This window comes from Gasterosteus aculeatus, chromosome 10, assembly GCF_964276395.1.
Source record: "Gasterosteus aculeatus chromosome 10, fGasAcu3.hap1.1, whole genome shotgun sequence".
NCBI lineage: Eukaryota > Metazoa > Chordata > Actinopteri > Perciformes > Gasterosteidae > Gasterosteus > Gasterosteus aculeatus.
Window position 1 is genome coordinate 1,189,923 of NC_135697.1, and position 144,179 is coordinate 1,334,101.

Here is a 144,179-nt window from a genome sequence, read left to right on the forward strand (position 1 = left end):
CGGTCTCTGGTTTGATTGACAGATACAGTTGAGTATCGTGCATAACGATGGAAGTTTATGCAGAGTTTCCTAATAAGATTGCCCAAAGGAAGCATATAGAGGGTAAATAAAATCGGTCCAAGTACAGAACCTTGTGGGACACCGTGACCAACATGGGTGATCTTCGAGGATTCACCGTTTACAAGCACAAACTAGGATCGATCTGATAAAATATATGATAGGATTTAAACCAGCTGAGTGAAGTTCCTCTGATACCAATCAAATGTTCTAGTCCCTGCAACAGGATACAATGGTCCATGGTATCAAATGCGGCACTGAGGTCCAGCAAGACAAGCAAAGAGATGAGTCATTGGTCCGATGCAAGTGGAAGATCATTTGTAATTTTCACCAGTACTGTTTCTGTGCTATGATGCACTTGAAATCCTGACTGTAAATCCTCGAACAAAGTATTGTTTTGTAGAAAGTCACATCATTGATTTGCGACTGATTTCTCAAGGATCTTAGAGAGGAAGGGAAGATTAGAGAAAGGTCTGTAGCTAGCCAACACCTCTGGAGCAAGAGTAGGTTTAATTACAGCTACCTTGGAGGACTGTGGTACATGTCCTGTCAACAAAGACAGATTCATAATATCTAGTAAAGACGTGCTAACTAAAGGAAAAACTTCCTTAAGCAGCTTAGTCTGAATCGGATCCAAGAGACAAGTAGAAGATTTTTTTTAATCTAAAGGACTATGAAAAGGATTCACATTCAATTCGAATGTAATTTTCTTATGCGTGCCTATGTTGCAATTGCTCTATTTATATATTTAAAGAAAAGGAAGTGACGCAAAACATAGTATATTCTGAAATTTTGAGTAAATTCTGACTTGTTGGTAGCCTAAGACACGTTTTTTTTGGAATAAGTGAATGTTTCTCTTACTTGCCACCCCTCACTTCAACTAATTTCCCATGTGACTGACCCACATAGAGATGACCCGTAAAGCACTACATGTTATTTTTAGATTTCAGAGAAAGGCACTCGTTGCTCTTCTGCAGTTTCTGTATTTTGTTTTGCAGCTATTTTGGCAGACTGACGTTGTCTCAAAAGGTTTTACACTGACAAGGTGTCAAAATGAATATCCATGTTTGTGTGTGTGTGTGTGTGTGTAAGTATCTCTATGGGGTTCTGTTTGTGCACTGAGGTGTGGAATGGGGTTGTGTTGAATGTGCTCATGGGATAACACAGTCATAACGATGTTTTGTGTGTAGGATGTGTGGTTTGTAAGATCCTCCTTGTGTGTGGGTCTCTCCTCCTCATCAAATCTCCATTCACTCACACTGAGTGACATCACTGGAGTTTCCCATTAGATAACTAGTTTAAAAAGAGCCACTCGCTGAGCAACAGCAGAATGAAAAAGACAGTTCTCTATATTGCTTCGAAGAGCTCAACTTTACTTGAAGTGATAAAAGCAAGTCATTTAAAACAATGGAAAGTGAATGCAAGGTTTTACTGGACGCAACTGTCCACTCTGTCAGGAGGGAAACCATCCGAGTGAACCCAAGCTCCAAGCAAACCACTAGCCTGCTGGTGTTCATACTCTGCCTCGCGGCTGCTGCTTCTGTTGTCCTTGTTTTCCACAGACATGCCAAGGTGGGAACACAAGTCTTACACTAATATCTGAATTATTGGAGGGGCGGGTGTCTCTTACTGCCGACCCACCTGAACCCAGCCATCCTGTAACAGTCTCTCTATCCTTCCCTTCTTGAAATAGGGCCATGGACAAGATGAAGACAGTTTTGGTGAGAACCTTTACTCTAATTAAGACTTTTGTTGTATTCTAGAAGTGAAAAATTAGAGCGGTTGTGGGTTGTTTTGTAAACCTCTGTCTTCACTTCCTTACAGGTCTTCGCCACACATTAAGGCAGATTGCAAATGTGAGAGCAGCCATTCATTTAGTTGGTAAATATAAGCAATTGATTCAGTATCAAATAATGCCTTGGTCTGTTTGATACTTATCAGAGTGAGTGAGAAAATTGATTGCAGATGTATTTTCAATTATTTTAGTCTTCTCACACCATTAGCTTTTTGAGGGCGTTTGATTTAGTATTTTAAGGCTTCTTGATTTAGCCTCTTCAGGAAGTTCTTTGGAATTAACTTTTTTTTAATTTTCAAGGATAACATTCTTTTGAATCCCCCTATCCATGATGTTTGTCACAATAGTCAGTTATTTTCTCCATCTTTATCTCTCAATCCTCTTCAACAGGACACTACAACTCTGCTGTGAATTCCTCAGCGGAATGGAAGGATAAGGTGGACCAATCCCATTATCAAGGAGGGCTAGAACTCAAGAACAACCAAATTGTGATTCCTCAAAATGGCCTCTACTTTGTTTACAGTCAAGCGTCCTTCCGGGTCAATTGCAGCAGCAGTGATGCTGATGACGCCAGCTTGCAGCCAATTGTCCACGTGAGTCACACTGTGAAGCGCAGGTCCAAGTCGTTAGGGAATAAGGACTTGACCATCCTGCACTCCATCCGCAGTGTATGCCAAATGAAAGCCAGCAGTAATCCAGATGAAGAGGGGAACTGGTTCTCCTCTGTTTACATGGGAGCTGTGTTCAACCTGATGAAAGGGGACAGACTAAGGACCGTGATGGGGGAGAAGATGCTGCAGGGCCTGGAGGACGAAACAGGGAAGACATTCTTTGGTGTGTTTGCTTTGTGAGGATAGCTTATTGAAATGTAGAAGGCTCTACTGTGAAGCGATACTGACTGCACAGACCAGCCAGTGCAACCTACAGACAAAATGTTCAGCCATTTATCAAATCAGCCAATTATTAAATCAGTTTGAAAGTAAACTGAGCTCAGTTACCTGTTTTAATGAACAACGGGCTAACTGTAATGTATTACCACACATTATATATATATATTTATGAGGTCTATTTCATATACTACGTACTCACCCTAGTATTGATACCTTTTGACAGGGCTGCAATACTCAAACTGCTTCGTATATATTGTTTCACTACAGGCTGACAGAAGTGGATTTTTAAAGTATGTGTATATAACTTTTGATAACATTTCGATATTTTTATTTATTTACGTTTGTTATTTATGTTATTATTTGTATTGGAATATAAAATGTTATCCAAGTTATTATTTATTAAACATAATCAGTTTCCTATTCGGTGGGGTGGCACGGGGGTGTGGTGGTTAGCACTGTTGCCTCACAGCAAGAAGGTCCTGGGTTCGATTCCGCCCAGTGGCCTTTCTGTGTGGAGTCTGCATGTTCTCCCCGTGTCTGCGTGGGTTCTTTCCGGGTTCTCCAGCTTCCTCCCACAGTCCAAAGACATGCTCTGGGGATCAGGTTAATTGGGGACTTTAAATTGCCCGTAGATGTGTGAGTGTGAATGGTCTCTGTGTTAGCCCTGCGATTGGCTGGCGACCAATCCAGGATGTACCCTGTCTATCGCCCGAAGTTGGCTTTGATGGACTCCAGCCCCCCCGCGACCCTGTGTGCAGGATAAGCGGTTTCACAATGGATGGATGGATGGATGGAGTTTCCTATTCGTATATTCATACAGTTTTTGTGATATTTTCAAATAACACCACTGTGTCTGCAGTGCTGTGAAAACATTTGAATAAAAAATCATTCTATAAACGAAACTACGCATGAGTCATTTTTTAGAACTAGAATGCGGAACTAAAGAAAGAAACCTACAGTTAGCTGAATGCAGGGTCTGTTGAAGGTAGGAGGAACACATTTCCTTCAATTATGCCGGTGTCGGGGGGGGTTATTTATTATTTGCTCTCGTTAAGGGGAGTTTAGAACATGACGTATAACAAACTGTTAAAAATATTACTAACAGAATAAAATGAAAGATAATATCCGATAAAATAGTCACACACTTGCTGTTGACGACTATGATGCATATTGTCCAGAACGCCTCACAGCAAGAAGGTCCTGGGTTTGAATCCGCCCAGTGGCCTTTCTGTGTGGAGTCTGTATGTTCTCCCCGTGTCTGCGTGGGTTCTCTTCAGGTACTACGGCTTCCTCCCACAGTCCAAAGACATGCTCTGGGGATCAGGTTGATTGGGGACTCTAAATTGCCCATAGGTGTGTGGATGTGAAAGGTTGTTTTTCTCTGTGTTAGCCCTGCGATTGGCTGGCGACCAGACCAGGGTGAACCCTGTCTCTCGCCCGAAGTTGGCTGGGATAGACTCCTGCGACCCTGTGTGCAGGATAAGCGTTTTGACGATGGATGGACCAGATGAGTACAAAAACAATGGAAAATGTCAAGTGATTAATGGCATGAGGTGCGCCTTCAATAGTTTCTTAAATCACAGAACATTGCCTGCATAAGTTAGAGTTGGGAGTAACGTGTTACAAAGTAACGCATTACTGTAATTCCACTACTTTTAGCGGCAACAAGCATGTAACAAAGTATTTTTTTAAATAAATTAACGCAGTTACAATTACTGAAATTTAAATGAGTTCGTTACGCGCGTTACTCTCTTTTGCGAAAAATGAACACTTGCAGACAAGAACACAAGATAGGCCTACTTTAGCTGCTTCTGATCTGACATCGCAGGACCTTGGCGCAATGATACACCAATCGAATCAATCAATGAGCATTAAACCACATCATGGCCGACAGTGCGGACAGAATGAGCTTTCTCTCGTCGTATGGAAATTACTTTTCGCTCGTCGAAAGTAAAGACAAAAATGTAGTGGTGAGTTGTAAATTATGTGCAGGTGCAAAGACCCTATCCACATCTAAGAATAGCAATTCCAATCTTATGAAGCACCTGTTGAAACAACACGCTTCGGCAAAGCTAGTAGCGAAAGACCCCAGCCCTATGGATGCTGAAGGCGCCATTCCATGCAAACAACCATGGCTAGACTTTACACGGACTGCAGTGCAGCCAATAAGCCAGGCAGAGCTGAATAAATTGATTGCTAGGTATGTTGTCGATGACATACATCCTCTGTCAACTGTCAAGTCAGTTGCCTTCAGGCAACTAATAAGCAAAATTCTGGTGATAAATGGAGGCTCGGGGCAAATGTGCAGGAAGACGTTTTCCAGCTATTTAGACAGAGAATATGCGAAAATGCAGGTTCGAGCTAAAAAAAAACATTTGAGGGTTTACAACATGTCTCTACCACAGCAGACATCTGGACTGCTTACAATAAAAGCTTTTTAGGTGTAACTGCACACTGGATTAATCCGAACAACATGCTACGTGGGAAATCAGCCCTGGCATGCCAGAGATTCAAGGGCCGACATTCGTATGACATTATTGCAACCGAAATAGACAACATCCACTCAGCCTATGGCCTATCTTTCAAAGTGACAGCAACTGTTGGCTCTAATTTTGTCAAGGCGTTTCAAATGTACCAGCCACCTGAGCCAGACACTGAAGATCATTTGGAGGAGGATGAGGCGACTTTTACAAACATTGGGGATGTGCTAGATAATGCTGTCGATGTCAATGACGTGGTTTTACCCCCGTATTACAGATACGCATCGCACACATTGAACCTCATCTCATGCACTGATGTTGATAAGTGGCTAATGTCAAAGTCAGAAACGAAATCTATCACAGAAATGCTACCACAAAATGCGCAAGGCTGTGGAACAAGCAAGTCGGTCAACGGTGGCTTCGGAGATTGTCAACGACGTTATTGCTAAGAAGCTGCTTGTACCTTGCACCAGCAGGTGGAATTAGTTCTATGATGCGGTAGCTCGAATTTCTGAGATACCTATGGCCGAATTGAATACAATATCCTCCCAACTTCAGATGAAATGCATCATTGAAAGGGAACATCAGGGCCCGTATCCCTAAAGAATTTTTGTGCAAAAAGTGGCTCCTAGCGGCCAAATTCTAAGAAAATTCATGAGTCATGACGTTTTCTTAGAATTTCCCCTAAAAGTGACACGAAAATCCCAGTTAATATAAAAGCTATTCCTCAAGATTCCTAGTGCTTAAAAGGGCTCCTGAGGCGAGATCTGCTAAGAGCAGGGAAGAGGACTTTTAGTGGCTTAGGAGTTCCCCTAAGCAGCTGCACAAAATGGCCGGAGAGATGTCCTGCAAACACTGGATGACAGGGAATTATTGAGACGCTACAGATTGGATCGTGCAGGAATCATGTTTGTGGTGGATCTCCTTAGAGATGCAATTACTTCACCAACTCGACGCCACAACGCTATTCCACCGTAGAAAGTAATCACAATCCTGAGGTATTTGGCAACAGGGATTTTGCAACAATGCAGCAGTGATGACTTGGGTCTGTCTCAATCCTCCGTCAGCAGAGTCACCCAAACACTGACAGCTTTGTCACAACTTAATATTGTGACACAATTTGTTTCATTCAGCACATAAAAGGGCATTTATGGACATTGCAGGATTCCCTGGCGTTGTGGGTGTAATGGATGTAATGGGTGATGGAACACATGTGAGAATAATTGCGCCATCAGAGGACGAGGTTATCTTTGTTAACAGGAAGAATTTCCACAGCATCAATGTGCAAATAGTGTTCAATGTGGCCTGTAAGATTTTGGACATTGTGGCTAAATGGCCAGGCTCCACACATGATGCGAGAATGCTCTCCGAGAGTGGCATCAGACAGCTTTTTGAGAGACGCTATGTGCCAGCTAATTGCCACTTGTTAGGGGACAGTGGCTACCCATGCAAACCATGGCTCCTTACACCTTACCTCCAGCCACGCCAAGGGCCCCAACTAAACTATAACAGGTAGGCAAACAATACAAAAATCATGGAAATGAAATGCAAGCAATATGTTAGAGCATCCAAGTAGTGCAATATTTCCATCAAATAATTAAAGGTCTGTATTCTATTGTAGGGCCCACAAGACAACAAGAGCGGTGGTGGAGCGTGGCATAGGCCAGCTTAAGAGGCGCTTTCATGTTCTCCACGGAGAGGTGCGGCTGAGGCCTGAAAAAGTCAGCAAAGTCATCATAGCCTGTGCAATATTACACAATATGGTGGTGAAGAAGATATTCACATTCCACAGGGGATCCTAGCCCAGAGTGGACTGCCTTACAGGGCAAACTTCACAAATTTACATTTCAGGCAAGCTGTAGCCCCATGTCATTTGAGAACTTGTGATGGCATTAAGAACTACCACAGTTTTACTGCACATCACCTGCAATTGTTAAATGCAAGACACAGAACACAATCTCTAAATGGTTTCTTTTTTAGGTGTTCAATTTTAAGGCGGTAGTACTCCTCCTGAAGGGAAAGGACTTTTTTTTGTTGTTCAAACACATCAATTGTGAGTTGCAATCTTCCCTCCTGCAGGGATGCTGACGGAGCAGGTGCTGCGGATGGGAATGGTGTTTGATCGAATAGGCTCTCAGATCAAAAGTTTGAGAAGCTTCTCCTCTTGAGGTACAATAACTGGTTTGAGAGCTAGCAATGTTGTGGCTACTGGTCAGAGGTGAGAGAAGAGACTTGTTAGCCCATTTCATCGTTTGTTGAGAATCTCATCTCTTATCTATATTTAGCCTTGCCTTATGAGGCATGTGTGTTCAAAAATGTTGTTAACCTTTTGTTAAATCACATACTCAATTATATACAGCACCTCAAGGCATCTTTTTTTCTCTTTTAATTAGTGTTAATATTGTAGGCCAATAGACTCATCCCCACCAGAGATTAGTACAATGAGGGTGGTGCCATCCGCAAACTTCAGGAGCTTGACGGACTGGTGGCTGGAGATGCAGCTGTTCGTGTTGTGGTGGAAGATTTTGCACAGACAATCGTTAAGTAAGAAACAAAGGCTCTGAGTCAAGTATGTCTTTTCTCCGTTTATTTCCTTGCAAGGGAAAAAGGGTCACAACAGCTACGTGGTCAGTAGACTGTCAAGAACCTCCTTTTTTCCCCAACACATCGAGGCAGTTCTTATACCTAAATTTAGATATCGGTGGCGTCAACAGAAACCGTTAACCATCTTGTTGAGTATCTACAGCCAGGGTACTGGGAACATCTTATCCATGTAAGACACGTCAGTTCTTTGACCGTATCCTTGCTCTCCCAACATGCTTAAACAAAGGTGGTCATAGACATAACAAACACTTTGTTCAATCTCTACAGCTATGACGCTGGAAACATCTAATCCAAGTGGGAGACATCAGTTCTTATGTCAGGGCCTTTGTGACCTAAGCACTTGCAACTAATAAACTGGTTATACAAATGAAGCATTTAAAAGGGTCACATATCATTTTCCCATTACATTCCACTCTTTTGATTACATAATAATCACAAACTATGCAATCAATTTAGAATGAATACTCTAAAAATTTACCATCTGATATCTACCACATCAAATATCACAAAACATTGACATCTGGACATCGCTCACAAAACTTTGCCTGCCACAGAACAAAAACTCCCTAAAAAACCCTTCGAAATGGGAAAATAGGAAGAAATCTGTTAGGAGAAGATAAAGACTGGAAACCTTCTCACAGGATTTGAGCGTTACACCCCAGATGTTATGTGTACAGTATTGAAATAGAAAAGAAATGAAAACATGTTTATATCACAATACCAGAACTTGATCCCCTTTCACACAATATTCTATATCTGACCCCGTTAGAAAAGCTGTTTTTGTGAGAATGTTATTTCTCATTGTTTTAGCAAGCTACTGTGAAACAAAAAACATTTAGAACACCAGGAATGCACACAGACAGTGTGTCACTATGTCACTATGCGTACGTGTCGAGGTCGTAAGTGTTCAGCTCGTCAAGGGAGTCCGAGTCACTGTTGGGGTTATTGTCAGAGTCATTCCATGATAAGAGAGAACCACACTTTAGATAGCTGACTACGGAATCACAAAAAGATGCTGAGATTCAATGAAACTGAAGGAAGCAATAATATGAATAAACTGTCGTGGCACAAACGACTACTGTGTCTATGTGAAGGGGTCCTGGCCGTGTTCTTCTTCTTGTGTTGGTCCGCAGGTACACGTTGGGATGTGGAGTCTGCCAACCTTCTTTCTTGTGAGGCACCCGCGTTGTAGACAGTCAACACAGATCACAATGCACTGTGTGTCTGTCGGTCAACTGCCCGTCCGTGGTCACTGGATCGGTGGTGTCGGTTGATTGACACTTTTTGTGGGGGTAGGGTCGCCTGAGCCCACTGCTGGTACTGGATCTGGAACCTTCTTGCAATGGGATGCGTGGACCCAAGTTGCTCTTTCAGCTACTTTGACCCCTGTTTGGGTGACCAGGAGAATCTGGAATGGACCCTGCCACCGTTTAGCTTTCCAACTTTTCCTCCTGAAGTCCTTTACCACCACGAAGTCACCTGGTTGCAGTCGGTGTAGTGGACCCGTTGCTTCTCTTGGAAGTGCAGCTACAACCTGTTTTCTTACATCAGACAAAGTGGAAGACAGTCGAATGGAATAGGTTAACATGTCATTCTCGCACATTGTGGTGGAAGGGAGTGGTGTTCCTGGAGCTTCCACACCTATATGGGGAGGAACTGCGAAAAGGCTTAGGTTGCTGCGTGTTCGTTTCCTCATCCGCATGTACATCAGAACCAAGGGCAGTGCTTTTGTCCACGGTAGACCTGTGTCTGTGCAACATTTGGCCAGTTTTGTTTTCAATGTTCCATTTTCTCTCTCTACCGCTCCTCCACTAGCTGGATGGTATGCGCAGTGTGTTTTTAAGTCAATACCCAGGTATGCACTTAATTCTGTGATTGCTTGGTTGACAAAATGGGAACCATTGTCGCTAGAAATTTTGCTCGGGATTCCCCAGCGGGGAATGATCTCTGAAATCAAGGCTTTAGCCACTGTGGAGGCTGTCTGCTTACTGGAGGGAAACACCTCAACCCATTTCGACCACATGTCTACCATTACAAGACAGTGTTTCTTACCTTCCGATGGGGAGAGTTCCACAAAATCCATCATTACATGTTCAAATGGTCTTGCAGGCGGTGGATGTGCTGCATGATGTGACACCTGTACTGAACGACCTACATTGTGAGTTGCACATGTTATGCATGCTTGGCAGAACCTTTGTGCGTAAGCTGCAAAACCTTTTGTGAACCATGTTGCATCAATGATACTTAACATTCCCCCTTTTGACACATGGTCTAACCCATGAGTCAATTTCGCATAGTGAGGGAAGAAATGTTTAGGTAAGCATGGATTACCATTCGGACCATACCAGATGCCGTCTATGAATTTGGAGCCTGAGGAGGACCAAAAACGTCTCTCATCTGAAGTAGAGAGGGACTGCACTGCTGCAAGAGAGGAGGGAAGAGAACACATGGCAGGAACTGGGCGTGATGGTTTGGGAAGAGGATGTCCAGCAGCCGCTTTTTGCAGCTAAGTCCGCTCGCTCATTCCCCTTTGCCATGTCGCCTGTGCCGGATGTGTGCGCTGCACATTTACAAACGGCAATAGCTGTGGGCAACAAAATGGCATCCAATAGTTCTGCTATCAGAGTGTGGTGTAACACTGGTTTGCCATCCGATTTGAGAAAATTTCTGTGTCTCCACAGCGCGCCGAAATCATGAACCACGCCAAAAGCGTATCTGGAATCAGTGTGAATGGTTGTCGTTTTATCCTTAGCTAGTTTACAAGCTTCTGTCAGCGCGATTAATTCTGCTGCTTGGGCTGAGAGGTGACATGGAAGAGGGCCGGAACACAGAACAGTTGAGTCTGAAACAACAGAGAAACCCACAAGATTAGAACCAGTCAGGGGATCCCGTGTAGCAGATCCGTCAACATACATTACCATGTCACTGTTGAGCAGAGGTGTATCTGCGAGGTCTGGTCGAGGTGTGCACTGAGCTTCCAGCTCAGCCAAACAATTATGCTCCTCTCCATCCTCCGGAGTGGGGAGAAGAGATGCAGGATTGAGGACATTGCAGCGTTTTACTGTAACATTCGGCATGTCTAGGAGACATGTGTGATATCGAAGGTAACGTGCTGCAGATAAATGAGACGACTTCTTTTCGAGAAGAATCAGTGAAACCGAATGTGGAACCAATAATGTTAGCGTAGCATAGCCTACAATGTCACGAGAGGCTGTAAGAGCCTTTTCAGCAGCTGCCACAGCTCGAAGGCACTGTGGTAAGCCTGCTGCTACCGGATCGAGTTTTGCAGAGAAATAAGCTACTGGTCGTAGTTTATCGCCATGGGATTGTAGGAGCACTGATGTCATACATCCCGAACGTTCGTCAACGGTTTGTATGAACGGTTTGTGAGGATCAGGAAGACCCAAAGTCGGAGGAACTTGTAACGCGCATTTCATGTCCGTGAAAGCTTGAGAGGCTGCAGGGAGCCTCTGAATTTTATCATGCGCGCTGAGATTTTTTCCATGTATCAATGCGGACAGAGGTTGCTCGAGTTGGGAGTAATTTGGAATAAATGACCTACAGTAGGAACACATTCCCAAAAATGACATCTGTTTCTTGGTTTGTGGTTTTGGAAGTGTTACAATTGAGGCGATGCGTTTTGGTTTTCCCTGAGTGCCTCGTTGTAGATCGTAGGTGATTCTGTGTAGCCCTGACACAAACGGGGAGAAGGGCAGAGGGAAAAGAACGCAGCCTTGATGGTCCCAGAGGCTGAGACATGTTTCCCCAGCTTCACATGCTGCTTCCTGTCAGACAGGAAGTTGTTGGGGATACTGTTGGTTGCTCTGTGACCTCTTCCGTTTACGATGCCTCAGTGTTATCATAAGAGGAAACCCAGTTATCCCCATTTATTATAACGTGCATCTTTTGTTTTTAACACTCCTTACCATCATACTGAGATGGGGGAGGAAGGGGTGGCGGAATGAATTCCTTTAACATATGCGGTCTCTCATTTAGCCTTTTACAGTGTTGTCATATATGCTTTCTGGTCCCTATCCTTTAATGGTGTTGTCCTGCGGTACGAGCAGTGTGGGTTTTCCAATGGGTATTTAAGGCTTCTCTTCACACCAAGAAGCAGGTCAGAACTTCTAGTTCCTCTGAGGGAAGAACAATCTGCCCCTTTTCAGCTCAATTGCAGTCATTTGACTTTCCTTTCCTTACGACTTGATGATGATTTCAGTATTTATCATTTTTCTATATTCTAGTTAGTAATGAATACTTAATCACAAAGCAAGTTCAAGATACTTTTGATTTCTCACAAGGGTTTAATCCACAAATTTCCACCACAGAAGTCAGTGATCCACTTGCACGTGGAGTCAGGCGCGTGCAGCAGAGACTGGATGTTGAAAGCAGACTTGAAGTCCACAAAGAGGATCCTGAAGCATCTGGAGAAGGTCTATGGAGGAGTGGGCCAAAATCCCTGCTGTAGTTTGTGCAAAACCTGGTGAACAACTACAGGAAACGTATGTCTGTAATTGCAAACAGGTTTCTGTACCAAATATTAAGTCTGGCTTTTCTGATGTATCAAATACTTATGTCATGCAATAAACTGCAAAATATATATTTTTTAAATCATAGAAGTAGATTTTCTGGATTTTTGTTTTAGATTCCATCACTCACATTTGAAGAGTACCTATGATAAAAATGACCGACTCCTACATGCTTTGTAAGTGGGAAAACCTGCAAAATCAACAAATACTTGTTCTCCCCACTGTAGAGTTCCTTTTCTGAAACTTTTGTGAACATTTATAATGGAATCAAACATTATTCCAGTTCCACAGCGTAGAAGAAGTTATCAGAATTTCCAAATAACCTTCTTAAACCCCCCCTTCATCATAATTGTTGACTCTGCTGCTGTCCACAACAATGATCAGTATGTTCTACACAAATTCATTTGTACATTTTGGATGGTCAAATAGACATAGCCATTGCTCTGGTATTCAATCAAATACCCTGACTTGCCTTGATGGCTCTGTTTTATGACTTTACAATGTAGCAATAGAGTTTCCAGTGGAGTAACACTTCCTCAGCAGCTACTCTAAATTGAAGGGAATCCCCTGGTAATCTCGTAATCCCCCTGCTACTTCCTCCAGCAGCCTCCAGCGCAGTGGCATGTGGTGAGAGGGAGGGTAGTTGCCTTGTTGGTTAATAATTTACCATGGTCAAACAATTTTGAGAGTGTGGGCGAAAGGAGATGGAGCTTGGTGCGGCGGGGGGCTCGAGAGAAGGGGAGTAGGAATTGAGGGAGGGGGGGATTATTATTGCCGCGTCTACGGTGCAGCTGCAATCGTTAACGAGCTGATCAAATGGTAGAGAGAGACAGCAATTTACATCCACACCTCAAACAAGTTGCTGTAACTGCAAAACTATTACTCTAATCCTAAAAATAAGAGATTTTGAGAGACAAAAGACTCTACCGAATGCTTTGATTTGATTAATATGTCTCTGGGGTCATATCGCCAGTTTCCTTGTAGCCACGTAACTACAACCAGCACAAAAATTCCTAGCATTTAATCCAAAAATGAAGAGGGAAAATTGTGGAAATGAGGGTGAAGTAGAAATCATTTTTGAACCAGATTCTGATGCTGCTCTTCCGTCTAACACTCCAATCCTCACTCTAACCTCTCATTAGGATTGGGACAAAGTCATTGGAGCTATTCCAATGGAGCCCGTTGACCAGATTTTCGGGAGATTTTCAGGCAAACGATTAGTCATTTTCCTTAAAAAAGTCATAGCCTTGCAAGATTCCCAAAGAGTACCGACAATTTGATGAATTATGAGGACATCAAAGGTGCGCTCACCTTTCATCACGCGGTGAGATGCCGTAGGAGAGGAAAACGCGCCGGCTTGTTAGTGAGACTCCGCAAGCGTGGTTCTCGCACACCGCTGCCAGGCATCTTTCTCTCCAACGTGCGCTCACTGTGCAACAAACTGGACATTAGCAAGGCGGTGAGAAACACTACAAGCCAAAAACCCCCCACTCCATGAATGACCTCCACCTGGCAGACGAGCTGAATGAGTTGTACTGCAGATTCGACAGACAATGTCCTGATCCCATCCCCCACAGCTCCACCAACCTGCCCCCACAACTCCCTCCCCCAGTCCATCAGGGGCTCACGCGTCTGTATCACCTTCCCCTCCCCCACCAGCAACGACCCTCTCTATTCTGGGGAGAGACGTTAACCGGCTCTTTAAAAGACAAAACCTCCGTAAGGCAGCCGTCCCGGACTCCCCGCACCCTGAAGCATTGTGCTGGCCAGCTGTCTCCGGTGTTCACTGACATCTTCAACACCTCCTTGGAGACATGCCATGTACCAGGCAACGGGCCTGTGGTCATTGAGTCCTGTGATCCTGGGCTTCTTGGGAACAGGGATGATGGTGGAGGCCTTGAAGCACACCATCATTCCTGTTCCCAAGAAGCCCAGGATCACAGGACTCAATGACCACAGGCCCGTTGCCCTGACCTCTGTAGTCATGAAGTCTTTTGAACGGCTAGTCCTGTCCCACCTGAAGACCCTCACTGACCCCCTCCAGTTTGCCTACTGAAGTTTTCGGATGACACCACCCTCGGACTGATCTCTGGTGGGGATGAGTCCGCCTACAGGTGGGAGTCTGACCATCTGGTGTCGTGGTGCAGCCAGAACAACCTGGAGCTCAACGCTCTAAAGGGTGATCGGCTGCAATCTGCCGTCCCTCCAGGACCTGTTCGCTTTTAGGACCCTGAAGCGAGCTAAAAAGTGTCAGAGTTCCCCCCTCCGGACCCGGGCAAAGACTGAGCTAGGTCTCCCTCTGGTGGAGGCTGTCCTTTGCACGCACCTGTCACTGTCCTCGTAATCACACACCTGCACCATATCTACAATCACCAGGGTATAAGAGGGAGAGCCGAACAACCAGCCGACGTCGGATCGTTACCTAAGTCACGTATGTTGACCTCAGTCTTTGTCTAAGCACTCCTCACGGCCGTTCCTGCTGCTCACCTACCCTTGTGTCATCTAATAAATCAGACGTTCACCTGCTATCCGACTGCCGTGTCGTTTCCGTTCTGCGTTTGGGTTCAGCCCCACAACAAACCCTGACAAAAAGATCGTTGCCGACACCTCTCACCCCCGAAAAAAAACTGTATGTGCCCCTTCCATCTGGCAGGAGGATGAGGTCCGTCAGGAGTAAGACCTTCCGCCACACGAACAGTTTCTTCCCGTCGGCAGTCGGGCTCATCAACAGGAGCCCGGTCCCCCACTGACCCACTCTGAGATTGCAACGGTCACTTCCTTTCATACTGCACACGTTACTTTCACTTGTCACTTTTTTCACTTCCTGTTCGCTGGTGCACTTTATTTTTTCATTTTTGACTAACTTTTATTCTTTTATTTTAAACTAACCCATAGCCTTATACTACTAACCCATAGCATTATATTTTATTTTATTCCTCGTGCACTGCTGTCTTGTCGTCCATTGTCGTACTGTCTGCTGTTACACACCAACCGCCAAGTCAAATTCCTTGTATGTGGAAGGAGAATAAGCACACCGGATAATACAGAGTGCTCTGCTTGGCACTTCACAAACCACTCGAGGACTGAGCTGGGCAAGAAGGGGTTGTAGCCCTCCCCTTTCACCCCAGACCAGCACATACTTTTCGCAGCCTCCCTGGCAGGAGGCTGCGGTCCATCGGGACCAAGACGTCCAGCCACAGAGACCGCTTCTTTCTGACAACAGTTGGTCCCATGGACAAAGTCAGAGTCCCCCATGACCCAAATGCTTCTTCCCCAGAACATTTGCACTGTGGTTTCTCACCATGGAAACATGTGCATACGTGTTTCAACTGTCGGGATCCCTTATCCCTCTGAGTTCTTTGAGGAGAAGGCCCACGTTACACTTATAGTAAAGTAAAAAGTGTATTTATTTTTTAAGAAGAGAAAAAGATTACATGACCAATTCTCCGCAGATATATCTGGAGACTCTATGCATACCGCCCTTTAGCTTGTCCAAACAGTCTGACTTTTTGTCCGAAAGTCCGTAGCATATATAGTCATCGCCCCACCCTGGTTCAAACTGGTCTTTTTTTTGCACAAGTAAAAAATCAGTACATTTCACCAGAACATTTGTTCGGACCCACAGGGTGCAGTGCGATGGTCTTATCTCGCCACCTGTTCACCCTTTCCCTTACAGAGAATACTCCGTTCTGCACTTTTCCACTGTTAGCCTTATGGTCTTGTACTTTATGTAAACCCACGTGATATTGGCATAGCATTAAAACACTTTAATAAACCAAGCATAAAACAATAACGCTTCACACAACGTACATCTGTTTATATCGTTTTAATTTTGCTTGTACATTATCTTATTTTACTTAGACTAATTCCTCTATGTGTAGGATACGTGGCAATTAATTAATTCTGATTCTGTTCAATTCAATTCATTTTATTTTGTATAGCCCATGATCGCAAATTACAAATTTGCCTCAGAGGGCTTTACAGTCTGTACACATACAACATCCTCTGCCCCGAAACCCACCATCGGCACAGGAAAAACTCCCCAAAAAATGAAAAAACCCTTCCAAGAGGGAAAAAAGGGAAGAAACCATAGGGAGAACGTCAGAGGAGGGATCCCACTCCCGGGATGGACAGAATACAATGGATGCCATGTGTACAGAATGAACAATGTATAATACATGCAATTCCTATGACAGAAATGATTCAAGTAATTGTGAGTAGTAAGCCAGGCGCACAGCAGGACCACTGCAGGGGCAACCACCATCAGATAGAACCACCATCCACAGAAGTCTGTGGGGAGGGAGAGCACAGAGACTTTAGGAGAGGGTAATGTTGGTTTATGAGTACAGTAATATGATTAATATCTAAAATAATGATAGCAGCAGCAGGCGTCAGCATGGCCACGGTAGGTGTCAGGACCAGGGTCCCGAAGGAACCACGATCTACGGAGACATGATAGTGTCAGGACTCAAACGCAGACTTCTCCGGAAACAAAAGACTTTAAATTGTCAAAAAGGGAAAATCAAAGGGCCAAGGGGCAAAAACACACAGGAACCCCCCCCTTAAGGGCCGAATTCCAGACGGCTCACACTAGCGCGAACAAGGGGTGGGGGGGAGGGAAACCCGAGACGTTGGTCGGACCACCCGGGAAACTCTGGTGGGCGGCCCGGCGGGCGGCCAGGCGACCGGGGAGCCTCTGGTGGGCGGCCCGGCGGACAGGCACACTGCCGGGGAGCCTCCGGTGGTCGGCCCGGCGGACGGTCATTTGGCCGGCTCCGGAGCGGCGACTGCAGGGCACGGAACGACTCAGGAATGGCAGGCTCTGAGACACGGGAAGCGCCTCCGGGGTCGTTGGCGGCAGCTCTGAGACAAGGGAAACCTCCGGGGTCGGCGGCGGCCGCTCGGGGACACGGGAAACCTCCTTGGTAGTCGGCGGCCGCTCGGGGACACGGGAAACCTCCGGGGTAGTCGGCGGCCGCTCGGGGACACGGGAAACCTCCGGGGTAGTCGGCGGCCGCTCTGGGACACGGGAAACCTCCGGGGTAGTCGGCGGCCGCTCTGGGACACGGGAAACCTCCGGGGTAGTCGGCGGCCGCTCGGGGACACGGGAAACCTCCGGGGTAGTCGGCGCCGGCTCGGGGACACGGAACACCTCCACAGTCGGCGCCGGCTCGGGGACACGGAACACCTCTGCAGTCGGCGGCTCAGCCCCCCCCCTCAAGGGCCGGATCCCAGACGGCCCTCAAATCACCAACGGGAGGGTGGGAGAGGACCATGGGATGGGAGGGAGGGAGCCTGAGTCTCAGAGCGGGGACTGGGGGCGTCGGGGCCGGGGCTGAGAGTCTCGGAGCGGGAGATTGCTGCGGCGGCCCAGCGGGAACGGGAGAGCGCTGCGGCGGCCCAGCGGGAACGGGAGAGCGCTGCGGCGGCCCAGCGCAAGCAGAAGATCGCTTCGGCGGCCCAGCGCGAGCGGGAGATCGCTTCGGCGGCCCAGCGCGAGCGGGAGATCGCTTCGGCGGCCCAGCGCGAGCGGGAGATCGCTTCGGCGGCCCAGCGGGAAGTCGGTTATTCCTCTGGCCAGGGCTCCTCTTGGGATTTAGCAGATCCCGGAGCCCGAGGCAGGCGAGCTGATAGCCCCTGGGACCGAAGATGAAATTGGTCTTACGCCGCCAGAAGGGACTTATTACGTCCAAGTACTCAGGTCCGTAATCTGGCAGCGGGTCTGCTGAGCCCTTCTTTGGTCGCGTCATTCTGTCAGGGATGCGTGGGGAAGGCAGGACTCAGGATTCCTGACGGTGCTGCTGGGTACCAGAGCAATTCCATCCATAAAAACTGTATCACGTGACAGCTGGCTTCGAAGGCGCTCTGGGCCTATCAGGATAACTTCCGTTTTTTCTGAGTTTAGCATCAGGAAGTTGCCGGTCATCCAAGTTTTGATGTCTCCAAGACATTCTTGAAGTCTAACTAACTGGTCCGTCTCTTCTGGCTTGATCGACAGATACAGTTGAGTATTTTCTGCATAACAATGGAAGTTTATGCGGTGTTTCCCGATAAGATCGCCCAAAGGAAGCATATAGAGGGTAAATAAAATCGGTCCAAGTACAGAACCTTGTGGGACTCAGTGACCAACATTGGTGGTCTTTGAGGATTCACCGTTTACAAGCACAAACTGGGATCGGTCCGATAGGTAGGATTTAAACCAGCTGAGTGCAGTTCCTTTGATACCAATTAAATGTTCTAGTCTCTGCAACAGGATACAATGGTCTATGGTATCAAATGCGGCACTGAGGTCCAGCAAGACAAGAAAAGAGATGAGTCCTTGGTCCGATGCAAGTAGAAGATCATTCGTAATTTTCACCAGTGCGGTTTCTGTACTGTGATGCACTCGAAATCCTGACTGTAAATCCTCGAACAAAGCATTGTTTTGTAGAAAGTCACATAATTGATTTGCGACGGATTTCTCAAGGATCTTAGAGAGGAAGGGAAGATTAGAGATAGGTCTGTAGTTAGCCAACACCTCTGGAGCAAGAGTAGGTTTCTTAAGAAGAGGTTTAATTACAGCTACCTTGAAGGACTGTGGTACATGTCCTGTCAACAAAGACAGATTCATAATATCTAATAAGGATGTGCTAACTAAAGGAAAAACTTCCTTAAGCGGTTTGGTCGGAATCGGATCCAAGAGACAAGTAGAAGATTTAGACTTTGAAAATAAAGAAGTCAGTTGATCAAGGTTGATGGAAGAGAAGGCATCCAAACAGGCATCAGGGCCCACTGCTGCATCCAAGGTTCCTACATCGGAGGACAGGTGGGCACTGGTTGAAGACAGGAGACCATCAATTTTCTCTTTGATAGTCAGAATCTTATCATTGAAGAAGTTCATGAAGTCGTTACTAGTGAGGTCCAAAGGAATACACGGCTCGACAGAGCTGTGACTCTCTGTCAGTCGGGCTACAGTGCTGAAGAGAAACCTGGAGTTGTTTTTATTTTTCTCTATTAATGATGAGTAATAAGATGCTCTTGCGTTACGGAGAGCCTTCTTATACGTTTTAAGGCTGTCTTGCCAAACTAGCCTAGATCCTTCTGATTTGGTGGAACGGCATAATCGTTCAAGCTTCCGCACAGTTTGCTTTAGGTTCCGTGTTTGAGGGTTATACCACAGAGCAGACTTCCTTCTTGTTGCTATTCTTCTTTCCAGAGGAGCAATAGCATCCAGCGCCACTCTCAAAGAGCCTGTAGCATTATCGACGAAATTATCGATCTGGGACGGACTGAGGTTCTCACAGGAGTCTTCTTGTATCTTGAGGCAGGGCACTGAACTTAGAGCAGAAGGAATGGCTTCTTTAAATAAGGCTACAGCGGTATCCGATAAGCGTCGACTGTAGAAACCCTTTGCAGGAGGAGGTGGTTCTGATAGTAGAAATTCAAAGGTTATCAGACAATGGTCCGACAGGAGAGGGTTCTGTGGAAAAATTGTTAAATGTTCAATCCCAATCCCATACACAAGCACCAAGTCGAGAGTGTGGTTAAAACAGTGAGTTGGTTTATTTACACACTGACAGAAACCAATTGAATCTAACAATGAAAGGAATGCAGTACTAAGGCTGTCGTTGTCGACATCCACATGAATGTTAAAGTCACCCACAATAATTACCTTGTCCGTTTTAAGGACCAAACTCGTTAAGAACTGTGAAAATTCAGAAAGAAATTCTGAATAAGGACCTGGGGCCCTGTACACTATTAGAAAGAGAACCGGCTGGATTATTTTTCAGGTCGGTTGCGAAAGACTGAAAACCAGGCTTTCAAATGAGTTATAATCCACCTTAGGTTTAAAGTTTATTAAAAGGCAGGAGTCATAAATAGCTGCCACTCCCCCCCCTCGGCCTGTGCTTCGGGGAATATGAGTATTAACATGACTCGGAGGAGTCGCTTCATTTAAACAGAAATATTCCCCATTCAACAACCACGTTTCAGTAAGACAAAATACATCAACATGGTGATCTGATATTAGTTCATTTACCAAAACAGCTTTAGATGACAGAGATCTGATATTCAAAAGACCCCCTTTAATTCTCCTATTTTGTTGCACTATTGCATTATTAGTTTTAACTTTAATTAAGTTATTTACTACAACTCCTCGGTTGTTTACCTTTAACTTAGATAACTGTGTCCGTAGGCAGAGAGGGTCTCTATAGGGTTCATTATGCTGAGTGACTGCTCAGATCGAAGCGCAGAGAAGTGTGTAAGACTGCGACTCTGCTCCCTGGTCTGAACTCTGGGTCATGGATTAAGTCCACTAAGAAACTGGGTTAGGTTCTTAGAAAGAAGTTCAGCTCTGTTAGTCTATTGTTTGTTATTTTAAATGTATCAATACTCTGCTGATTTGCTTGTTAGTGTTCTCTCAATCGTTTGTCATGGCTGTGCGACCTGGTTTGTCACCACATTAAATTCAATTTATTTTGTATAGCCCAAATGTCAGGGGATGGGTGGAGGAGGCAGGACTCAAACACAGACTTCTTAGAAAGCAAAAGACTTTAATAGTCAAACGGTAAAAGCAAAAGGCCAAGGGGCAAAAACACACAGGAACCAGGGGAAAAACAGCAGGCAGGAACTACGAACATCAACGATGATAGACAATGACGCAACAAGTGACACAAGAGACACGCGGCTTAAATACACAAAGGAGGTGCAGGTGATTGGACACAGGTGGAAGCTATTAGAGGATCACAGGGGATGACAGGACAAGGCAGGAAGTGAAGTTACCCAGGGACACGAGTGGCAGAAAACTACAAAATAAGACAGGACGTGAACCACACCATGACACCAAATTTGTCGGAGAGGGCTAAGCAGTCTGTACTCTGTCCTGAAATCCTCACATTGGCACAAGAAAAAAATCCAAAACAGATGAACCCTTCAATGGGGATAAAAAAGGAAGAAACCTAAGGGGGAACAGCAGAGGAGGATCCTGGGATGGACAAAATACAAAAGATGTCATGCGTACAAAATGGACAACATAAAATATGTACAGTACGTTCAATTCATATGATAGATTCATTAATTATTGAGAGAAGTAAGCCAGGTGTCAGACAGGACCACTGCAGGGACAACCACCATCAGATATAACCACCATCAGATTAACCACTATCAGACATAACCACCCACAGATATAACCACCATCGGATATGATCACCATTGATTATAACCACCCTCAGACATAACCACCATCAGATATAACCACCCTTACATATATGCCACTTTTGAGCAGGGGCCTAAAAAATGACAAAGACAAATAATGATGTAATGTTGTAGTCTTGTCTTAATTAGTTGGGAAATAAATGCAAAAGTATGGTAAATTGTATTACCCTTTGTAATACTGCTCCATAAATGCTGGGTTACTTAAAACGTAGGATGGGAGCCAGAGCCTTCAGATATCAAGCTCCTCTTTTGTGGAACCATTTAGATTTACATTTAACATTTAGATATAACATTTAGATTTACATTCAACATTTACATTTACATTTAACATTTATATTATTTAACAACTTTGTGTTACTGCCAAACATTATGCTTGGAAATGCATGAATTTACATGAATTTCTCTCTAAATGTTTGAAAAAGTGACATATGAATATTGTCGTGCTTTTTTGTTCATATGATAATGCTAAATGCAGCAAAACTGCGCAGGATTTTAGAACGTGCAACATTTCACATTTGGCGCCCCATAGGACACAGGTGGAAACAATTAGACCCGGCAGACAATCACAGGACAAGGTAGGAATTGAAGTTACCCAGGGACACAAGAGGAAGTGAACTACAAAACAGGAAACAAACCCAAACCGTGACAAGTAGTCTTGTTTGTAATGAGAGATACCATCTTGTCTGCTCTTGCCCATGTCCACTGAGAGTGTTGTAAAATTGCTAGCTTGTTCATTTCAAATGCTATACTATATAATTCCATATTTGGAAGAGCCACTCCTCCATTATTCTCACCTGAAGTTCGCTGGGGTGGACTCCAGCCCCCCCGCGACCCTGTGTGCAGGATAAGCGGTTTGAAGATGGATGGATGGATTCCTCCATTGTTGCTTGAGGCAAAGCGCTTTTTCATACTGATTCTAGGTTTTTTTTTTTCATAAAAAACTTGTTGATTAAGTGATTGTATTCTTTAACGATCCCTTCAGAGATGGTTAGTTGAATCATCATGGAAATGTAGTTAAATTGCAGAGCCACCATCATGTTAATAATATTAATTTTTCCCCATAAGGTAAAATTGATACATTTCTATTTGTCTAACTTAGCTTTGTTTTAAAGTAAAGGGTTCATATTAATAGAGATAATGTTTTCGATATCAGAGTCTAAACTCCCAAATATTTCAGACCCTTTGGGATACATTTAAACTGTAATGTCTCTATTATTGCCCGAGTACATTCTTTTGATACATTCTGATTTATACCAATTTATTTTATACCCTGATATTTTTGAAAAGATGTCAATTGTAGAAAGAACCTTAGGAATTGACTTCTTATTGACTTCTTCTTCAATTGAATTCTTATCATGGAATATGTTGCAGAATGATTTAAAACTGATACCACAATCTAAAATGAAAGAAATAGAGGAATGTTCCCAAATATCTCAAAGTTTTTTAAATGAACCTAGTTACATAACTTGCTCTTACTTTTAACTTGTCTTAATCTGTGTTTATTGTTGAAACTATGTGTGTCTTATGTTGTGATTGGTCTTGGTCTGGTCTCCCTTAAAAAGGGATTTTCAATCTTTCAATTTATTTAACCAAGAGAGCCTGGTTAAATAAATGTTCTTTTATTATTATTATTGAACCATCTTCTTCACATTACACATGGTGTTGGTAAAATTTGTCAATACAGGGTTTAAAACTGCCAGACATTCAACAGTCAAAGTGTGTGTTTATATGATGCTTTGCCAGTCACGTATTGTCTTAATACGTGACACTGAGCTTGACGTTGTTATGACAACTTTAAGCTCAGAGCCATGTATTAAGAAACCAAAAGCCCCATCCTATTGCCTCAGTTATTTATTGTGAAGTTAGTATAATGTATACAAGCAGTATCATACTGCTGTAGTTTAACTTTTTATAAAAAGATATGAAACTTAATCATAGAGTCTTTATTTCTGTTCACAGAAGTTACATTTGGAAGTGAGAGCATAGAAGCAGAAGAGTGAACACAGCAGAAAGAGAAATGCAGCACTGACCTATACAGTGGTAATTTGTATATTTGAAGTGTCTAGAGCAGTGGATGAAGTGTGTGAGCGGTTGTTGAAACTAACTGAATAGCATGTGCAGGCTATGCTATGGCCTCTCTTATTACCTACACCTGAAGAAGATCCACCAATTTTGATTAGAGAGCAAATATATCATGAAACACAATGCACAGTGGGTCACATGCAGTATGAGGAGCCTTGTCTATTAAAGGCTTTTTTGCGAGGCTACTACTGCCATGTATTTACGAGTCACTGGGGGCTGAATGTCTATTCTGTGCTATGTGCTTCTTAGCGTGTTTCTTTCTGGTTACTGAGAGTTTAAAACATGTTTAATTTTGAGTGAGCTTCACTCAAAGACGATGATGGTCCACTTCTACACGGCCATCATCGAGTCCATCCTCTGCTCCTCCATCACCGTCTGGTACGCTGCAGCCACAGCCAAGGACAAGGGCAGGCTGCAGCGTGTCATCCGCTCTGCAGAGAGGGTGATCGGCTGCAATCTGCCGTCCCTGCAGGACTTGTTCGCTTCCAGGTCTCTGAAGCGAGCTAAAAAGATTGCGGCCGACCCCTCCCACCCCGGACAAAAACTGTTTGTGCCCCTTCCATCTGGCAGGAGGCTGAGGTCCATCAGGACTACGACCTCCCGCCACACAAACAGTTTCTTCCCGTCGGCAGTCGGGCTCATCAACAGAGCCCGGTCCCCCACTGCCTGACTATAACACTCCACCGGTCACTCCCCTTCATACTGCACATGCCACTTTAACTGCAATTCATCACTTTGTCACTTGTCACTTTGTCTCTTGTCTGTTACTTGTTTGTTAGTGCACTTTATGCTTAATATTTTTCTTTTTTTCTTTTTAATATTTACATTTTTTTAACTTTATTCTCTTGTTTTATACTAACCCATAGCCTTAGCCTTATTCTACTAACACATTGCATTAGCATTTCATTCCACTTTATTTTATTACTTGTGCACTGTTGTCTTGTCTGTTCACTGTCGCGCACTAATCGCCAAGACAAATTCCTTGTATGTTTGAAATATTTTGGCTAATAAATGTTTCCTGATTCCTGATTCATCAAAGCTGTTTGAGTATGAGCATGTTACGTACTATGCTATTGTTATTACGTGGACTTTGGGTTGTCCTCATATCTTGACTGCACTACACCAAAAGATTTTCCCCAAGTGGGAAAATCTGGATCTGAAAGACCCTGAATATGAACTAAACAATGTTAACTGAGGTTTCCTAGAGCAAGGACTATACCCTGGGCCCACATATGGACTTACATACTTAAAAATATTTTAGAACTGTTTTCAAACAAATTATAATCTTCATTGCTGATTGTCCCACCAATGCACCATGATCTGAATGGAAAACAGCAGGAACCAAATCAGTGAGATATTGGGTTAGTGGTTTTAATTCATTTTCATTGAACTATACTTCGTCGGTTTGACTCCGCCCAGTGGCCTTTCTGTGTGGAGTCTGCATGTTCTCCTCGTGTCTGCCTGGTTTCTCTCCAGGTACTCTGGCTTCCTCCCACAGAGACATGCCCTGGGGATCAGGCTAATTGGTGACTGTGTAGAATTGTCTGTAGGTGTGTGAGTGTGAATGGTTGCTTTTCTCTGTGTTGGCCCTGTGATTGGCTGGGGACCAGTCCAGGGTGTACACCGTCTCTCGCCCGAAGTTGGCTGTGATAGACTCCAGCAACTCTTTGTGCAGGATAAGCATTTCGAAGTGTTTGGATGAATGGACACTTAATTTATCTTAACAGAATTTGGTGTCAGCCAATGTGAGCCTTACCTATTTGCCTAGAAACAACAGTCCACATTGCCCTATCTGTTTTCAATCTCTATTAAAATTAATTTATCAAAAGAATAAACAGGGTAACATGTGGTGTTTGGCCAGATTGACATGTATTTTCCACTGGCTGATTGTGGTCACATTGTAGTCAGTTCAAATTGAATGACCAGACATGCCAGGATTATTTCTTACTAAATAAAGAAAAGACTGAAAGGGTTGTGTTTTTGGCCTGACATAAAAGTCATAGAAGTTTTGATGCTTTGGGGCGAAACAGTGCTGCTTGTTTTCGCCTCAGTCCCTATATGTGATAAGATATAAACCGAAATTCTTCTTTTCAACATTAAACACTTGAAGGTTTTGAATGAATGCTTTTAGCCACAGCCTTGATACAGTAAATACCTGACCGACAAAAGCAGTGTACTTTTTTATTCATACCTAAATCTACAGGACTATGTTTGTCCACAGTGAGGGGTTTAGCATGAACACATCCAACTATGTACAAAGACTCAGTAGTCTCCTTGAAAAGAGCCTGCATTGAAAACAGCATTGAAAAAAACACCATCAAACATTCAACAAGAGGAGCTGAAATTACAAAATATTTTACCTTGTCTCAAAACTGACATCATCATGAAGTCTGTCCTTTCATCCAGCCTCTATTACATTACAGTATTACAGTACAAAGCACTAAACACATTAGGAGGCAATGCGAGGTTAAAGATATGATAAATGTTTTGAAATAGTATTCAGCGTACAGCACCCAATTAGCTGCGTTAGCTTTTATACATTAGCTAACAGTAGGGGTCTTCAGCCTTTTTGTCAGAGACCATCTGTTTTTTTCATCTGAATGGAGTATTGTAAGTATTGATTTTCTCCAGCTGTAGCTAGCTTAACACCACTGTTAGTGATAGTTAATTGGTTAGTTAGTTAATAGCGTTGGTTTGTGAGAATCTGAATTTGATTGGCATATAAATCACACGCAGATTAGATACAAATTGTATGATTAAAAAAAAAAAAGATAACGTGATGATCTGGTCAAGCTGGTTATCCTCCGCCATCAACCGATTTCCGGAAGGGGATTTGGAGCCAGCCATTCCAACAGAAACTGATTAATCTTTCAAAACTATGTTCGTACTTGGTTTTCTCCATGTCCATGTAGCTTTGAACATAATCGCCATCCTTGTTCCCCCATTGTTCACCACAACCTCACTTGTACAGCAGCTGCAGATGGCTGGTGTGGTAGTTATTTCGGCTGATCTGGCTGTCCGGTTGGTAAAGACTAGACGAGTTGCCAAAGGACAGGGGGATGAGAGGGATGTCAGAGATGGAGGTGGGGTACCCCGGAGGCGGGGCCAGGGAGCTTGGGTCCCTATAGGGAATGGCATTGGATGAAGAGCTGTAGTTCTGATTGGTGAGAATGGATGCTCTTCTCCTCGATCTCAGTGCCTGCCGCTCTGACAGCTGGTTTCTTAGCTCAGACACCCGCTCTTCTTTCTGAGGGGACAAATAGTGACAACGACTTATCAATCTTCTCCAGGGAAGTCATCTAAACCTATAGATCGGTTCATGGTATGCTTATGGTGTCAGTTGTTTGATTGTTGACAGGAGTCGGAAAGACATGTTTCAGGCTGATTAACTAAACATGGCTATATGTGTCGCTTTATCCAAATTCACATCCAGCTAGTGGTAAGAATCCCTGATAATAGCTTTGATTTAATTTCTCCGGGTTTTTAATTGTTTTCAAAATGTCTGCCTCCACACAGTGCATCCAAAGTAAACTATAATAACAAGAGAAAAGACCCGACTGACCTCCTCAATGATCTTCTGCAGCTCCCTGTTCTCTCTCTCCAGGTGTCTGGACTTTTCTTCGTCATTGTTATTGGTGGACGAGACGGTCTTTGTGGTCTCCTGGGCATCGGACTGCCACTCACCCCGAGTGATCAGGCGCCGCATCTATAAAAAATCCATATGTTATCCTTTCTATAGATCAGAGATCATAGATCTTTCTATTGTCAGGAATTTACCAGTTGCTGAATTTTACCCCGTATATTCCGATGCAGGTCATTACCTGCATAAGAACTTACATTTTTAGCGGTAATGTAAGTGTAGGATTGGACAACTTTTTTTCAACATGCAATTTCATCGACCCTTCAGTTTTTTTCCCACTTCATGTTCAAGGACAGTTGTACTTGAATGTAATGAACTTTTATATATTGTATTAACTGTTTAATTTAATTAATAATGACAAGCCAATTTCAGCATGTTTTAGACAAGACATAACGCCCTTGGACAGCACGACAGTTTGACTATATTCCCCTGCTTCAATAGATAAAGCAGGGTTTAAACTACGTTTGAGTCATTGAATCTCCTTTTTACAGTGTTTTTTCATTGAAACTTTAGCGACAAGGATACAAAATTATTATTTACAGAGGGAGTTTTCATCCTCCATTGCTGTTCCTACATCCGTTCCTCCATCAGCTGACGCAGAGGAAGCAGTGAAAACCATCCCCTCCACTATGTCTGGACCGCAGATTCAACATTCAGGTCCATTTTTGGCAATTACTGGTGACTTAAATGACACCACGCAAAATAGAGCAATGCCAAATTTAGCCAGTTATCATGTTAACTGCCCACACATGAAACACTACAACGTTGACCTACTGATTTGCTAATGGTAGCATTAGCAAACTAACAGTGCCAGTGCCCTCCTCCCCCACCTAGTATGTCTGATTACAACTTGGTCCGGTTAATACCAAAGCATTTTCCTATTTTGAAGAGGTAGCATGTAACCACCATGACTGTGAAGAGGTGGAGACAGGAGGCTAAATGTCACAACCGGACAATGAACCTGAATCCAAATCCACAACTCCAGTTGCAAAATGGAAGTTTATTACAAAAGGCCAAAAATGAAAATCGCTCTCGGATAGGAAAACCCTATACTAACCCTATACTAAACCTTAGAAAGAAAAATGATCTAGAAAATAAAAGCTAGACTGGAAAAAAAAAGAGAGTAAAACAGAAATCGAGCCTGAACAAAGAACAAAAACCTGTCAATGCCAAAGGGCATGGGTAAACGCGGGTTCTCTATCACACAGGTCAAGACGAACTGGCACAGGGCCAAGGGAGAGCAGACAATATATACACAGAGGGTAAGGGCACAGTTGGAAACAACAATCAGGGGCAGGGCAGACAATAGGACTTGCACACAAGGGGAAGAAGCAAGTTGCCTGAAACAAGAGGAAGGTTAACTTTCAAAATAAAACAGGAAATCATAGACATGAGACAACCTGATTAAATTAACTTAACAGCGTTTCCTGAATATGAATATGTTTCCTGCAGGACTGCTTTGCGTCAACGTACTGGGATGTGCTATGTGGAACACATGGGAAGGACATGAACGGTGTGAGGGACAGGATCACACAATACATTCAGTTGTGCAAACACACCACTATACCAATGTACTCTGTGTGGCATCACAAGGGGCCCAAGTTGTGGGGCTGCTAATCCCTCCACCAGATTGGTGGCCACATCACAAAATGGGCGCTATTTTACATTGTTGATGGTTGTATGATTGAAGGAATTACCTTAGTTGCCTGTTTTTTTGTGGCAGAATATAACGTCACCTTCTTTTAAACCTTCTAATCTCTTACCCCAGGGACGTAGCATGGCAAAAAACACATCAAACAGCATCAGCAGATAGCACTGAATCTAGTGATACTGTTTATATTTCCGATATTTCCGAAACCCACCATCCACCACCATTCTGAATCCCGGTCTGTTTTTGGGTTCCTTCCCAAACTATGACACTGTTTGTGACAATTTTTTCAGGTGAATCTCAAAAATCAAAGTTATTTGATTTGATGTAATATTGATGTATTTCTTCAATTGGCTGTGAAATTAAAAAAAGATGAAAATAATCTCTAAAATCAATCTCCAATGTGGATGTATAACATATGCTTGCCAATCTTTAACCTCCAGCCCCGGTCCTACCCCACCAAATGATCCAGTGTGGTGTTCAAAACAGGACCGTCAACGAATATTCTATATTCAAATAGTTAACTATCTTTCACATTCGAATGTGAAAATAAATATTCGAATGTAAAAAAAAAGAAGCAGCGGCAGCAGTGGCACAACTGTCTGCTTTGCGGGTGGATGCGCGCCTGTACTAACTATATTGCATGAATAAAATAGGCTACTAGGCTACAACAACAGCTTCATGCACTGGTTTGGTTATTTGCCATTTCATGCCAAGGAAAAGTTCTGTGTTTACAACACAGATCGCTCGACGCGTTCAATGTCGGTACTGTAAAACTTTCAGTTTCAATCACTGAATGAAGCTTGCCATATTTGGGACAAGAATCGCGACCTTAAACTGCTTGCACAAAACTCTTGATCAGCACTCAGCATTTGTTTATTGTTGTTGTTCATTTAAACCACTATGCACAGAGAGCGCGACGGTGCGAGAGAGTGAAAGAAAGAGCGCGTGTGTGCGAGTGAGAGGTCTGAAGTCATGGCCATTAGTTCATTTACTTATTTTTGTGTGGGTAATATGTTGTTAAATATGTTTAAACTTAAATAAAAGACCCATACAAGTAGTTATGTCTCGTATTAATTTGTCCTGTTATTGACGTGCCTAATGCGCAACCAGATATTCAACTATATTTGAATATGTTTTTTTTAAAGCGAATATTCGCTTAATATATTCGCGAATAACGCAATCACCAACCTCTCAGAGGATTCGGGAATGGGCTACAGAATGGAATAATCAACAGACCCCATTTCCATCCTGTCTCCTTCCTAATAGCTGGGGCATTCAGAGACTTGTGCCAAGTTTCCAAGTCCTGTAGTGGGGGGCAGTCTTCCCTGGGGCAGTCGACTCTGCTGCGAGGGACCAAGGGGTAGACAAACAGCCGTTCTGATGGCCATCACTGGAGGGGGACACGGGAGAATTGTGGCCAGCTGTCTGGTCTGTGCCCATGTTTTTCACCTTCACTGCCTCCCTCTACTATAGGTCCTTTCAGGTTGTCTACATGTACCTACCACCCTCGTTTTCGGACCTGGAGGGTGAGTTACAGTTCCATCCGCATGAGCACTGGTGTGTAGGTGTCACCTCACCTGGAAGCTTGAGCGGCACTACTTCAGTGAGGACAGTCAACAATCACTGCACGCTAGCTCCTCGCAACTGTGCAGGACAGAAGGTCTGGTTGTCCACCCAGGATCTTCCACTTGTAAGTGGGCGCCGCGGTTCATCAGCCCCTTCCCCATCTCAAAGGTGATTAATCCATCCTATCTTTCATTTGTCAAAGGTAAAGCCAGTAAGGACCAGCCTACTGGCCCCTTTCTCTTTACCATCGGCTCTTTTGATGAAATTGCACTTTCTTGTTTCTTGTTCTGGGTTTGTATCTTCATGGTTGAAATCCACTTATTGAATATCGCTTTAGAAGCGTCAGCTAAATGACGGGTGCAAATCTGTGCAACAAGGGTCAACATTTGGTGGGGTAAAAACAACCAAAAGAATATGAGCTGTGATAAAATTGAATACAACATGAATTAGACTGTCAAAAGATGGGTAAGATGAAATGATTGCACACAACCATGGTGGTGAAAGCAAAGCAGAGTGAAGGGCATTCCATTTAATCTACAGGCAGGATATGATAAGACGAAAGGCTTTGCGTTTACCTTCGGGATGAACAGAACCACCAGCGTGATGTAGACTGAGAAGACGATGGCCAAGGAGGCGAAGGCAAAGGAGGCATCTTGCTGAGAGGACAGGATCATGGTGACAGGAGCTGTTATCATACAGAGCACCTGAGATAAACAGTGGAAAGAAACAACTTTAGTTATTTTATTATAGAAAATGGCATTTGTCAAGTCACTCTGAGCCTGTAAGTCAACAGGCAGAACATTCTGTAACCACTATAACAGGTCATTTAGCAGACGCTTTTATCCAAAGCGACTTACATTACACTTTAAACCCATGGCTTTTTCACACTTTTGCCCGGGGAGCAATTAGGGGTTAGGTGTCTTGCTCAGGGACACTTCGACATGGAACGTGGGGCAGCCTGGTATCGAACCAACAACCTTGTGCTTCCCAGCACACCTTCTCTAACCCCTGCGCCACAACGACCCCATACTATAGACCAAAATAATTTCATTCTAAACCTAAATCAATATTGAAAGGTACCTGAACACTGATCAGCTATGATAACAATAAAAACACATTGTTAATTTGCACTTATTGACTTGCTTGTTATAACTAAACTTAAACTTAATTTTGAACTGCTGGACATTTATGGTTTGATTGGGATATGTGTTCCGTTTGCATACAGCTGTTTTTTCCCCGATTTTGGATGGGCTGCCTTGTTTGTATTTGATTTAGGTTACCTTTTGCAGCGGGGGTACACAGCTGGTCGGGTAAATTATTGCGCCTTGGTCAGAGGATAAACCTCTATAAATACGACCGGGAATAAAGTTTTGTTTTAAGGATTTTTAGGATTCTTTACATGGAATGTGATAAATAAGAAGTAGACACTTGATGCAATGTGATTTATATGACGTCGGTAATGGGTAGATTTAGTGTTAACTTAAAAAGGAATAAATACTGTAGTATACTGCAGTTTAGACTGTAACATGTTGTAAAAAATATTTTCTAAGGCGTCAAATTTGCTGTATTTACAATGAACCGTATACAGTGGGAAGAACAAGTATTTGATACACTTGTTCTCCCCACTGTATTACTGTCTATAATGTCTTGTATTTTTACAGGAATTGGTTACAGTGCACCGTTTTGAGCTTATTCAGCTCCAGGTTGTTTTGATCCAGAGGACTAGCTTGACAACCACCAGTCTGTACGGAGACTCGTCACCGTTCCGGATGACGCTGATGTCTGTTGTTTTTTCAGCGGTGAAGTCTTTGTGTGGAGGGAGCAGAGCGGTGGGAAGAGCACACATCCCTGAGGAGCGCTGGGGCTGATCGACCAGTCCATCGACCTGTCTACCGGTAGGGGATCCTTGTGATGATCTTCAGGTGAGTCAACACCAGCCTCACAAAGGATTTCATGAACACAGACGTCAGGGCCTGTAGGCATTTAATCCTGTGAGGGAGAATTTCTGATTTCTTGATGGTGGCGTATTTGAAGCAGGAGGGGACACACAGCTTCAGTGATTTCCGCTTCAGTGATTGGTTAAATATAAGAGCAAGATGAGGGCCAGCTGGTCAGCACAGACTTTCTGGCAGGAAGTCAACATGTTGTCTTAGTCGAGGGAAAAAGCTGACTCACATTCACTTCGCAGTTTGAGTTCTTGCACGCCCCTCCACACTGATGTGGGAACTTTAAACACTTGTTTTTTTTCAGCATCTCCATGCAGCTCTTCTTAGCTGCCTTTTATTTCCCTCATTAGTGAGTTTATTTTCTGGTTGTACTTCAAAAACACTCCAATCAGTGCAGACAAAGCAGAACTGTATTCTTTCTTTGCCTTGTTTGTAACTTTTTTTTATTTTGAAAGTCTGTTAGTCATTGACTCACATACAGACAAATTATTGGTCACAGGAGGTGGTGTTAACCCGATTGATTGATTGGAGGACACACGGCGGCGGTGACGGTAAGCGTGTTGCGTCACTTCCTGTTGCCAGCGTGTTTGATGTCATCGAACTTTTCACAGCTCTAGCTATACTGAGTTGACTGTAGCGTGATATTTTTCATCACAAACAGTGAATTCTTATCTATGTGAGGCGCTGTTAAACGCCTCACCGCCTAGCAAATTTTCGCTCCATCGAATAGTTGCTTGGACGTTGTTTAGCGTCAACGTTACTTCTATTAGCGTTAGCATTAGCTTAGCAGCTAACCTGGTGATGTCTTCCCTCCCTACCTCTCCTGCTCTTTCTTGCTCGGTGTGTCACATGTTTAGCTATTCCTCTGCCTCCCTTACGGATAATGGTACATGTAAGAAGTGTAGTATATTTGATAAATTGGAGGCGAGGCTTAGTGAGCTAGAATCACGGCTCCGCACCATGGAAGCTCAGTCGTTAGCCGCTGTAGTTACCCAGCCTACCCCCGTAGCCGGTGCGGGCCACATAGACGTAGCGTTCGCTCCTGCTAGCCGTCCCCCGGCAACCCCCGAGCAGCCGGGAGGCTGGGTGACTGTCCGGAGTAAGCATAAGTCTAAATCGAAGCACACGGTTAACCACCAACCACTTCACGTTTCAAACCGCTTCTCCCCACTCGGCGACACACCCGCTGAGAAGCCAACTCTGGTGATAGGTAGCTCCATTCTGAGGAACGTGAAGTTAGCGAAACCAGGGACCATAGTTACATGTATACCGGGGGCCAGAGCGGGCGACATTGAGTCTTATCTTAAACTGCTGGCTAAGGATAAACGTAAATACAGTAAGATTGTAATACACGTCGGCGGTAATGACTCCCGATTACGTTGCTCGGAGGTCACTAAAGTTAATGTGGAATCGGTGTGTACATACGCTAAAACAATGTCGGACACCGTAGTTTTCTCTGGCCCCCTCCCAAACTTGACAAGTGACGACATGTACAGCCGCATGTCGTCATTCCGCCGCTGGTTGTCGAGGTGGTGCCCAGTAAATAATGTGGGCTTCGTTGATCACTGGAAGACGTTTTGGGGAGAGCCTGGTCTGATTAGGAGGGACGGCATCCATCCCACTTTGGACGGAGCTGAACTTCTTTCTAAGAACCTGACCCAGTTTCTTAGTGGACTTAATCCATGACCCAGAGTTCAGACCAGGGAGCAGAGTCGCAGTCTTACACACTTCTCTGCGCTTCAATCTGAGCAGTCACTCAGCATAATGAACCCTATAGAGACCTTGTCTACCTTTAACTTAGATAAGTGTGTCCGTGGGGCAAACAACCGAGGAGTTGTAGTAAATAACTTAATTAAAGTTAAAACTAATAATGCAATAGTGCAACAAAATAGGAGAATTAAAGGGGGTCTTTTGAATATCAGATCTCTGTCATCTAAAGCTGTTTTGGTAAATGAACTAATATCAGATCACCATGTTGATGTATTTTGTCTTACTGAAACGTGGTTGTTGAATGGGGAATATTTGTTTAAATGAAGCGACTCCTCCGAGTCATGTTAATACTCATATTCCCCGAGGCACAGGCCGAGGGGGTGGAGTGGCAGCTATTTATGACTCCTGCCTTTTAATAAACTTTAAACCTAAGGTGGATTATAACTCATTTGAAAGCCTGGTTTTCAGTCTTTCGCAACCGACCTGGAAAATAATCCAGCCGGTTCTCTTTGTAATAGTGTACAGGGCCCCAGGTCCTTATTCAGAATTTCTTTCTGAATTTTCACAGTTCTTAACGAGTTTGGTCCTTAAAACGGACAAGGTAATTATTGTGGGTGACTTTAACATTCATGTGGATGTCGACAACGACAGCCTTAGTACTGCATTCCTTTCATTGTTAGATTCAATTGGTTTCTGTCAGTGTGTAAATAAACCAACTCACTGTTTTAACCACACTCTCGACTTGGTTCTTGTGTATGGGATTGAGATTGAACATTTAACAATTTTTCCACAGAACCCTCTCCTGTCGGACCATTGTCTGATAACCTTTGAATTTCTACTATCAGAACCACCTCCTCCTACCAAAGGTTTCTACAGTCGACGCTTATCGGATACCGCTGTAGCCTTATTTAAAGAAGCCTTATTTAAAGAAGCCATTCCTTCTGCTCCAAGTTCAGTGCCCTGCCTCAAGATACAAGAAGACTCCTGTGAGATCCTCAGTCCGTCCCAGATCGATAATTTTGTCGATACTGCTACAGGCTCTTTGAGAGTGGCGCTGGATGCTATTGCTCCTCTGGAAAGAAGAATAGCAACAAGAAGGAAGTCTGCTCCGTGGTATAACCCTCAAACACGGAACCTAAAGCAAACTGTGCGGAAGCTTGAACGATTATGCCGTTCCACCAAATCAGAAGGATCTAGGCTAGTTTGGCAAGACAGCCTTAAAACGTATAAGAAGGCTCTCCGTAACGCAAGAGCATCTTATTACTCATCATTAATAGAGAAAAATAAAAACAACTCCAGGTTTCTCTTCAGCACTGTAGCCTGACTGACAGAGAGTCACAGCTCTGTCGAGCCGTGTATTCCTTTGGACCTCACTAGTAACGACTTCATGAACTTCTTCAATGATAAGATTCTGACTATCAAAGAGAAAATTGATGGTCTCCTGCCTTCAACCAGTGCCGACCTGTCCTCCGATGTAGGAACCTTGGATGCAGCAGTGGGCCCTGATGCCTGTTTGGATGCCTTCTCTTCCATCAACCTTGATCAACTGACTTCTTTATTTTCAAAGTCTAAATCTTCTACTTGTCTCTTGGATCCGATTCCGACCAAACTGCTTAAGGAAGTTTTTCCTTTAGTTAGCACATCCTTATTAGATATTATGAATCTGTCTTTGTTGACAGGACATGTACCACAGTCCTTCAATTAAACCTCTTCTTAAGAAACCTACTCTTGCTCCAGAGGTGTTGGCTAACTACAGACCTATCTCTAATCTTCCCTTCCTCTCTAAGATCCTTGAGAAATCCGTCGCAAATCAATTATGTGACTTTCTACAAAACAATGCTTTGTTCGAGGATTTACAGTCAGGATTTCGAGTGCATCACAGTACAGAAACCGCACTGGTGAAAATTACGAATGATCTTCTACTTGCATCGGACCAAGGACTCATCTCTTTTCTTGTCTTGCTGGACCTCAGTGCCGCATTTGATACCATAGACCATTGTATCCTGTTGCAGAGACTAGAACATTTAATTGGTATCAAAGGAACTGCACTCAGCTGGTTTAAATCCTACCTATCGGACCGATCCCAGTTTGTGCTTGTAAACGGTGAATCCTCAAAGACCACCAATGTTGGTCACTGAGTCCCACAAGGTTCTGTACTTGGACCGATTTTATTTACCCTCTATATGCTTCCTTTGGGCGATCTTATCGGGAAACACCGCATAAACTTCCATTGTTATGCAGACGATACTCAACTGTATCTGTCGATCAAGCCAGAAGAGACGGACCAGTTAGTTAGACTTCAAGAATGTCTTGGAGACATCAAAACTTGGATGACCGGCAACTTCCTGATGCTAAACTCAGAAAAAACGGAAGTTATCCTGATAGGCCCAGAGCGCCTTCGAAGCCAGCTGTCACGTGATACAGTTTTTATGGATGGAATTGCTCTGGTACCCAGCAGCACAGTCAGGAATCTGGGAGTTCTCTTCGACCAGGATATGACCTTCAACTCGCACATAAAGAAGACTTCAAGGACTGCCTATTTTCATCTACGTAACATATCAAAAATCAGGAACTTCCTGTCTCAAAGTGATGCAGAAAAATTAGTTCATGCCTTTGTCACTTCCAGACTGGACTACTGTAATTCTTTGTTATCAGGCTGCTCTTATAAATCTCTTAAGCCTCTCCAGTTGATTCAGAATGCTGCAGCACGTGTATTAACAAGAACTAAGAAAAGGGATCATATCACTCCTGTATTAACTTCTCTGCACTGGCTCCCTGTTAAATCAAGAATAGATTTTAAGGTACTTCTCCTCACCTACAAGGCACTTGCTGGTGAGGCACCGTTGTATCTTCAAGAGCTTGTAACACCTTATTGCCCTACAAGGCAACTGTGCTCCATAGATGCTGGGTTACTTGTTGTTCCTATGGTTTTAAAAAGTAGGCTGGGGGCCAGAGCCTTCAGTTATCAAGCTCCTCTTTTGTGGAACCAGGTTCCACTTTCAGTCCGGGGGGCAGATTCGGTCAGCTCTTTTAAAGTAAAACTTAAAACGTTCCTCTTTGATTCTGCCTATAGTTAGGGCTGGCTCAGGTTAGTCCGGACCAGCCCTTAGTTAAGCTGCTATAGGCTTAGAATGCCGGGGGAATTCTTAGGACACACCAAGCTCCTCTCTCACGCTCTCGTTCTACCATAATTCAAGTTTTATTAATGCACATGACTAATTCAGCTTCTTTCGGGGAGTTTTTTTTTGTGTGTGCTTTCTCCCCTATCAGGTCTCCGTAGATCGTGGTTCCTTCGGGACCCTGGTCCTGACACCTACCGTGGCCATGCTGACGCCTGCTGCTGCCATCATCATCATTATTTTAGATATTAATCATATTACTTTACTCATAAACCGACATTACCCTCTCCTAAAATCTCTGCTCTCCCTCCCCACAGGATTCTGTGGATGGTGGTTCTATCTGATGGTGGTTGCCCCTGCAGTGGTCCTGCTGTGCGCCTGGCTTACTACTCACAATTACTTGAATCATTTCTGTCATAGGAATTGCATGTATTATACATTGTTCATTCTGTACACATGGCATCCATTGTAGTCTGTCCATCCCGGGAGTGGGATCCCTCCTCTGACGTTCTCCCTAAGGTTTCTTCCCTTTTTTCCCTCTCGTAAGGTTTTTTTTCATTTTTTGGGGAATTTTTCCTGTGGCGATGGAGGGTTTCGGGGCAGAGGATGTTGTATGTGTACAGACTGTAAAGCCCTCTGAGGCAAATTTTGTAATTTGCGATTTTGGGCTATACAAAATAAAATGACTTGACTTGACTATTGACTTGGGGAAGGTGTCATCATGCTTCTCAATCAATGACAGAATTTGTGGGCGGACATAAGACTGCTGACTGTTTATGCCGTCCCTGATAGAAGAAATGTTATCTGGCTTGTTAGAAATGTTATGATTGTGGGAGTTAAAACCTTAATCCCCGGGCAGTGGCAAATAGCTCAGCTTTTATATTTGAATTTACATTTTCTTTTTATTTAAATACGTTGTATCAAATAAGTTGATTTAAAATATTTTACCTGTGTTTTCACAAATATTTTATATATATATAATTTTTTTTTTTACTGCATGACAATGTATACATAATTTTCCTACATGTTGGTTTACTGAAGACTGTAACCTTTTTAAGTGCATCTTTTAGGTCATACTCTTTGGCAAATTAATGCAAACACCTACCCACACACAATTACAAAAACACACTCCAACTAACTGAACTCACAGCAACATTGTAGATGGCCATGCCCACCGCTCGATGGTCATTGATCTTCTCTGTGGAGATGGACTTGGTCTCATAGGCCAGGAAGATGCCAAGCAGCAGCAGTAAACCTTTGTAACCATAGACCACACCTGCAGTAAGGAAACAGAAGGGCAGCTGTGAGAAAAGTTGGAGCTGTTAGTACTAAACTGCTAAACAAAAGTGTATATAAAGAGGGTTCAGAGTTCTCACAGTACGTTTTAAATCTTAAAAAAGCCAAATTCCTGCACACACCTCCAACTTATATAAATTACACAGATTTCTTCTCACCCAGCCATGTGTTCATCTTTTCTGAGCTGCAGTGCTCCAGTAAAGGCTGGATCAAAACATCTAGGTCTCCTTTGGGGGCTTCTTTGGTGAATTTCTGCATACATACACACAGGTGAAGAACAACAATACTTCATTGTTTAACCATAGCCTGTCTTTAGGCCTCTATTCCTTGAATTTGCAAACGCATAGTAAAAAGGCTCTATCTCTACAACCACAAGGTCTATCTGTAAAATGTATGAATGAATTTAGCTTTGCTCCAGGGCAGGCTAAGATTAATCCTGGAGTCTCATGTGTTAAATCAGTTGCTGCTCTGATCCAAAACAAACGTGTTTGTTATTTCGTTGTCTCCTGAATGTGTTCGGATTTATTTCCATTAACATGCATTACTTGTCACTATTGCTGTCACAAGTTTGATTTTAAACCCTACTATTGCAGTTGGTGGTCCCCAACCTTTTTTTTTCTTCTTTTTACCATTTTCGTCTCAATTATTCCGCAGACCGGTCAAGAAGGTCTAACTGATAATAAACACGTCAAAATAGCATGGGGGGGAGGGGGAGTAGTCGCTGCGGGGGGACCGACCGACGGGGAGGGGTAGCGCTCTCTGTCTCTCTCTCTCTCTAAACATGATGAGGGCGATGTATAAAGCCACCTGTGTTTTTTCCTGCACCATGACATGCCCATTTCTGTGTGTACACACACAGAATGTAACTATTTAAGGAGCATTGTTCTGTGATTACATCACATGTCATTTAGCTGAATCTTTTATCCAAAGCGACTTTCATTGCATTTTAACCCATCCCACACAGTGGAAGCAGGCTGCAGTTCCCAGCACACCGTCGCTACTCCATAGCTCCACAGTTCCACTTTGCATGTTTTAATAGTTGGATATTAAGAATTCTATTAGTTTTCATACTTTATCTCCAAATACATCCTGCCAAATCCCAACTGCTTTAATATTACATTGTCACATTGTGGAGTTTTATTTTGTATTTCCCTGGTTCTGAAAAAGGCACAACCATAAGTGTTAACTACTTTGTTTATCTGGACAATATGTTTATATGTGATTATTGAAAAGAGAAATCAATATAACTCAAAAAAAACCTTCAAATTATGTGAAATTTGCCTGAAGTGAAATTAACGCCCTGTAAGGCCAATAAAAATGGAGATACCAGGCTACATCTACATTGAGTCGAAAGTACACATACTCTACTCTGGATTAGTACTCTAGAGGAGTCTTTTGTTAAGCCACACGGCGGGAAGTCTGAAAGTCCATTTTTTTCGTCCTGTGGCCCCAGACTGTACGACACATATTTTATTGTATTTATTGCGATCTGTCCAGGCAAGATCGCGCGTTTTTAACAAACCGCATACAACCATATGTGCCTTTTTACAACATCCCATCACTGTGCTGAATATAGTACAATAAAGTGTAGGGTAATTGTATTGTTAAACGATACACTGGTATAACGTTACTAAATATTAAGTAATATAAAGGACGTTTGCTCAAGGACGATAACGTGTGTGTGTGTGTGTGTGTGTGTGTCTTAAAAGAGCCATGTGGTAGTGCTTGAGCATATGATGTCTCTCCATGGGACAGTTCCCTCTGCATGGAAGTATGATGTGAAGTCCGGTGCCCAATCCGGGCTAACGGCTAGCCCCATTTACTGCTGGAAGTGGCAATCATCCAGACGCAGTCTGTCGGTGAAGTTCGCTGAGCTGTCTGCGCCTACGGATACTATTTAGTACAAAAACATGACTGTTTGATCGGACGTGAGTAAAGCTTCCACAACAAGTAGAGTCGCTATGACAAGTACAGAGTCGCGGTTGATGCAAGGAAAAAGCAATGGCGGAAAGTTGATCTGTTTCAGGGTGATAAACCACCCCCCTGTCGCGTCTGGCTCAAATACGCAATACACGCAAATTGACAAATCTATCCCGAGAGTCCTGCGGCGCTCAAGGTGATGCGACACATTCACAACGCATTTTTTTTTAATCTCACTTTAAACATTTGGTTAAGATGACAGCTGCATTTGAGTCCTCCTGTTTTTGGGACACCCTAAACATTCATGTCAAAACCCATAAACGTTGATAAATTGATGGAAGTCTGTAAGGATTACAGGTACTTAAACCCAAAAGCACAACTCGAAAACAGAAGTGCAAGTAAAGTACTTGTGTTCAGGCAAAGTAAAAACTGGGAGAACAGTTTATATTAATATTTAGTAATGTTATACCAGTGTGTCTAACAGTACAATTACCCTACTATATTCTTTAACTTTTTGCATTTTCTGCATTTGATGTGAAATCGACGGGAGAAACACGCTGCTCAATCGCAGGTTCGCTTCCGTCCAGCGGCATTGCGTCTGTGCATAGTTTGTATGCAATCCTGTGGCGCAAAACACTGGCGACGCGTCCGGTGTGAATGTACGATGACTCGGCACTGAGCTTCCTTGATTAAATAGCAATACACCTGCAGTTATATACTTGAGCTCCAAACTCATGTCACAGCTACTCATGGTCAGAAATAGTTTAGGCCTATATCAGGAAAAAACCCTGGGAGCTGACTTTACCCTGAGATAGATTAGACAACCTGGGTCTCAGGGCCCAACTTTAAGGGCCCACCAATATCCAATTTACCTGTACACCACTGTGTAGTTACTTTTACAATCACATTGTAGTACTACATGAAAGGGGGGGGAGGGTGGGAGTAGGTTGGCTACAAGGATTTAACTATGCATTATTAGCACATACGTTTTCATTATACTATCCAGCATCATTTTAGGATTGACAGTTAAGATAGTGGTTACAAATGTGGCTATAGTCTATGGTGGTTGTTCCTACTGTGGTCCTGCCTTATACGTGGCTTACTACTCTAAATATTCAATATTTGAATAATTTTTGTTGTAGGTATTGAATGTAATATACATATTTTACGTTGTTCGATCTGTACACACGACATCCATTGCATTCTCGCCATTCAAATACTTTAAGCTTGTAGACTTAGTTCTTCTTGCAGGGTCATTGCATTTATGAAGGAACGTTAAATAGTTTTTTTCCCCACTTACAAATAAATAACAATTAATGGATTGGTCATACCTCTACTGTGACATGTAAGGGATCCACAATCTGCCAGATGATAAGAGACAGGATGTCGATTGCGAGCAGAACGCCTAGAGTAGTATAGAGTTTCCATGGTTCCAGGTGCTGGTGGAAGAAACAGATATGGTGTTCACTGCTGGAGCATGACAAGAGATCAGAAATTTGAGCGGTAGGGATTTATTAAGCTATAAGACTAGCATAAGCTGGTTTACAAAACAATGATCCATCACTAACTGAAGACAATTAAGTCAGTCCTCAAAGCACTAGGCCATGGCAGGAAAAAAGACAAAGTGGCTGTATTGGACGAGGAGTAATAACTGCCTGACTCTATATAAATAAAGCTGTTCCTTTCATGTTTTCAGGATTAAAGATTCTGTGAAAACCGCTCCCTGCTCCTCAAAGTGGAACTTTAAAAGCTTAGTATCTCTGAGAAACATGTATTTATTTTGTATTTTGTATTTTGTATTTCACACTTTTTCAATTAACGTTGGATTTGAATGTTAAGTTGCAATGCATTTAGGCATGGAGGAGGGTTGCGTAGTGCATCTGACATTCAGGTAAAGATTCCATTAGTAATTGCTCCTTCTGAATTATTAGCTTAGAAGTAATGTCACGTACGGGTGTGGTGACCATTGTAAATGTAATTGGCGTGTATGCAATGGGTAAATGTAAAAGAACCGGAAGGGACTGGAGATGATTGACCCGGAGTTGGACAGCTGTGATCTGAAAGGATGGGACTGATTGCGGGACTGTGATTGGCCAAGGCAATCGTTAATAGCCGCTGCAGAAGAAGCCAGGAAAGGACAACGACAACAAGGACGCGGCGGGCCGGGAGACCAGAGACCAGGAAGTGCCGGCGATACTACGAGCATGTTTGCATGCCCTTGAAAGGGACGTAGCTATGCGGGACCTGAAGCAGGAGATGGGCGCGGTATGAGACCGGCGCGATTTTAAGAAAATGTCTCTTCCTCGTCAGGGCTGGTAGAACGGAGCTGGCTAGGGGCGTGCGGTATTCCGGACACGGCAACGACGCAGCACAAGACTACCACCGCGCGGGTACAGGGGTATTCCTTGAGTCAAAACTAAACATGTAGATGCAGCGCTCATATTTTCGCAGAAAGCTGCAGGTCTGCTGAGTGCCTCAGCTCCTTTTAAATCTAGATGAAATACTTTTGTTTGCTGCTGCCTTTTAATTATTTCGTAGTAATACTAGTACTATTTTGGATTTTTTGTACTCTAAACTACACTGCAAATTTGAATATTTATTTCAATCAATGTGCTTAACAGTTTCAAATCTCCTATCTTTGTTTGGATGGTTTTAATGGTTTTATGTGAAGCACTTATTTTGCCTTGCTGATAAAATGAATAAAAATAGCCTTGCCTTTCCTTACATTAGATAGCACTGTATAATCAACGCTATGATGGTACCATGTTGTTTTCATTAATCTGGTTGTAGGCTAATACTAATATTAATGCCATTTAAGTGTACAAAAAGCTGGGCAGGAACCAGCTGGTAAAAAAGGACTATACAGATGTTTTATTTATTACAGTACTAGTATATTTATAATATTTCTGGAATTGTATTTCTGGTATAAGGATACTATCAATATTGTATCAAAATCATAATTTTAGTATTGTGACAAACCTATCTAGGCCTGCTCTATATGGAACGTGTCAATATAGATTATATTACATGTGTCATGACAAGTACAGATCACACAGGGCTACATGTACATTTAATACTACGATTGTAAGAACAAAACCATGTTAATGCTCTGGTAAAACGAGAACCTGAAAATGAAGTAAATTGAATAAGATGTGTGAATGAAAAGCAGCAAAATTGCTGAACCTTTATTGAACCTCCTTAAAATTGTCTTCACTTACACTACTCACTTCTGGCCTTCTGAAAATTGAAGGGGAAAACCTAAGTAGCCAAAGGGGCTTTCTTTCCCTCCCCCACACACACTTTTGAGTCTGTCTGTATTGTCTTGTGTCGGGCATTATTCTCCTGGCTTGAAGTTATCTGTAATTATCCACAGCTGCGTTCCATAAAGCTGATAACAATTCTGGTCTTTGGTCTCCCTTCGTCAGATATTTGTTGCAAACAAGATATTTACTCCACACTCGTCACTGTCAACCTTTTTTGTCTATCCATTACTGATTTAGAAAAAACATGTAGTTGTTACAGAAATATAAATTCCCCTTGTGTCAACCACAGCATGGTTTTCACAGCCCTTGATAAAATAATCCTTCATCCAACTAAATCATCAGTTATATCTATTTCTGGTGGGAAAATTGCTGCTCTCACAAGGAGCGTCCGCTCAAAGAGATCATGATTGAGGTATCCTTTAACTCTACAGAGAGGAGACATGAGCGGTAAGATTGGTACAGGATGGAGAACTAGCCTTTTTAACACCGGGACATAATAAATGAGTTCATTGGCTAGGCCACACAACAGATATATGCTTTGAGCTATCCCATTTGGGCTAACTCTAGCAGGTCAGAGTAAATGAAAAAAGATAACATGATTGGCAGTGAAGTTTGCCCTTGAAGGGGCATCATCTCCACTGCCAATAATGTTATCTTTTTAGCAAGCAAAGCAAAGTTCAACCCCCTCGGTTTGGCACAAATGCTGTACTTAATTTTTTTTTAATGCATTGCTTTAAATCTCTACCATGTTTACCTTGCTCTTGTCCTTCTTTTCATCCTTTTTCGTGAAGACTGTGTGGACCCACCAGATCTTGGTGAACATGCTCCCGTAAGCAAGGCTAAAACCAAGACCAAGCAGCCATAGGCGAAACTAACAGAGAAGAAAACCAATTAAATATTTCATAATTAATTTAAACATCAGATTAATCAAATTCATCATCATTAATCCCTGTTTGAGTATTTCAGAAATGACCTTCAAATGAGGATAACCAGCCATAGAGAAGGTTACCTCTTCGCTAGTGCTGCAGCAGTGATGGTGGATGTCTAGATGCAAGATGTCTTGAAACTACAGAATATTTAAGGGAGTTAAGGATGTTTTTCCCTATGGTAGGGATTTGTTTTGGAGCTAATCTCCTTTCTGCGGAATTAACTTTAAATGTAGCAAGCAGTTCACAGTGATGTAATAATGACAAGTTTTAAATGAAATCATATAGCAACAACACAATTCTAACAATAACCAATATATTCTGTTGTACTGGACTGGTTCAGAAAAAGGGTTCACTGGTATTTCTGGTTTAAGTCTGTCAAAATTCTAATTTCTAACTCCTAAACAGATTTCTGACATGCACAATTTTCATTACCATATTAAACTTGATCACCCTCTAGATTTCTCTAGCAATCAGTACCCCAACTCCCCTGTTGAGTGAAACTGACATTAGCAAAATAAATAGTAGCACAGCCAACCATTAAATAGTGATGTATCTAAAATATCCCCCAAAAATTTTCTTATTAGAACAAAATAGTTGTTTCAATGCGCTAAAAATTTGAAATGTCACAAAATATTGTGATTAGGCATGATTGTTAGAGGAGAATAAACCCAGCTATAGCAGATTGGGCAGAATTTGACCTGGAGGCTTGTCATCCAGCTGATGACACGGCATCAGGGGAAGTTACCCGCCTCTCTGGATGGATTATCGAGATTAATCCCAGTATGTATCGGCACATACAGATCAGACGATCGGTCACCTGCGACTCCCGACTCGTTGCAAGGTTTCACAAGCAGCACCCAGGACTACCCAGCAGGTTCCTGGTGTGGACAATGAGGGTCCTTCCTTCAGGACCGAGGAACCCTACCACCGGAACCCTTCTACCCACCCGATGGTAGACTGTCCCTGACCACGTCTTTTCCCAGTGACTCTGTAAACGTTTGGTTGCATTGAGGAAAATAAAACTACAGCTGCTGTCTGTCGTACTGAATCTGGGTCCATACCTCACCCCTTTTCACAGCCTCATGGTGGTGCGCAGTGCTTCGCGCCACAGGATAACAAATAAATTCTATTCACAGAATAGATTGGAGCAACTCAAATCTGTGATTGAGCGACGTGTTTTTTGTTTCGAACTCGATGCAATTTCGGGCGAAGTTGCGAGGTCGAAGTTGTGAGGGCCTATCAGCGTTAGGATACTCCCTGACGTCCTGCAGAGAGCGTTCTCCCGAGCTGTACGATACATCTGCAAACCTCTGCAAACCTGTGCTGAGGAAATTCAAGAACTGGACCAGTGAGGCGCTGGAGGATCTTCGGGCATGCTTTGACTGCACAGACTGTTCACAGCGGAACTCAGAACACTACGCCTGCAGAAGGATCAGGCATTTAGGAGTGGGGACAAAGACTTGTACACAGAGTCAAAATACAAGTTTAGCAAGGCGGTGAGAGATGCTAAACGACTGTACTCTGAGAAACTCCAACAACCGTTCTCAGTGACTCTGCTTCGGTTTGGAGAGGCCTCAAACACCTCACTAACTACAAGCCAAAACCCCCCCACTCCATGAATGACCTCCGTCTGGAAGATGAGGTGAATGAGTTCTACTGCAGAATCGAAAGACAATGTCCTGATCCCATCCCCCACAGCTCCACCAACCTGCCCCAGTCCCTCTCCCCACCCTCCCCCAGCCCATCAGGGCTTCACGCCTCTTCATCTATATCACCTTCCCCTCCCCGACCAGCAACGACCCTCTCTATTCTGGAGAGAGACGTTAACTGGCTAAAAGACAAAATCCCCGTAAGGCAGCCGGCCCGGACTCCGTTTCCCCTCACACCCTGAAGCACTGTGCTGACCAGCTGTCTCACTGTTCATTATTTACTATTTATTTATTGTAAATGACCTCTCGCCGGCCACACTTTGGGAATCGCTGCTCTAGAGTTTTTATTGGCTTTTAGATTTTTTTTTTTCAGATTGAGCTCTCTGAGACTCCCGGCTCCCAAGCAATGTCATGTGTGGCTCATTAATGGGTTTAGTACATGCTGCTCACGTGTGTCTTTAGTCTATTGGCTATTGCATCTTGTGTAGACTGTTTACATATTTGTACCCATATCTACATTTTATGTTCTGTTGTTGATATTGTGTCCAGTGGAATTTTTCTGGTTAATGACACAAACACACTGACTGACACATATTTCATAGTTGTCTTTTGGGGATGGTTGTTCATCTGTCCTAAATACATTTTTTAAAATGGTATGTTGTGTTGAGTTTGTATTACCTATTATAGCTTGTATCTATAATTCATTGTGGTAAAGACTAAAACTAATACTGAAACTAATAAAAACTAAACTAAAAATAAGCATTTTCAAAACATAAAAAGTAAACTAAACTAGCAAACCCGCTTTAAAAACTAATTAAAGCTAAACTGAAATTGAAAACAAGAAGAAAATAAAAACTAGTGAAAAATTCAAAACTATAATAACCTTGGTCCTGACCCACCTGAAGTCCCTCACCGAACCCCTCCTGGACCCCCTGCAGTTCGCCTACAGAGCCAACAGGTCTGTGGACGATGCTGTCAACATGGCCCTCCACTACATCCTCCAGCATCTGGACTCCCCAGGAACCTATGCCAGGATCCTGTTTGTGGACTTCAGCTCTGCCTTCAACACCATCATTCCGTCTCTGCTGCAGGACAAACTCTCCCAGCTGCACGTGCCCGTCTCCACCTGCAAGTGGATCACAGACTTCCTCTCTGACAGGAAGCAGCACGTGAAGCTAGGGAAACATGTCTCAGCCTCTCGGACCATCAGCACCGGTTCCTCCCAAGGCTGCATTCTTTACCTTCTGCTCTTCTCCCTGTACACCAACAGCTGCACCTCCAGCCACCAGTCCGTCAAGCTCCTGAAGTTTGCGGATAACACCACTCTCATTGGACTAATCTCTGGTGGGGATGAGTCCGCCTACAAGTGGGAGTCTGACCATCTGGTGTCCTGGTGCAGTCAGAACAACCTGGAGCTTAACGCTCTAAAGACAGTGGAGATGGTTGTGGATTTCAGGAGGAACAGAGCCCCACACTCCCCCATCACCCTGTGTGACTCCCCCGTCACTATTGTGGATTCCTTCAGTTTCCTGGGCTCCATCATCACCCAGGACCTCAAGTGGGAGCTGAACATCAGCTCCATCACCAAGAAGGCTCAGCAGAGGTTCTTCTTCCTGAGACAGCTAAATAAATTCGATATTTTTAATAAATAAATAAGACGATGATGGTCCACTTTTACACGGCCATCATCGAGTCCATCCTCTGCTCCTCCATCACCGTCTGTAACGCTGCAGCCACAGCCAAGGACAAGGGCAGGCTGCAGCGTGTCATCCGCTCTGCAGAGAGGGTGATCGGCTGCAATCTGCCGTCCCTGCAGGACTTGTTCGCTTCCAGGTCTCTGAAGCGAGCTAAAAAGATCGTAGCCGACCCCTCTCTCCCCGGATAAAAACTGTTGTAAATGCCCCTTCCATCTGGCAGGAGGCTGAGGTCCATCAAGACTAAGACCTCCCGCCACACGAACAGTTTCTTCCCGTCGGCAGTCTGTCTGACTATAACATTCCACCGGTAACTCTGCTTCATACTGCACATGTCACTTTAACTGTCATTTCTCACTTTGTCGTCACTCGTTACTTTGTCGTCATTCGTCACTTAATCAGTTGTTCAATAGTGCACTTTATTTTTAATATTTTTTAACTTTTTAAATATTTTAAATTTTTAACTTTAACTTTATTCTCTTATTTTATACTAACCCATAGCCTTATTCTACTAACCCATTGCATTAGCATTTTATTTTATTTTATTACTTGTGCACTGCTGTCTTGTTGTCTATTGTCTGTTTTGTGTCTACTGTCACGCAGCAACCACCAGGACAAATTCCTTGTATGTTTGACATATTTTGGCAATAAATGTTTCCTGATTCCTGATTCTCGTACCTTTTTATTGAGGTTGGTCTAGGAAACGCCTTGCACTTTTAATAAACCGCATGCAACCATATTTTCCATTTTAAAACATCCCATCACTGCACTGAATATAGTACATTGTAGTGTCAGCTAATTTTAATGTTCAACGACATGCTCCTACAAAATATTAACAAGGTTTACTGAATGATAACGTGTCTGGTTCTTAAAAGAGCCGCTTACTAACAAATTAGTACGTACAGTGTCATAGTTTGCCTTGGCTTTTACCTCTGCTGATTTTGGGATTTGCCTCGAATTAGAATGTGTCATCACTGTCAAGATGGCCACTGTTGGAGCCACCCACTTTGAGCTTCACAACAGGCCTTCACAAAACTTTGGTTGTCGTCAGAGAGAATATGTCCATATTTTAAAGTTCTATAGTTGGACCAACTGTTAGTGTACCTGGCAGATGACTGGGAACTGCCTCCTGTGGACATGAAGGCCATCAATGCCCAGAGGGAAGACAGCAGCCAGAGCCATAATGCAACCCACTGCAGTCATGTTGTTGAGGTAGGGCTGAGAGTTCTGAATGTACCTTGAACAAAAGCAGAAATACATGATCATTAACCGACAAATACACAAATAGACCATACCGTAGTGAAAGAAATAAAAAATAATGGAATAATAAATTCTCTGCAGAAAATGCGTTCTAACCTCCGCAGAAAGCTTTGAAATTGCCTGTGCTGCGCAATGGCCGCAACACGTATCTTGCTAAAAAAGAAATAACAGAAATTATACGCATAGCACTGTCTGGCACTGGCTAGTGATTTGGATGTCTCGTTTGTTAGCCTCTTGCTTCCGCTGAGAAAAATGTACATAAGCACGTATGATTTGTCACTCCACCAGATTTTAATCTATGGAATAAGTATTTGAAGCTATTGTTCTTATAAAATATTGATCTGGATCTATATTGATTTCTGTGTTCGGTCCCTGACCATTGTTGGTGGCCCGTGTATATTTAGTCTTTCTGTGTTTTGCAGACACCCCAGCAGAAGGCTTAATTGATGGTCCATCCTGATTGGGTGCGCGATCAGAGCCGGCCCCATTAAAACGCTTTGGATGACATCACCAAGGGGCTCGTGCATGGGGAGGCATTTGCTGTTTTGGCTGCCACCAGCAGTGACTCATACCACCAGCCTCGAAGTGAGCGTCCAAGAGGGAGGCCGAGGATGCGTTATGGCCTATTGCTGGAGGCCTGTTTGTTTTGTCTTGTTTCTATGCAACTTTGAGCTTTTGGGGGATTTCATTTTAGAATAATAAATTCTTGATTATTATCCAGTTGTCTGATAGTTTCTTTATTTCCCTCGCGTTTGTCTTGTTTACGTTACCTAGCAGGAAACGTAACAGTCTGGTAAAAGTGACCTTTTCGTACCTGACATTGCTGTTGTAGACGTTGAAGGTGAGACAGACAAATCCCAGCAGGATTCCCAACCCAGCAAAGACCGATATAGACACAAATATCTTCTGGGACAGGTAGCGAAACTCCTCGATGACCACGGTCTGGTCTGCAGGGGGTCTTGAGCCTAGAAGACACAGTTGGGCGACACACTTTAGGTCTCTATTCAATTAAATTATTTTATGTCATTCAATTTGTGGCTATTACTCTGATTTGTTAAAAATAAACATTCTTTCATTTTGATTTTTCTTTATAGTCAGACTTATTTTGCTGAAGGAGCTCATTTCTACTTGAGGCCTTCCTTAGAGGAATCCTGCATATAATACTTTGTACAGTCTCCAGCCATGCCTCAGCCTTCTTTGTCCCACTGATGTTTGTAGTGTATCATTTAGTTTGTGGCTCCATTCATACCCCAACTAGCCACAGTACAGGACTAAAAAGAAACCATTTAATTTAATTTGTTGACTATTACATTAAACATGGGTGTAATGAAATGAAAGGCATGTTCACTAATGCACAGTACTACTGTTAAATGAGGCTGTCAAACCTGAGAACATACGTTTGCAGTTATGAGTAGAATAAAATCATGTTGAAATCATCTAAAAGTTGTTCTAATAATCCTCTCAAACATATTATCCAAAATGTGTTGATTTCTACATAACTAATAAAGAAAGGCACAAGAAACAAAGATATTGAGAGGTTGCTTTGGAGTCTAGTGGTCGCTAAGGTAAACAGGGAGTTGACGTTCTCATAATGGGGGAAAAAAAAGTCATAAAAACCCCACATTAAATTATTAGATTGTGATGTGGAAGGAAAATGTTTTTGTGTTCCAACGTATGTTCATTTACAATAATTTCATCACAATGATCAATTTTCACTGTGATCATACACCAACATTACCCTTTCCAAAAGTATTTGTGCTTTCCCTCCCCACAGGCTTCTGTGGATGGTGGTTTTATCTGGTGGTGGTTGCCCCAGGAGTAGTCCGGCATGCGCCTGGCTTGCTACTCACAATTATTGGAATCAAATCTTTTACATTGTTCATTCTGTACACAGCGATATTGGGCTATACAAAAGAAAATGAATTTAATTGAATGTTCAGAAACCCACATTTTTCTAAAATTATGTTGATTTTATATACAAGCCATACAAGGATACAGAACGGTTAATGTGGTAAAAATTGTTACCTTGAAGAAGAAAATCTATTCCATCTGATAACTGTTTTCTATTTAGCAGTTAGTTGGCCACCAAGTGTGTAACCCTGTCAAGCTTATTTATTGAAAGTAGGATGAGCAAGTGAGACAGTTGTGGTGGAACACGTTTGTGGTTGTATGGGGGGAGTTGGTCATCTGGCCAGTGAGACTGGGGACCAAGAAGATGGAGGAGTTAATCAAGGTTTGCTACAGGTCAGCATAGATGTGCCAAACATGAATGGACATTTTCTTACACACTTCATTCATGGCTTGCCAGTGCAACACTAAGGAAAGAAACTCTTCGGGGATTACAGTGCCTTGCCACCCCCCATGAATCCCCCCAACAGTTTTGCACAATTCTCTACATCGCGTTCTAGATTTAGAAGGCACAAGAACAAAATTAATTACATATGTGTGAGATGTGGGACCTTAGGACCTGGGAGCCTCAGTAGAGCAGGAAGCTTAAACTCAAGGAGAGCCTCTCCATATAAAGGAGATCCCGTGAGAGCTGAGCAACTCGCGTTCTCGTTGTCCAGCATGTGCTGAAGTCTGGGTTGCTCTGTTTGTTGCTCGCCAGTACCGTGTGTGTGAGCAAACTAAACTAAGGAGAATGTCAGACCTGACCTAGACCTGGTGAGCCCAGAGTCCTACCTGCTGGTGCACAAGTGCCTTGGGCCTAGGAGGCTGAACTGGTGACACGGAGTAGTCAGCAGGGCAGCCACTGCTCTTTTTCTTCGACTATAGTTTTATTCTAGTAATATGCTCTAGTGCCTCCATCTTGCCCTCTATTTCTAAAAATAACACACTGATATTGTGCCTTTAGATGACCGTTGCTTACCCCTTCCCCCCTTCTAGTGTGTTGTGTGTATATTAACCAGGATCATTAATAGTATTTGTGTGTGCCCAACATAATTCACAGTGCTATTAGTTTGCAGTGGTGGTTATTTTAGCATTTTTTTAACAGTGTGCAGTGTTTTTATTGTTGGAAGTGTCATTGTTGCCCCCGGTCCATCACTATTGGTATAAATTCTTTTGATGTGCTTTTATAAAGGAATTATTTAAATAAAAGTGATATTGCACTGTTCGCGCAGAAGCCCCCAGGGGTGCGCGAGCTGCGACCAGGGGGTGCGCGAGAGGAAAAATATAATGGCGGTCAGTTTTTTTAAGTGGGATTTTTCCATTAACATATATAAAAGGATTTCCCATACAATAAAAACGCTTGAAAGTAAGTAAACATTTCCTTTGTAATCGCTTTTATTTTAAATATAAAAACTATAATATATTATTTTTGGATAGAAACGTAAAAGAAGACAGCAGCTGTCGCAGAAAAGCCAAAAGAAAATGCAGTTTCATTCATGCGTTGGGTCTACGAAAGACGCACTACGGGCTTCATATCTGCTCAGATACAGAGTAGGGAGAAAGGGGCTGCCGCACACAATGGCCGAAGACGTGTGTTTGCCAGCGGCCAAAGAAATGGTGGAGTGTATGATTGGAGAGGAAGAGGCAAAAAAGTTGGACATGATTCCTGTGTCCAATAACACTGTGTCGCGCCGCATTGATACCATGTCTGAAGACATCCTGGCTGTACTACTCAGCCGTGTGAAGAGTGAGTTTTACTCTCTGCAAGTAGACGAGTCTGCAGATGTCGCAAATCTGGCCAATCTTCTTCTCTATGTCCGTAACCTTTTTGAAGGATCGGTACAAGAAGAGTTTTTGTTCTGTCGGCCCCTTGCTACCCGAACAACCGGAAAGAAAATCTTCAATTTAATCGCAGCCAAAAACATGCCAGCTGATCTACTTGCAGCGCTGAACGACGCAGTCAAACTGGTGAACTTCATTAAAGCTTGTCCGCTAAATTCACGAATATTCACACTGTTATGTAACGAGATGGGCAGCGAACACAAATCACTGCTGCTGCACACAGAGGTGCGTTGGCTGTCCCGCGGCAAAGTGCTGACAAGGCTCTTTGAACTCCGGCACGAATTGCAGCAGTTTTTTGAGGAGAATCCGTTTCATTTGGCCTCCAGTATGCAAGATTTTCTGAAAAGGCTTGCCTATCTTCTCAGCTCTGAATGAACTCAATCTAAGTCTGCAGGGAGTCAGTGTAACTGTGTTCAACACACAAGACAGGGTTGACGGCATGATAAAGAATCTACGGTTCTGGGCAAGTTGTGTGAGTGGGAACACACACCTGTGTTTCCCTACGCTTCACGAGTTCTTGGGGGAAAATGACGTGCACCTGGGTGAGCATGTAAAAACTCTCATGATTGAACACCTCAACCACCTTCGTTTCTCCTTTTTGTCTATTAATTATAATTTGTACCTGCCACTTGATGGCCTTCACATATGTGTATAAAAACTCAGCGTTTTTACTGCTCGGAGACGCCATTTACACCGAACGCTAAAATACGTGCTTGTGTATTCGACCTCCTGCTTGCAAGCAATAGTTAGAGACAGATATCCGATCTGCGGAGAATTCCTCATGTAATCTTTTTCTCTTCTAAATAAATGTTAACTTTTTGACGTTAATCAACCAACTCATTTTCCAATGCAGTTCACTTTCAAATCCACTTAAACTTTCACATCCTTCTGTTTTCAGCTACAGGCACCATTTAAACTTCAAAATGCTGACAAAAGTCTAGACTATTTTATGAAAGAAACAGCTTGTTGATAAATATTTTACTTTTTTCATAATCACTGATTATGTTTAATGAGTTTTTCCAGTCAGTTTCTGAGTATTACATTAGTGTGTATTGCATTTCTTAGAGTGAGAGCTGAAGAACGGAGTTTACAGCAGCGTTAGAATCTGGTTCAAAAAATATTTCTCGTGGCCACAATATATACTCTTCAGGCTTCATTGTTGGATCAAAATAATGGTGTGGATGTGCTGTTTCTAGTCCTGTGGCTATGGAATCCCACAGACATTCACTTTTGGCCTGAGAAGCCAAGAGTGAGACAACGTCTGTCTCAAGCTCCATAGGCTCCAATGCAAATCTTTCTCAAAGAACCAGATGCTACACGTTTTGAAAACTTGTGATAGACCTGTATTTATGAGACGCAGAGACATGTAAATAACCTGGACACTTTCATATAATTTCCAGTGGGATTTGAGTTATAGTTTCCTGGCTAAATTAACTTGAGGTGTGGATTCTGTGTAATCCGTAAACAGTAGTTCAAATACTACATAATCAAGTTCTTTTGAAATAAGAGGAATGCAGTCTTTTTCGCTATGTTACTGGAGTATTTATAGCATATGATGGAGATGGCTTTAAACTGGAAGCCCAAGGTTTGCATAAAGACCCTTGGACCTGGAGATAACCACCACCCAAGAAAGCCTCCAACCATCCGGACCAAGTGGCACAGCTTTGTCCTTGGGACTGTACCAGCATGCTCCTGGCTGATGGAGGTCACAGGAAAGTGGAATGGATCAAATAGGACTTTGGCAACAAATGATCTATGACAGGTGATCATGCTAAAACATGATTAAACTGACATTTTTTCCTGATATTAAGTATTTAATGTTAAAATTAGCTGCTGTTTCTCCAAATTCTGATAATGCAGTATAGGAATGTTCTGCTGTTTACGTTTTTCTTTCGTAGCATTGAGGGACATCAACTGCTGAGTTATGTAAAGCTAATAAGTGAACCTTGAATGTACTAAATGAACAAAAAATAAATACTTACAATCATGAATAAATGCAATAAATATGGTAATGAAGAATTAATAGCTGACTGTCGACCATTTACCAGATTGTTCCGTCCCTAACCATTGTCTGTGGCCAGCAGAAACCTTAATTGCTGTTCCATCCTCATTGGGTGCAACCCAAGAGCAGAGCAACCCCTCTTAATAGGTGCTTTGTGACGTCACCCGGAGCTCGTTTTTGGAGAAACGCATTCGTTGTTCGGTGCCCCGCCTTGGCAGAGTTTCAGACATTTCTCTAGTCTTAGAGTGAGAGTCAGAGTGAGGCCCAGCATATGTGAGGCCTTTTTCTTGAGGCCTGCTTTTTTGTGTTTTTTTTAATCTATTTTATCTACCTGTCTTTTCATTTTTTCAATCAATCTTTTTGTAATTTAGTTTGAGGATAAATTCTTTATTATTACTGCCCTATCCAACATCTGGCATGTCTGCCAGTTTTCTTATTCCCTCGAACATGCTCCAAACCACAAAATGAATTACCAGTCTGTCAACCCAACAATCCTATAACGCCGCCTAGTCATCCCACCCACCGCATTTCTGGTTGACAACCCACAGATTATAAAGAAATATCTGCGAGGTAGGAGCCAAATTATTTTATTTATTTATCTATGTCCTAGAATAGTCTGGATAGAGGGCTCGTTATTTGAACATGGGAGGTGTAAAGTTGGAGTTACCAAATTCAACCTTTATAAAAGGGTGATTCGAGTCTCTATTAGCCAAGTGCCAAGGAAAATAGCCAAGTGCCCCTGTATTCAATAAATCCAACTCGAATAAAATCCCTAACAATTTAAGGATTGGCGTCATATCAAAGGATAAAGTTTTACATCGGTGTCACTTTTTTACCTTTATTGAGCTGAAAGTCATGGGGTCACAACAAACCTTTCAAATCATCCACATGTCATGGAAACCTGATAGTTAGTTAAGGTAGGCCTTTTTTGCTAGAAAAAAATGTATGTAGTATGTGGTGGAAATTTGGGGATTCAGCCCTTGTGAGAAATCAAAAGTATCAGAGACTCGCTTATGATTAAGTATTTTACTAACTAGAATATAGGAAAAATCATAAGAATACAGAAATCATCAACACAAGCCGTAAGTACAGACAGAAGTCAAATGACTACAATTCAGCTGAAAAGGGACAGAGGTTCCTTCCCCCAAAAGGAGCTCAACAATTCTCCCCCAACATAGTACTGAATGTATTTTTCTCCCTTCCTGCAAACTTCATCAGACAAGTTTGCTGTGGCTTGTGTAAATTTTCGAAACAATTGATTTGCATTTGATGGTTATGTCGGTATGTCAGTTGGTAGATCACATATCGAGTAGATCCCCTCTTTTCCTCCAAGGAATTTGAGTTATTGACTTTCGATGAATTGTCCCTATAATTATTACACACGTTAATTTCCAGTCGTAGTCTCTCACCCCTGTAACACCGAAGGATACTGTCGTTGCACTTCCAGTATGTCAAAAGTGTATTGTCACTTTTACATCGTCATGTCATTTTTTAAAGAATCTCATGTGTTGGAGCCATATTTTCTGTTTTGCTACAAATAATTTATTTGGTTGTTGGTAGGAATTATGTGTCTTCACTTAATGTATTTGTCACAAACAGACGTTCCCCGTCTCCGGAATACTAAGGTCCGAAGCTCGGGATCTCAGTCACCCCTCTGTGGCACGTGACAATGGTTTGTGCCACTCAGGATCAGCCCACTGAGCGGGCACGGCCACTCCCACCAACGCACCTGTGGCTCGTCTCTCATCAGGAGAGGCTGGGCATTTAAGCTGCCGAAGCCTCAGAGGCCGGTGCGAAGTCTTGTGCATGTTGCCATCACATTCTGAGCGTTCTCTTGATATCCTGTTTCTGCCTACCTGTTATTGACCTCTCCTTTGTCCCAGACCTCGTTCACGCCTGCCTGACCCTCGACGGTACCTCTGCCTACCTCCGCGCTCCCGGCTTTCGACCCCTGCCTGTTCACCGGACCCTACCACGCCTGATCCTTGTCTGTACCCGGCTAATAAAACTGCGCTCTGCGCTTGAGTTCACTCTGGTCTCTTGTGGTGCGTTACAGTATTTTTGGTACATACTTGAAATAACTTATGATTAGATTCACCTGACAAGGATCAGCGGATAAGAGGAGGGTGTGGGACTGAGGTGCGGGGGCTGGCTTTGTATTTGATGGAACATCGGCACAGTCTTTTGACCTCCCGTTGTCCTCCCTGTTAATGTAAAAATTAAATAATACTTGTGTTCTCATTTACGTTGTTTGAGTGTTTTCTATGGGAGTGTGTGAGTCAGAAAGCTGATTCCCGGGCACCGAAATTAGGTGCAAAAGCAGGCTGCCACCACAACATGTCTTGCTTGTGCCCTTGTTTTACAAAGGTTTAAAGGTTTCCTACCCCGTTAACAACAGTAATAATTAATTCAAATAAAGAGTTCTGCAGTAAAAGAAGCTAGGATCCAGAATCATAACTGACATCAGAAATGATGCAACATACTCTTTGTGGATGTGTTTGTTAAAGGCAAATGGCAATTATGTGTTTATGTTTTCCTTTGGAAAAGTGTGTTCTCCAACACTGTCTCTCCTCGCTCTGGATGATGGAATCGGGACAGTATGTTGCCATGGCGACTGGCCACATAATGGTTACCAAGGCAATATGAGAAAGGCAGCAATGCAGCAGTGGTTGTCAAGGAGACCAAAATGATTAGAGGGGTTAGAAAGATACGGTTAGATATATAGAGAAAGGGGGGGTTGTGGGATAATGGACGGTAAAGAAAGTAAAAAGAAAAGGGAGAAGTAACAAACAAGGCAAGAGAGAAGGAGATTGAGAGGCGAGACCTAATATGTGTTGGTGTAGAGTAGACCATAAGCTGTGACACATCAACAAGTAGCAACCAATCTCATCCAGAGCCATGGTAACCTTCACGATGAATAATTATTTCACGTCACTGTCCAGGCTATTTTTAGTGTTTACTGCCAGCAAAGATGCTGCAAACCGGCAGGGAGTTGTCTTGGCGTGAGTGGCTGCAGTGCACACAACACTGGCATCTTGTACCATAGCTTCTCCATTCTCCAACAGCATCTGCTGACGTCCTAACACCGTCCATATGGCCAAGACGGTCTCTCTGGCCAACACCGAAAACGCAGAACTCCACATCCTGCCTGCCCTCAATTCTTATCATATATCATATTCATGTCATATAGCAGCAAGAGGATACTTGGATGAACTACAAAAAGTGCTTTTCAGTAACCGTAGACGGGATTGTGCCCATGTGTGGTAGCGCAATGGTGGGCTTTGGAGTAGGAAGTCGAGGTTATGCCGGATAGGATTATATTTACACAGCACTGGAGTGTAAATAAACATCTTGATGACCGTAATATGGCGGAATGTAGTAGTTGCAGGTCTATCCATGTGGTGTTGTGGTTGGTTAGATGAATCCATTAAGAAAGCTGTTGTATTTGTTTTGGCAGAAGAATAGGAGTTTTGGAATGTATAATCCACGAAAGGATTTACTATGTCCTATGAGTGGGAGAGTTAGATTTATCCAGCAACTGCGGTCATTGGTGTTGTTAAGATGAAATAAATGTGTACATGTCAAGCGTTTATCGAGTAGTGAGTTAGATGTTTATTAAAATAGAGAAACTTTTTTGTCCACTGTTGTTGAGAATACTGCATGGCTAATTCTTATACAATACAAAATATAACAGAATTACGCAAGAAACACAATACAACACATAACTGAATGGAAATAATACAACGGTGAATTGGTGAGGGTACTTGAGGAGAAGAAGTAAGTAAAATTAGAAAAAGCAAAGAGGGAAACAAGTACAGAAGAATCTAAAGGATTAGATGATATATGTAAGAGAGAAAGGAGATCAGACAATTGGAATGACAATATGTAGAATGTGGAGCGACATTTTGAGAGTAAATGATTCTGGGAAAGTACTGTATGTAGTGGAGCAGGTGCACATATCGACAAGAGGAGAAATAAAATAAGGAAGAAACTGTGAAATATATGGCAGAGAAGCATTTAGACCTAATGTTAATTCTAATGATGTCCATGGGTATATCTATATGCGGAGTCTGTCCACCACCAGGTAAATTTAGGATTAGGTACAGTACTTTGGCATTCATTCTTTTTTTCGGATATCAGTTGCTCAGACCAAAAAGTGTTTTAATTTAACTGTAGTAGATTGGAACACAGGGAGATGTGGGAAGCAGAAATCTACTTATAACAGAAAATAAAAACACACTGCCTTCTAATTTACAGTCCATAAACTAGTCCTTTGTAATAAATGGCTGATAAGTTTCAATGGAATATTTTTTTCCCAAATTAAACTTCCAATTAAGCTTCCTAGTTTTAGAATAGTTGTCTCACACCAACCTCCTCTGGAAACAAAATGTAATTCTGCCAGGAAATCCAATCAGTTGCATTTCTAAAGACCCTTTATTACGGCCAGTGGACTAACATGCAAACGGAAGCACTTTTAGATCTGCATCTTGTCATTGTTTCGTGAGGTAAAACAGGCATTTGGCACACAGAACTCCCCTGTCTACTGATCAGCAAACACAATTTCATTCCTCAAAGTCAAGGTCATTGGGACCAATCCCATCCCTCTGCCAACCGGATTTCTTTGTGCTGTTTTGTTTACACTGTCAACTAGCATCTTCTATTCATTTTCATTACAGTCATAGCTTTGAAATGGCTCGCCTGTTTAATTAGTAAATGGATGGGAAATTGTCACTCCATAGTACATTGTCCCAAATGAAGCCCATAACTCTGGCTTAATTTGCTACTGCATCACTTTTGTTTGGTGAGCTTAGCTGTTCTTGCATGCTTCATAAAACATAACTAATTGATTGATGAACATTTGCAGCCTATCTCCTACTCGAAGTGTGGAATGGAGAGAGGGAGGAGAGCACATGTCCATGACAGAAGGAAAGAGGAATTACAAAGGACAAAGCTGCAGGGTGAGAGAAAACAGGAGATGAGAAGGAGTGTAACAGGCAGTGAGAAAGGGGAAAATACATGGTGCTGCAGAAGATTATAACTCACCTATCCACCTGTCATTCCCATACCAGGACAGATTGCCTTTAGTGCTGTCGTAGTATCCAATCTTCTTATAGCTTCCTCCTGTGAGTGAGAGAGAGGGGTTGGGGGGAGGGAGAGAGATTATATTTTTCAAACACCTTTACTTTCTTAATACACCAAGAAAAAAAAGATCAACATTACTGCATCCAAAAAAAAAGAGTTGAGAACACTTAAAATAGTTAAGCAACCAGCTGCAAAGCTTTTTTGAGCTTAACTAATGGATAATGTGTTGCGTCAACTCACAATAAGAAGTTTGCTCTATCCTAAGTTAGTCAAACTTAACAATATTATTCAGACCTACTATTACACTTGAGTTAACCGTACATAAAATATTGCATTTGATAGTCGCATCTACTCAGGTACTTAAGTTCAGAACACTTATAACATTAAATTGGAGGAACTTGAAATGGTGTGGTCTTTTAGATTGAAAACATCCATCAACAGCACTGAACATTTTATGTTGATTATACTCAAAATAGCTTTGCAGCTGGTTGCTTAAATATTTTAAGTTTTCTCAACTTCTGAAATTTCACTGCCAAGTATACTCAAAATCCTTTGCCACACTGCCTCCATTTTTTTTTATTTAAAAGTGGACACCGCTTTGGCTGGAAAACTCAAAGAACAGCATTCAAACATATTTAAACTCAAAGTCTTTAATAGGTAAACATCTGCTTGCACTGCATGAAAAGTGGGATTTTCGGCAGTATGCGGCACTGTAAATTGTCGTGGAATTTCAGGTTTGCGGCAATTTGCGGGCAATGCCGAAAACTGCCGTAAATTATCAGAAATTGATGTGGGCCTCCCTTGGCAGTTGTCCCCCCATGACCCCCCTCCTCCTAATTCTAGGGGATATACAAATGCAAATCAGGGTCGCAGAGGGAGTTTTAGCCCAGGTGACATTTTTTTAAAAGGTAAGAAAATCTCTGGTACAAATAGATCAGGCTCAGTAGCCTAATTATAGACTTACATTTTAGCTTGAATTTATTTATTTAATTCAAATATGCTAGATTACCGTGTACGCCATTAGCAATGGCAAATGTTATGTAAAAAAGATACACAAAATAACTTCTTTAAAAAATTTGTTTTAATCAAGGTAAAATGAGCATTCCATGCAAATAACATTTGAATCAGAATGAGGGGTCTGCAGAGATCACAGTCTCCTAGAGCTCAACTACAGTGCATAGTGGCAGGACTACAGTGACCTTTTCTTTGGTCTTACTTAAATGCACAGAGGATGTATTACCCACACATCTTCTAGCAATGCGCTCAACTGGCAGAAATGATGCTGGGTATGACGTGTCTGTTCCCTGCAAGCCCCAAACTTCTATTGGCTTTCCATAAAAATGTCTGTCTGGGTGGGGATGAAGCCAGGAAACTTGTCCAGGAACATGTTTAAATGCCGTACCCTTTGACACAACATTAACAGCTATAAACTGCTTTATAATGGCTGGTCGTAGTTCTGCTAGAGGGTCAAGGACGGGTTCCTCAAAACCACTTAGCATAAACACATGCTGACCTTTATGCTCTGCATCTATCGATTGAGTAAGTTACATTCATATATGTTACCCGTTTACATGTCATGGCAAAACATTCAACCTCAGTAACACAAGGGTACATCTGATGATACATTGTCAACATTGCATGTATGTCAGACTCATCCAAGATTGTCTGGTGGAATGGAGAAAGAGGCACCACTGAGAGCATTCAGCAGTTTCTTCTCGTCTGTCTGCGGACTGGCCGAAAGTTGGTGACCGCGGAGAGGAGTTGAAGGCGAGTTGAACGCGAGACGTCGTCCAGCCATTATTCACGAAACAGCAAAAACCAAACAAAGGAACTGGAGATACAGTTCTTCTGAATATAGTTTGTTTGTATGCTCGTCTTGCAAGTACTGCTGATCGTCAACTCCAACAACAAACTGCCGATATCAACGAGCGGTTCGCTCCACTGGAGCGTTCGGGACTCTGCGGGTTTCTGTCCATGGAGGAGAGGATGGCGGCTCTGGAGGAACTGACTCAAAGAAGAGGAGACGGGCGCACGATCCCAAGATAGCGGTAAGAATACGTTCGATGACTGCAAGCTAAGCTAAAAGTAGCGTAGCCTCAAACGAAAGCTAAGAGTAGCCTAGTAGCCTTACAAGTGAGCTAAACAGCTTTATTAAAGTGTATTTTCTTTGCCGTGTCGTTTACAGGAAGTGCTGCGCCGTCTTCACAACTCCGAGACGAATTACAGGCGCCACGAACCAGAGCAAGGGTCAGATTTAAAGAAGATGCTTTCATTCTGCGGTATAAGGGAATATATACGTATAATACCGATCATAACTTTGGGTTACTTAACGTAACCTCGGTTCTTTGATAACAGAGTGAGGTGTTTCACTATGGGGAATCGCCTCGGCGTGACCAACTAAGGAAGCTCCAATGACACCACGTCTGTCAGTGACAGACAGGTCGAACTGTGCTGGGGCCCCGCCCCTTCATATTATCACAGTCGACCGCCCCTCGCAAATCATTCCAGACCGATTTCTTTCTGTGTCAATGCAAGGAGGGATGTGTGGTGAAACACCTCACTCTGTTATCAAAGAACCGAGGTTACGTTAAGTAACCCAAAGTTCTTTTTCTAACTTCCTTCGGTGTTTCACTATGGGAGATATAGAGCGCTCCCGTATTGCATGCCGTTCCCGAAGCCACAAACTGTTTAGCCCGGTACTGTAATGGGAAAATGATATGTGACCCTTTTAAATGCTTCATTTGTATAACCAGTTTATTAGTTGCAAATGCTTAGGTCACAAAGGCCCTGACATAAGAACTGATGTCTCCCTCTTGGATTAGATGTTTCCAGCGTCATAGCTGTAGAGATTGAACAAAGTGTTTGTTATGTCTATGACCACCTTTGTTTTAGCATGTTGGGAGAGCAAGGATACGGTCAAAGAGCTGACGTGTCTTACATGGATAAGATGTTCCCAGTACCCTGGCTGTAGATACTCAACAAGATGGTTAACGGTTTCTGTTGACGCCACCGATATCTAAGTTTAGGTATAAGAACTGCCTCGATGTGTTGGGAAGAAAAGGAGGTTCTTGACAGTCTACTGACCACGTAGCTGTTGTGACCCTTTTTCCCTTGCAAGGAAATAAACGGAGAAAAGACATACTTGACTCAGAGCCTTTGTTCCTTACTTAACGATTGTCTGTGCAAAATCTTCCACCACAGTACTGAACCTCACAGGGACTCTGGCGCGTTGGCCTCTAGCACAGCGTGTGCTAAGGAAGGCCCCGAGACATCTAGCCTGTAAAACCTTACAAAAGTGTGAGGTGTAGACCAGCTTGCTGCCGCACAAATATCCTGCACTTGAACCCCCTTGAACAGGGCCCATGAGGTGGCCATACTCCTCGTGGAATGAGCCCTCAAACCCTGGGGGGGGCTGCAAACCCCTACAGCTATAGGCTAGAGTTATGGCCTCCACAATCCAGTGGGACAGCCTCTGGCGTGACAATGGCTTTCCTTTGTGAGAATTGGCCCAGGACACGAACAGCTGATCTGCTTTTCTGAAACTTGCCGATCTACTCACATACAAATGCAGTGCTCGCACTGGACACAACGTGTTAAGCCTTCGGTCCTCTGAGGAGGAAAACGGAGGAGGGTGGAAAGCTGAAAGCTCTACCGTGGGACACTTGTACGCTGTCTCCACCACCTTAGGCACAAAAGCCGGGTTGGGCCGCATACAGACCCTAGTGAGCCCTGGAGCAAACTGTAAGCAGGAAGGGCGAATGGACAAAGCCTGTAAGTCACTTACACGCTTTGCTGTGGTTAAAGCCAAGAGCAAGGCTGTCTTAAGTGAAACAAATTTCATCTCCGCTGCCTCCATCGGCTCAAACGGGTGTTGAGAGAGGGCCTCCAACACCACCAATAGATCCCACAGAGGAACCAGGGGCCTGGAGACGGGGAGCTTACGGCGAGCACCTTTCATGAAACGACATACCAAAAGGTGCTGCCCCACCGTCTTCTCGCCAAAGCCCAAATGACAGGCTGAGATAGCCGCTAAATATACTTTAATAGTAGAAAAAGCTTTGCCCTTGTCTACTAAATCCTGCAGGAAACATAGCAGGTTAACCACTGAACACTGGAAAGGAATGACGTGCCGAAGACGGCACCATTCCTCAAAAACCCGCCATTTACCACTGTAAAGAGAGCGCGTGGAGGCGGCTCTTGCACTCTGAATGGTGTCCATGACCCGTTCAGGCAGGCCTGTTGCGTTCAGGATCCACCTCTCACCGGCCAAGCCCAGAGCGCTATTCGGTCTGGGTGAGGGTGGTAGATCTCTCCGCCAGCCTGGGACAGAAGGTCCCTGCGTATGGGCAGAGGCCACGGCTCGCCCGTCAAGAGCTGTATTATTTCCGCCACCCAATGTTTGGACGGCCACCGCGGCCTATCAGGATTAGCGTCAAGCCCTGTTCTCGTACCCTGTCTAGAGTCGGGGAGATCAGACTGAGCGGGGGGAATGCATAGAGCAGCACGTTTGGCCACGAGTGGGCCAGCGCATCCATCCCCAGTGGTGCGTTTGCGTCTGCCAGGGAGAAAAACTGTGGACATTGAGTGTTTTCCCGCGAGGCGAAGAGATCTACGTCTGCTTGGCCGTATTTCTGCCAGACTTGCTTCACCACTTGAGGGTGAAGAGCCCACTCCCCGTACAGAGGGTTCCCTCGAGACAGAAGATCTGCACCCCTGTTCAGCACCCCTGGAACGTGTGTGGCTCGAAGAGACAGGAGCTTGGTGCTGCTCCACAGGATTAGCTTTCGAGCCAACCTGTGTAACTGCAGTGAGCGAGTGCCGCCTTGGCGGTTGATGTACGCCACTACGGTGGTGTTGTCTGTTTTTACCAGGACGTGGCGTCCTTGGAGAAATGTCAGAAAATGTTTCAGTGCATAAAACACTGCCCAGAGTTCCAAGATGTTTATGTGACTCTGAGCCAGCCTCGGGTCCCAGGTCCCGTTCACCGTCCTGCCCGACATTGTCGCTCCCCACCCTGACAGGGAGGCATCCGTTGTCAAGGTTACCCTGGATGACACCGCCCCCAGCGGGACACCTGACTCGAGAGCTGTCACGTCCTCCCACGGGCGGAGCGCAGCCACGCACGACGGTAACACTTTCACTCTGCGGTTGAGGTGACGGCGCAAGCACAGGCGCAATGCCGCGACCCAGCGCTGAAAATCCCTCATCCGTAGAAGCCCCAAATGAACCACCGATATCACCGACGCCATCAGGCCGAGCAGGCGAAGGCATAGTCTGAACGACACAGCCTTCCCCAGACCGAAGAGGGAGAGACACTGTGTGAGGGACGCTACTCTCGCCTCCGTCAGCGAGACGCGATAGGAGACGGAGTTTATGTTGAGACCCAAGTAATCTGTACACTGCGCCGGTTCGACTCGACTCTTCGTCCAGTTTATATTGAATCCCAGATCCGTGAGATGATTTATCACCGTAGTGGAATCTTTGACCGCTCTGTTCCCGTGACCGGGAGCATATCAGATAATCGTCTATGTACGCGAAAATCCTGATGCCGCTGTTCCGTAACGGAGCTAAAGCGGCTTCCACACACTTGCTGAACACCCGCGGGGCTAACGAGAGCCCGAATGGGATGGCTTGGTACTCGTAGGCTTTGCCCTGATAAGCAAACCTGAGAAACCTCCGGTGCGCTGGATAAATGGCGATATGAAAATAAGCGTCCGAGAGATCAATCGTTACAAACCAATCCCCCGGACGTATTGAACGACAGAGCCCCTTGTGTGTTAACATCCTGAACGTGTACTTGCGTAAGTGCCTGTTTAACACACGGAGATCTAAAATGGGGCGGAGGGAAGTACTCCCCTTCTTTGGAATGACGAAGTAGCGGGAGTAAAAACCCCGCTGAGCTTCCTCGCTCGGGACAGCTCTGATCGCCTGTTTGTTCAACAGCGATGTTATTTCGCCCTCTAGGACTCGAGCTGAATCTCCCTTGGCTACTGAAACTAACACCCCGTTGAATCTGGTTGGCTTCATAGCGAATTGTAGTCTGTACCCTTGAGAAATAGTTGACAAGACCCACGGATGCACTGCGCATGCGCGCCACCGTTCCGCCCGACCAGTGAGTGGGCTGAACGCACCGTACGGTGATGTCACTTCCCTCACCTGGAGGACCCGGCCTCCCCTCGGTGGACCGTGAGCTCCCCCTGTGGGGATTATGGGGCCATAACATGGATTTGTTTTTATAATGTATTTCGCCCTCGGCCCTCGGCCTGGCTGCGAGAATACAAACTTTATAACTTTGTTTGAGGTGGGAAGAAGTGCTTGGTGACACAGTGTTAGCCGCCCCCGATACTCCCTCCCTTGAACTTGAGGGGGGAGAAACATCAAAAGGTCCTCTGGAGAACTGGAAAACACCAGGGAATTTGGAATACAAACTCGGGGGGGTTGTCTCACCTCCACCTCCCTTCTTTTCTTTGAAGGTGGAGGGGAGGGAAAAGCAAGGCCGGTTAGGACGTGCGCTTCTTCTTCCCTTCCCCGGGGTGGGATGGGCGGTTCTTTGCTGCAGCGGCTGCAAAGGAGTGTTTGCCCCATGGATTGGGGTTTTCCACTCGAGGCTGCTGGACAGTCTGCTGACTCGCTGCCTGTCTGTGCGGTCTGGCGCCACCCCGTGCCCCTCTCACAGCTGCAGCTGCAAAACCAGCCCTGGGCACCTGCGGGGTGCGAGGGATGTGTTTTCGGGGCAAACAGAGGTCGAAGGCTTCGCCCTCTTGTTTCCTGAGGGTGCTGGCCTCCCTCATCTTTTCAAGAGCCGGGCCAAACAAACCCTTAGCTGGGTCATAAGCAGCATCCATCACTTCCGCCTTCTGCACATCGGTGAGGCCCGAAAGATTCAGCCATAGGGCCCTCTCGCCTGAGACCGCAAGTCCCATCACACGGCTGCAGCCCTGCACCGCACCGCGTGATGAGCGGAGGATGAGATCATTTACTACGCAAATCTCATCCCACAGGGCCGGGTTCGGCGACCCAGAGTCCAGTTGTCTGCCCATCTCCTCTAAGATTTCTCCCTGGTACGCAGACAGCAAAGTCACCGCGTTTAGCGAACACACTGACTGTGCCGCATAGCGGTACATTCTCTGCAAAACAGAGGCGGTGAGGCGCTCTGTTTTATTAGGCAGGGTGATGTTAGAGGAAGCTGAGAGAGAGCGGCGGTTTGGGTGGAGGTGGTAAGCCACTGAAGGTTCTACCTCTGGTGGGCCTGCTAGGCCCAGCTCTCCCATCCCATCAACTTCCAGTTTAGAGTAGCCCTTGGTGGGGAGCTTACTCTTGAACGGGCTGGACCAGTACCTGCCCATCTCCTTCATGCAGATAGGCACGGCTGGCAGAAGTTGTCTAGACGGCGGTAGGGTTGCCAGCAGCCTTTTACCCTCGTACAGGTCTCTTTCCCCCCTGTAGCATCTTGGGCTGCCGGCCATTGTATGCCCAATTTTGACGCGATCTGGGTGGTTCGACAGGAAAAGTGGAGTCATCTTCCTCCTCTTCCATGTCGTCCACGTCAAGGAGGTCAGAGTTGGCATCGCCCTCTGCGTCCTCACCACCGTACACCACACCACAGTTCGAGCAGGTCCTCGAAAAGTGGAGGCATTTCCGGGGACTCAGCATCCATCATGCTGGTCGTGGCTCTTGCGGCAGTACCAGACAGGCACAGGTCCTGCTTTGAGGATGCCGCCACTCTAAGCCGTCTTTCCCGAATTTTCTCAGGCATTGGCTCACAGTGTAGACAGGACTGTGGGTCCGCCAGAGCCGCCTGGGCGTGTTTAGCGCCCATGCAGGCTATGCACATCGGATGAGGGTCCCTGCCCGAGAAGGACGCCCCGCATGACGCAGGGCACGGGCGGGATGCAGCCTCTTTGGCCTTCAGCTCTGACCCTTTGGCAGGGGTAGCAGCCGACATAGCAACTGAGAAGAGAGGGGAATACACCACACTTAGCCGAGCCTAGCGTTAGCTTGACGGTAAATTGTTTCGGAAAACCGGGGGTTAAACCCGCTAACCGCGCACCGTAACCGTTCGCTCGTCGTGACACGTTAGCAAAACAACGGTTACTCGGCTCGACTAGCACTAATGCTAACCGAGACCCGGCAGGCTCGCCGTAACGCGTTAGCCCGATACAATAGATAATACACAGCCACCGAAGGCACAGGTAACCAAATACCGAGCCGTCGGAAGAACAGTACGCCTTGACGCGGACACTGCCCTAATACTGTGTAGTAACCAGATATACTTCTATGAAGTCACTTACCCAGCAAACCCAGACTACGGCCAGGAGCTGCGTTCGGCGACGCGTCCTAATGGGTCGTCTGCGAACCGTTAAGCAGCAATCCAAGCTAGCCAAGATAAGCTGAGGGAGCTATAGTTCTTCACGGGAAGAAAACGAGAATGATTTGCGAGGGGCGGTCGACTGTGATAATATGAAGGGGCGGGGCCCCAGCACAGTTCGACCTGTCTGTCACTGACAGACGTGGTGTGATTGGAGCTTCCTTAGTTGGTCACGCCGAGGCGATTCCCCATAGTGAAACACCGAAGTTAGAAAAAGAACTGTACATTTTGTTTTCACAGACTAATCTCGCCTCATAATGAGGCGGTGACCTCGTATTTGCTCGCCTCATAATGAGGCGGTGACCTCGTATTTGCTCTGGGAAAAGTCCAGATTTAGACGACGTCATTGTGTGTAAGTGACACTGTTTACTGTTTCTCCTTCCTTGTTAAATGTTACTGTGACTTGCGTTTGATTTTTTTTTGTATTCATACCACACTCATTTAATTGTTTTCCAGCCGCCTGTAAGACGTATTTAGAGACGGGACGCAGGAGCTTCAGGTTCAGCTGGACACTCATTGCGGGCGGAAGCTGCGAAGGATTCAGCGCGGAGTCGAGCGAGAAGAAAGAGGGTCAGAGATTATTTGCTGACTTGTTTCAGGTGCATTGATAGATGTGTTGTGTCCGTACGCATCGCATCGCACAGTACTGATTCATTGTTGTTTTTACAGCTGCTGGAATCGAGACAAAGTGTGCTGGCTGATGACGAGGTGGAACGCTGGAAATCCGCCACCGTAGAGCTCACGTCGGACGGAGGGGACTGCGTTGTTGGCGGGGTCTCGGGGTGGATTGCACGGTCGCCACACACACACGAGGTGCCTGCACAACAGACCTGCCTCGGAAAACACGCCGCCAGCTACAACCCCGAGGAGGCAAACGGACAGTTTACTGAGCTGTAGTTTTTAAACCGGCGTTACCCAAGTGTGGGCAGATCCTCACTTTGTATGTAGTTGTTGTTTGTGTGTTGGTAATAAAGCTCTTTCTTTGCATAAACATGTGGCAAATGTTCATTTTCTCTATGAATTCATTGATGTCCTGGTTGGTATCCTAATAATAGTGTAGTAGCCTACATAGGATAACCATGAAATGACGAGTGATTGAAAGTTGTGGTTTCATCCAATCATGAACAAGGAAACTCAAGCCTGGTCTGCCCAGGTGTGGTTTTGCTGCCAATCACGAGTGACTTTATTTGTTAGTAAGTTGTGGTTTCATCCAATAAGGAGTAAGGATATTCAAGCCCGCTCGACTCGGCCACCCGCGGTTTCGCTGCATTCATATGCTAATTCGGGCCATTCGCACCTCCGCCAGCTCTCCACATACGTCATGGTTCGTTTCCGACAATTTGTGGCACAGACAAACGCGACGTGCGCGGGTTGCAAATTGTCGGAAATTGTCGGAAATTAGGGAGATTTCCGGGCGTTTACGGGGACGAAAATCTCACTTTTCATGCAGCGTTGCAGCAAGTAAACCGCTGCTTGCAGAAAAATAATTGACCAAATTGGCAACAATTCAGAAACAACCTGGTAGTTTAAATATTTCTGTGGTAGTTGATTTTCTCATAAAAAAAATCCTAGATGAACGAACCAAGAAAAAAAAAAAACAGTAACAGTATGTCAGCTAACCAGCAAGCGACTGCAGCAGCCGGGAAGCCAGATCAAACTGACAAGCATGATAAAATCCCAGGCAGCAAGAGGAGTTAGTTGAAAAAGAGACACACCAAGTGATGAATTATGCAGCACTGGGTTCAGCAGATTCAAGCACAAGTGACAAACATGAGAGGTGAACATGACAGCAGAAGGGATAATCGAGACAGCAATGACATAGATGTGGTGGATCCCAGGAGGAGGGCCAGCTTGCAGAACGAGCCACCATAACGGGCCCCACACATTTACAGAGACCCTAAATTCATACCTCTCGCTGCTGCTGATGACATTGAACATTACCGTACAACCCTTTTGAAAGGTTCGCTACTCTCTGTCAGTGGCCAAAAGAAGGATGGGCTGATTTCTTTGCTCACAGGTAAAGCACGTAGTGCCTCTGTGCACATGGAAATATCAGACTTCAAAGACTATGAACGGGTCAAAGAAGCAATTTAGGCTAAAAATGAGATCACAGCGGACACCTATATACAAAGGTTCCGTTCACTGAAAATGAATCAGGATGAAACACGGTGTGAACTGTATGTGCATTTGAAGGATATCTTTACCAAATGGGTGAAACGTGGTAGCTCCACTGTGGAAGATATTATTTAAAGAGCTTTTGATTCTCAAGCAATTTCTGAGGATGGTCGAGCCTGAGCTGGAGGTTTGGATCTGTGAACATAACATGGACGGCAAATGAGGCTCCACACAAAAGTGTTCCTGTCAGCCAGAGCCGGGAACAAAAGAACCACCTTTGGTCGTAATAGCCACTTCACCTGACGTAGTAGGTCCAATTGGGTTGAAAGGGGTGGTCAAGTTCAGAGTATGTTTCCCTAAAGTAGCAGACAATTTTCTAATGGTGAACACAATGCCAATAAGCACCCTTTGTCCCTTTCTAGACCAGACACGCAGTGCTATTATTGTAATGATTTTGATCACACACAGTACTCTGCAACTAAGACAAAGTAAGCCTTCCCTTCTGTGTTCAGTCCCCAAGTCCGCTAACTCCTTTCCTATTCAAAAAGGCGCGCCCACGGCCCCAATGTTGGTTAATGATCAGTGTGAGAAAGCTCTTTTGGAGTTTTCAGTCAGTGGTTCTGTCTAAAAGTTCCCAGAGAGATGTGGAGAGAGAACACTTCCAACATCAGTTGTGTCCACAGTGATGAAAAAAGATACCCCACAGCCAGAGGTGTTTTCTTGGCCAAGGGAAGCCAGGCATCCTCACTTTTTTCAGAATATACCTTATTTAATCATCATCAATGATTAGTAATTTAATAAAATAAACGTTTTAACAGTATACGTAATCCCTCCTTGTCTCTCTTCATTCATTATTGAGCATTTTATGATGTGTAAAACAGCGCCCCTCTAAATGTTACGTGGTGAATGAGCTACTCCGGTACCAGTAACCGTGACAGTACAATCTGGCCAGACATGAACCCAGCCGACCCAGAACATACCGAGCCCGAAACCCCAACCCCAAGCAACATGTTGCAACGCCATGAGCATCAGCTCCACCAGCCGTCCGCGTTTCCAACCGAGAGGTCCCGGGTAGCGTACATTGTTTCCTTGCTCACGGGGAGAGCAAGGGATTGGGGAACGGCCGAATGGGCTAAGCAGTCTTCTATCTGCTCCTCCGTCGCGTCGTTTTCCGCGGCGATGCAGAGGGTTTTTGATCATGCCACTCCCGGATGGGAGGCGGCCCGGGGACTGTTTGGGCTGCAGCAGGGAACACAATCCGTTTCCGACTATTCCATTGACTTTCACACCATGGCAGCGGAGAGTGACTGGAACCAAGCTTCCCTTTGCGATGCCTTCTACCACGGATTATCCAGCCGCGAAAAGGACAAATTGGCAGCTCGGGATCTCCCTGCTGGTTTAGATGAGTTGGTCGCTCTCTCTATTCGGATCGACAGCCATCTGCGGGAGCGGAGAAGAGAGAGGGTCGCTTACGCAGCTTTAGGATCACCACCGCGCCAGTTGCCAGAACCTCGGCGGGCACCAACCGAGGTTGGACCTGATGAGTCTATTGCCGGGTCAGAGGCAATGCAGCTGGGACGGGCTCGACTCGCTCCGGCTGAAAGGCTGCACCGCCTGCAGGGGAACCAATGCATGTACTGCGGTCAAAGCGGTCATTATATGAACGCTTGTCCGGTAAAAGACAGGGCTCACCAATCAACCAGAGGGCGCTGGTGAGCCGGAAGGTGAATTTAAAAATGCCTACTCGCCCCCGAATCCATGCCCAGTTGTTTTTCCAGGATAAGAGCTACACTGTTCCTGTTCAGATTGACTCTGGCGCAGATGCCAATCTCCTTGACCGGGACCTGGCCGTCAAGATGAAGATTGAGCAAGTAGCTTTGGAAAGACCATCCGGGCCACGGCGTTGGACGGTCGGCTACTCTGCAGGGTTACGCATCAAACCACCCCTCTGCGCTTGGAGATGTCAGGTAACCACAGTGAAGCACTCACCTTTCATGTACTTCATGCACCTCAACAACCAGTTATTTTGGGATTCCCATGGCTTAGGACGCATTATCCGCATATTGACAGGGCTACTGGGACAATATTTGGGTGGAGTTCTCACTGTCACGTGGTTTGTTTAAAGCCTGCATCTGCCATTAGCCACTCCGTGTCTCCTGAGTCCCCAGATCTCACTGACGTACCTCGACGGATTACCACGACGTGAGGGAGGTGTTCAACAAGGCTCGGGCCACCTCACTACCACCTCACCGCCTGTACGATTGTGCTATAGACCTCCTTCCGGGCACCTCGCCCCCAAGAGGGCAACTATTCTCTCTGTCGGCCCCTGCGACTAGGACTATGGAGCGACTACTTGGCGACTCCTTGGTTTCCGGCCTCATTAGACTCTTCCCGCCTGGCTTGTCACCCAGGGGTGATGCGCACGATAGCTCTGCTTAAACAATGGTTTTGGTGGCCGACTGTGGAGAAGGAGGCAAGAGAATTCGTCGGTGCCTGCATGATCTGCGCTCAGCATAAGGGCTCTCGCAAGGCTCCATTCGGCCTCCTCCATCCCCTGCCCATCCCTCATCGTCCCTGGTCCCACATTGCTTTGGATTTTGTAACCGGTCTACCCCCATCTGACGGTAACACAGTTATTCTAACGGTAATTGATTGCTTCTCCAAGTCTGCTCAACTCATTCCACTACCTACACTGCCTTCTGCTAAAGAGACAGCAGAATTACTATTACAGAGAGTGTTCCGCCTGCATGGTCTGCCCGTCGATGTGGTCTCCGATGGGGGCCACAATTCACTTCTCATTTTTGGTCTGAGTTTTGCAGGCTACTGGGGGCCACAGTCAGTTTATCGTCTGGATTTCACCCACAGTCCAACGGTCAGGCGGAGCGGATGAACCAGGAGATGGAGACTTCTCTACGCTGCATCTCTTCCTGCAACCCCCGCTCTTGGTCCCAGCAACTCCTACAACTCCTATGGGTCGAGTATGCCCACAACACACTCCCCAGTTCTGCTACCGGGCTCTCACCTTTCCAATGTTCAAGAGGATACCAACCTCCGCTGTTTCCGGAGCAGGAACTGGAGGCAAGCGTTCCTTTTGTCCAGGCATTCAGCGGACACCTGGAGGCAGGCCCGCTCCACGCTCCTGCGTACCTCGGACCGGAAAGCTGAAACCTGTCCTGGAGAGTCCACTTCAACCCTCCCCCAGACCCCCTTCTCCCCCCAGCTCATTGACGGGGGCCCAACTTACACGGTCCGGCGACGGGGCAGGGGGCTGCAGTATCAGGTGGACTGGGAGGGGTACGGCCCAGAGGAGCGCTTGTGGGTCCCGTCGCGCCACATACTAGACCCTTCCCTGATCTGGGACTTTCACAAAGCACACCCGGACCAGCCCAGGGGGACGTCGAGAGCCGTCCCTAGAGGGGGGAGTACTGCATGTTCACTAACTCTCCTGTCATTTCAGATCCTCCCACCTCGTCACCTGATTTCCTGCACCTGGTTCTCCTCACCCTCACCTGTGGTACCTCCCCTCGTCAGTCACTCACTATTTAAGCCTGTCACATTCTGTTGCTCACTGCCAGATTGTCTTGTGTGCTTAACCAAGTTTTCCAGCGTGTCCCTAGTAGTCCTGTCTTCCTCGATCCTGACCGTGTCTGTTCCTTGACCCCGATTTACCTGCCTGCCCCGTTTCGGATTTATCTGCCTGTCTGTTTGCCATCCTGGTCCTGACCCTGCCTGTCCTCGTCTTCGGATTACCTGCCTGCACCTCTGGGATTGTTTGCCTCCCGACGGATCTCCCGGTTTTGGACCCAGCCTGAACTTAAAACCCCTCTGTCTTGTCCATCATGTCCGAGTCGTGCGTTTGGGTTCTCCTGTACTCCGGTACCAGTAACCGTGACACTGGTATGCTGCAGCCACAGCCAAGGACAAGGGCAGGCTGCAGCGTGTCATCCACTCTGCAGGGAGGGTGATCGGCTGCAATCTGCCGTCCCTGCAGGACTTGTTCGCTTCCAGGAGCTAAAAAGATCGTAGCCGACCCCTCTCACCCCGGACAAAACCTGTTTGTTCCCCTTCCATCTGGCAGGAGGCTGAGGTCCATCAAGACTAAGACCTCCCACCACACCAACAGTTTCTTTCCGTCGGCAGTCGGGCTCTGTTCCCCAGTGGTCCCCCACTGACTGACTATGACATTCCACCGGTCACTCTCCTGCATACTGCACATTTCACTTTTCACTCGTCACTTGATAGTGCACTTTATTTTAATATTTTAAATTTTTAACTTTATTCTCTTATTTTAGACTAAACCATAGCCTTATTCTACTTACCCATTGCATTAGCATTTTATTTTATTACTTGCGCACTGCTGTCTTGTTGTCTATTGTCTGTTTTGTGTCTACTGTCACGCACCAACCGCCAAGACAAATTCCTTGTATGTTTGACATATTTTGGCAATAAATGTTTCCTGATTCCTGATCCTGGAGAGATCTGAAAATGGCTGTGCACCGACGCTCCCCATCCAACCTGATGGAACTTGAGAGGTTCTGCAAACAAGAATGGGAGAAACTGCCCAGAAATAGGTGTGCCACGCTTGTGGAATCATACCATGTAATTGCTGCCAAAGGTGCTTCAACAAAGTATTGAGCCAAGGCTGTGAATACTTATGTACATGTTTCGTTTTCGTTCTTTATTTTTAACAGATTTGCAAAAATTTGCAAAAAAACCGTTTGTGTTGAATGTGTAGAATGTTGAGGAAAATGATGAATTTAATCCATTTTGGAACAAGGCTGTAACATAACAATGTGGAAAAAGTGAAGCGCTGTGAATACTTTCCGGATGCACTGTATGTATTATTTAGTAAAAAAAGAATTTCACTAAACTGCCTTTACAGCAGCAACTCAATCAGAATTCAATCAGACTGCACACCAACACCAAAACTAGAGCTCCATACTGAGAGGAAGAAAAGTTATAGGACTTTCAATGAGGAGAATTAATGTTAGGTCCGCAGTGGGTGGCTCGCATAGAGCTTACAAGCTTAATGGCTTCTGATTGAGTGTGTGAATGAATTTGCATCTTTCCAATATCAAATGTGTGCTGTGCTTTAAGTAGCTGGTTGTGCTTTTGGGAGAGTGGTTGGATAAATTAATGGGATGTTTAAGATGACTGTGTGTGTGTGTGTGTGTGTCTGTGAGTGACTGAGAGAGGGAGAGTGTTGGCGCTCAAAGTGTCGGTTAGATAACAAGCGTGTGTAAGTCCTGGTAAAATGATGCTGGGCGCTGTATTAATTCACCCGACGACAGGAAATAGCAACTTATGATTTTCTGCCTCCACCCCGTAAAACATATACAGCTTGGAGGTTGCGTCTCACTTGGCTTCCTCTTAAATTTTCCCCACGCCACTGCCCACAGCTGAGGTTCACCTAACTGTGGGTGGTCAAACTACCCTCATGACTGTAGCATTAGCACCCAAACTACCCTTTGCTGTTATTCTTGGCCACCAGAAGCAACTGTATGCAACATCGTCACAACTAGGCCACAGAAAGGTAGAAATATTATGGAGGAGTTACCTTTTAATGATTCTGAGTTGGAGGTGGAACCAATTAAGTAGCCTAAATCCAGAGCCCAGAGAAAACAGGATTAGGTTTTGGCTACTGCCAGGAAGCAGTCTGAAGAAGTAACAAAGCCAAGCCAGCCTTTAGAGTTTTAAGCACTGAAAGCTTGGTTTGGTAACATCTCAGAGGTTGAGGGTGAGCCAGAGAGCCGGCCAGACTGTTTAGCCGAGGCTGCCTAGGTAATTTAAAAAGCATCCTTTATCAGCCGCAGGGGAAGAAGAAAGCCTGAGTTTTGCCACAGTGGCAGCCATGGAGCTTGATCATTCAATCTCCTGGGCATGCCACCTAGCGTTTCAAAAGTCCCTTAAAAGGATTCCAAGGAGATTTGTTTGACTAGGCTTGTATTTTTCAGATCCAGAATTAGTTTACTTATTGTGTTTACTTCATGTGTTGAATGTCAGTTAACATCACAAAGGGGAGTTTCTAGAGCTAAACTTCAGCCTGTACCTATTATTGCTACCCCATTTGAAATAAAAGGAATGGATATTGTAGGACCCCTGGAGAAAACTCAATCAGGCAAAATGATATGCCTTCTGCAAATGACCAAGCACTCATCTACTACATGCACTACCACATGGTCAGAATATGATCAAATGTCACTATGCATGGTTTCATCAATAGCTTTTTCAGTTAAAGACCGTGCTCTTTAAAAATAATTGTATTGCAGAGGTATGGAAGTGGAGCAAATCCGGGGAGGAGAGCCTACCAGCTTTTTCAAACAATAATGCCCATGGTTGGGAACGGTGAAATTAGCTGGGCCAACGTGGTGAAAGGAGGATGACGTCTACTTCCTACTACTTCACGCAGCTGAAATGGAAATGCCCTCTGTCCGAAAAACTGCTCCAGATCAGAGATTCTGGATATTTCAGATGACTTTTCTCCTCCTGTTTTCACCTCCTGCAATCTCACCCAGCTCCAGCCTCCTTGTTCACGGTGTGACCTTTCCATTTTTGGCAACTTCGCAGATGTTGTTGGTAGGCCCCCCTACTCCTCAACTGCCATTTCAACGTACCCGTCTTTTTCCTGGTCTTTAGTGACTGAATTTGAAATTTTGTTTCCTCAAATCACCCGCAGAAGTGAAATAACTCAAAGTCAACGTCTTTATCGCACTAGTTTTAAAACCAGAGAACAGGTTGTGCATTGTGTGAAAAAGATGTGGGTGAGTGCAGAGGAAACACTCAAGCATTTCTCTAAAATCCACTGAAGAAGAAATTAAAAGGATCCTCACAGCACTTGAAAGCTTCTTCTATACAGTGCCGTTATAGTAGGTTACAAATGATTGGTGTAGATAATTAACAACAGTGTGCATTAAACATTCCTCAAAATGAGATTGAAGGCTTTCTCGAGGACACCTACTTCTTCAGATGGTGTTCTCAACAGCTGCATTCACTGCAGCCACAGTCATGTGCATGTGTTTACACAGAGCCCTCATTGAAAATGTTGGCAACAGGAAAATAATAATACAAAAATATATTTTTTCTATATATGGCAAATATAACATGTCAAATGTATGTATATGTATTACATGCATGTTATATATGTATACAGTATACTATACATATGGATAGTTTGATGGAAAGCACAAGTATACTGTATATAATAAGCTGATTATCAAAATAATTTCCATTTTCAAGCAGGAACATGTCCTTTAACATACCTTGTAGCTGTTCAATAAGAGTCCAGGCCATCCTCGACCCTTGAGCGTCAAAAACAACATGGCCCTGAAAGAAAACAGCAGAATTTAAATGTTTTAACACCGCCCTCCATTAGAGTGCTGGCCCTACCCACAACCTTTCTCTCTCATATTACTATCCAGCACTCTCAACCCTTTCTCACTTTCTGAAACTCCTCCCTCTTTTGTACTTACTGAGATTCCTTCAAAGGAGCTGGTGTTCAGGGCTCGGTAGATCTCCGCTGTGATATCTTTGTTGTTGTAGTTGAAATCTTCTAGTTGGTATCCTTTGGCCTTCAGGGGTCCCACGGTCTTGTTGAGGGCCAGGGCTAGAGCCCACACAGCATCGTAAGCCAGGGGTGCCTCTTGGAAACCACCTGTCTCCTCTGGATTTTTACCCCCGAGTTTAGACATTAGCTGCGCTATAAATTCCTGAGATGTCTGGAGAGAATAGAAGATTCCAAGAAATAGAGCTTGGTTACATGTGAACAATGATCCTGCCATTTATCAGCTGGTCTGATTGTGTTGATTGCAGTGCTGAGTGATTAATAATAGTAATCATTGCAGTGGTCTTGTTTTCCTTTTGGACACTTGCAGTTAACAGGTATGGAAGGTTTGCATGTGATGCTGTTTGAGAATACATTCAGTCCAGTTACCAGCCCCCGCCCCCTTTTCCCATGCACACACACACGCAGTAAGACTCTCAAGTAAAATGGGCAACAAAGAATACTGCAGGTCAGGAGCTTCTGCCAGATACCAACATGTGCTTTTGATTGACAACTGATGTATTGCATCTTCACTTTTTGTGTTTGTATTATTTAGTTATAATTTCATTTCAAGTGTTTTTAAAATGAGAGCCAGTCTCCAGCTGTTGGGTCATCGTGGACTCTTTTTTGGGTTGGTCATTCACAAACTATTGCTACCTCAGAAGAGGCCATCTGTCTGTTTGCACTAGTAAATTAATAATGCAGCAAGAAATTTCTCTTTTGAGTTTTGGGCTGAATACGACAAAGGTTCCTTTTCCTGAGTTCATTAAAACAGACTTTACCTTCCCTTGCATTTGGGTCCTCTCTCCTTCACACCCACAACGGAATGGTCGGGCCAGCATGGACCCAGCAAAGGAAAACCATTTCCAGTCTGCCCTCCAGCTACAGGGAACTATGCTGGGCCGTCATGAGGGTGAGCTTGCCGCCGCTCGTCATGCTGTTGAATCTCTCGCGGCTCAGCTGACCAACTTGTCTCAGCAGTTTCTTCACCTTGGTACTGAACCTCCCTCGGCCCGGAACTTCCACGCTCCAGAACACAGAGTGAAGAGTCCTCCATGCTATGCGGTTGAGCATCATTTTTAACGCAATGCGAGATTTTTTTTTCACTTCAGCCCTCGAGGTACGCTAATGACTTCTAGCCGCATCGCCTTCGTGGGGCTCTCTTCTCACTGGCCAGGTACCGGAGTGGGGAACTGCTGTCTGGAGTTCAGACAGCGACTACCTCAGCCGTTATGTATATAAGAGATGTTGCGAGTCTTCGACTGCTCCGCGCACGGAGCTGGAGCCTCACGACTCCTGTCCACTCTTCGTCAGGGAAGGAGATCTACCGTCGACTTCTCCATTGAATTTCACACTTTAGCGACTTAATGTGACTGGAACGAACCCGCTCTGGTGGCACGATTTCTCAAGGGACTGAATGCGGAGATCAAGGATGAGGTCTTAGCCCGCGAGATTCCTTGTCGCCTTGACCCTCTCATTGACATGGCGAACTGCGTCGAGAAGCGTTTCGAATTACGCCGCTGAGCCCGCAACCTGGAGAGGTCACTTCTCTCTGCGCCTTCCTCTTCGCCACCCTCCGCCTGCTTTGATTTGGAGCCCATCCAGCTAGGAGGGTTACGGATCTCAGCTGCGGAACGCCAACGCCGCATTACTGGACGCCTTTGTATGTACTGTGGGTCAGCTTCCCATTTCTTCTCAGCCTGCCCGGTACGAACCCAGAGCTCACCAGTAGAGAGATGGTTACTGCCTTAGACCCACCGCCACACACCCGCACAATCTTTCCCGTCCATCTACGCTTGCCGGGCTCTGCCATCTCCTGCCTGGCTTTGACTGACTCTGAGGGGCTGAGGGAGGTTTTGTGGATGAGGCCTGGGCTTGTGAACAGGGTATCCCTCTCGTTGATCTTAGATAATCTACCCCTGTCTATGCTCTCGACAGACAGCAGTGTCCTTGCCAGGGTACACGTGCCACGGCCCCGGTGAGTCTCACCGTCTCTGGCAACTATCGAGAGACAATTTCCTTTTTTATTTTTTATTCTCCCTCCACACCCCTGTTGTATTAGGCCATCCCTGTTTAGTTAAACATATCTCCCAGATAGATTGGTCCAGCGGTTCCATCCTTTCTTGGAATTTGTCTTGTCATGTGAAATGTTTAATGTCGGCCATTTCCCCTGTGTCTTCTGTCTCTGTGTTTCATGAGGAGCCGGCGATTTGTCCTGAGTTCAGGAGGAGTACCATGATCTGCGGACGGTTTTCAGTTGTTCCCGGGCCACTTCTCTCCCTCATCGACCATATGACTGTAGTGTTGATCTCCTTCCAGGCACCACTACTCCCTGTCTGCACCTGAACGCGAGACTCTTGACAAGTATCTGGCTCTTTAGACGCTGGTACCATAGTTCCCTCCTCCTCCTCTCTTGCTGGTGCTGGTTTCTTTTTTGTTGAAAAGAAGGATGGTTCCTTACACCCCTGTATCGATTACCGAGGTCTAAATGACGTCAAAGTCAAGAACTGCACGAGTGGAAAACTGCATTCAATACCCCCTTAGGGCACTTTGAATACCACGTCCTTCCGTTCGGTTTGCTCAACGCCCCCGCTGTTTTTCAGGGTTTAATTAACAACGTCTTCAGAGACATGTTAAATATGTTTTTTTCGTTTATCTCGATGACATTTTCTCTCCTTCTCTCGAGGTTCCCGCTGAGCACATTCGTTGGGTCCTCCAGCGCCTTCTCGAGAACAGTCTGTTAAGGCTGAGAAGTGTACTTTTCATGCCCCGTCCGTCACGTTACTTTGCTCTGTAATCTCCGCTGAGGGTATTAGGATGGACCCCACCAAGGTACGTGCCGTCACGGAATGGCCGTTCTCGATTTGTGCGTCGCCCTTCAACGTTTCCTTGGGTTCGGCAATTTTTATCGTCGGTTTATCCGTAATTTTAGTCGCCGCCCCTCTCTCTGCTCTGACGTCGACCAAGGGACATTTCTCGTGGTCTGAGACAGCTCAAGATGCCTTTGATCACCTTAAGGCCTCTGTCACGGTGTGGTTCACTTCATGTTATATTTTGCAGTTTTCTGCCACTCGTGTCCCCGGGTAACTTCACTTCCTGCCTTGTCCCGTCATCCCCTGTGATCGTCTTAATAGTTTCCACCTGTGTCCAATCACCTGCACCTCCCTTGTGTATTTAAGCCGTGTGTCTCTTGTGTCACTTGTCGCGTCATTGTCTCTTGTTGTGGATGTGCTTAGTTTCCTGCCTGCTGTTCTTCCCTTGGTTCCTGTGTTTTTTGGCCTTTTGACTATTAAAGTCCTTTTTGTTTCCCGCAAAGTCTGCGTTTGAGTCCTGCCTCCCACCCGCATCCTTGACAGAATGACGCGACCAAAGAAGGGCTCAGCAGACCCAATGCCAGATTACGGACCAGATTACCTGGACGTAAGAAGTCCCTTCTGGCAGCGGAAAACAAATTTCATCTTCGGTCCCAGGGGCTATCAGCTCGCCTGCCTCGAGCTCCGGGATCTGCTAAATCCTAAGAGGAGCCCTGGCCAGAGGAATAACAGACTTCCCGCAGGGCCGCCGCAGCGATCTCCCGCTCCCGCTGGGCCGCCGCAGCGATCTCCCGCTCCCGCTGGGCCGCCGCAGCGATCTCCCGTTCCCGCTGGGCCGCCGCAGCGATCTCCCGTTCCGAGACTCTCAGTCCCGACCCCGACTCGGCCAGTCCCCGTTCCGAGACTCATGGCCCCGACTCGGCCAGTCCCCGTTCCGAGACTCATGGCCCCGACTCGGCCAGTCCCCGCTCCGAGACTCATGGCCCCGACGCCCCCAGTCCCCGCTCCGAGACTCATGGCCCCGACGCCCCCAGTCCCCGCTCCGAGACTCATGGCCCCGACGCCCCCAGTCCCCGCTCCGAGACTCATGGCCCCGACGCCCCCAGTCCCCGCTCCGAGACTCAGACTCCCTCCCTCCCATCCCATGGTCCTCTCCCACCCTCCCGTTGGTGATTTAAGGGGCCGTCTGGGATCCGGCCCTTGAGGGGGGGGCTATGGGGTGGGTTTTGGGGGGGGCTGAGCCGCCGACTGCGGAGGTGTTCCGTGTCCCCGAGCTGGAGCCGCCGCCGACTGCGGAGGTGTTCAGTGTCCCCGAGCCGACCACTGCGGCGGTGTTCCGTGTCCCCGAGCCGAAGACGACTGCGGAGGTGTTCCGTGTCCCCGAGCCGCCGCCGACAACTGCGGAGGTGTTCCGTGTCCCTGAGCCGCCGACGACGACTGCGGAGGTGTTCCGTGTCCCCGAGCCGACGACTGCGGAGGTGTTCCGTGTCCCCGAGCCGACGACTGCGGAGGTGTTCTGTGTCCCCGAGCCGACGACGACTGCGGAGGTGTTCCGTGTCCCCGAGCCGGAGCCGACTACTGCGGACGCGTTCCGTGTCCCCTTGCTGGAGCCGCCGCCGACTACTACGGAGGTGTTCCGTGTCCCCTTGCTGGAGCCGCCGCCGACTACTACGGAGGTGTTCCGTGTCCCCGAGCTGGAGCCGCCGCCGACTGCGGAGGTGTTCAGTGTCCCCGAGCCGACCACTGCGGCGGTGTTCCGTGTCCCCGAGCCGAAGACGACTGCGGAGGTGTTCAGTGTCCCCGAGCCGACCACTGCGGCGGTGTTCCGTGTCCCCGAGCCGAAGACGACTGCGGAGGTGTTCCGTGTCCCCGAGCCGCCGCCGACAACTGCGGAGGTGTTCCGTGTCCCCGAGCCGAGCATTCACACACTGTAGTCGCAGCTACAGGAGCAATGTTGGGTTAAGTGTCTTGCCCAAGGACACAACGACATGCACGTTAACAGAGCCTGGGATCGAACCGACAACCCTCTGATTGGAGGACGACAGTGCACCCCACTCACCCACTTACCCACAGACGCCTTGAGACTTTTTGTTTGTGAAATCGCCTTGTGGCTACCTGAGTTCCATTTTTGCCTTGGCCATCCATGCCTCATTCATTAAAACAGACTTACCTTCCCTTGCGTTTGGATCCTCTCTCCTTCACACCCACAACAGTAATTTCCATAATTTATTATGGCAAAAAACTTGAAGTTGCAGTGACCTCTACCTTGAGCATCACAACAACGTTTTATTCAGTCTACCCTTGAGTAGTGTTTCCGGTTTGAATAAATTCCTAATTGTCAGGGGTGCGGGGAAGGCAGGACACACACGCAGACTTTGAGCAACTAAAAAAGACTTTTGTAGTCCAAATGGTCCAAAGCAAAAGGCCAAGGGGCAAAAACGCACACAGGAACCAGGGGAAAAAAGGCAGGCAGGAACAAGGAACATCCGGGACAGTAGACAATGACGCGACAAGAGACACACACGGCTTAAATACACTAGGTAGGTGCAGGCGGGCAGCCGGGGAGCTTCCGGGGTCGGCCCGGCGGACGGTCAGCAGCCGACTGCAGGGCACTGAACATGTCCGGAATGGCCGGCTGGGAGACACGGAACACCTCCGGAGTAGCCGGCTCAGCCCCCCCCATAACCACCCCTCAAGGGCCGGATCCCAGACGGCCCTCAAATCACCAACGGGAGGGTGGGAGAGGACCACGGGATGGGAGGGAGGGAGCCTGCGCCTGAGTCGGGGACTGGAGGCGTCGGGGTCATGAGTCTCGGGGGCCGGTACTGGCGGGGTCGGGGCCTGGAGTCTCGGGGCCGGTACTGGCGGGTTCGGGGGAGCGGGGCGGGGAACCGGAACGGGAGGTTACTGCGACCCAGCGGGAATGGGAGAACACTGTTTCCGCCTGCCAGGACTCCTCCTCCTGGGGTTTAAGAGGTCCCGGAGCTCGAGACAAGCCCTCTCATAGCTCCTGGGCCCGAAAATAAAGTTGGTTTTACTTTGCCAGAAGGGACTTCTTACGTCCAGGTAGTCATGTCCATAATCTGGCAGCGGGTCTGCAGAGTCCTTCTTTGGTCGCGTCATTCTATCAGGGGTGCGGGGAAGTCAGGACTCCCACGCAGACGTTGAGCAACAAAAGAAAACTTTAATAGTCCAAATGGTCCAAAGCAAAAGGCCAAGGGGCAAAAACGCACACAGGAACCAGGGGGAAAAAGGCAGGCAGGAACTAGGAACATCCGGGACAGTAGACAATGGGACAAGAGACACACTGCTTAAATACAGTAGGGAGGTGCCGGTGATTGGACACAGGTGGAAACAATTAGACAATCACAGGGGATGACAGGACAAGGCAGGAAGTGAAGTTAGCCAGGGAGACAAGAAGCAGAAACTACAAAATAAGACAGGAAATAAACCACACCGTGACAAGAATAGGATGGAGGGACAACTCAAATGTATTGCCTCCGGCTTAATTGTTGCATTTAGAAACAGAGTTACTGTACCTATTACCAGAAACGTCAAAGGGTTTTACACAAAGTTTTTTTTTTTTTGATGATCTATGACTTACTGATACCTACTGTGATTAAACCACATGCTGATTCACCTACACACAAATTCGCATTCATAACGATCCACAGAATGTTGTAGATATAAGGCCTTCAGGATAGAAGCGACATGGAGTAATGATGATGTTATAGGAATTGAATGTATTACACATTTTTTACATTGTTCATTCTTTACACATGATATCCATTATGGTCTGTCCATCCCAGGAGTGGGATCCCTCCTCTTTAATTTTTTGGGGAGTTTTTCCTGTGCCGAAGAGGCTGTCTAACCTTGCACTGACCAGAGTCAGCCCAGAATTAAAGTTTGAGCGGGGGAACTCGCACGTCACATCAGGGGGACCCCTGTGGTGTCTGTGGCTTGGTCAATCAGATCTCAGGGCTGTTTCACCCACAGAGAGAGATCACGCCTAAGGTGTGAGGGCACATTCCTTTTGGGGGTTTTATGCAGAGCACTGCATTCGAAAGTCAACCTTGGTTTTACGCTATGGTGACTGCCCAACACTACCAAGTGAGCTCCATATTCTGTTATACAGTAGCTACTTCAAATGCATCATTTACCTCAGTGATCAACCAATCAGACCAGAGAGAGTGATTTGCTCTGTTCCGACGCAGAGCTAGAAGATGAAAAGGTAAGGCCGCAACCGTTTTTTTCCTAGGATGCTTTCTGTCCCTCACAAAGCCAGTATCAACTCGCCCATTGTGTATCTTAAGTGCCCTCCTGGTAACTCAAACAGAACCAGGGCCAGCAGATAATGACATCTGGCTCTAAAATCTACCTTTGGTGTTTGAGTGTTTCATATATAGTATTAGAATAACATTTGTAATGGACTCTGGAGAATATTTTACATAGTAAGGGTTGAGAAATCCCAGAAAAACACACATCTAATAGTAGGTCTATCCCTATTGAAGAACTACACTCGACTGAAAATCAACAGAAGTATACACAGATCTGTCTTTTTTTTAAGAAGTACACAGTTCTTTTATTTTTAAAGTGCATGGCGCATCCATCCTAAATTCCCTGTTGAGTCTGCAGCAACACATGATTCTTTTCCGCACCACTTCTACATTATATAATATTGTGTGTCTTACCAGGTTGGAGGCTCCTCGCACAGTCTCTGGGTTGAGCATTACAATCTCAGTGGTTACGTGCCCCTCCACTGCCTCTGTCATCTGCTCAGTAGTACAGTTAATAGAGGGGTCCTTGATCTTGAACCAGTTGTCTGCATACCAGCCAATTAGGAACCATACATACTTCTTTCCATATAACTTCTCCTTGTACACCTGCAGAGGGACAATTCAGCAATGAGATCACGGAGGAGAATGTTACAAATGAACGGCCAGTGAAAGAGCTGTGGAACAAAGTACTACAGAGTGAGTCCTATAATACTAACATAAAGAAACTTAGAAAAATTGTTTTGGTTATGTATTTGCTGCGCAGATAATTCAATCGTCACACGATGTGCAGTGCATTCTGAGGGCCAAGACCAAGAAAGGGTGCAGGATCTCCGCAGGCAAACAAAAAGTTAAATATTTAATCAATTCTGAACATGGGTAGGTAATATTAAATTAATTGTTGCCAACTCTTTTCAAAGGAAATGAGCTACATCACACTGAATCTTATTTAAATTTTTCCCAACACAGCACTACATCTGAAATCTTGCAAGACCAGTCAGAAACATGGTCTAGTCCCTCTTATCATATTATCATGTTTGATTACAGATGAACAGGAGAACACATTACCTCACAGAAGACTTTCCTGGCCTCCGTCTCATAGAACAGACCAACAATTATCCTGGCATCTTGGCGCTTAGAATTGAAAAAGACAGACACACACCGGATGGAGATAGAAACACAAGTTAAAAGCTCTGTAGTGAGGCTAACTAACCCAGGAGGCCCACCTTCTTCACAATATACAAGTAGATTTCCCCTTGACTTAAATTCATTCATGCTCTAACCCTGTTTTCTGGCCAAATAATCTTGCCCACGTGAAATAAGATGGCATGCTGTGGAAGGTCATTGCAAAGTGTATGTGTGCCAGGAAGGATATTAGGGAAGCTGACAGTGGTGAAGGAAGCAGGGTGGAAGAAAGGGCACAAAGCTAAGCTAGAAGTTCAGTAACCCTCTCCCCATTAAAACCATTGTACATACAAAAGCAGCTAAAACAAAAGGCCGATCCCAGATCAGACATATATTTAAAATGAAGATTCAAATCCAAACACTCTCAGGCAACATCTTTATCTAGAGCTGCTCAATCCCTTGCGTTGATGCGTGCAGCTGAAAAATTGTGACAGATTTTTCCCTTTCGTGTGGAATTGCCGGGACGGAGTTAGCCAATCATACTATACTATACTGTACTGAAACAAATTGTAGATGTAACCCTCTAAGAAATGGTAAAATACATTGCCTGCTAGCCATAAATATCCGGCTCAGGGAAAGGTCAATTCCTGTTATTAGTTGCAGCTATTTATGACTCTAGCCTTTTAATAAACCTTAAATCTGAAGTGGATTATAACACATTTTTCAAGCCTGGTTCATACAGCCGGTTATTTTTGTTGTAGTGTACAGGGCCCCAGGTCCTTATTCAGAATTTCGATCTGAAATTTCAGAATTCTTAAAAGGTTTGGTCCTAAAAAAGTAATTATTGTGGGTGATTTCAATATTCACGTGGATGTTGAAAACGACAGACTTGGTACTGCCAAGGGTTTCTACAGTCAAAGCTTCTCTTTGTCTAAAGAGGTGATTTGGTACTAAAATGTCCACCATTGCTCCAGAAATGGATCAAACCCATCCATCCATCGTCAAACCGCTTATCCTGCACACAGGGTTGTGGGGGGGCTAGAGTCTTATCTACACAGAGACATACAACCATTCACACTCACATTCACACACCTATGGAAAATTTAGATTCCCCAATCTGATCCCCAGAGCATGTCTTTGGACTGTGGGAGGAAGTCGGTGTACCCGGAGAGAACCCACGCAGACACAGGGAGAACATCCAGACTCCACACAGAAAGGCCACTGGGCGGAGTCAAACCCAGGACCTTCTTGCTGTGAGGCGACAGTGATAACCACCACACCACCGTGCCGCCCTAGATCAAACCCAATAGTTCTAAATAATATCATCATGAAAAAAAACATAATATAATAATTCTACATATTTCTGGAAACTTAAGAGCCTGGGCTGTCAAACATCAAACAACTCAAGCAATAAATAAATGTATGAAAAAATTCTTACATTTTCCTTGAATAAAAAAAAACTGTTTCATTTTGTAGTTTCCTGCCTCTTGTGTCCCTGGTTTAGCTTCACTTCCGGTCACCATTTGTGATTGTCTGCCGTGTCCCTAATTGTTGTCCACCTGTGTCCAAACACCTGCAACTTCCCAGTGTATTTATGCAATGTGTGTCTCTTGTTTTGTCGTCGAATACCTTTCCAGAAGAGTCTGTCTATATGTATTTTGTTTTGAACCCCGATTTGCCCCTAGGCATAGTTGATTTCTTGTTGAAATAAAGTACTTCGATAGTTACACTCTGCATTTGAGTCCTGCTTCCGCCTACCGGTTGTAACAAAATCACTACAAACTGCACCTTTCATCCACCATCAATATAAGCAACATGCTAGCCAAAAGAGAATGACACACATATGACAGTTCTATTTCATCCTTACTGACCTCCAGAGGCAGTGCTTCACACTCGTGCATGCGCAGGTCAAGTCTTTATACCGACAAAGTCACCTGTGACCTCGGATGACCTCCTGTCGCGTATAAGTACCGCTGTCATTCTGAGATCATTTCTATTTTATCTTCTCGCTGGTAGCTACTCTGGTAGCTACGCTCTAATATTGAGACTTATCGCATTGCCTTGCGACTATCGAAGTTGCGGACCTCCCGCCCTCCAAAGGCTGTGACAAGTTGCCCCTCTATGAGGGAACGGCGTGCTTCGTCGTGGGTCTATCGAGGACCACCTGAAGCGTGAAGACGGTAATCGGTGAGATCGATTCAAATTATTTCTAACGCTGTTTGTTTTACGCAGGTGTTTGTCCGGTGGGACAACATCTCTGCTGTGTTGACGACAAAATATCGGGGGGATTTGCAGAACTGATTACGCTTATTTGGGCAGCCTTCGGGCAATAACCCAGCCAGGAGTGGCTATTGCATCCAGAGGTGATGCCGACCCACTGCCCCCACCGGTTCTCCCTGACAGAGAGGACCACTGCTCTGGGTCAAGATGCTCTGGCTCACACGTGACGCACTAACCGCCAAGACAAATTCCTTGTATGTTTAGCATATTTTGGCAAATAAATGTTTCCTGATTCCTAAGGATCCTCTTGTTGCAACCAAAGGGCTGGGTTTGGCATCCCAACCCCTGACGCCTTGAACTATGGACGTGGCCACAGACCCGACTGGGTGCTAGGTGGTTGCAAAAATCGGTCAAACCGACTTCTGAATCCTATGGCGCGATGTACCCGCCCGAGAGGCAAAAAATCAGATGGAAGCTGTTTTCTGAACGGTGTGCCGTTCTCAACAGGACCCGGTTTGCCTGCGTGCCTGCTGTTCCACAAGTCCTTCCTCTATAAGGGCCAGTCTCCCTCTACCATTGGATTATAGAAGGCTCAATTTTACTGAGGTCGACATCACAGACACAGACTAGTGTCCCTCTGTAAAATCCCGTCCTGCGAGTGGCCAAAAAGCCCCTGCAAGAGGGCCCAAGAAAGGCCTTTCGAACCTCCAACACAGGTGGAGCCGAGATGGCTATTGGCCAAAAGGGTTATTTCTCTCCTTGCCATCACAGCCGCTAAACCTATACGCGAGCTACATGCCCTGCTGGTGAGCAAATCATATCTGAGGGTACCTCAGATGGCTCTGGCATTACTCTGTGGCCTAAGGCAGCGTCTTTTCCGACGGTATGAACACGCTGACGCATCAACCAGCCTATTTAGCCTGCATAGTTGATCCCTCTCCCCCCAGCAGGAGAGCCGAGGTCAGGGCTACCATGCGGGCCCTCAGAGCTTGTGTAGAAGTTCTCGCTTGGATACAGCGGTTTGGAACAGTAGGTTATACTGGAACTGAGGGCTGTGCTGTCTCAAAGCAGCTCCCATCCTACTGGGTTTCAGAGGCCATTGCCTGGACATACAAATTGACCAACCAAGCTCAGCCATTGAGAATGGAGCGACACTCTACCAGGAGTGTCTCCACATCATGGGAAGTCCTGAGAGGTATGCCTATGACGGATATATATGTATGAGCTGCGGCCTTAAAGGCAGCACACTGACAAAACCCTACAGAGTGAACGTTGCCACCCTCTCACCCACTGGGGAGGGTTCTTTGCCTGAGCAATACGAGGTGGTCACTCTGATATAAGTCATCAAGTGTGAAGCACTGCCTCTTGCAGTCAGTAAAGATAAAATAGAACGAAAGTTACGTATGTAACTACGGTTTTATGAATCCTGGATGACCACCAGAGTTCTCAGTTATTCGGAATCTCGTGAACTTTATTTGGATGTATTGAACACCAATAGTAATATACAAGTGAAATACATATATTATAAATAGTACATAATAGTATAAATATATACTAAATAGAAATGTGGTAACATTTTGGCACCATTATTATCAATACGTACATATATAAATGGTGCAAAATGTGCCCAAATTTCTATTCAATACCACACATTGTCGAACATGTTGGTGAAGTTTGTGTTTGTGTCCCGTCTTACGTCTGATTTTGATACATCCTGTTTTATTGTGGCGTCTAAACCCCCTCTCGTTTCAGGTGCCTTGCCCTTCCTCAGGTGTCTCCTGTCGATTGTCTCCCCTGATTCCTAATTGTCTCCACCTGTTCCATCACCTCCCTCATGGATACTTATTGTCTGCGTCTCCCTTTGTCCTGTGCCAGTGTGTCTTGTAGTTGTGCATGTCCACACCCGCGTTAGTGTTGTGTTTGTGAAAGGATCTTTTGTATTTGGTATTATTAGATATAGGAATTATTGGAATAAATCTCCAGCAGTCAAACCTCTCTGCGTCCTTGTCCTCCTCCCCGGCTCCGGCCTGACTGACACACATAGGCAAACCTCTCTCTCATTAGTCCAGTTTTATTGCAGTTATAAATACGCTGTTTCATTTTTCTTTTTTTATTTTTACTTGTTGGGGATTGGGGTTGCATGAACCTAGTCGGGATGTAGAAGGGGGTGCGTGGCCTTAAGTTTGGGACCGCTGGCCTAGCTTTTGGCAGTAACTCAAACGATGAGATTAAGGAAACAAGCATCTGAAATTTGATCCCTTAGAAAAGAGTCTGAACTAAATCTAAGAGATGGGGTGAAGAGGTGAGACATTCAGAAGGGAGCTTGGATTAGAGCCACTGCTCCTTCACATGCTGAGATAGTAAGGGCATCTAGTAAGGGAGTATCCTGTGACCTCCAGATGTTGAGAGAATTTTCCAGGAACATCCAACTTAGGCACCCTGGGGTGGACAAAGAGGCCATCATGGAACACTTCTGGATTGGAAACACCTTGGTAAGAGTCAGAAACATCTGGAATGGCCTCTGAGCCTACTGCCCGCCCAGACCAAGATAAGCGGAATGAAAGGGGTCGATGGATTGATGTTTGAACCTAGTTTTATTCATCCAACACAAGAGGATGGATAAAAAAAAGTATATGTTTTTATCATTATTGAAATTAACTGAAAAAAATAAGCAATAGTATCTTTCCTCTCCTGTGTGGTACTTAAAGATATACAGCACCAGCTACTTTTCAACTTTATTCTGATTATTATTATAATTAATTATTAATAATAAGACGAGTTAAAAAGTGTGCTTAACTGCCAATTGCTAATATTGTTTTTTTAACTCAAACTTTTTATTTCAATAGATAAATTGTAACATCTTTTTGGAGATGGACTTATTTTAGTGATCATAAATGGTGCCATCTCCTTGTGCGACTCATATTAGCTTCAGAATTTGTCATAGTACTTTCACCGCAGTTTTGAGCCACTAATCGTCTCGATACAGAGATGACTCCACACTTTGGGCATCAGACTGCTGCTGCACTTTCTGGGTCTTTCTAGGCCTTCTTGTGAACTGCCCATGAAGGCCTAGCGGATTGCTGTTCAGCTGGCGGTTATGTAAGTATCGGTAAATCTGGTACCTTGAGGTTTTTCACAGCCACAGCAGGATCTGTGAGGAAGCTCTGACGAACACTGATTTCAATCCCTGCCTCCTTCACTCTCACCTCCAGATCATCCACAGTCTGCCAAACACAGAGAGACATACAAACAATCATGATGATGCAGAAGATGGCAGAGAGAGAAACACAGCAACATTGCACTTAAACAAAATAGTTAAAAGTGCAAGAGATAAAGGATTGGTAGGTTGTAGAAAGGAAATGTGAAGAAAAGCAATTGAAGAAGGAGCCGAGTGTTGAGGGGGAGGATGAGTTCTCGCTTAGAAAGACTATGGCGGTTAGGAAATGAGAAGAATGAATGAAGCCCTTTAAAACACATAAAGTTGAAACACATAAAGCCCTTTGAGGGAAATTTTGTGGTATATTGAGCTATACAAAACAAATGCAATTAAATTGAAGACAATTTACTCAAACTTTGCCCTACTATCTCTGGACGCATCTTCCTCTCCAGAAATGAAAGGCTTGTCAGGCCTACTGTGCCTAGTTGATGTTACTAAGCAATGAATGGATTCACTGTTAAGGCGAAATGTTTACAGATTCTGCTGCTCTTCCTGCCCTGGGAAAGAACCTTCAGATTGGTGTGTCTCGCTATTTAAAACTTTTGTATAACTTTGCGGCTCATAACTACTTTAGATAAATATACAACTCACTGATGTAAAAACTTCAGTTGTTTGCTGAATTGTGGCAATCTTGGTCCATTTCCACTTCTGAAAGAGCTGAACTCGAGTTGGGTTGTGCAGTGTGGCAGACGGATGAGTGCGAAAGAAGGTGGGAAAGCGCTGGCGGTTAGATAGAGCTGGGGAGCTGGAGCCGTACGACAACTGAGACACAGGGAGAAAGAAAGAATCATGTTAAAGCGAGTGACATCCCGATGACTTCATCTGCAGCAATATGATGAGTCAAAGAAATAAAAAATATTAATAATATAATAACTATTATTTTAGTAATTTTGCTACTAACCCAATTCAAGTTATTTTATCCAAATCAAAACATTTCGTGTTAGGGTTAACTTTACCTAAGTAAAGCTTTACCTAAGTACCTAAGCTTTACCTAAATCCTTTAAAGCTTTACCTAAGCTTTACCTAAGTAAAGCTAACCCTAACATTGACTGTACAGTAAATTCCGAACTATAAGCCACTACTTTTTCCCACGCTTTGAACCCTGCGGTTTATACAATGGTGCGGCTAATGTAGCATTTTTTACGGGCTAACGCGCAAGAGCGAGTCAGACAGGTGCAAGTTACGGGCAACATATCTGGCTGTCGGAGAAGGAAACAGCGGCTGCACGCAGTGGTGTAGTCTATATTTTTGTAGTGAGTATACTGTGACTATCGGCTGACGGGGGGACGCAGACGATACGGTCGACGGGGGGAGGGTGGCGCGGACGATACGGTCAACAGGCCTCATAGTCGAGTGCATCTCGACTACATTTAGTGACTGATTTTAGTGTTTTAAGTTAGCTTTATTACAGCTCTCCTCCTATCTCCGCCGTAACAACCTCCTTGACCCCCACCAGTCAGGCTTCAAGGTAGGCCATTCCACAGAGACTGCTCTCCTTGCTGTCTCAGAGAAATTCCACACTGCTGGAGTCGCCTCTCTCTCCTCTGTCCTCGTCCTTCTGGACCTCTCTGCTGCATTTGACACAGTTAACCACCAGATCCTTATTTCCTCCCTTAAGGAACTTGGTGTCACAGGCTCTGCTCTCTCCCTTCTCTTGTCCTACCTCGACGGCCGCACCTCCCGGGTAACCTGGCAAGGATCTGTGTCGGAACCTTGTCCTCCTACTACTGGAGTTCCTCAGTGTTCCGTCCTGGGTCCCTCCTCTTCTCGCTCTACACCAACTCTCTCGGCGCTGTTATTCGCTCACATGGCTTCTCCGACAATCGCTATGCTGATGACACCCAACTAATTCTCTCCATACATCACTCGAAGCCAGGCAGAGCTGAATAAATTGATTGCTAGCTATGTTGTCGATGACATGCATCCTCTGTCAACTGTCGAGTCAGTTGCCTTCAGGCAACTAATAAGCAAAATTCCGGTGATAAATGGAGGCTCGGGGCAAATGTGCAGGAAGACGTTTTCCAGCTATTTAGACAGAGAATATGCGAAAATACAGGTCGAGCTAAAAAAAACATTTGAGGGTTTACAACATGTCTCTACCACAGCAGAGATCTGGACTGCTTACAATAAAAGCTTTCTAGGTGTAACTGCACACTGGATTAATCCGTTCCAGGGCGCCCTGCCCTTCACAAAGAAAAGAGAACTCACCCCGGGGCTCCCGCCAGCTTCACCGGAATCGTTTGCGTCGCAGCACTGGGAGCCTCGCGGTGCCTGTCTCCGCCACTCCAAGTCCGGGAATCTGAACCCAGCTTCCTTTTCGATTTTTGTTCGCCCATCTCTTAGGACCGACTGACCCATGTTCAACTGCTGTTCACCATGAACCCTTCTCCACTTCGGCCTTCAAAGCTGTCGTTTGAATATTTGCTACTACCAAAGATGTTTGTTGAGAATCTCATCTCTTATCTATATTTAGCTTTGCCTTATGAGGCCTGTTTGTTAAAACATTTTGTTAACCTTTTGTTAAATCACATACTCAATTATATGCAGCACCTCAAGGCACCTTTGTTTTCTCTTTTAATTAGTGTTAATATTGTAGGCCAATCACTTTTATTTCATTGGGCAATGTGGTAAAAAAAAAACACTGTTAAATGACAGACAGTTATTTTGGATTAAGATAAGTATTGTACTACTGCTTGATTTGAAAGCCTTTTTTGAAAGATTGTAGTTATTGTTTAGCAGAGGTTGTTGATTTTAAATAGTATTGACATTATTTGTATTTTATATATATATATATATATATATATATATATATATATTTTAAAGCATGATTTTCCGTGACTACTTTTTGCATGTGTATTGTGATAATAGATATTATGTGCTCAAATTCAAATCTTTGTTCGCTCTTGTTGTGGAATAGTACTTTGACAATTGACGTACTGAGTAAAAAACAATTATGGGACTTAATTTTTAGTTTTATTGTTTAGTGGTTATTGGTGCCTTATCTTGGGTTGGTGCCCTATTATCATTAGCGGATAATCAAACTTACACTAACAGGTTCACAAAGTATGTGAAAGAAGATTCACAGACAGAAAGGTAAAATTCCTTACCACTATGAGATTCCACATTCGAGAAGCTTCGGCCACTAGAGTGGACACTGAGCTGCAGCCTGGCATCAGCACAATTTTAATGGGCTCCGTGTACAGAAGGTCATAAAGCAGCTTGGTGGCTTCGCCTGGGTCACACTGTGGAACACATAAACACAGACAACACACTGTGTCCAACATCCTAGATCTTAAAAATGACAACACTTACATCCAAACGTTTAATGCTGATTTCAAGTAAGCATTCAGCACAATGTCCCCATCAAAATGACTGACTGACTGTATAAAATGGTTATATAAAGAGCCAAAGTTTTGCTGAATGGGCTGGTAGGGAATCTTACACTAAAAAAGGGCGGTAGACACTGTACTGTCCAAGCTAAGTGGGGCTCCCTCTAAACAGATTTACAATTTGAGCCATCTTTGCTACGTAACTGCTCTAGCGGAATTCATTTGATCAAAAAGCCCACTAACACTGGTAAGGAACTCACGGGAGAACTCACAATACACTACTACTTTAGTAGTAGTGCAATCAGGGAGTGAGCAAAGAAAGGGCCCGCACCAACAGCACACCAAGGGAGTTTGCATATGGACGCTATGAAAATGAAAGAATTTTCCTAACAACATATGTGAAAAAGTCTCATACAACTCTTCTATTGTCTTCTATCAGAGATTCACAGAGGGACTGGTGAGTAGAATCACGTGTTGACTTGCGCATCGTCAGTTGGCCAGCTATTTGGTTCCGTGATTATCCACGTATATATGCTTATGAATAAGACAGCTCTTGAATGTAGTGATGAGACTGGAGATAGCGATCTTTAGCGATGTTACACAAAAAACTACATGAAGTAGCAAATGTTTAATTTGGAGTTGAGTCTGCCTGTCTTTTCACAAATGTATGTTAAATTTGGGCTGTCAACATTAACGTGTTAATCTATTAATCTATCAATTAATGTGGCTATCAATGCGATAAATAATAAAACGCACTTAACGCAACTTTGTTTACTTCCGGTCTTCCGGTGTGGCCGAAGTAAACAAAGTTGACCCTGGAAACAAAACCACCGGGAGATAAAACTCCTAATCGAGTTAATCATTTGTTCTGCTTTGCTACAAAAGTTGACTTTGTGTAGTATTATAACGACGACAACGACCAGGTTTATGATGATGACTTAACATGACATCATCATTAATTGATTAATGGCCACCACACCATCACCTTTATCAGGAAACAGAAAAGATTTCTGTGTATTTATTGTCGTCTCTTTTGTCTGATGGTTGTTGGTTTGTCTTCATTTCTGTTTGGAGTTCTGCACTATTTTGCCTGAGTCAAAGTCAGAATCAGAGTAATTCATCATTTATCAATCATTTATTGCCAAGTACGTTCCAAATACATGGATTTGGAAAAACAATAAACATAAATAGACAAACATAACACACAAGCACATAAGTGAAAAAAAATCTATACATATAAAATAAAATAAGTCCAATGTATTAGACACTAAATATGGAATATATGTGAAAGAGAATGTGCAAAAATGTTCCATTGTTGATGAGACCGAGTCATTGGGGGTCCTGAGCCCCAGGCTTTATAGATGAGCCTAACTACTGAAAGGAACAAGCTGCTTTTATTGCAGGAGGCCCTTCCTGATGGACCGCAGCCTCCTACTAGACGGAAGGGGCTCAAACAATTTGTGTCTCCGCTGTCTCTTGAGCATTGAGCTCTAAGTTGTAGCTCCTGCCCATCGCCATATTTAGCGACATGGGAAACACACCCATCCTCTATGCCAGGGGTCTCAAACTCAAATCAGGTGCAGGCCAGATGCGCCTTCTCAGAGCATGGAAGGAGCTTCACCTCAGCCCCCATCCTGATTCAGCCTGGTCCCTCTTGTCAGTTCATCATGGAAGTTGATGCCTCACAGGCACAGGCACAGACATTTTGGGGGGCAGGTGCTCAAACCAAAACAAAAGGGCACCCATCGCCAAAATGATTCAGGAAAATAAAAATATTAATCATAAAATAAAACGTCCTGGTGGATTACGCAACACAATATCCCGAGACAGTGCCATTGCGCAACATCTCCGCAAAGAGTGTTACGCAGGCTCTGTTTCAGGTCATCTCCGGAGTCGGAATCCTGAAAGAAATTCTGACTGACCAGGGCACCTCATTCATGTCACGCACACTGCGGGAACTTTACGAATTAATGAGGGTCTTTTCGGACCAGTGTTTACCACCCCCAGACTGACGCGCTGGTGGAAAAAAAACTTAAAATACATGATTCGTAAATTCATTCACGGCGATGAACGTAATTGGGATAAATGGCTGGATCCTCTGTTGTTTGCAGTACGGGAGGTTCCCCAGGCCTCCACGGGATTTTCTCCCTTCGAGCTGCTGTTTGTTAGGAAACCACGTGGGGTGCTCGACCTGCATAAAGGAACACTAGGAGGAGGGTCCGATCCCCGGTAAGAACGAGGTTCCGTACATCCTGGACCTGCGAGCCAAACTCCACACACTGGGTGAGTTGTCATGTGAGAATTTGCTCCAGGCCCAGGAGCGGCCTAGGGGCCAAGCTGAGACAATTTACACCTAGAGAAAAAGTACTTGTAGTGCTTCCGTCTTCCAGCTAAAAACTCACACGGCGAGTAGGGGACGTCAACTACGAGGTGGTGCGATATGACAGGGGCGGAGCTTCAGGTGCCTCAGATCCAGTCCAGTGGACCAAGCCGTGCCAGTGGATGGTTGAGGGGGTGAAACGAGCTCTCTGTGGGGAACTGCTTCTCCATACACCTGGCTTTTCTCTCTCTTTTACCCTGACTATTGCGTCAAACGGAGGGCCGTTTTGTCCCAGAAGGTGCAGGGGGTGGACCACCCAGTCCTCTACATCAGCTGGAAGCTATCTGAGAGAGAGGGCAGGTACAGTATGGTGGAAAAGGAGTGCCTGGCCATCCGGTAGGCGGTCGACTCCCTGCGGTACTACCTCCTGGGACGCCAATTCACCCTCTGTTCGGATGACGCTCCGCTGCAGTGCCTCCACCGCATGCAGGATCCAAACTTCCGGATCACTCGATGGTATCTAGCTCTACAGCCTTTTAACTTCAAGATGGTCCATAGGCCGGGGGCGCAGATGGTTGTGGCCGACTTCCTCTCCCGCCCTCAGGAGGGAGGGGGGAGTCGGTTCGGCCGGACGGCTCCCCAGCCTAAGTCGGGCGGTGGGGGTATGTGCCAGTGTGTCATGTCCTTTGCCGTGTACACCCGCCTCATGAACCAAATCAAGCCCAGGTCACAGTTCTGGTTTGTACGTAGCCTTTGTGGTCTCCTTAGTTGGCCTCGTGATGTTTATAGCTCCTCAATATAGTTTAGAGCCTGTTGATTAAGTGTTTTTGTTAATTCCTCTGTAAGAGCGATTTTAGTTTTTTCCTTTAACTTATCAGCTCTTAGTTTCGCCGGAGCATTTCCCCGCCATTTCCCTTCGGAGAAGTTTTTTGTTTCCAGGGACCTCCCTGTGTTTTTCTTTATTGGACAATAAAAAACGTCAGCTAAATACCCTCTGCGTCCGAGTCCTCCTCAGGAGCTCCCCCCTCCCGTGACAGGCTGCGACTTGTCTGTCCCATTCCGTCGGCTCCTCCGAACGAGTCGAGGAACAAAATGGCCCAAGTTTGAAAAAGGGAGGATAATGCTGCTACATTTACTGGATTTATTCAGTATGTAAACTTGGACCCGAGCTATTTCCTTGCAACCAGTTCAAACAGGAGAGACTCGGTACGAATTGACAAACATTCATTACACCTGTATAATATTGACATGGTGCACAATCTTTGGCAATTGGACACAATCTTTGGCAATTGGACTCCATTCTAAACCAGGATAATCAAGGGGCCGTGATGCCGAGTTCTGCCCGCCCCTGGAGTCCAGACACTGGTGGTGGTGGTGGTTAAGAAGGGAGTTGATGAAAACCAAGGATGAGTGAAGAATATCTGACAGCTGGCTGGAGGTGCCTGGGATTGAGGAGGGTCGCATCCAGTTTTGCGCTGAAATTACCCCTGACAGCAACAACGGAGAGAACCCCTTTAAAGGTTTGCGCAGCATTGGTTTAGAGACACAGCGCCGCCTCTGTTGGTTGTATACACCTGGGCGCAGCAAATCTCCGCTGATAGCATAATGCTTGGAAATCAGCTGAGGCATACCTAAATTATGCGTGTCATGAAGGACTTCCTTCCTGAACTGCCGCTTAAGCTCCATTTCTCAAAGTGGTCGACATCGTCAAAGGAGGCCGCTGAGGCAGTTGCTGTGTTAACTCTTCTCCCCTAATGACAGTGAATCAATAGACCCAGCTAGCAGCTTGGGGAAATCTGCTCACTTGAGTCTTGAATTAAAGACAGGTTGTTTTGTAAAAAAGGCCCAATGTAATCAAAGGCTGCATTCTTTACAGTTGACTTGTTGATTAACCCTGGCACTTAGGGGAAATCAGCAACACATTCAAATGAGATATTGTAATCTGCCCTCCACTCTGAACCTTTGGGACCTGCTTTCTGCTTTCAACACTGCTGGACATCACATCATCATTTCCCCAGATCTCAGAGGAAAGCTTGAAAAATGCTGCGCTCACCAACTGTTGGGAACGTCAGAGCTGCCAACTTTTCAAAAAACCTTGGAGTGAGATTTTGTCGGGGTGACCAAGATTTTGTCACGCACGCAGCCACACACGTTGGTGTGAATTCATTTGGCGTAGTACCCGTGTTGTACCCTGCATTCTGGTGGTTTGTGGGGCCCAACGTCGTTGAGAGGGGCGGCCTGCTGGAGATGGACAACATTGGTTACATTCTGAGAAGCAGAGACGTAGCTGATGGTCCACCCCAAGGACATTCTGGTTTAAGTAGATGTTATTTCATGCATTCTAGTGGATTTTGGGGTCGTATGCCTGAACTTATTCTGATTCATGTTCATCTGCTCATGACTTGTGGGGCCTTCTAGACTTGAGCTGAACATTCAACCAGAAAACTATTGCTGTGCCTCAATGACTGTCTATGTACCACAATATAGCCTAATTAATAGACCTGTGTTTAAGATTTGACCAATTTAGGTTGTTTTGATTACAATGGTATTCAACTAACTCTTAACTGAAACCTCACATATATTGTTAATAATTGTATTCTTAAGAGCACTTAATGATTTATGTTCAGCAAAAAATGGCAAGTTTAGTTAGGGAAAAATATTTTTCATTATCAAACAAAAAAGTGCAACAAATAAAGTGCTTAAACAGTAGCCCTTCAAAGCAAAACAATGGATACACATAATATAAATACACATAAATAAAATAACAAAAGATGAGGTATTAAGAAGGAGATCAGAAGCTGGTTAGTCATTTTTTTTTATCAAGCATTGTTTATTAAGGCTTAATAAACAATGCTATGATGTTTTGAGCATGCAGTACACCAAGAGGTTAACAAGGTGCTCTCCTGCTGCTTGTTGTGACAGTTTACATTCACCACTCAAAATCACACAAACACAACTAATCAGTTATTTCAAGATTTAAAGTTTAAGAGAGTGAGTACTTAATTGAACCACATGTCATTAACGTACCTTAGTCTTTGCTCCTCCTGAGTTTCTCCCGCGGTTGTGTCTGTTTGAAAACCTTCTTCCGTTGCTAACTCCGGGACTCTTTGGGGTAAACAGGATGTCTATGCAGCGAATAGGTTCACAGACGCGCTCCTTAGCGCCGTCTATCGTCGGGGAGTTTGAAAAGGAACGAACGCGCTTCGGCCCAAAATCCGAATTTCTTTTTTTGCCGTGAGAAATTGGTTGTGTGGCGTGAGTGCGTGTGAAAACATGCAAAAGCGTGTGTCACACGGCGAAACCGTGAGAGTTGGTAGATCTGGAACGTTTATGTTTTTTTCCGATTTTTTCTATTTTTCCTGACATCTCGGGCATTGCACTGTTCGGTTGAAAAACTGTGATCAGCAGGAGATCCGTCAAAGAATGTACAGCTGGCCAGCTGAGGGCTGTGATTGATGTGTGCTCTGGCCAGCACATCTTACATTTGGCTAATTGTTCTCAATATGTTTTTTTTTTCACAAAGACAAGCTTAAATCATCCAGCCAGCTGCTCCTGTTTGTGCATCGATACTAGGTGCAGGATCTCGCTTTTTTTCTGGGAGCCAAATCTGTGTTTGTTTGAATTGTACTTGTCATGGTTACTGTTGTCATGCCAACCCCCAACCACCCTTACATTGGAGTGGGGAGCCATAAAGCAGCTTGTGTGTGTGTGTTGGTAGTGTGTGGGGAGGCTCGGGTGAGATAAAGAGATGGGAGAATGAAATTGAGAGGAAGTATGATTTGTCAGAAACAAAGAAAGAAGGAAGAAGAAGAAGAAAAATGTAAAACTATATACCATTAAAAATGAATGCGAGATGAAAGCTATGGAATAGCTCCTTCTCACAGATGTTTAAAAATAGAGACAAGGGTTTCCAAGCTTAAAAAGACACAAGTTGTGTTATGTGGGGAGTTACAATCTATCAATAATGCTGAAACATTTCTTTGACAAATTGCAGGAGAGAGGTAACAAACATGGGCAATGAAAGGACAAACAAAATAATAGTGCTTAAATAAAAAATAAAATAATAATAAGGAGTTTCCCCTTTTCTGCTTCACATTTGGACTTGACAGTCTCAGAAAATTATAAATAAATAAATCTACACATTTTAAAAAGTGAACAAATTAATAGTAATTAATAATATATATATCCACTCTCCCACTTGTCTGATAAGTGGGAGAATTAAGATCTAGTTTGTCCTGCCAGGATGTTAAACCTGGACTTAAATGCATCAAGGCCATTCTCGTCCTCACGTGGAGGAGCTCATTGCACCTCATGGCGGCGTTTCAACGGGTTCTGAGCATGTGAGACACTTGTTTAGTACTGCAGTGGAAAGTATAAACTGAAATGAGTCCGTCCATTGAGAAATGCTGTACTTTCGCAATCCACTTTTCTCTTTTTGGAGAACGCCATTTGTTCCTCACTTTTCTCTCGCTTTTTCCATCTCACTCATCTTTTTCTCAAATTTCGCTACCTTTCTTTTTCTTCCAACCGTCTTTTTATTTGTAATTTGCCGCTACCTCTCTCGTCTGTCCGCAGTATTGAGACCATAGTGTCTCAATGTCGCTAGGCTGAATCCTTGTACTGGTAGTAAATAGCTGCCTTTCAGCACAAAATAGTTGTAGCCACCAAACGTTGTGTATCGCATTTCAGTAGTCTAGAGAAAAATAGTCCCCGTACGTATGGCTGTTGCTGTGCAAAAGAGAACACAGGATTGGTAACTTCATGCTTATCTTCTAAAAGTTGCCACTAAAATAACAAAAATGACAATGGGACACTTTCAATACAATTATATTTAATTTAAACATTGGGCTTAAACATTCAAAATCATAAATGATTCACCGGGCATAAAAACAACGTTAGGTTAATAAATGTAACCTAAATAGCCTAAAAATGCTGTTTACACTTAATTTTTAAACTTAATTAACGAAAATGACGCGTCCATTAATTGTGCATCCGTGGAAAACGTTTCTCATGTCCCCTTCGTCTCTGATGATATCGCTTCCGCCCACTCTTGCTCTCTTTGCCGGTGCCTTCTCCAGCAAGGATATTACTCCAGTGCTGTCTTTCATTAAGATTTGGTTTCCTATAGCTTTCAGGATTTATGTCCACTCACTGACACAATTTCTGTTGCTTCCAACCAAGTATTAGAAAGAGTTTACACCAAGGTGCTGCACAGGCAGTAATGATTGTAGATGTTTGTGCCCGCCGCTTTACATATCTTGGGCAACATTGTTGCGAGATAATTTATGCCCATTGGCTCCATTCTGTACCTGCGACAGAGAAAAAAACATTATCATTACTATTATGCGTGTTGGGGTTGGCTGGCTGAATTATCCTCTTCTAACCACTCATCAAAAGTCATTTTGAGTTTACAAGAAACAGGTTTGCTAACTGTCAAGCTTTAAACAACAACTAACGTAACCGCAAAAGCTAACCTGTTACTTTGAGTGCGCACTGATGTGGAACGCTCGGGTCAATGTGTACAGCAACTGCACATTATCGCTCATTAATCCTAGTGACCCACTCTCAACCAATCAGAACGCTGGATTTCAACTACCTAATACATTATAACATTTATATTGGTAGATATTCAATTCTATTACTTAATGTTACATTTAAAAGTGAACTGCCTGCTGTCGGATCACCTGCCTCCGTCCGCGGAAGTGACGAATGCGTCTTTAAGGATGCAACCTAGCGACTTTGAGACACAGCCCATATCATCATCCTGCCTGGAATTTAACGACTCGATTGGCCGGGTAGTTTAACTCGAATGCAATTGATCTGTGCTTTAAGCCGACCAAAGCTGCGCCAGTGGTTAAATCACAACCGTAGGGGATGCAGCCTAACCCAGAGGTCTTCAACAGGGGGTCCGCGGAGGTACTTAAGGGGGGGTCGCAACATTTTTGGTGATAAAACATTTTTTTTTTTTTTTTTCAACCAATTGTTTTTTCACAGAATTGTATTTATTGTCTTTAAATACACATTAACATGAATCCAACATATTGTTCACTCACAGCACCTTTCATGTAGCAAAGGCACTAGCCAATCAGATCGCGTTTATGCTCACTACTAAAGGCCGCTAGTGATGTGAAGACCGGATCGTTTTATTGACTCGGTTCTTTGAATTTCGTTCAGTAAAACAAACAAATCTTTTTTCGAGTCATTCGTTCATTTCAACGGAGGGGGGGGTGTTGCTCAACATTTTATAGCCAGTGATCTCCTCTCTGGTTGGGTATTTAATAAACTGTTCGTACTTAGGAAGTTCATGGCTGAGATTTCCTCTGTTAGCGGACAATAACTAAGGAGTCAGGGTTGGTTCGCTGCATACGCCGTATCTGGTCGGCGAGTGTCTGCTGTGCCTCGTGCACGTTGCCCGCCGGCGGCATGTAAACACCGACCAGGATGAATGAAGCAAACGCACGGGGGGAATAAAATGGTTTGCAGTTGATGAAGAAAGTTTCCAGATCAGGAGAACAGTGTTTTACTTGTAAATTGGCTGCAAACAGGACAGCTTGGAAAAGGTGTTCGAGGGGAGGTCACTGAAGAAACTATTATCCATATTGGATAATCCTGACCACCCCCTCCACCACCTGCTACAGGGACAGCGGAGCACGTTCTCCAACAGACTCCTTCAGCTCCGCTGTCACAAGGACCGATACAGGAGATCATTCCTGCCCAGTGCAATAACACTTTACAATAAATCTTCATGTCGTTGTTAAACTTCCTGAAATGGGTCCGTGCATGTATGACTGCAGGACACAATACTCCTTTGGTTGAATAAAGTATCCGCTTTGACTTTAATCATTCAGCTGTAGTTATTTTGTCCGTCTCAACACCAACAATCTCCCAACAATTAGTCAGGACATTTTCCAAATGAAAATCTTTTAGGGACGTTACGGCCGACGAAGGGGTGGGGGTGGGGGGGCACGCCAAACTGTTGACAAGTGGCAGCCAGAGAATGTTGAGATGGAAGTAGCCAAGCAGCTAGCTTAGCCTAGCGGTGCTAAAAGCCGCCAATTTGCAACTCATCCCCCTTCTGTTTGACACGTGGAGCAATTCCTCTGCACAGTTCTCTGTTTGAACCTATGCAGACTCCACACAGAAAGGCCGCTGGGTGTAGTCAAACCAAGACCTTCTTGCTGTGAGGCGGCACTGCTAACCACCACACTACCCTGCCGCTAGACACAGTGGTCTGCATAGTGAATAGTAGTAGAGCATATTTCGGTTTTCCCTTGGGGAGAAAGGCTAGCTGATATTGTTGTTGTTGTTCCAGGGACAAAGCTGCTTCTAGAGAATCCTAGACTTATCCACTCTACCTCTAGTGTAATTGGTGAGTGTAGCTTTTAGCCTTGGAAGCCTTTTTTAAATTAAGTTTATTGATTAGTCTGCCAACTGATGTATGGAGCCAATTGTAGTATGGTTAGGACTCTAGTTACCTAGAAACAACTTGCAAACAAAATCTAACTTTAAATTCCAGAACCTCAGCTGTATGGATTCCAGCTAACTTTTAGAATTTTTTTAAAATCTTTTTTTGTCAGTGGAAATTGCGTTCATATAAATTCCAGTTCAATGAAAAAGCACAGACAAATTGAGATAAAAATAGTAAATAAATTCAATTTAATTTTAACTGATGATTTAAAAGTCAGCTAGTGATCATTGGATACTCATGTCAAAAAATACTTGTTTAATACTTGGTTTATTCTTTCTACATTGGACTCAATGTAATAATGAAATAATGTGATACGTAAACCTGTGTTCACAATGTGCTTATCCAAATATCCATTTATCTTCTTTTTAACTTTTTGTCTGTCTCCTGGTCAAGATTTTGAATGAAAGATGATGAGTTGCTTTTATAATGCAATAATAATATAATTGCTTTAGTTCTTGGCGTTTTACTGACAGTTCTCTCTGTCTGAAGTTATCTTGGTTGCTAGTTTGCTTAAGCTCTTTCAGTTTTTTAGTGCCAGTTGGTGTTCTAGACTCTACTATTAAGTTAACTGCCAGTGTGCCCTCCTAACTCTGCTAGGTTTGACCTGATCTAAGTCTGTTTGCCTTCTCTTCTGAAGCAAATAAGACTTGAATCCTTAAACTCTCAGTTTGTCAAAACACCACGTGATTGTTCACTGATTAGGGTGTCAAGCAATTGGTGTTTTGCATTTTGAGGAGTTTCTGTCGAGGCCAATCGACCTTTAGTCTCCTAAACGTTGGGGGAGTGGTCAGCGCAGCCGTAGCCGACTTCCACTAACGAGGAAGTACTTAACTAGAGATCGAGTGAAGCATTAGCAGAACCTCGCAGGACGAAGACAAGCAGGACAAAGACAAAGGAGTCTTTCGTGGGAGTCATGACAAGCACGACAAAGACAAAGGAGTCTTTGGTGGGAGTCAAGACAAGCAGGACAAAGACAAAGGAGTCTTTTGCGGGAGTCAAGATGAGCAGGACAAAGACAAAGGAGTCTTTTGTGGAGTCTTCGGGGCGGCTAAATGCGGCATCTTCTTCTACTATTTTTAATAATGTGTTTGACACCTTTACCCGTACCGGTTTGAATCTCTTCTCGCAGATACTACAGGCCTTGGGCTAGATCCGCTCTCCATCGTAACCTCTCCTCTCTCACCTATCCCGCCCGCTCCACATACGTCCCGCACCTTGTCACAGGGGGCCTCTGGAACTGCCAGTCAGCTACTCGCAAGGCAGACTTCATCACCGGCTTCGCAATCCAGCAGTCGCTTGACTTCCTCGCTCTCACCGAGACCTGGATCACACCTGAAAACACATCCACCCCAGCCGCTCTCTCCTCCGCTTTCTCCTTCAGCCACACACCCAGGCCCACTGGTAGGGGTGGTGGCACAGGTCTACTCATTTCACCCAAATTGAGCTTTTCTCGTTACCCTCTTCCACCATCCACCCCACTGTCTTTCGAATTCCATGCTGCAACAGTTACTCACCCGGTGCAATTAACCATTGTTGTCCTTTACCGTCCGCCAGGCTTCTTGGGTCATTTCTTGGAAGAGCTGGACATTCTCCTGTCCAATTTCCCTGAAAATGGCCCGCCCCTCATCCTCCTGGGTGACTTCAACATCCAGACAGAGAAGTCATCTGACCTCTTACACCTACTTTCTTCTTTTGCTCTGTCACTCAGCCGCTCTCCTCCTACTCCTAAGCCGGCAATCACCTTGACTACATCTTCACTAGAAACTGCTCTACCACTAACCTCTCTGTTACTCCACTTCATGTCTGAAGTCCTGACTCCTTCTCACTCTTGCATCCGAACGCTGCTGCAGAGACTCTCCTCTCAACTCTTTCCTCCTCACTAGACTCTCTGCCCTCTTACGACACGACGGACTGACAAATCCCCTCCGGCTCTGTGGCTGTCTGAACCGTAGCCATGAGAGCCACCATGCGAGCATCGGAAAGGAGATGGCGTAAATACAAACTACCTGATTACCTGCTTGAATTTCAATCTCTTCTCTCCTCTTTTTCTGCTTCTATCTCTGCTGCCAAAAGCTCTTTCTACCAATCCAGAATTGAATCTTCATTTTCTAACCACAAAAAACTCTTTTCGATCTTCTCCCCCTCCACCCTTCTTCTTTACCAAGAAAATAGCTGACATATGCTCCTCTTTCTCAAACCCACCTCCTACTTCTTGCGTCCTACTGACTTTTACATTACATTACAGGTAATTTAGCTGACTCTTTTTTCAGGGACACTTCGACATGGGACATGGGGCAGCCGGGACTTGAACCACCAACCTTGCGGTTCCCAGCACACCCTCTCTACCCCTGCAACACGTCGACTTCACCTCTACTGCCCTCACTTTTCTCTTTCACCGGTCTCCTAACCAAATACCTTTAGTAACCTCTGCCTGTCCGACCACCTGCCCTCTTGACCCCATTCCATCACATCTTCTACAATCTATCGCACCTGACCTTCTTCCTTTTCTCACCTGTCTCATCAACAATGCTCTGTTATCTGGCTGTTTTCCCAATTCTCTGAAGGAAGCAAGAGTTAACCCACTCCTGAAGAAACCTACCCTCAACCCTTATGAAGAAAACAACTACAGACCGGTCTCTCTTCTTCCCTTTTTGTCCAAAACACTGCATGAAAAGTGGGACTGTAAATTGTCGTGGAATTTCAGGTTTGCGGCAATTTGCGGGCAACGCCGAAAACTGCCGTAAATTGTCAGAAATTCATGTGGGCCTCCCTTGGCAGTTGTCCCCCCATGACCCCCCTCCTCCTAATTCTAGGGGAGGCTTTGACATGTAAATGAAAATGCTGTGAGCTATACAAATGCAAATCAGGGTCGCAGAGGGAGTTTTAGCCCAGGTGACATTTTTTTAAAAGGTAAGAAAATCTCTGGTACAAATAGATCAGGCTCAGTAGCCAAATTATAGACTCTTAAATTTTAGCTTGAATTGATTTATTTAATTCAAATATGATAGATTACTGTGTATGCCATTAGCAATGGCAAATGTTATGTAAAAAAGATACACAAAATAACTTCTTTAAAAAAAATGTTTTAATCAAGGTAAAATGAGCATTCCATGCAAACAACATATGAATCAGCATGAGGGGTCTGCAGAGATCAGTCTCCTAGAGCTCAACTACAGTGCATAGTGGCAGGACTACAGTGACCTTTTCTTTGGTCTTAAATGCACAGAGGATGTATTAACCACACATCTTCTAGCAATGTGCTGGCAGAAATGATGCTGGGTATGACGTATCTGTTCCCTGCAAGCCCCAAACTTCTATTGGCTTTCCATAAAAATGTCTGTCCGGGTGGAGATGAAGCCAGGAAACTTGTGCAAGAACATGTTTAAATGCCGTACCCTTTGACACATTAACAACTATAAACTGCTTTATAATGGCTGGTCGTAGTTCTGCTAGAGGGTCAAGGACGGTTCCTCAAAACTGTTAGTGTTTCCACACCACTTAGCATAAACATATGCTGACCTTTATGCTCTGCATCTATCGATTGAGTAAGTTACATTCATATATGTTACCCGTTTACATGTCATGGCAAAACATTCAACCTCAGTGACACAAGGGTACATCTGATGATACATTGTCAACATTGCATGTCTGTCAGACTCAAGATTGTCTGGTGGAATGGAGAAAGAGGCACCACTGTACAGTTTTCTAGGGAAAGTTGTTCTGCTGACACCAAAACACTGCTTTACATAAAGCATATCAGCTGTTTCTAAGTCCCAACCATTTGTCTTCCTAAAATACTTGTCCTTCCGTATAACAATAACCTCGTATGTGATTGGAGGACCCTTAGACTCCTCGTCCAATCACGTGTGAGGTCATAGGCATGACTGATACAGCAGTACTTGCAAGACGAGCATACAAACAGACACGTGTGTTACTATATTCAGAAGAACTGTATCTCCAGTTCCTTTGTTTGGTTTTTGCTGCTTCGTGAAAAATGGCTGGACGACGTCTCGCGTTCAACTCTCCTTCAACTCCTCTCCGCGGTCACCAACTTTCGGACAGTCCGCAGACAGACGAGAAGAAGCTGCTGAATGCTCTCAGTGGATCGTCTCGCCAACTCCAACAACAAACTGCCGATATCAACGAGCGGTTCGCTCCACTGGAGCGTTCGGGACTCTGCGGGTTTCTGTCCATGGAGGAGAGTAACCGACTCAAAGAAGAGGAGACGGGCGCACAATCCCACGATAGCGGTAAGAATACGTTTGATGACTGCAAGCTAAGCTAAAAGTAGCGTAGCCTCAAGCTAAGCTAAAAGTAGCGTAGCCTCAAGCTAAGCTAAGAGTAGCCTAGTAGCCTTACAAGTGAGCAGAAACTGCTTTATTAAAGTGTGTTTTCTTTGCCGTGTCGTTTACAGGAAGCGGTGCGCCGTCTTCACAACTCCGAGACTAATTACAGGCACTACGAACCGGAGCAAGGGTCAGATTTAAAGAATATGCTTTCATTCTGCGGTATAAGGGAATATATACGTATGGATACCGATCATAACTGTACATTTTGTTTTCACAGACTAATCTCGCCTCATAATGAGGCGGTGACCTCGTATTTGCTCCGGGAAAAGTCCAGATTTAGACGACGTCATTGTGTGTAAGTGACACTGTTTACTGTTTCTCCTTCCTTGTTCAATGTTACTGTGACTTGCGTTTGATTTTTTTTTATTTTTTATTCATACCACTCATTTAATTGTTTTCCAGCCGCCTGTAAGACGTATTTTGAGACGGGACGCAGGAGCTTCAGGTTCAGGCGGAACACTCATTGCGGGCGGAAGCTGCGAAGGATTCAGCGCGGAGTCGAGCGAGAAGAAAGACGGTCAGAGTTTATTTGCTGACTTGTTTCAGGTGCATTGGTCGATGTGTTGTGGGCGTACGCATCGCATCGCACAGTACTGATTCATTGTTGTTTTTACAGCTGCTGGAATCGAGACAAAGTGTGCTGGCTGATGACGAGGTGGAACGCTGGAAATCCGCCACCGTAGAGCTCACGTCGGACGGAGGGGAAGGCGTTGTTGGCGGGGTCTCGGGGTGGATTGTACGGTCGCCACACGCACGAGCCGCCTGCACAACAGACCTGCCTCGGAAAACACGGCGCCAGTGACTGTCTACAACCCCGAGGAGGCAAACTGACAGTTTACTGAGCTGTAGTTTTTAAACCGCCGTTACCCAAGTGTGGGCAGATCCTGACTTTGTATATAGTTGTTTGTGTGTTGTTAATAAAGCTCCTTCTTTGCATAAACATGTGGCAAATGTTCATTTTCTCTATGAATTCATTGATGTCCTGGTTGGTATCCTAATAATAGTGTAGTAGCCTGCATAGGATAACCATGAAATGAATATACAGCATAATATGAATATATATAAATAAAATGAGGCGGGTGACCAATAGCGACAGATCACGAGTGATTGAAAGTTGTGGTTTCATCCAATCATGAACAAGGAAACTCAAGCCTGGTCTGCCCACGTGTGGTTTTGCTGCCAATCACGAGTGATTTCATTTGTTAGTAAGTTGTGGTTTCATCCAATAAGGAGTAAGGATATTCAAGCCCGCTCGGCTCGGCCACCCGCGGTTTCGCTGCATTCATATGCTAATTCGGGCCATTCGCACCTCCGCCAGCTCTCCACCTATGTCATGGTTCGTTTCCGACAATTTGTGGCACAGACAAACGCGACGTGCGCGGGTAGCAAATTGTCGGAAATTGTCGGAAATTAGGGAGATTTCCGGGCGTTTACGGGGACGAAAATCTCACTTTTCATTTAGTGAAACCCTTGAACGTGCGATCTTTAACCAACTCTCCTTCTATCTCCACAATAACAACCTCCTTGACCCCCACCAGTCAGGCTTCAAGGCAGGCTATTCCACAGAGACTGCTCTCCTTGCTGTCTTAGAGCAACTCCACACTACTAGAGCCGCCTCTCTGTCCTCATCCTTCTGGACCTCTCCGTGGCATTTGACACAGTCAACCACCAGATCCTTATTTCCTCCCTTCAGGAACTTGGTGTCTCAGGCTCTGCTCTCTCCCTTCTCTCGTCCTACCTCGACGGCCGCACCTACCACCTATTTTATTACTTTTGCACTGTTGTCTTGTCTGTCTACTGTCGCGCACTAACCGCCAAGACAAATTCCTTGTATGTTTGACATATTTTGGCAAATAAATGTTTCCTGATTCCTGATCCTGATACCGGGTAACCTGGCGAGGATCTGTGTCGGAACCTTGTCCTCTTACTACTGAAGTTCCTCAGGGTTCCGTCCTGGGTCCCCTCCTCTTCTCGCTCTACACCAACTCTGTCGGCGCTGTCATTCGCTCGCATGGCTTCTCCTACCACAGCTATGCCGATGACACTCAACTAATTCTCTCCTTCCCTCACTCGGACACCCAGGTGGCGGCACAGATCTCTGCCTGTCTGACTGATATCTCTCAGTGGATGTACGCTCACCATCTGAAAATCAACCCCGACAAGACTGAACTACTTCTCTTTCCGGGAAAAGATTCTCCGACCCAGGACCTGACGGTCAACTTTGGCAACTCCGTGCTAACGGCCACTTTGACCGCTAGGAACCTCGGCATCACACTAGACAGCCAACTTTCGCTGACTCCCAACATCATTGCGACAACACGATCCTGTAGATACACGCTCTACAACATCAGGAGAATACGTCCCCTTCTCACTCAGAAGGCAGCGCAAGTACTGATTCAGGCTCCCTCACTTAACAAAACACTCGACTAGATCACAACTCTTGTGACAACTCTGTTGTCCTTGCTCTGAAATGGTGGAACGAGCTCTCTGAAGACACCAGCCTTCACATCTTCCCCCGCAAACTAAAGACACACCTCTTCAGACTCTACCTCCACTAAAAGACTAACAAATTGTAGCACTTAAATTGTACTTGTAACGCCACTCATCTATAGCAAATTGTAAATGGGCTTATTTGAGGAAATTGCACTTTTTTGTTTCTTGTTCTTCTGAGTTTGTACCCCTATGGTTGAATGCTCTTATTGTAAGTCGCTTTGGTTAAAAGTGTCAGCTAAATGACATGTAATGTTTGGAGTTCAGGTTGAGTGAAAGCCAGAAGCAATAGATGAGCTGCAGGGGTTTCTTGGCTGATATGCCTGGAAGCCTTTAGTAGAGTGTATTGATTATCCTAATAATGGCTTAGCATGATTTGGGAAAAGTAATCACAGTGTGACACTAAAGCAGTGAAACAGTCGGCTATGTGGGAGATGTGTGCACTGAATTAATATAACACGATTTCACCTCAGTGGAAAAAGAGTTTGACAATTTGCCGCTCAATGAAACACACTTTGATAGACTGATGAGCTGCCATGCAAAGCAATCTTGGGCTTGGTGTCATGCTCGAAGACACTTTGACATGCCGTTGTGTTAAAGGGCAAGTGGCTCTTGAGGGCTAATATCAAGATATGAATATGACCAGTGCTTTATCCTCACAAATAACAACATTTCAGGTAAACTTTTCTGTGCCATATTATCTAACTGATTTCAGTATTACGTGTTAATTACTCACTAAAAAATGTTGGATAAGTTAAAGGTCCCATACACATCAACATGTCAGGTGTCTTTGTTGTGAAATATCCAATTGGCTAATCCTTATTTTTCCCTTGTGGTTATTCTCTATTCTCTAGTAGCCCACAGTTTGTCAGTTACTCACCATACTGTCATAGTAGATCAGCTCCAGCTCGTAGTCTGGCAGTATGTCAGTCCTCTTATTCACTACGTCCAATGCCATCCTAGCAGCGGGGAGGCAGGCCTGTCCGCCAGGCCAGCCCCCACTCATGGGAAAGAGGGCTCCAATGTAGAGCTTCTTCTTGCCAAGAGCCGGGCAGGAGCAGGAGAGGAGGACAGTGAGGGTAAGGGTCAGGGAGTAGTGTTGTACGGTCCTGCAGAGCCGAGCCATAGCTGCTGGATGCTTAGTTAGTTAAGTCCCCTTCTCCCACCTGTACTATGTGCAGAGTTTAATGTAGGGGGGAAAGAATTGCCATGAGCACAAGTCGATTAGCTTCTGAGACGGGAAGTCCTTTAGAATAATGCTTTAATTTAAATTGATTTGACTGGTGACAAACCAATGCAATTCATATGAAACAATCTGAACGATCTGCTGCTCTGCAACTCAAATATCACCATGGAGATAACTATTTATTTATGCTCATGCGTGTGCAGCAGGCCAGAGCTGCTGTTGGGTAACTGAATTTGAATATCAAAGATACATCCAGGATTAAACCACGCAGATTAAAAACCCCTACCAAGGTGCTGAAAGTAAACTCACGGAAGCTCCGTGACATTCAGCGCAAGGATAATAGATCGTCAAAATGAACATCTACACATCTCAGGGGGTCCCGTTGACATGTATCCGTCCGTCCTCATCAATCAGTCTCAAGACCACGCGATCAGGGTGCGTGCACCGGAACCCCGGCTCCCAGTAATCCGTTCACGGCTAGCAGGCAAGAGTCCCTTTGGAAGCGGGGTGGACCCCACGATGGAAAACGTCAACACCGCGTTGCTGGAATGCGTTCTGCCCCTCCGGAGGAAAGCCAGGAGGACTGCGGGAGGGAGCAGTGTTCCGCTGCTCTGCACGTTAGAGGAGACTGACTGCAGCAGCAGCGGGTGAAAGAGTGGGAGGGAGGCAAGAAGGATGTGTCCGTTTCACAAACCATCTCATTTATCACTCAACACAGCCCCGCTCATTTATCTGCTCGGTTATCTTTCATGTTCACAATTGAACATCAACTACAATCTCAATTTTTCTGCTCCAATTGTGTTTCTCCCCGCGTGGAAAAGCCTCACTTGGAAGGAATTGTCTACTGAAAATCCTTCATTCATTTCGATTAAATCATACATGATCCATGACTGGATTAACACCATGGGGGAACATTGCAAAAGGCAGTTCGATCCCTGTCCTTCAGCAAGAAAGGACACACATTTAAACCCTAGATTGACCAGGTACTTAACCCCAAATAGTTTATGGTATGGTATGGTAGCTCCTGTCATGAGTCTATGAATGGATGTGACTGGGTCAATAATGACATGAAGTCTTGGAGAGCTTTGAGTGGTCAAAGCTATAAGTACAGTCCATTCACCATTTATTCCCCTCCCAGCCCCCCCTCTTTCACACACACACACACACACACACACACACACACACACACACACACTTCTTCAAGGTCATACTACAGGAACAGCCCTACGCCATAATTATCATGTGCTTTCTGTGCCTTTTCAAGTCTCTCCCGCTCAGGTGCAAAAACGGACCAATAACTGCTGAAAATGCGTTGGAATGCTGAAAGCTGAAATGAACTTCAGAAAATTGCTGAAAATACAGTAATGGGAGAAGCTGAAAGGAATTTAAATAGATTTGCTGAAAAAGCAGAAAATGAAAATGGCTGAAATTAATTTGAAAAATTGCAAAAAATACAAAAATGAACATTAAAACATCGCTGTTAATAGAGGCACAAGAAAAGATGAAATTATTTTAAAGAACTGCTGAAAATACAGAAATGAAAGAAGCTAAAAGGAATTTCAAAAGATTTGATGAAAAAGCTGAAATTATTTTAAAGAACTGGAAATACAGAAATGGGAGAAGCTGAATTTCAATAGATTTTCTAAAAAATACAGTAAAAATAACTAGTAATATTAGTAGTAGAGTTAGTTATACTTGTAATTGTGGTATTAGTAGTACTAGCAGTGGAAGTAATAATAGTAGGTTTAGCTTCAATAGCAGTACAAACAGCTGTAATACTAATACTATTAGTCATAGTAGTATTTGTAATAACATTAGTAGTAATTATAGTATTAATACCAGTTGAAATACTCGTAGTAGTGTTAGTTATGGTGGAACTACTAGAAGTACTAGTAATATTCTTAGTGGTTGCAGTAGTTAAGAGCAATACGTATTTCAACGAAACCGCTTCATTCTGAGCTTCATGGTTAAGGTACAGATAATCATTGAGGCTTTTATTTTGAAATTATGGAATTGGGTGAGGGGGGGTTGGGAGACAGAATGTTTGTCTATTAAGGCGTTTGCAGGCTGAGAGAAGGCTTAAAAACGCACAGAACACAAGAATGCATTGGTTCACAGTGTTTTCCTCAAACTAGCACCTCAGGAAAGTACATTTATCTGTTTTATGATGGTATCATGGTCTGTGAATAGTTTTCCAACCTTTTTTGTTCAAACTAAGTTTTTGTGCTTTCTTGACTATTAAGGCATTTGCAGGCCGAGAGAAGGCTTAAACACGCACAGAACACAAGAATGCATTGGTTCACAGTGTTTTCCTCAAACTAGCACCTCAGGAAAGTACATTTATCTGTTTTATGATGCTATCATGGTTTGTGAATAGTTTTCCAACCCTTTTTTGTTCAAACTAAGTTTTTGTGCTTTCTTGACTATTAAGGCGTTTGCGGGCTGAGAAAATTTAACTGTTTTATGATGTTATCATGGTTTGTGAATAGTTTTCCAACCTTTTTTGTTCAAACTAAGTTTTTGTGCTTTCTTGACTATTAAGGCATTTGCAGGCCGAGAGAAGGCTTAAACACGCACAGAACACAAGAATGCATTGGTTCACAGTGTTTTCCTCAAACTAGCACCTCAGGAAAGTACATTTATCTGTTTTATGATGCTATCATGGTTTGTGAATAGTTTTCCAACCCTTTTTTGTTCAAACTAAGTTTTTGTGCTTTCTTGACTATTAAGGCGTTTGCGGGCTGAGAAAATTTAACTGTTTTATGATGTTATCATGGTTTGTGAATAGTTTTCCAACCTTTTTTGTTCAAACTAAGTTTTTGTGCTTTCTGCACTATTAAGGCGTTTGCAGGCAGAGAGAAGCCTTAAACACGCACAGAACACAAGAATGCATTGGTTCACAGTGTTTTCCTCAAACTAGCAGCTCAGGAAAGTACATTTATCTTTTTTATGGAGGTATCATGGTCTGTGAATAGTTTTCCCACCTTTTTTGTTCAAACTAAGTTTTTGTGCTTTCTTGAGTATTAAGGCGTTTGCAGGCTGAGAGAAGCCTTAAAAACGCACAGAACACAAGAATGCATTGGTTCACAGTGTTTTCCTCAAACTAGCACCTCAGGAAAGTACATTTAACTGTTTTTAAATGTTATCATGGTTTGTGAATAGTTTTCCAACATTTTTTGTTCAAACTAAGTTTTTGTGCTTTCTTGAGTATTAAGGCGTTTGCAGGCTGAGAAAGCCTTAAAAACGCAGAGAACACAAGAATGCATTGGTTCACAGTGTTTTCCTCAAACTAGCACCTCAGGAAAGTACATTTAACTGTTTTATGATGTTATGGTTTGTCAATAGTTTTCCAACCTTTTTTGTTCAAACTAAGTTTTTGTGCTTTCTTGAGTATTAAGGCGTTTGCAGGCTGAGAGAAGCCTTAAAAACGCACAGAACACAAGAATGCATTGGTTCACAGTGTTTTCCTCAAACTAGCACCTCAGGAAAGTACATTTAACTGTTTTATGATGTTATCATGGTTTGTGAATAGTTTTCCAACCTTTTTTGTTCAAACTAAGTTTTTGTGCTTTCTTCACTATTAAGGCGTTTGCAGGCAGAGAGAAGGCTTAAACACGCACAGAACACAAGAATGCATTGGTTCACAGTGTTTTCCTCAAACTAGCAGCTCAGGAAAGTACATTTATCTTTTTTATGATGGTATCATGGTCTGTGAATAGTTTTCCAACCTTTTTTGTTCAAACTAAGTTTTTGTGCTTTCTTCACTATTAAGGCGTTTGCAGGCTGAGAAAGCCTTAAAAACGCACAGAACACAAGAATGCATTGGTTCACAGTGTTTTCCTCAAACTAGCACCTCAGGAAAGTACATTTAACTGTTTTATGATGTTATCATGGTTTGTCAATAGTTTTCCAACCTTTTTTGTTCAAACTAAGTTTTTGTGCTTTCTTGAGTATTAAGGCGTTTGCAGGCTGAGAGAAGCCTAAAAAACGCACAGAACACAAGAATGCATTGGTTCACAGTGTTTTCCTCAAACTAGCAGCTCAGGAAAGTACATTTAACTGTTTTATGATGTTATCATGGTTTGTGAATAGTTTTCCAACCTTTTTTGTTCAAACTAAGTTTTTGTGCTTTCTTCACTATTAAGGCGTTTGCAGGCAGAGAGAAGGCTTAAACACGCACAGAACACAAGAATGCATTGGTTCACAGTGTTTTCCTCAAACTAGCAGCTCAGGAAAGTACATTTATCTTTTTTATGATGGTATCATGGTCTGTGAATAGTTTTCCAACCTTTTTTGTTCAAACTAAGTTTTTGTGCTTTCTTCACTATTAAGGCGTTTGCAGGCAGAGAGAAGGCTTAAACACGCACAGAACACAAGAATGCATTGGTTCACAGTGTTTTCCTCAAACTAGCAGCTCAGGAAAGTACATTTATCTTTTTATGATGGTATCATGGTCTGTGAATAGTTTTCCAACCTTTTTTGTTCAAACTAAGTTTTTGTGCTTTCTTGAGTATTAAGGCGTTTGCAGGCTGAGAAAGCCTTAAAAACGCACAGAACACAAGAATGCATTGGTTCACAGTGTTTTCCTCAAACTAGCACCTCAGGAAAGTACATTTAACTGTTTTATGATGTTATCATGGTTTGTCAATAGTTTTCCAACCTTTTTTGTTCAAACTAAGTTTTTGTGCTTTCTTGAGTATTAAGGCGTTTGCAGGCTGAGAGAAGCCTAAAAAACGCACAGAACACAAGAATGCATTGGTTCACAGTGTTTTCCTCAAACTAGCAGCTCAGGAAAGTACATTTATCTTTTTTATGATGGTATCATGGTCTGTGAATAGTTTTCCAACCTTTTTTGTTCAAACTAAGTTTTTGTGCTTTCTTGAGTATTAAGGCGTTTGCAGGCTGAGAAAGCCTTAAAAACGCACAGAACACAAGAATGCATTGGTTCACAGTGTTTTCCTCAAACTAGCACCTCAGGAAAGTACATTTAACTGTTTTATGATGTTATCATGGTTTGTCAATAGTTTTCCAACCTTTTTTGTTCAAACTAAGTTTTTGTGCTTTCTTGAGTATTAAGGCGTTTGCAGGCTGAGAGAAGCCTAAAAAACGCACAGAACACAAGAATGCATTGGTTCACAGTGTTTTCCTCAAACTAGCAGCTCAGGAAAGTACATTTAACTGTTTTATGATGTTATCATGGTTTGTGAATAGTTTTCCAACCTTTTTTGTTCAAACTAAGTTTTTGTGCTTTCTTCACTATTAAGGCGTTTGCAGGCAGAGAGAAGGCTTAAACACGCACAGAACACAAGAATGCATTGGTTCACAGTGTTTTCCTCAAACTAGCAGCTCAGGAAAGTACATTTATCTTTTTTATGATGGTATCATGGTCTGTGAATAGTTTTCCAACCTTTTTTGTTCAAACTAAGTTTTTGTGCTTTCTTCACTATTAAGGCGTTTGCAGGCTGAGAGAAGGCTTAAACACGCACAGAACACAAGAATGCATTGGTTCACAGTGTTTTCCTCAAACTAGCAGCTCAGGAAAGTACATTTATCTTTTTTATGATGGTATCATGGTCTGTGAATAGTTTTCCAACCTTTTTTGTTCAAACTAAGTTTTTGTGCTTTCTTGAGTATTAAGGCGTTTGCAGGCTGAGAGAAGCCTAAAAAACGCACAGAACACAAGAATGCATTGGTTCACAGTGTTTTCCTCAAACTAGCACCTCAGGAAAGTACATTTAACTGTTTTATGATGTTATCATGGTTTGTGAATAGTTTTCCAACCTTTTTTGTTCAAACTAAGTTTTTGTGCTTTCTTGAGTAATAAGGCGTTTGCAGGCTGAGAAAGCCTTAAAAACGCACAGAACACAAGAATGCATTGGTTCACAGTGTTTTCCTCAAACTAGCACCTCAGGAAAGTACATTTAAATGTTTTATGATGTTATCATGGTTTGTCAATAGTTTTCCAACCTTTTTTGTTCAAACTAAGTTTTGTGCTTTCTTGAGTATTAAGGCGTTTGCAGGCTGAGAGAAGCTTAAAAAACGCACAGAACACAAGAATGCATTGGTTCACAGTGTTTTCCTCAAACTAGCAGCTCAGGAAAGTACATTTAACTGTTTTATGATGTTATCATGGTTTGTCAATAGTTTTCCAACCTTTTTTGTTCAAACTAAGTTTTTGTGCTTTCTTGAGTATTAAGGCGTTTGCAGGCTGAGAGAAGCCTAAAAAACGCACAGAACACAAGAATGCATTGGTTCACAGTGTTTTCCTCAAACTAGCAGCTCAGGAAAGTACATTTATCTTTTTTATGATGGTATCATGGTCTGTGAATAGTTTTCCAACCTTTTTTGTTCAAACTAAGTTTTTGTGCTTTCTTGAGTATTAAGGCGTTTGCAGGCTGAGAAAGCCTTAAAAACGCACAGAACACAAGAATGCATTGGTTCACAGTGTTTTCCTCAAACTAGCACCTCAGGAAAGTACATTTAACTGTTTTATGATGTTATCATGGTTTGTCAATAGTTTTCCAACCTTTTTTGTTCAAACTAAGTTTTTGTGCTTTCTTGAGTATTAAGGCATTTGCAGGCTGAGAGAAGCCTAAAAAACGCACAGAACACAAGAATGCATTGGTTCACAGTGTTTTCCTCAAACTAGCAGCTCAGGAAAGTACATTTAACTGTTTTATGATGTTATCATGGTTTGTGAATAGTTTTCCAACCTTTTTTGTTCAAACTAAGTTTTTGTGCTTTCTTCACTATTAAGGCGTTTGCAGGCAGAGAGAAGGCTTAAACACGCACAGAACACAAGAATGCATTGGTTCACAGTGTTTTCCTCAAACTAGCAGCTCAGGAAAGTACATTTATCTTTTTTATGATGGTATCATGGTCTGTGAATAGTTTTCCAACCTTTTTTGTTCAAACTAAGTTTTTGTGCTTTCTTCACTATTAAGGCGTTTGCAGGCTGAGAGAAGGCTTAAACACGCACAGAACACAAGAATGCATTGGTTCACAGTGTTTTCCTCAAACTAGCAGCTCAGGAAAGTACATTTATCTTTTTTATGATGGTATCATGGTCTGTGAATAGTTTTCCAACCTTTTTTGTTCAAACTAAGTTTTTGTGCTTTCTTGAGTATTAAGGCGTTTGCAGGCTGAGAGAAGCCTAAAAAACGCACAGAACACAAGAATGCATTGGTTCACAGTGTTTTCCTCAAACTAGCACCTCAGGAAAGTACATTTAACTGTTTTATGATGTTATCATGGTTTGTGAATAGTTTTCCAACCTTTTTTGTTCAAACTAAGTTTTTGTGCTTTCTTGAGTAATAAGGCGTTTGCAGGCTGAGAAAGCCTTAAAAACGCACAGAACACAAGAATGCATTGGTTCACAGTGTTTTCCTCAAACTAGCACCTCAGGAAAGTACATTTAAATGTTTTATGATGTTATCATGGTTTGTCAATAGTTTTCCAACCTTTTTTGTTCAAACTAAGTTTTGTGCTTTCTTGAGTATTAAGGCGTTTGCAGGCTGAGAGAAGCTTAAAAAACGCACAGAACACAAGAATGCATTGGTTCACAGTGTTTTCCTCAAACTAGCAGCTCAGGAAAGTACATTTAACTGTTTTATGATGTTATCATGGTTTGTCAATAGTTTTCCAACCTTTTTTGTTCAAACTAAGTTTTTGTGCTTTCTTGAGTATTAAGGCGTTTGCAGGCTGAGAGAAGCCTAAAAAACGCACAGAACACAAGAATGCATTGGTTCACAGTGTTTTCCTCAAACTAGCAGCTCAGGAAAGTACATTTATCTTTTTTATGATGGTATCATGGTTTATGAATAGTTTTCCAACCTTTTTTGTTTAAACTAAGTTTTTGTGCTTTCTTGAGTATTAAGGCGTTTGCAGGCAGAGAGAAGGCTTAAACACGCACAGAACACAAGAATGCATTGGTTCACAGTGTTTTCTTCAAACTAGCAGCTCAGGAAAGTACATTTATCTTTTTTATGATGTTATCATGGTTTATGAATAGTTTTCCAACCTTTTTTGTTTAAACTAAGTTTTTGTGCTTTCTTGAGTATTAAGGCGTTTGCAGGCTGAGAGAAGCCTAAAAAACGCACAGAACACAAGAATGCATTGGTTCACAGTGTTTTCCTCAAACTAGCAGCTCAGGAAAGTACATTTATCTTTTTTATGATGGTATCATGGTCTGTGAATAGTTTTCCAACCTTTTTTGTTCAAACTAAGTTTTTGTGCTTTCTTGAGTATTAAGGCGTTTGCAGGCTGAGAGAAGCCTAAAAAACGCACAGAACACAAGAATGCATTGGTTCACAGTGTTTTCCTCAAACTAGCAGCTCAGGAAAGTACATTTATCTTTTTTATGATGGTATCATGGTCTGTGAATAGTTTTCCAAACTTTTTTGTTCAAACTAAGTTTTTGTGCTTTCTTCACTATTAAGGCGTTTGCAGGCTGAGAGAAGGCTTAAACACGCACAGAACACAAGAATGCATTGGTTCACAGTGTTTTCCTCAAACTAGCAGCTCAGGAAAGTACATTTATCTTTTTTATGATGGTATCATGGTCTGTGAATAGTTTTCCAACCTTTTTTGTTCAAACTAAGTTTTTGTGCTTTCTTGAGTATTAAGGCGTTTGCAGGCTGAGAGAAGCCTAAAAAACGCACAGAACACAAGAATGCATTGGTTCACAGTGTTTTCCTCAAACTAGCACCTCAGGAAAGTACATTTAACTGTTTTATGATGTTATCATGGTTTGTGAATAGTTTTCCAACCTTTTTTGTTCAAACTAAGTTTTTGTGCTTTCTTGAGTATTAAGGCGTTTGCAGGCTGAGAAAGCCTTAAAAACGCACAGAACACAAGAATGCATTGGTTCACAGTGTTTTCCTCAAACTAGCACCTCAGGAAAGTACATTTAACTGTTTTATGATGTTATCATGGTTTGTCAATAGTTTTCCAACCTTTTTTGTTCAAACTAAGTTTTGTGCTTTCTTGAGTATTAAGGCGTTTGCAGGCTGAGAGAAGCTTAAAAAACGCACAGAACACAAGAATGCATTGGTTCACAGTGTTTTCCTCAAACTAGCAGCTCAGGAAAGTACATTTAACTGTTTTATGATGTTATCATGGTTTGTCAATAGTTTTCCAACCTTTTTTGTTCAAACTAAGTTTTTGTGCTTTCTTGAGTATTAAGGCGTTTGCAGGCTGAGAGAAGCCTAAAAAACGCACAGAACACAAGAATGCATTGGTTCACAGTGTTTTCCTCAAACTAGCAGCTCAGGAAAGTACATTTATCTTTTTTATGATGGTATCATGGTCTGTGAATAGTTTTCCAACCTTTTTTGTTCAAACTAAGTTTTTGTGCTTTCTTCACTATTAAGGCGTTTGCAGGCAGAGAGAAGGCTTAAACACGCACAGAACACAAGAATGCATTGGTTCACAGTGTTTTCTTCAAACTAGCAGCTCAGGAAAGTACATTTATCTTTTTTATGATGTTATCATGGTTTATGAATAGTTTTCCAACCTTTTTTGTTTAAACTAAGTTTTTGTGCTTTCTTGAGTATTAAGGCGTTTGCAGGCTGAGAGAAGCCTAAAAAACGCACAGAACACAAGAATGCATTGGTTCACAGTGTTTTCCTCAAACTAGCAGCTCAGGAAAGTACATTTATCTTTTTTATGATGGTATCATGGTCTGTGAATAGTTTTCCAACCTTTTTTGTTCAAACTAAGTTTTTGTGCTTTCTTCACTATTAAGGCGTTTGCAGGCAGAGAGAAGGCTTAAACACGCACAGAACACAAGAATGCATTGGTTCACAGTGTTTTCCTCAAACTAGCAGCTCAGGAAAGTACATTTATCTTTTTTATGATGGTATCATGGTCTGTGAATAGTTTTCCAACCTTTTTTGTTCAAACTAAGTTTTTGTGCTTTCTTCACTATTAAGGCGTTTGCAGGCAGAGAGAAGGCTTAAACACGCACAGAACACAAGAATGCATTGGTTCACAGTGTTTTCCTCAAACTAGCAGCTCAGGAAAGTACATTTATCTTTTTTATGATGGTATCATGGTCTGTGAATAGTTTTCCAACCTTTTTTGTTCAAACTAAGTTTTTGTGCTTTCTTGAGTATTAAGGCGTTTGCAGGCTGAGAGAAGCCTAAAAAACGCACAGAACACAAGAATGCATTGGTTCACAGTGTTTTCCTCAAACTAGCAGCTCAGGAAAGTACATTTATCTTTTTTATGATGGTATCATGGTCTGTGAATAGTTTTCCAACCTTTTTTGTTCAAACTAAGTTTTTGTGCTTTCTTCACCATTAAGGCGTTTGCAGGCAGAGAGAAGGCTTAAACACGCACAGAACACAAGAATGCATTGGTTCACAGTGTTTTCCTCAAACTAGCAGCTCAGGAAAGTACATTTATCTTTTTTATGATGGTATCATGGTCTGTGAATAGTTTTCCAACCTTTTTTGTTCAAACTAAGTTTTTGTGCTTTCTTCACTATTAAGGCGTTTGCAGGCAGAGAGAAGGCTTAAACACGCACAGAACACAAGAATGCATTGGTTCACAGTGTTTTCCTCAAACTAGCAGCTCAGGAAAGTACATTTATCTTTTTTATGAAGGTATCATGGTCTGTGAATAGTTTTCCAACCTTTTTTGTTCAAACTAAGTTTTTGTGCTTTCTTGAGTATTAAGGCGTTTGCAGGCTGAGAAAGCCTTAAAAACGCACAGAACACAAGAATGCATTGGTTCACAGTGTTTTCCTCAAACTAGCACCTCAGGAAAGTACATTTAACTGTTTTATGATGTTATCATGGTTTGTCAATAGTTTTCCAACCTTTTTTGTTCAAACTAAGTTTTTGTGCTTTCTTGAGTATTAAGGCGTTTGCAGGCTGAGAGAAGCCTAAAAAACGCACAGAACACAAGAATGCATTGGTTCACAGTGTTTTCCTCAAACTAGCAGCTCAGGAAAGTACATTTATCTTTTTTATGATGGTATCATGGTCTGTGAATAGTTTTCCAACCTTTTTTGTTCAAACTAAGTTTTTGTGCTTTCTTCACTATTAAGGCGTTTGCAGGCAGAGAGAAGGCTTAAACACGCACAGAACACAAGAATGCATTGGTTCACAGTGTTTTCCTCAAACTAGCAGCTCAGGAAAGTACATTTATCTTTTTTATGAAGGTATCATGGTCTGTGAATAGTTTTCCAACCTTTTTTGTTCAAACTAAGTTTTTGTGCTTTCTTGAGTATTAAGGCGTTTGCAGGCTGAGAAAGCCTTAAAAACGCACAGAACACAAGAATGCATTGGTTCACAGTGTTTTCCTCAAACTAGCACCTCAGGAAAGTACATTTAACTGTTTTATGATGTTATCATGGTTTGTCAATAGTTTTCCAACCTTTTTTGTTCAAACTAAGTTTTTGTGCTTTCTTGAGTATTAAGGCGTTTGCAGGCTGAGAGAAGCCTAAAAAACGCACAGAACACAAGAATGCATTGGTTCACAGTGTTTTCCTCAAACTAGCAGCTCAGGAAAGTACATTTATCTTTTTTATGATGGTATCATGGTCTGTGAATAGTTTTCCAACCTTTTTTGTTCAAACTAAGTTTTTGTGCTTTCTTCACCATTAAGGCGTTTGCAGGCAGAGAGAAGGCTTAAACACGCACAGAACACAAGAATGCATTGGTTCACAGTGTTTTCCTCAAACTAGCAGCTCAGGAAAGTACATTTATCTTTTTTATGATGGTATCATGGTCTGTGAATAGTTTTCCAACCTTTTTTGTTCAAACTAAGTTTTTGTGCTTTCTTGAGTATTAAGGCGTTTGCAGGCTGAGAAAGCCTTAAAAACGCACACAAGAATGCATTGGTTCACAGTGTTTTCCTCAAACTAGCACCTCAGGAAAGTACATTTAACTTTTTTATGATGTTATCATGGTTTGTGAATAGTTTTCCAACCTTTTTTGTTCAAACTAAGTTTTTGTGCTTTCTTCACTATTAAGGCGTTTGCAGGCAGAGAGAAGGCTTAAACACGCACAGAACACAAGAATGCATTGGTTCACAGTGTTTTCCTCAAACTAGCAGCTCAGGAAAGTACATTTATCTTTTTTATGATGGTATCATGGTCTGTGAATAGTTTTCCAACCTTTTTTGTTCAAACTAAGTTTTTGTGCTTTCTTGAGTATTAAGGCGTTTGCAGGCTGAGAGAAGCCTTAAAAACGCACAGAACACAAGAATGCATTGGTTCACAGTGTTTTCCTCAAACTAGCACCTCAGGAAAGTACATTTAACTGTTTTATGATGTTATCATGGTTTATGAATAGTTTTCCAACCTTTTTTGTTTAAACTAAGTTTTTGTGCTTTCTTGAGTATTAAGGCGTTTGCAGGCTGAGAGAAGCCTAAAAAACGCACAGAACACAAGAATGCATTGGTTCACAGTGTTTTCCTCAAACTAGCACCTCAGGAAAGTACATTTAACTGTTTTATGATGTTATCATGGTTTGTCAATAGTTTTCCAACCTTTTTTGTTCAAACTAAGTTTTTGTGCTTTCTTGAGTATTAAGGCGTTTGCAGGCTGAGAAAGCCTTAAAAACGCACAGAACACAAGAATGCATTGGTTCACAGTGTTTTCCTCAAACTAGCAGCTCAGGAAAGTACATTTATCTTTTTATGATGGTATCATGGTCTGTGAATAGTTTTCCAACCTTTTTTGTTCAAACTAAGTTTTTGTGCTTTCTTGAGTATTAAGGCGTTTGCAGGCTGAGAAAGCCTTAAAAACGCACAGAACACAAGAATGCATTGGTTCACAGTGTTTTCCTCAAACTAGCACCTCAGGAAAGTACATTTAACTGTTTTATGATGTTATCATGGTTTGTCAATAGTTTTCCAACCTTTTTTGTTCAAACTAAGTTTTGTGCTTTCTTCACTATTAAGGCGTTTGCAGGCAGAGAGAAGGCTTAAACACGCACAGAACACAAGAATGCATTGGTTCACAGTGTTTTCCTCAAACTAGCACCTCAGGAAAGTACATTTAACTGTTTTATGATGTTATCATGGTTTGTGAATAGTTTTCCAACCTTTTTTGTTCAAACTAAGTTTTTGTGCTTTCTTCACTATTAAGGCGTTTGCAGGCTGAGAGAAGCCTAAAAAACGCACAGAACACAAGAATGCATTGGTTCACAGTGTTATCCTCAAACTAGCACCTCAGGAAAGTACATTTAACTGTTTTATGATGATATCATGGTTTGTCAATAGTTTTCCAACCTTTTTTGTTCAAACTAAGTTTTTGTGCTTTCTTCACTATTAAGGCGTTTGCAGGCAGAGAGAAGCCTAAAAAACGCACAGAACACAAGAATGCATTGGTTCACAGTGTTTTCCTCAAACTAGCAGCTCAGGAAAGTACATTTATCTTTTTTATGATGGTATCATGGTCTGTGAATAGTTTTCCAACCTTTTTTGTTCAAACTAAGTTTTTGTGCTTTCTTCACTATTAAGGCGTTTGCAGGCAGAGAGAAGGCTTAAACACGCACAGAACACAAGAATGCATTGGTTCACAGTGTTTTCCTCAAACTAGCACCTCAGGAAAGTACATTTAACTGTTTTATGATGATATCATGGTTTGTCAATAGTTTTCCAACCTTTTTTGTTCAAACTAAGTTTTTGTGCTTTCTTGAGTATTAAGGCGTTTGCAGGCTGAGAAAGCCTTAAACACGCACAGAACACAAGAATGCATTGGTTCACAGTGTTTTCCTCAAACTAGCAGCTCAGGAAAGTACATTTATCTTTTTTATGATGGTATCATGGTCTGTGAATAGTTTTCCAACCTTTTTTGTTCAAACTAAGTTTTTGTGCTTTCTTGAGTATTAAGGCGTTTGCAGGCTGAGAAAGCCTTAAAAACGCACAGAACACAAGAATGCATTGGTTCACAGTGTTTTCCTCAAACTAGCACCTCAGGAAAGTACATTTAACTGTTTTATGATGGTATCATGGTCTGTGAATAGTTTTCCAACCTTTTTTGTTCAAACTAAGTTTTTGTGCTTTCTTCACTATTAAGGCGTTTGCAGGCAGAGAGAAGGCTTAAACACGCACAGAACACAAGAATGCATTGGTTCACAGTGTTTTCCTCAAACTAGCACCTCAGGAAAGTACATTTAACTGTTTTATGATGTTATCATGGTTTGTGAATAGTTTTCTAACCTTTTTTGTTCAAACTAAGTTTTTGTGCTTTCTTGAGTATTAAGGCGTTTGCAGGCTGAGAGAAGCCTTAAAAACGCACAGAACACAAGAATGCATTGTTTCACAGTGTTTTCCTCAAACTAGCACCTCAGGAAAGTACATTTAACTGTTTTATGATGTTATCATGGTTTATGAATAGTTTTCCAACCTTTTTTGTTTAAACTAAGTTTTTGTGCTTTCTTGAGTATTAAGGCGTTTGCAGGCTGAGAGAAGCCTAAAAAACGCACAGAACACAAGAATGCATTGGTTCACAGTGTTTTCCTCAAACTAGCAGCTCAGGAAAGTACATTTATCTTTTTATGATGGTATCATGGTCTGTGAATAGTTTTCCAACCTTTTTTGTTCAAACTAAGTTTTTGTGCTTTCTTGAGTATTAAGGCGTTTGCAGGCTGAGAAAGCCTTAAAAACGCACAGAACACAAGAATGCATTGGTTCACAGTGTTTTCCTCAAACTAGCACCTCAGGAAAGTACATTTAACTGTTTTATGATGTTATCATGGTTTGTCAATAGTTTTCCAACCTTTTTTGTTCAAACTAAGTTTTGTGCTTTCTTCACTATTAAGGCGTTTGCAGGCAGAGAGAAGGCTTAAACACGCACAGAACACAAGAATGCATTGGTTCACAGTGTTTTCCTCAAACTAGCACCTCAGGAAAGTACATTTAACTGTTTTATGATGTTATCATGGTTTGTGAATAGTTTTCCAACCTTTTTTGTTCAAACTAAGTTTTTGTGCTTTCTTCACTATTAAGGCGTTTGCAGGCTGAGAGAAGCCTAAAAAACGCACAGAACACAAGAATGCATTGGTTCACAGTGTTATCCTCAAACTAGCACCTCAGGAAAGTACATTTAACTGTTTTATGATGATATCATGGTTTGTCAATAGTTTTCCAACCTTTTTTGTTCAAACTAAGTTTTTGTGCTTTCTTCACTATTAAGGCGTTTGCAGGCAGAGAGAAGCCTAAAAAACGCACAGAACACAAGAATGCATTGGTTCACAGTGTTTTCCTCAAACTAGCAGCTCAGGAAAGTACATTTATCTTTTTTATGATGGTATCATGGTCTGTGAATAGTTTTCCAACCTTTTTTGTTCAAACTAAGTTTTTGTGCTTTCTTCACTATTAAGGCGTTTGCAGGCAGAGAGAAGGCTTAAACACGCACAGAACACAAGAATGCATTGGTTCACAGTGTTTTCCTCAAACTAGCACCTCAGGAAAGTACATTTAACTGTTTTATGATGATATCATGGTTTGTCAATAGTTTTCCAACCTTTTTTGTTCAAACTAAGTTTTTGTGCTTTCTTGAGTATTAAGGCGTTTGCAGGCTGAGAAAGCCTTAAACACGCACAGAACACAAGAATGCATTGGTTCACAGTGTTTTCCTCAAACTAGCAGCTCAGGAAAGTACATTTATCTTTTTTATGATGGTATCATGGTCTGTGAATAGTTTTCCAACCTTTTTTGTTCAAACTAAGTTTTTGTGCTTTCTTGAGTATTAAGGCGTTTGCAGGCTGAGAAAGCCTTAAAAACGCACAGAACACAAGAATGCATTGGTTCACAGTGTTTTCCTCAAACTAGCACCTCAGGAAAGTACATTTAACTGTTTTATGATGGTATCATGGTCTGTGAATAGTTTTCCAACCTTTTTTGTTCAAACTAAGTTTTTGTGCTTTCTTCACTATTAAGGCGTTTGCAGGCAGAGAGAAGGCTTAAACACGCACAGAACACAAGAATGCATTGGTTCACAGTGTTTTCCTCAAACTAGCACCTCAGGAAAGTACATTTAACTGTTTTATGATGTTATCATGGTTTGTGAATAGTTTTCTAACCTTTTTTGTTCAAACTAAGTTTTTGTGCTTTCTTGAGTATTAAGGCGTTTGCAGGCTGAGAGAAGCCTTAAAAACGCACAGAACACAAGAATGCATTGTTTCACAGTGTTTTCCTCAAACTAGCACCTCAGGAAAGTACATTTAACTGTTTTATGATGTTATCATGGTTTATGAATAGTTTTCCAACCTTTTTTGTTTAAACTAAGTTTTTGTGCTTTCTTGAGTATTAAGGCGTTTGCAGGCTGAGAGAAGCCTAAAAAACGCACAGAACACAAGAATGCATTGGTTCACAGTGTTTTCCTCAAACTAGCAGCTCAGGAAAGTACATTTAACTGTTTTATGATGTTATCATGGTTTGTGAATAGTTTTCCAACCTTTTTTGTTCAAACTAAGTTTTTGTGCTTTCTTCACTATTAAGGCGTTTGCAGGCAGAGAGAAGGCTTAAACACGCACAGAACACAAGAATGCATTGGTTCACAGTGTTTTCCTCAAACTAGCAGCTCAGGAAAGTACATTTATCTTTTTATGATGGTATCATGGTCTGTGAATAGTTTTCCAACCTTTTTTGTTCAAACTAAGTTTTTGTGCTTTCTTGAGTATTAAGGCGTTTGCAGGCTGAGAAAGCCTTAAAAACGCACAGAACACAAGAATGCATTGGTTCACAGTGTTTTCCTCAAACTAGCACCTCAGGAAAGTACATTTAACTGTTTTATGATGATATCATGGTTTGTCAATAGTTTTCCAACCTTTTTTGTTCAAACTAAGTTTTTGTGCTTTCTTCACTATTAAGGCGTTTGCAGGCAGAGAGAAGCCTAAAAAACGCACAGAACACAAGAATGCATTGGTTCACAGTGTTTTCCTCAAACTAGCAGCTCAGGAAAGTACATTTATCTTTTTTATGATGGTATCATGGTCTGTGAATAGTTTTCCAACCTTTTTTGTTCAAACTAAGTTTTTGTGCTTTCTTCACTATTAAGGCGTTTGCAGGCAGAGAGAAGGCTTAAACACGCACAGAACACAAGAATGCATTGGTTCACAGTGTTTTCCTCAAACTAGCACCTCAGGAAAGTACATTTAACTGTTTTATGATGATATCATGGTTTGTCAATAGTTTTCCAACCTTTTTTGTTCAAACTAAGTTTTTGTGCTTTCTTGAGTATTAAGGCGTTTGCAGGCTGAGAAAGCCTTAAACACGCACAGAACACAAGAATGCATTGGTTCACAGTGTTTTCCTCAAACTAGCAGCTCAGGAAAGTACATTTATCTTTTTTATGATGGTATCATGGTCTGTGAATAGTTTTCCAACCTTTTTTGTTCAAACTAAGTTTTTGTGCTTTCTTGAGTATTAAGGCGTTTGCAGGCTGAGAAAGCCTTAAAAACGCACAGAACACAAGAATGCATTGGTTCACAGTGTTTTCCTCAAACTAGCACCTCAGGAAAGTACATTTAACTGTTTTATGATGTTATCATGGTTTGTGAATAGTTTTCCAACCTTTTTTGTTCAAACTAAGTTTTTGTGCTTTCTTCACTATTAAGGCGTTTGCAGGCAGAGAGAAGGCTTAAACACGCACAGAACACAAGAATGCATTGGTTCACAGTGTTTTCCTCAAACTAGCACCTCAGGAAAGTACATTTAACTGTTTTATGATGTTATCATGGTTTGTGAATAGTTTTCTAACCTTTTTTGTTCAAACTAAGTTTTTGTGCTTTCTTGAGTATTAAGGCGTTTGCAGGCTGAGAGAAGCCTTAAAAACGCACAGAACACAAGAATGCATTGTTTCACAGTGTTTTCCTCAAACTAGCACCTCAGGAAAGTACATTTAACTGTTTTATGATGTTATCATGGTTTATGAATAGTTTTCCAACCTTTTTTGTTTAAACTAAGTTTTTGTGCTTTCTTGAGTATTAAGGCGTTTGCAGGCTGAGAGAAGCCTAAAAAACGCACAGAACACAAGAATGCATTGGTTCACAGTGTTTTCCTCAAACTAGCAGCTCAGGAAAGTACATTTAACTGTTTTATGATGTTATCATGGTTTGTGAATAGTTTTCCAACCTTTTTTGTTCAAACTAAGTTTTTGTGCTTTCTTCACTATTAAGGCGTTTGCAGGCAGAGAGAAGGCTTAAACACGCACAGAACACAAGAATGCATTGGTTCACAGTGTTTTCCTCAAACTAGCACCTCAGGAAAGTACATTTAACTGTTTTATGATGTTATCATGGTTTGTGAATAGTTTTCCAACCTTTTTTGTTCAAACTAAGTTTTTGTGCTTTCTTCACTATTAAGGCGTTTGCAGGCTGAGAGAAGCCTAAAAAACGCACAGAACACAAGAATGCATTGGTTCACAGTGTTTTCCTCAAACTAGCAGCTCAGGAAAGTACATTCATCTTTTTTATGATGGTATCATGGTCTGTGAATAGTTTTCCAACCTTTTTTGTTCAAACTAAGTTTTTGTGCTTTCTTCACTATTAAGGCGTTTGCAGGCAGAGAGAAGGCTTAAACACGCACAGAACACAAGAATGCATTGGTTCACAGTGTTTTCCTCAAACTAGCACCTCAGGAAAGTACATTTAACTGTTTTATGATGTTATCATGGTTTGTGAATAGTTTTCCAACCTTTTTTGTTCAAACTAAGTTTTTGTGCTTTCTTCACTATTAAGGCGTTTGCAGGCAGAGAGAAGGCTTAAACACGCACAGAACACAAGAATGCATTGGTTCACAGTGTTTTCCTCAAACTAGCACCTCAGGAAAGTACATTTAACTGTTTTATGATGATATTATGGTTTGTCAATAGTTTTCCAACCTTTTTTGTTCAAACTAAGTTTTTGTGCTTTCTTGAGTATTAAGGCGTTTGCAGGCTGAGAAAGCCTTAAAAACGCACAGAACACAAGAATGCATTGGTTCACAGTGTTTTCCTCAAACTAGCAGCTCAGGAAAGTACATTTATCTTTTTTATGATGGTATCATGGTCTGTGAATAGTTTTCCAACCTTTTTTGTTCAAACTAAGTTTTTGTGCTTTCTTGAGTATTAAGGCGTTTGCAGTTAGAGAGAAGCCTTAAAAACGCACAGAACACAAGAATGCATTGGTTCACAGTGTTTTCCTCAAACTAGCAGCTCAGGAAAGTACATTCATCTTTTTTATGATGGTATCATGGTCTGTGAATAGTTTTCCAACCTTTTTTGTTCAAACTAAGTTTTTGTGCTTTCTTGAGTATTAAGGCGTTTGCAGGCTGAGAAAGCCTTAAAAACGCACAGAACACAAGAATGCATTGGTTCACAGTGTTTTCCTCAAACTAGCACCTCAGGAAAGTACATTTAACTGTTTTATGATGTTATCATGGTTTGTCAATAGTTTTCCAACCTTTTTTGTTCAAACTAAGTTTTTGTGCTTTCTTCACTATTAAGGCGTTTGCAGGCTGAGAGAAGCCTAAAAAACGCACAGAACACAAGAATGCATTGGTTCACAGTGTTTTCCTCAAACTAGCAGCTCAGGAAAGTACATTCATCTTTTTTATGATGGTATCATGGTCTGTGAATAGTTTGCCAACCTTTTTTGTTCAAACTAAGTTTTTGTGCTTTCTTCACTATTAAGGCGTTTGCAGGCAGAGAGAAGCCTAAAAAACGCACAGAACACAAGAATGCATTGGTTCACAGTGTTTTCCTCAAACTAGCAGCTCAGGAAAGTACATTTATCTTTTTTATGATGGTATCATGGTCTGTGAATAGTTTGCCAACCTTTTTTGTTCAAACTAAGTTTTTGTGCTTTCTTCACTATTAAGGCGTTTGCAGGCAGAGAGAAGGCTTAAACACGCACAGAACACAAGAATGCATTGGTTCACAGTGTTTTCCTCAAACTAGCACCTCAGGAAAGTACATTTAACTGTTTTATGATGTTATCATGGTTTGTCAATAGTTTTCCAACCTTTTTTGTTCAAACTAAGTTTTTGTGCTTTCTTGAGTATTAAGGCGTTTGCAGGCTGAGAAAGCCTTAAAAACGCACAGAACACAAGAATGCATTGGTTCACAGTGTTTTCCTCAAACTAGCACCTCAGGAAAGTACATTTAACTGTTTTATGATGTTATCATGGTTTGTCAATAGTTTTCCAACCTTTTTTGTTCAAACTAAGTTTTTGTGCTTTCTTCACTATTAAGGCGTTTGCAGGCTGAGAGAAGCCTAAAAAACGCACAGAACACAAGAATGCATTGGTTCACAGTGTTTTCCTCAAACTAGCAGCTCAGGAAAGTACATTCATCTTTTTTATGATGGTATCATGGTCTGTGAATAGTTTTCCAACCTTTTTTGTTCAAACTAAGTTTTTGTGCTTTCTTCACTATTAAGGCGTTTGCAGGCTGAGAAAGCCTTAAAAACGCACAGAACACAAGAATGCATTGGTTCACAGTGTTTTCCTCAAACTAGCAGCTCAGGAAAGCACATTTATCTTTTTTATGAAGGTATCATGGTCTGTGAATAGTTTTCCAACCTTTTTTGTTCAAACTAAGTTTTTGTGCTTTCTTGAGTATTAAGGCGTTTGCAGGCTGAGAAAGCCTTAAAAACGCACAGAACAGAAGAATGCATTGGTTCACAGTGTTTTCCTCAAACTAGCACCTCAGGAAAGTACATTTAACTGTTTTATGATGATATCATGGTTTGTCAATAGTTTTCCAACCTTTTTTGTTCAAACTAAGTTTTTGTGCTTTCTTCACTATTAAGGCGTTTGCAGGCAGAGAGAAGGCTTAAACACGCACAGAACACAAGAATGCATTGGTTCACAGTGTTTTCCTCAAACTAGCAGCTCAGGAAAGTACATTTATCTTTTTTATGATGGTATCATGGTCTGTGAATAGTTTTCCAACCTTTTTTGTTCAAACTAAGTTTTTGTGCTTTCTTGAGTATTAAGGCGTTTGCAGGCAGAGAGAAGGCTTAAACACGCACAGAACACAAGAATGCATTGGTTCACAGTGTTTTCCTCAAACTAGCAGCTCAGGAAAGTACATTTATCTTTTTTATGATGGTATCATGGTCTGTGAATAGTTTTCCAACCTTTTTTGTTCAAACTAAGTTTTTGTGCTTTCTTGAGTATTAAGGCGTTTGCAGGCTGAGAAAGCCTTAAAAACGCACAGAACACAAGAATGCATTGGTTCACAGTGTTTTCCTCAAACTAGCACCTCAGGAAAGTACATTTAACTGTTTTATGATGGTATCATGGTCTGTGAATAGTTTTCCAACCTTTTTTGTTCAAACTAAGTTTTTGTGCTTTCTTGAGTATTAAGGCGTTTGCAGGCTGAGAGAAGCCTTAAAAACGCACAGAACACAAGAATGCATTGGTTCACAGTGTTTTCCTCAAACTAGCACCTCAGGAAAGTACATTTAACTGTTTTATGATGATATCATGGTCTGTGAATAGTTTTCCAACCTTTTTTGTTCAAACTAAGTTTTTGTGCTTTCTTCACTATTAAGGCGTTTGCAGGCAGAGAGAAGCCTTAAAAACGCACAGAACACAAGAATGCATTGGTTCACAGTGTTTTCCTCAAACTAGCACCTCAGGAAAGTACATTTAACTGTTGTATGATGATATCATGGTTTGTCAATAGTTTTCCAACCTTTTTTGTTCAAACTAAGTTTTTGTGCTTTCTTGAGTATTAAGGCGTTTGCAGGCTGAGAGAAGCCTAAAAAACGCACAGAACACAAGAATGCATTGGTTCACAGTGTTTTCCTTAAACTAGCAGCTCAGGAAAGTACATTTATCTTTTTTATGATGGTGTCATGGTCTGTGAATAGTTTTCCAACCTTTTTTGTTCAAACTAAGTTTTTGTGCTTTCTTGAGTATTAAGGCGTTTGCAGGCTGAGAGAAGCCTTAAAAACGCACAGAACACAAGAATGCATTGGTTCACAGTGTTTTCCTCAAACTAGCACCTCAGGAAAGTACATTTATCTTTTTTATGATGGTATCATGGTCTGTGAATAGTTTTCCAACCTTTTTTGTTCAAACTAAGTTTTTGTGCTTTCTTGAGTATTAAGGCGTTTGCAGGCTGAGAAAGCCTTAAAAACGCACAGAACACAAGAATGCATTGGTTCACAGTGTTTTCCTCAAACTAGCACCTCAGGAAAGTACATTTAACTGTTTTATGATGTTATCATGGTTTGTCAATAGTTTTCCAACCTTTTTTGTTCAAACTAAGTTTTTGTGCTTTCTTCACTATTAAGGCGTTTGCAGGCAGAGAGAAGGCTTAAACACGCACAGAACACAAGAATGCATTGGTTCACAGTGTTTTCCTCAAACTAGCAGCTCAGGAAAGTACATTTATCTTTTTAATGATGGTATCATGGTCTGTGAATAGTTTTCCAACCTTTTTTGTTCAAACTAAGTTTTTGTGCTTTCTTGAGTATTAAGCGTTTGCAGGCTGAGAAAGCCTTAAAAACGCACAGAACACAAGAATGCATTGGTTCACAGTGTTTTCCTCAAACTAGCAGCTCAGGAAAGTACATTTAACTGTTTTATGATGTTATCATGGTTTGTCAATAGTTTTCCAACCTTTTTTGTTCAAACTAAGTTTTTGTGCTTTCTTGAGTATTAAGGCGTTTGCAGGCTGAGAGAAGCCTAAAAAACGCACAGAACACAAGAATGCATTGGTTCACAGTGTTTTCCTCAAACTAGCAGCTCGGGAAAGTACATTTATCTTTTTTATGATGGTATCATGGTCTGTGAATAGTTTTCCAACCTTTTTTGTTCAAACTAAGTTTTTGTGCTTTCTTCACTATTAAGGCGTTTGCAGGCAGAGAGAAGGCTTAAACACGCACAGAACACAAGAATGCATTGGTTCACAGTGTTTTCCTCAAACTAGCAGCTCAGGAAAGTACATTTATCTTTTTTATGATGGTATCATGGTCTGTGAATAGTTTTCCAACCTTTTTTGTTCAAACTAAGTTTTTGTGCTTTCTTCACTATTAAGGCGTTTGCAGGCAGAGAGAAGGCTTAAACACGCACAGAACACAAGAATGCATTGGTTCACAGTGTTTTCTTCAAACTAGCAGCTCAGGAAAGTACATTTATCTTTTTTATGATGTTATCATGGTCTGTGAATAGTTTTCCAACCTTTTTTGTTCAAACTAAGTTTTTGTGCTTTCTTGAGTATTAAGGCGTTTGCAGGCTGAGAGAAGCCTAAAAAACGCACAGAACACAAGAATGCATTGGTTCACAGTGTTTTCCTCAAACTAGCAGCTCAGGAAAGTACATTTATCTTTTTAATGATGGTATCATGGTCTGTGAATAGTTTTCCAACCTTTTTTGTTCAAACTAAGTTTTTGTGCTTTCTTGAGTATTAAGGCGTTTGCAGGCTGAGAAAGCCTTAAAAACGCACAGAACACAAGAATGCATTGGTTCACAGTGTTTTCCTCAAACTAGCAGCTCAGGAAAGTACATTTAACTGTTTTATGATGTTATCATGGTTTGTGAATAGTTTTCCAACCTTTTTTGTTCAAACTAAGTTTTTGTGCTTTCTTCACTATTAAGGCGTTTGCAGGCAGAGAGAAGGCTTAAACACGCACAGAACACAAGAATGCATTGGTTCACAGTGTTTTCCTCAAACTAGCAGCTCAGGAAAGTACATTTAACTGTTTTATGATGTTATCATGGTTTGTCAATAGTTTTCCAACCTTTTTTGTTCAAACTAAGTTTTTGTGCTTTCTTGAGTATTAAGGCGTTTGCAGGCAGAGAGAAGGCTTAAACACGCACAGAACACAAGAATGCATTGGTTCACAGTGTTTTCCTCAAACTAGCAGCTCAGGAAAGTACATTTATCTTTTTTATGATGGTATCATGGTCTGTGAATAGTTTTCCAACCTTTTTTGTTCAAACTAAGTTTTTGTGCTTTCTTCACTATTAAGGCGTTTGCAGGCAGAGAGAAGGCTTAAACACGCACAGAACACAAGCATGCATTGGTTCACAGTGTTTTCCTCAAACTAGCAGCTCAGGAAATTACATTTATCTTTTTATGATGGTATCATGGTCTGTGAATAGTTTTCCAACCTTTTTTGTTCAAACTAAGTTTTTGTGCTTTCTTGAGTATTAAGGCGTTTGCAGGCTGAGAAAGGCTTAAAAACGCACAGAACACAAGAATGCATTGGTTCACAGTGTTTTCCTCAAACTAGCACCTCAGGAAAGTACATTTAACTGTTTTATGATGTTATCATGGTTTGTCAATAGTTTTCCAACCTTTTTTGTTCAAACTAAGTTTTTGTGCTTTCTTGAGTATTAAGGCGTTTGCAGGCTGAGAGAAGCCTAAAAAACGCACAGAACACAAGAATGCATTGGTTCACAGTGTTTTCCTCAAACTAGCAGCTCAGGAAAGTACATTTATCTTTTTTATGATGGTATCGTGGTCTGTGAATAGTTTTCCAACCTTTTTTGTTCAAACTAAGTTTTTGTGCTTTCTTCACTATTAAGGCGTTTGCAGGCAGAGAGAAGGCTTAAACACGCACAGAACACAAAATATGCATTGGTTCACAGTGTTTTCCTCAAACTAGCACCTCAGGAAAGTACATTTAACTGTTTTATGATGTTATCATGGTTTGTCAATAGTTTTCCAACCTTTTTTGTTCAAACTAAGTTTTTGTGCTTTCTTCACTATTAAGGCGTTTGCAGGCAGAGAGAAGGCTTAAACACGCACAGAACACAAGAATGCATTGGTTCACAGTGTTTTCCTCAAACTAGCAGCTCAGGAAAGTACATTTAACTGTTTTATGATGTTATCATGGTTTGTGAATAGTTTTCCAACCTTTTTTGTTCAAACTAAGTTTTTGTGCTTTCTTCACTATTAAGGCGTTTGCAGGCAGAGAGAAGGCTTAAACACGCACAGAACACAAGAACGCATTGGTTCACAGTGTTTTCCTCAAACTAGCAGCTCAGGAAAGTACATTTATCTTTTTTATGATGGTATCATGGTCTGTGAATAGTTTTCCAACCTTTTTTGTTCAAACTAAGTTTTTGTGCTTTCTTCACTATTAAGGCGTTTGCAGGCAGAGAGAAGGCTTAAACACGCACAGAACACAAGAATGCATTGGTTCACAGTGTTTTCCTCAAACTAGCAGCTCAGGAAAGTACATTTATCTTTTTTATGATGGTATCATGGTCTGTGAATAGTTTTCCAACCTTTTTTGTTCAAACTAAGTTTTTGTGCTTTCTTCACTATTAAGGCGTTTGCAGGCAGAGAGAAGGCTTAAACACGCACAGAACACAAGAATGCATTGGTTCACAGTGTTTTCCTCAAACTAGCAGCTCAGGAAAGTACATTTATCTTTTTTATGATGGTATCATGGTCTGTGAATAGTTTTCCAACCTTTTTTGTTTAAACTAAGTTTTTGTGCTTTCTTGAGTATTAAGGCGTTTGCAGGCTGAGAGAAGGCTTAAACACGCACAGAACACAAAATATGCATTGGTTCACAGTGTTTTCCTCAAACTAGCAGCTCAGGAAAGTACATTTATCTTTTTAATGATGGTATCATGGTCTGTGAATAGTTTTCCAACCTTTTTTGTTCAAACTAAGTTTTTGTGCTTTCTTGAGTATTAAGGCGTTTGCAGGCTGAGAAAGCCTTAAAAACACACAGAACACAAGAATGCATTGGTTCACAGTGTTTTCCTCAAACTAGCACCTCAGGAAAGTACATTTAACTGTTTTATGATGATATCATGGTTTGTCAATAGTTTTCCAACCTTTTTTGTTCAAACTAAGTTTTTGTGCTTTCTTCACTATTAAGGCGTTTGCAGGCTGAGAGAAGGCTTAAACACGCACAGAACACAAGAATGCATTGGTTCACAGTGTTTTCCTTAAACTAGCAGCTCAGGAAAGTACATTTATCTTTTTTATGATGGTATCATGGTCTGTGAATAGTTTTCCAACCTTTTTTGTTCAAACTAAGTTTTTGTGCTTTCTTGAGTATTAAGGCGTTTGCAGGCTGAGAAAGCCTTAAAAACGCACAGAACACAAGAATGGATTGGTTCACAGTGTTTTCCTCAAACTAGCACCTCAGGAAAGTACATTTAACTGTTTTATGATGTTATCATGGTTTGTCAATAGTTTTCTAACCTTTTTTGTTCAAACTAAGTTTTTGTGCTTTCTTGAGTATTAAGGCGTTTGCAGGCAGAGAGAAGGCTTAAACACGCACAGAACACAAGAATGCATTGGTTCACAGTGTTTTCCTCAAACTAGCAGCTCAGGAAAGTACATTTATCTTTTTTATGATGGTATCATGGTCTGTGAATAGTTTTCCAACCTTTTTTGTTCAAACTAAGTTTTTGTGCTTTCTTCACTATTAAGGCGTTTGCAGGCTGAGAAAGCCTTAAAAACGCACAGAACACAAGAATGCATTGGTTCACAGTGTTTTCCTCAAACTAGCAGCTCAGGAAAGTACATTTGACTGTTTTATGATGTTATCATGGTTTGTCAATAGTTTTCCAACCTTTTTTGTTCAAACTAAGTTTTTGTGCTTTCTTGAGTATTAAGGCGTTTGCAGGCAGAGAGAAGGCTTAAACACGCACAGAACACAAGAATGCATTGGTTCACAGTGTTTTCCTCAAACTAGCAGCTCAGGAAAGTACATTTATCTTTTTTATGATGGTATCATGGTCTGTGAATAGTTTTCCAACCTTTTTTGTTCAAACTAAGTTTTTGTGCTTTCTTCACTATTAAGGCGTTTGCAGGCAGAGAGAAGGCTTAAACACGCACAGAACACAAGCATGCATTGGTTCACAGTGTTTTCCTCAAACTAGCAGCTCAGGAAATTACATTTATCTTTTTATGATGGTATCATGGTCTGTGAATAGTTTTCCAACCTTTTTTGTTCAAACTAAGTTTTTGTGCTTTCTTGAGTATTAAGGCGTTTGCAGGCTGAGAAAGCCTTAAAAACGCACAGAACACAAGAATGCATTGGTTCACAGTGTTTTCCTCAAACTAGCACCTCAGGAAAGTACATTTAACTGTTTTATGATGTTATCATGGTTTGTCAATAGTTTTCCAACCTTTTTTGTTCAAACTAAGTTTTTGTGCTTTCTTGAGTATTAAGGCGTTTGCAGGCTGAGAGAAGCCTAAAAAACGCACAGAACACAAGAATGCATTGGTTCACAGTGTTTTCCTCAAACTAGCAGCTCAGGAAAGTACATTTATCTTTTTTATGATGGTATCGTGGTCTGTGAATAGTTTTCCAACCTTTTTTGTTCAAACTAAGTTTTTGTGCTTTCTTCACTATTAAGGCGTTTGCAGGCAGAGAGAAGGCTTAAACACGCACAGAACACAAAATATGCATTGGTTCACAGTGTTTTCCTCAAACTAGCACCTCAGGAAAGTACATTTAACTGTTTTATGATGTTATCATGGTTTGTCAATAGTTTTCCAACCTTTTTTGTTCAAACTAAGTTTTTGTGCTTTCTTCACTATTAAGGCGTTTGCAGGCAGAGAGAAGGCTTAAACACGCACAGAACACAAGAATGCATTGGTTCACAGTGTTTTCCTCAAACTAGCAGCTCAGGAAAGTACATTTATCTTTTTTATGATGGTATCATGGTCTGTGAATAGTTTTCCAACCTTTTTTGTTCAAACTAAGTTTTTGTGCTTTCTTCACTATTAAGGCGTTTGCAGGCTGAGAGAAGGCTTAAACACGCACAGAACACAAAATATGCATTGGTTCACAGTGTTTTCCTCAAACTAGCAGCTCAGGAAAGTACATTTATCTTTTTAATGATGGTATCATGGTCTGTGAATAGTTTTCCAACCTTTTTTGTTCAAACTAAGTTTTTGTGCTTTCTTGAGTATTAAGGCGTTTGCAGGCTGAGAAAGCCTTAAAAACACACAGAACACAAGAATGCATTGGTTCACAGTGTTTTCCTCAAACTAGCACCTCAGGAAAGTACATTTAACTGTTTTATGATGATATCATGGTTTGTCAATAGTTTTCCAACCTTTTTTGTTCAAACTAAGTTTTTGTGCTTTCTTCACTATTAAGGCGTTTGCAGGCTGAGAGAAGGCTTAAACACGCACAGAACACAAGAATGCATTGGTTCACAGTGTTTTCCTTAAACTAGCAGCTCAGGAAAGTACATTTATCTTTTTTATGATGGTATCATGGTCTGTGAATAGTTTTCCAACCTTTTTTGTTCAAACTAAGTTTTTGTGCTTTCTTGAGTATTAAGGCGTTTGCAGGCTGAGAAAGCCTTAAAAACGCACAGAACACAAGAATGGATTGGTTCACAGTGTTTTCCTCAAACTAGCACCTCAGGAAAGTACATTTAACTGTTTTATGATGTTATCATGGTTTGTCAATAGTTTTCTAACCTTTTTTGTTCAAACTAAGTTTTTGTGCTTTCTTGAGTATTAAGGCGTTTGCAGGCAGAGAGAAGGCTTAAACACGCACAGAACACAAGAATGCATTGGTTCACAGTGTTTTCCTCAAACTAGCAGCTCAGGAAAGTACATTTATCTTTTTTATGATGGTATCATGGTCTGTGAATAGTTTTCCAACCTTTTTTGTTCAAACTAAGTTTTTGTGCTTTCTTCACTATTAAGGCGTTTGCAGGCTGAGAAAGCCTTAAAAACGCACAGAACACAAGAATGCATTGGTTCACAGTGTTTTCCTCAAACTAGCAGCTCAGGAAAGTACATTTGACTGTTTTATGATGTTATCATGGTTTGTCAATAGTTTTCCAACCTTTTTTGTTCAAACTAAGTTTTTGTGCTTTCTTGAGTATTAAGGCGTTTGCAGGCAGAGAGAAGGCTTAAACACGCACAGAACACAAGAATGCATTGGTTCACAGTGTTTTCCTCAAACTAGCAGCTCAGGAAAGTACATTTATCTTTTTTATGATGGTATCATGGTCTGTGAATAGTTTTCCAACCTTTTTTGTTCAAACTAAGTTTTTGTGCTTTCTTCACTATTAAGGCGTTTGCAGGCAGAGAGAAGGCTTAAACACGCACAGAACACAAGCATGCATTGGTTCACAGTGTTTTCCTCAAACTAGCAGCTCAGGAAATTACATTTATCTTTTTATGATGGTATCATGGTCTGTGAATAGTTTTCCAACCTTTTTTGTTCAAACTAAGTTTTTGTGCTTTCTTGAGTATTAAGGCGTTTGCAGGCTGAGAAAGCCTTAAAAACGCACAGAACACAAGAATGCATTGGTTCACAGTGTTTTCCTCAAACTAGCACCTCAGGAAAGTACATTTAACTGTTTTATGATGTTATCATGGTTTGTCAATAGTTTTCCAACCTTTTTTGTTCAAACTAAGTTTTTGTGCTTTCTTGAGTATTAAGGCGTTTGCAGGCTGAGAGAAGCCTAAAAAACGCACAGAACACAAGAATGCATTGGTTCACAGTGTTTTCCTCAAACTAGCAGCTCAGGAAAGTACATTTATCTTTTTTATGATGGTATCGTGGTCTGTGAATAGTTTTCCAACCTTTTTTGTTCAAACTAAGTTTTTGTGCTTTCTTCACTATTAAGGCGTTTGCAGGCAGAGAGAAGGCTTAAACACGCACAGAACACAAAATATGCATTGGTTCACAGTGTTTTCCTCAAACTAGCACCTCAGGAAAGTACATTTAACTGTTTTATGATGTTATCATGGTTTGTCAATAGTTTTCCAACCTTTTTTGTTCAAACTAAGTTTTTGTGCTTTCTTCACTATTAAGGCGTTTGCAGGCAGAGAGAAGGCTTAAACACGCACAGAACACAAGAATGCATTGGTTCACAGTGTTTTCCTCAAACTAGCACCTCAGGAAAGTACATTTAACTGTTTTATGATGTTATCATGGTTTGTGAATAGTTTTCCAACCTTTTTTGTTCAAACTAAGTTTTTGTGCTTTCTTCACTATTAAGGCGTTTGCAGGCAGAGAGAAGGCTTAAACACGCACAGAACACAAGAATGCATTGGTTCACAGTGTTTTCCTCAAACTAGCAGCTCAGGAAAGTACATTTATCTTTTTTATGATGGTATCATGGTCTGTGAATAGTTTTCCAACCTTTTTTGTTCAAACTAAGTTTTTGTGCTTTCTTCACTATTAAGGCGTTTGCAGGCAGAGAGAAGGCTTAAACACGCACAGAACACAAGAATGCATTGGTTCACAGTGTTTTCCTCAAACTAGCAGCTCAGGAAAGTACATTTATCTTTTTTATGATGGTATCATGGTCTGTGAATAGTTTTCCAACCTTTTTTGTTTAAACTAAGTTTTTGTGCTTTCTTGAGTATTAAGGCGTTTGCAGGCTGAGAGAAGGCTTAAACACGCACAGAACACAAAATATGCATTGGTTCACAGTGTTTTCCTCAAACTAGCAGCTCAGGAAAGTACATTTATCTTTTTAATGATGGTATCATGGTCTGTGAATAGTTTTCCAACCTTTTTTGTTCAAACTAAGTTTTTGTGCTTTCTTGAGTATTAAGGCGTTTGCAGGCTGAGAGAAGCCTTAAAAACACACAGAACACAAGAATGCATTGGTTCACAGTGTTTTCCTCAAACTAGCACCTCAGGAAAGTACATTTAACTGTTTTATGATGATATCATGGTTTGTCAATAGTTTTCCAACCTTTTTTGTTCAAACTAAGTTTTTGTGCTTTCTTCACTATTAAGGCGTTTGCAGGCTGAGAGAAGGCTTAAACACGCACAGAACACAAGAATGCATTGGTTCACAGTGTTTTCCTCAAACTAGCAGCTCAGGAAAGTACATTTATCTTTTTTATGATGGTATCATGGTCTGTGAATAGTTTTCCAACCTTTTTTGTTCAAACTAAGTTTTTGTGCTTTCTTGAGTATTAAGGCGTTTGCAGGCTGAGAAAGCCTTAAAAACGCACAGAACACAAGAATGCATTGGTTCACAGTGTTTTCCTCAAACTAGCACCTCAGGAAAGTACATTTAACTGTTTTATGATGTTATCATGGTTTGTCAATAGTTTTCAAACCTTTTTTGTTCAAACTAAGTTTTTGTGCTTTCTTGAGTATTAAGGCGTTTGCAGGCTGAGAGAAGCCTAAAAAACGCACAGAACACAAGAATGCATTGGTTCACAGTGTTTTCCTCAAACTAGCAGCTCAGGAAAGTACATTTAACTGTTTTATGATGTTATCATGGTTTGTGAATAGTTTTCCAACCTTTTTTGTTCAAACTAAGTTTTTGTGCTTTCTTCACTATTAAGGCGTTTGCAGGCAGAGAGAAGGCTTAAACACGCACAGAACACAAGAATGCATTGGTTCACAGTGTTT

At 43.1% G+C, this 144,179-nt stretch overlaps 4 protein-coding genes and 2 long non-coding RNA genes across 9 annotated transcripts; 3 read left to right on the forward strand and 3 right to left on the reverse strand.

Annotated features, from left to right (window-relative positions):
- The first annotated feature begins 1,344 nt into the window (after window positions 1–1,344).
- tnfa (tumor necrosis factor a (TNF superfamily, member 2)) lies at window positions 1,345–3,644 on the forward strand. 2 transcript variants are annotated; one of them, XM_078081280.1, is made up of 5 exons: window positions 1,345–1,629; window positions 1,751–1,778; window positions 1,882–1,938; window positions 2,243–2,445; window positions 2,520–3,644. In XM_078081280.1, the coding sequence occupies exons 1-5, from the start codon at window positions 1,465–1,467 to the stop codon at window positions 2,544–2,546; spliced, it is 480 nt and encodes a 159-aa protein (XP_077937406.1). In that variant the 5' UTR covers window positions 1,345–1,464; the 3' UTR covers window positions 2,547–3,644. The 2 variants fall into 2 exon arrangements, with proteins under 2 accessions (XP_077937406.1, XP_040043931.1); XM_040187997.2 differs by having other exon boundaries at window positions 2,243–3,644.
- Window positions 3,645–7,794: 4,150 nt separating this feature from the next.
- Window positions 7,795–15,118, reverse strand: LOC144383529 (uncharacterized). Its single transcript, XR_013450963.1, has 2 exons — window positions 9,879–15,118; window positions 7,795–9,367 (listed from the first exon to the last, which is right to left on the reverse strand). It is a non-coding gene; the product is annotated as an uncharacterized LOC144383529 (long non-coding RNA).
- A 10,678-nt stretch (window positions 15,119–25,796) lies between these two features.
- Window positions 25,797–113,515, reverse strand: gabbr1b (gamma-aminobutyric acid (GABA) B receptor, 1b). 3 transcript variants are annotated; one of them, XM_078081281.1, is made up of 19 exons: window positions 113,212–113,348; window positions 112,597–112,882; window positions 94,868–95,002; window positions 92,352–92,522; window positions 91,666–91,767; window positions 86,267–86,332; window positions 85,616–85,807; window positions 78,041–78,286; window positions 77,831–77,894; window positions 60,050–60,127; window positions 50,087–50,237; window positions 49,117–49,249; window positions 44,495–44,611; window positions 41,809–41,916; window positions 38,716–38,809; window positions 38,410–38,537; window positions 31,062–31,190; window positions 27,192–27,335; window positions 25,797–26,876 (listed from the first exon to the last, which is right to left on the reverse strand). In XM_078081281.1, exons 2-19 carry the CDS (start codon window positions 112,840–112,842, stop codon window positions 26,589–26,591), a joined length of 2,592 nt encoding a protein of 863 aa, XP_077937407.1. In that variant the 5' UTR covers window positions 112,843–112,882; window positions 113,212–113,348; the 3' UTR covers window positions 25,797–26,588. The 3 variants fall into 3 exon arrangements, with proteins under 3 accessions (XP_077937407.1, XP_040043793.2, XP_077937408.1); XM_040187859.2 differs by having other exon boundaries at window positions 112,597–113,515; XM_078081282.1 differs by lacking the exon at window positions 41,809–41,916 and having other exon boundaries at window positions 112,597–113,509.
- LOC144383612 (uncharacterized) lies at window positions 32,958–37,957 on the forward strand. The gene has a single exon (XM_078081883.1). The coding sequence runs from the start codon at window positions 34,444–34,446 to the stop codon at window positions 35,464–35,466; it is 1,023 nt and encodes a 340-aa protein (XP_077938009.1). The 5' UTR covers window positions 32,958–34,443; the 3' UTR covers window positions 35,467–37,957.
- LOC144383541 (uncharacterized) lies at window positions 66,449–68,030 on the reverse strand. Its single transcript, XM_078081348.1, has one exon. It carries the CDS (start codon window positions 67,654–67,656, stop codon window positions 66,589–66,591), a length of 1,068 nt encoding a protein of 355 aa, XP_077937474.1. The 5' UTR covers window positions 67,657–68,030; the 3' UTR covers window positions 66,449–66,588.
- LOC144383530 (uncharacterized) lies at window positions 109,399–110,168 on the forward strand. The gene is made up of 3 exons (XR_013450965.1): window positions 109,399–109,521; window positions 109,629–109,743; window positions 109,843–110,168. It is a non-coding gene; the product is annotated as an uncharacterized LOC144383530 (long non-coding RNA).
- Window positions 113,516–144,179: the final 30,664 nt, after the last annotated feature.

What these genes read in the sequence shown, in the direction of transcription:
- LOC144383541 (XM_078081348.1), bottom strand. Translation starts at nt 67,656, where the DNA reads ATGCCAACTCTGACCTCCTTGACGTGGACGACATGGAAGAGGAGGAAG.
- tnfa (XM_040187997.2), top strand. Translation starts at nt 1,465, where the DNA reads ATGGAAAGTGAATGCAAGGTTTTACTGGACGCAACTGTCCACTCTGTC. An exon ending in TTTTCCACAGACATGCCAAG is followed by an intron (nt 1,630 to 1,750) that starts GTGGGAACACAA and finishes TTCTTGAAATAG; the next exon opens with GGCCATGGACAAGATGAAGA. An exon ending in ACAAGATGAAGACAGTTTTG is followed by an intron (nt 1,779 to 1,881) that starts GTGAGAACCTTT and finishes ACTTCCTTACAG; the next exon opens with GTCTTCGCCACACATTAAGG.
- LOC144383612 (XM_078081883.1), top strand. Translation starts at nt 34,444, where the DNA reads ATGGGGAATATTTGTTTAAATGAAGCGACTCCTCCGAGTCATGTTAAT.
- gabbr1b (XM_040187859.2), bottom strand. Translation starts at nt 112,842, where the DNA reads ATGGCTCGGCTCTGCAGGACCGTACAACACTACTCCCTGACCCTTACC. An exon ending in TGCGAGGAGCCTCCAACCTG is followed by an intron (nt 78,287 to 85,615) that starts GTAAGACACACA and finishes TATTCTCTCCAG; the next exon opens with ACATCTCAGGAATTTATAGC. An exon ending in AGTTCCCAGTCATCTGCCAG is followed by an intron (nt 44,612 to 49,116) that starts GTACACTAACAG and finishes CTTCTCTGTTAG; the next exon opens with TTTCGCCTATGGCTGCTTGG.